General features: G+C 42.2%; 1 protein-coding gene across 14 annotated transcripts; it reads left to right on the top strand.

The window, feature by feature from the left end:
• Positions 1–18,809: 18,809 nt before the first annotated feature.
• On the top strand, positions 18,810–104,563 carry SHLD1 (shieldin complex subunit 1). 14 transcript variants are annotated; one of them, XR_011530732.1, is made up of 5 exons: positions 18,810–18,907; positions 27,243–27,424; positions 50,314–50,546; positions 96,211–96,451; positions 104,067–104,563. XR_011530732.1 is itself a non-coding variant. In XM_008539064.2 (4 exons), exons 2-4 carry the CDS (start codon positions 27,247–27,249, stop codon positions 104,239–104,241), a joined length of 594 nt encoding a protein of 197 aa, XP_008537286.1. In that variant the 5' UTR covers positions 18,810–18,907; positions 27,243–27,246; the 3' UTR covers positions 104,242–104,563. The 14 variants fall into 14 exon arrangements, 8 of the variants coding, with proteins under 8 accessions (XP_008537286.1, XP_070444002.1, XP_070444007.1 ...); XR_011530736.1 differs by lacking the exon at positions 50,314–50,546 and adding an exon at positions 27,519–27,724; XR_011530734.1 differs by lacking the exon at positions 104,067–104,563 and adding an exon at positions 27,519–27,724 and having other exon boundaries at positions 96,211–101,008.
• The last annotated feature ends 11,153 nt before the right edge of the window (positions 104,564–115,716 follow it).

Raw genomic sequence — 115,716 nt, 5'->3', positions numbered from 1 at the left:
CGCCATCTTTAGGATGGGCCCTTCAGTCTTGCTTGTATGACCCATAGCTGATTGAACCCAAGCTGCACCCATCAGATCTCTTTCCCTGAGATCTCATATTGGAACAGAGAAGATGCTGGTCATTGTCTGCAGGAGGCTGGGGCTCTCACATGTGTACTCGGGAGCTCTGCAAGGTCATAGTGTACCATGGGTAGGAGAAGCAGGGAAAGCTAGTCTGCAGGACAAGGTGGGATGTTTCAGGGGTGCTGGGGAGACACAGAGAGAGAGGCAGAGGAGAAGAGAATGGGCCTGAGAATCAGAGAAGAGAGATGACTTCCTCTTCCAGTCTCCCTCCTACATCCGGCCCCTGGTCTGTGAATTATGCCAAAATAGGTATGATGTAGGGATAAATTCTACCTTGTCTTCCAAGCTAGCTCAAGTAACTTCTATAACAGCCTATCAAAGAGTCAGTTAATCCTGAACAGGATCATAAAATTACACTCACACTCTCCGTGAGCCAAAAAGTTCTGCTCTACTGCACTTTTTGTGAGAATTTCCTTCTCACAGCCCTGAAAGCACAATGATGGTTAATCTCCTCACAGGTGACTGAGCAAATCTTCAACTACCCTCTTGGCATCCACAAAACCTGGCCTGAAGACCTGGCTGGCACATAGAGCAAGGTGTTTGTGGTCCAAAACAACCTAGAATGGAACAATTTATTCCCTAATTACTCTAGCTAGAATGGTGCAATCTCACCAAGCTGCCCCAGATTTAGAGATATGTGGAGTTGGAGGAAGTCAAATATGCATGAGCAGGAACAGACTGTGACAGCAATTCTGCAAGCTCCCCGACTCCTACTTGCTGCCTCCAGGGTTCCAAATCCTCAGCCTCCCTGTCTTCATTATTGGGCCACCTGAAAGTATGGGTGTCATAGGTGGCTCCCCATATGATGCTGTTGTTGAGGAGCAGCATTACCCTGATTCAAAGTATCCTTTTTCTACCAGCCTGCCACAGTTTATAAAATTCTCATTATTGAATTGTGCTTTTGCTTAAGATATTAGTTTGAGAATCACTGCTAAAGCACAGATGTATTATAAAAGTACAGGAAAAAAGACTGGAAACATAGTCATTACTGACTGGGCTCTGCCAATCTGGGTGGGCCATGGAGCAGCTCAGTGACCCCAGGCTTGGTCACCAAAATCCCAGTGCCACTCCAACCTCCATACACATCCGCCCACACAGACCTCTCCCATTGAGGTCCTGTCACTTCCTGGGAAACCTTGCAGGGGCCAAGGGCTGGATCCACCTCCTCTTCTTCTCCCAGTGGGATGGTGGGGGTGGGTGAGGCCAGGGTGGGGAACACAACGTCACCCTCCACCTTATCCTGGAAAAATAAAACGTCTTTCTCTTCCTTCTTTGGACAATCAACATAATTAATGCAATCAATACAAACCACCAGCACTTATAAACAAAGGCCTGAGATTGGGGAATGTCTTCAGCCCCATGTTCCTGGTCAAAGAGACCTGGAAGCCTATCCTTGCTGTTCAGGGTAGGGTGGCACCAGGAAGATTTCTTTTCACGCTTTTTGGCGATGGGAGAGAGGATGCAGGAAAGGGATTGGAGAAGGAAGCATTAAAAGGCCTTAAACACTGTTGGAATTAGATTTGTTTGTTGAACAAATATCTGTTGAGTGCCTACATTAGGCACCAGGAATACAAAAAATAGGCTCCTGTTTTTGTGAAACTTAGAGATTAAAGAAGGAGATGGATAAACATCCAACAGTCACTCCAAGATAGTGATTCTTAACTAGGGATGATTTTGTCTTCCAGGGGATATTTGGGAATGTCTGGAGACATTTTTGTCACAGCTGGAGAGCTTGCTACTTGCATCTAGTGAGTAGAGGCCAGGAATGCTGTTAAACATCCTATAGGTGCAGAAGAACCCCTCCATAGTAAAGAATTATCTACCCCAAGATGTCAACAGTGCCAAGGCTGAGAAACTCTGTATTAAGGCAGTGGTTCTTACAGTGTAGCCCTAGACAGGCAGAGTCAGCATCATTCTGGAACTTGTTAGAAATGCAAATTCTTAGGCCCCATCCTAAACCTACTGAATCAGAAACTCTGCAGGGTGGAAACCAGCATTCTGTGTTTTAACAAGCCCTTCAGGGGATTCTGATGGACACTAATATTTGAGACCCACTGAATCAAGGAATGAAGGAATCTATCGTTATAAACTGAGGCTAATGCTCTGAAGGAAAAGAACTCTGTACTGATGCTACTCAAAAAGTGGTTTGCCCACTATTGGCAGCATCAGCATCATCAGAGATGATTTCAGTTTGTTAGAAATACAAATTCTTGGGCCCCACAGAGCCCTGTTGAATCATGGGAGGTATGTAGAAACCAGATCAAGAAAACCATTGGAGGACATTCTACATAATTAAGACTTTATACGATGGGAAATTGGGAACCTCTGAATAATTCAAGTTCTGGCAATAAAGAGGTTTAGGTTGAAGAAAAGATTAGAGGCAGGGAAGCCAGTTGGGAAGTTACTGAGGTAGCTCCAAGGGGATGTGAGCTAAGGCAGAGACAGCAGGGACAGAATGGAGGAAGTACACGTGAGAAAACCTCAGGAGGCAGAGTTTACAGGATGTGACAACTGATTGGATTAGGGAATGAAGGTGTGTCAGAAATTCTTTTGACTGAAAGTAACAAAAAAAATCCCAATTTAGAGTGGCTTAAACAGAGAGGAGTTTGTTTTCCTCCTGCCACAAGAAATGTAGACCAGGGCAACTGCCACCTTTGGTCCAGTGATCCAACAATATCAAGGATGGTGTCTCTGTGATTCTCTTGGCCTTTCCTTAATATTTGTCACCTCATATTCACAAGATGGCTGCTGCAGCTCCAGATATCTTCTGTGTTCTAGGACAGAAGGAGGAAATAAGAAAGACAGGGTCTGTTCCTTTTAATAAGAAAGAAAAGGTTTTTGCAAAACCACTTGGAGACATATTTATTGAGCTGCATCACATGACCACTCCTATGGTGTGAGAAACTGTTTCTCATCAACATCTCCATAGTAGAGAAAGAGGTTGAAAACCGGTATTAAGCCCTCCAACCTACAGTATCTGCTGCAAGGAAGGAGGGAGTAAACTAGAACGACTGGCTTGAGTGATTGGGGAAACACTGGCACCATTCCCTAAGATAGGAGAGACATGAGAAGAAACATACGTGGAATGGGAAGAAGCTTGTAGTAGATTGTCTGCTGCAATAATTCTTCCCATCATTGTATACATGACCCTTTGTTACGTGACTTTGCTGCTCTTGCCGTCAAGAAGTAGAATTTATTTCTCCACCCCTTGAATCCGGGCTTAGCTGTGTGACTGTCTTTGCAACTGTTGACTGTCTTTGTCAACAAGACATTAGCAAGAGTGACCCAAGCAGAGGCCTGTAAAGCACTTGCACATTGAGGCTTGCTCTCTTATGGCTGGAGTTGGAACACTGAGACAACGATATGCTTAAGCCTGGTAAGCTCTATGGAGGAGAACTGAAGTGCCCCAGCCAAGAGCCCGCACCAACCACCAGATATGTGAGTGAGGCCATTTTAAACCACTGAGCCCCGATGGACCACCAGGTGACTGCAGCCTTATGAGTGAATTCTGGTGAGATCAGCAGAACTACGCAGCTGAGCCCAAGCCGAATTGCTCCCCACAGAATTATGAGCAACTCAGTATCCTGGTGGAAATGTCCAGGAGATAACTGAACTTCTTGATCCAGAGCTGGAGAAAGATTTGGGAGTTATTAGCACATGAGGAGTATTTGAAGCTGTGAAAAGGATGAGATTGCCCTGAGGCCAACTCAGGAACATCAAGGAGAGGTGGAAAATAAAATGGAAAAGGAACAGGCACAGAGCTCATAAGAAGCCATAAAAGGAATTTCCAGAAGAAGAGAAGTATTAACAGTGTCACATGCCAAGGAAGTGTTAGGAAAGGTGAAGATCGAAAAGAGAACATTGGATTTGGCAATTGGTAGGTCATCAGGGGTCTTGGCCAGAGCAGTTTCAGTAGACAAGAGAGGCCAGAGGTCAAGCTGCAATGGGATCGCAATGTGTTGAAGAGTAAGTGGGAGAAAGGGAAGTAGACTATTTTTCCTAGGAGTTTGGGCTGTGTAGGCAGACGGAGAGTGGTGGCTAGATGAAAACACACATTCAGGGAGATCTGAAACTTCTTTCTTTCTTTTAAGATAGGGGAGGCTTGAAAATGTTTAGAAAGTGCTGGGGCAGAGAAGGTATTAAGAAAAGTCATAATCATCTTTGGGGCTTGGTTCCTGAGAAGCAGGATTTATCTTAACCAGGAGAAAGGGCACCATAAAACGCAAAAAGAAAGAAAAACAAACAACTAGAGGATGTGTGTTATGGTGGTGAATGAGAGATGTAGGGTTGTAGATACAGGGATGGAAGTGAGGTACCCATGCTTGGAAGCATCTGTTTCCCCTGGGTTGTCAGAGGCCAGAGAGGCAGGAGGACAGTGGCTGTAGAAGAGTGGTGAAGGTTTGGAACAGCCACGTGGGAGTGAAGGAGAGAGCTGAGCAGGCACCAGTGTGGGATTTACTGAGGTGCAGAGGTCCACCTGAGGCTCCACGAGCACTCATTTTGCCGCTATCTGTGGAGCTGTGTAGTGCTCAGAAGTCTGTGTGTAGGGACTAGAAATGTGAAGACTGGCTCAATTCACAGATTTTCTCCAAATTTCACATTTTACAACACAAACTCTGTTTTCAATTCTTCTGATTAAATGGTGGGGCAGAGACTGTTTTTTGATCCCCATTATTCATTCTCCCTAACTTCTAACAGGGGATGTGGCTTCTGTGAACAAAGATTAAATTGATTATATTACCAAGCTAGATGTGGTCACGTGACAAAGTTCTGACCAATGAGTGCCAGTAGATGTCCTTAAAGGACTGAGCATGGCCATCTTTCTTTCTTCTGGTTTCTCCCTGGCTGGGCTGCAAATACAATGGCTTGAACCCAAGCAACTATTTTGGGTTATGAGAGAGAAGCCACATGTGTAAAATGGCAAAGTAAGAAGATAGAAAGTCTTGGTCCCAGATGACCATGGAGTCAATTTATCAGCACTAGACCAGCTGCCTCTGGACTTCATTTACACTAAGAAAAATCTTTCAACATGGTTAAGTAAGTTTCCACTTATGTATAAGTGAAGCTAATTCTAAATTGTTCATACTCAACGCTCTCTTGGCGAGCCTCATCTACATTGCTATTCTGTCAATTCCAAATGCCTATGGTCTTCCTCAACTCCCCAGTTAAGCTTCTTCCAAGGTCTTTTTGAACACTACCTTATGGTTTGACCTGACATCAACTCTCTTTGTTCAAATCTCTGATCAATGGCTTATTATATTTGAGGCACTTTTGCTTATATTTTACTTCTGATTAAATTGAAGTGGAAATCCCCCAACTCTTCCTCAACTGTTTTCAGTATTGCATTATTTTCATAGTTCTATTAATAACCATGCCATTTATATGTTAGACATTTATTAATTCATTTATTCAACATTGATTGAATACCTTCGATGTGCTTTGAAGTAATGGACACCATGGAGACACAAAAATCAGTAAGACATGGGATATTCCAACAAGAATTTGACAAGCCAATGGACAAGAGGAATATGAAAGCAACTAGCATAATAAAAATAACAGTGAGGCAGCCATATTTTGGATGCTTTGGGGAAGTATGCAATATTTAAAATTTTTTTCTGAATTCACCAGTAAGGTTTATAAGACTGGAATTAGAACTAGAATATCTTGATTCTCCAAATTCTGGTTATCATATCAGATTCCATGCTTAACTGTCATCCCATGTTTCATAAGAACATCTTCTTGAAAAACAAAATCTTACTTATTTAAAAGTTTAAAGTGTAGAAAACAAGGACTTTGAAAGAAGTAGGAGCTGATTTACATTATTCATTTATTCACTGTGTGTCATGTCCAGAGGTAGATATTGGGATAAAATGGAAACAAATGACTGAGGTGGTCCTGTCCTCATAGATATTGAAAACAAATCTCCATGTAAACATGAAATGCTAAGTGTGATTAAAACATTTCCAAGGGGAGGTACATGGTACCCACAGAGGACATAATGGGAATATTGGTCCTAGTTAGGGAGAGCATGGAAGGGGCTGGGCTGGGGAGGGTAGCTGGAGGGTGGCCTAGCAAAGGCAACAGCATGAGGAGAGGCCCCTCCAAAGGGGAGATCAGAGGCACTGAAAGTCAGCTCATTCAGTGGAGCTCAGAGAGCAAGGGGAAAGGAGTAGAGTGTAAAAGGAGAAAGGAGAGGTAAGTAAGGGCCAGACTACGAGGCTTTTGTTGACTATGTTACAATTTTGGTTATCTTAAGAGCAAAGGGAAGCAAGCAAAGTGCTTTAATTTCAAGTAGACCCCTCTGGCTGCTGAGGGAAGAGTGGACTATAGAGGGTGGAGGTGAGAATAGGACGCAGGGAGACCAGCTTTGTGGCTATGGCAGGAATCCAGCTACAAAGTGAGGATAGCCCGGATGAGGATGTGTTGATGGGAAAAGTCTTTAGGAGGACTTGGCAATGGTTCAGATCTGGGATTCAAGGAAAGAGAAGATGTCAAGATTGACACTTAAGTTTCTTCAGCTGATGGGTGGTGAATATTATTCCGTGAAATGGGAAGAATACAAACCAGATTTGGGGATGAGGGTAAAATGAAATGGGTTTTTCTTGAATCCAGTTTTGAACATGTTGACTTTGAGATGTCTTTGAAATACTTGAATGAAAATTTCATAAAGGGGATTTGAAAAATGGGTCCAAATTCTTTTAGAAGTGAGAACTGGGTGGGAGATAGGTGTTTGTGAGTTACCTGTGGGTTGGCTAGACCTGAAGCTGAGGGCAGGGATGAGAGTACCTGGAGAGCATGCGCAGAGCACAGTAAGAAGTGAGCCGGAGACCCTCCAAGGCTGCACGGCCAGGTAGGGTAGTGTGAGCCTGCATGGAAAACTGGGCCAGACTGGCTAAGGAAGAAGGAAGAAAACCGGAGATGGTAGAGACCCGAAGACCAATCAGGAGAGCGTTTCAAAGGAAGAACATTCAACAGTGTCAAAAGCTGATGAGGGAGCAGATAAGATGAGGCTGAAAAGTGCCCATGGAATTGAGTGCCATGGCGACGACTTGAGCTCAAAATGTTTTGATGGAATGATGAGGGTGAAAGCCAGACTGGAAGGAATTGAGGAGTGAATGGGTGGCAAGGAAGTGGAGGCAGAGAATGGACAACTCTTCAGAAAAGTTTGACTGTGAAGGGGAGGTGAGAGCTGGGACAAAAGCTAGAGAAGCCTGTGGGATTGAGGGAGGGTTTGGTTTTTCTTTATGGCAGATAGAGGAATAGAAAAAGCAAATAGAGGGGCCAGCCCAGTGGCACAGCTGTTAAGTTCAGCACGTTCCGCTTCGGTGGCCCGGGGTTCACCAGTTCAGATCCCGGGTGCAGACATGGCACTGCTTGGCAAGCCATGCTGTGGTAGGTGTCCCACATATAAAGTAGAGGACGATGGGCATGGATGTTAGCTCAGAGCCAGTCTTCCTCAGCAAAAAGAGGAGGATTGGCAGCAGTTAGCTCAGGGCTAAACTTCCTCAAAAAAAAAAATAGAAAGAAAGAAAGAGCAAATAGAAAATCCAGAAGTAGACTCACATACATATGGAAATCTAGAATACTATAAAGGAGGCATCTCAAATCTCTGGGGCTAAGACTTTCTAGATTTACTAGATGCCTAAATAGCCATTTGGAAATTATAAAATTGGATCCATATCTCACATCACATACAAGAATATATTCCAAATGGATTGGGTATCTAAATGTAAAAATGGAAGCATACAAATTCCAGAAGAAAACACATGTGAATTCCTTTTTATCTTGAGGGTGGGGAAAGGCATTTCTAACTTAAAACCTACATGCCATAAAAGAAAAGATTGATAAATGTGATTAACTAAAAGGAAGAAACTTTTGCATGGCAAAAACCACAATGAGCAAGCAAGCAAACAAAAAACATCATAAACAAAGTCAAAAGACAAACTTGGAGGAAGTATTTGCAATGTGTACTATATGTATGCATTATAGATAAAGGGGTGGAATCTAGATCTAGATATAAAGACCCCAGTTGAGAGGGAGCAATTAGCCAGAGAAGAGAAGGGTAGGGATGGGAGGGGAGGGGAGGTCCACAGTGTGTGTCCTGTGAACAAGCTGGGACAGAGGAGAAGGCCTAGAAAGACAAAAAGGGACTGTCAGCAACGTCTGTGTTACACGGAGGGAAAGAGGAACAGGTGGTCCAGATCTGGATGGGGCTGGAGGTTTAACAGCATTAGGAAGCAAGTCCGCAGCTAAGAGGGAGAGGAGGGAATTGAGAAACAATCATGGTGGAAGAGAGGAACCTGCACTGAGATCAGAGAAACGCAGCTGGAAGACCAGACTGTGTTGCGCGAGCGCAGTTGGTGAGGATGAATTTACAAAGGAGCCATTATGCCAATGAGTGACTTTTCCCTGGCAGTCCTCGAGAATTGAGTTATTTGACTTTCTATTGTCTTTTGAGAGGAAGGGAGTTCCTTCTAATTCGACTCTATCATGAAAGGAACATTTTTTTTTTTTAAAGATTTTATATTTTTCCTTTTTCTCCCCAAAGCCCCCCAGTACATAGTTGTATATTCTTCGTTGTGGGTCCTTCTAGTTGTGGCATGTGGGACGCCGCCTCAGCGTGGTTTGATGAGCAGTGCCATGTCCGTGCCCAGGATTCGAACCAACGAAACACTGGGCCGCCTGCAGCGGAGCGCACAGACTTAACCACTCGGCCACGGGGCCAGCCCCAGGAATATTTTTCCTACAGATCCAGGAGGAGGGAGGAAATGAAGGGATGGTCAGCAAGAAGCAGTCTAATTTATATTCAAATTTTATGTCCAACTCACTAAGTTTGTCAAGGAAAACAGGTGAGCAATGTCAGACGCAGAGAAAGGCAGAGAAACAAGATTCTGAGAGGAATGTTAGAGACAACTGCTAGGAGAAAGTTAGTAATAAGTTTATTATCACCCTAATTCAGAGCACGCTCTCACTGCATTTGTAACATGGTTGGGTGAGGAAACTCCTGCTCAGAGCTCAAAGTCCTGATTCTTCCTGATGCTATGAATCCCTGAGATGATTCTCGAGTGGGCTGGTCCCTGGGTGTGCCTGTCTCTTGAGTGGCTGTGGGTGCAGTAGATGTCTAAACATGTGCAATTTTCTGGGTCCTTCCTTGTCCCCCTCCGCCAGCCCCATGCAGTTTGCAGATTATGCATTAATTGTTTTCTGTTATGAAAACCTCTTCATGCCCAGGGCTGGTGGGAATGGTCCTTAGTTTAGTGTTTTTGGGGCTTAGGAGATGGTAGGGTATATGCTAAGAGAAAGAATGTGGATGCAGCGAGTTGTTTTTGCAAAGGGGAAAAGGCATTCCTGTTCAGCACCTTGGGATCCTAAATCAGAGCAGAATACTGACTCATTCTCCATGGAAAGGATTAGAAAATCTGCAGTGATGATATAATTTGAAAGAAAAAACAAAAAAAACGGCCTTCTAGGGTTCAGAGGAAGGAAACGTTTCCAAGTGTCCTGCCTGGAACGCTCCTATCTGCGTGTCTCCACTGCCAGAGCCCCACTCTGTGGATCTCCAGGGCCTCCAACCAGATGAAAGAAATGATGCCAGTGAGTCACTAGGCTCCTTTGCTTGGTGGCTGTTTTCCTGGGAAACTGCTGTTCCCAGGTGCAGAGGGAGGTGACTTCAGAGGGAACACAGCCAAAGCCTAAAGTTGCCTTGCAGTTGGAAAGTAGATTGTCAGCCTGGCCTGGTTTATGTGGGGCACACTGACCTGAAAGGCCTAGAGCTCTCCAAGTCCTTAGGGCTGGTCCAGGGTAAGATGGCCTGTGTCTCCTGTGCACGCCCCTTGCACCTCCTCACTCGAGGGCCTGGGGGCCTTCTAGGCATTATTCCCAGTGACCCAACTTTGAACTCACTGCCCATGTGAGGAGCTGATGTGAAGGTATTTTCATTCTGAATGAGGACTACACGATTCAAAGGAATACATTTCTAATGGTGGAACTTCAATTACATAGCATGAACAAAGTTACCTTGGGGCAGGATGGTCTCCTTTGTGCTGTTCAAATGACCTAACGCGTACCCTTCCACTTCACCCTCCTGAGAGGTTGCCTCTGCCCTTCGGAAGTTAGGAAACATCTGGCTCATTGTCTGCCTCAGAGGTTAGTGGATTTCAGTCTGCTCCGGAGGACTTACTGACAATGGATAACTGATGTTATCAGTGAACGGTAGTTAAGTGCTTCTCTTTTAGAGAAAAGGGAGTGAGTCAGGACAATCATTTTGCTAACAAAGGGAAAGTATGTTTCACGTGTCGTCTTCAGGAAGGTGGGAGAGATGGTTTATTACCTCCTTTTCACAGAACAGGAGCAGCAGCACCCCCAGGAGCTGTGAGGTTGCTGACTCGTGGAGCGCACCGCAGACGAGAAGCGAGCACTCTGCCTCTCTCAGGCGCCTGTCTGGCCATCCACAACAAAGGAGGGAGCCAATTTAAGATAATAAGCCCACTGAAAGGGGTGTCTTCGCATTGTTATTTTCTACATCAGTCGGTTTGGAGCATTTGAGCTTTGTAATTACACATTTCTCCTCTATGTACATTTCTCGCAACTGGATTAGAACTTTGCTTGTCCCATTTAACAAGTGACCACGTACATCTTTCCAGAACAGCTTCCCTGGAGTGATCTCTTTACATAATATGGACGTTAGCTCCTTGTCTGAGTTGTATGTGGCTCCAGTATGTGTTTAGGGTGGCTTTCACATTTCTGTGTAGTCCACTCCTCACACTTTTCCTTATACCCACTGAGTTTTGTATTATGCTGAGAAACACTTTCTCAGTTGCCAGCATTTAGAAATATACTTCCCAGGATTGGAAAACAAAGACTTGTACAACTCAAGAGAACTTTAGGAGTATATGCTAAACTTTGTAATTCATTAGTGTGAGTGGACTTGCTTTTTACTGGAGTTCAAATGACTGAAACCTCTTAGGTGTTATGGGAAATGCTACTTTCAGCTTAAGATGAGAAATGCAGGCACAAGGACATCCCACAACCTGCACAGGTCTCTTCATTGCACCCCACAGGCTTCCTGTGGGTCATGGTGTGGGGGAGGGGAGAATGTCAATAATTTGGTGCTCCACTTAGCTGAACCTGTGGTTTTGCCAATATGGAGTGGAAGAAGGTGGTTTTATCTTATCTCCTTATTTCAGAAGGACTTTGTTAAAGAAAATGACAGCAAAATCATTTGGAGACCCAAAAGTTACTGATAAAGCAGGCTGAAGCGAATAGTTCTTAGCAAGTTCCATCAAGTCCTCTGCGTACTTGCTAACATCTGGGCGATGAGACACTATCTTTGAGAACATTCCTCAAAGGTATTTGTCAAAAAGACAAGTGGACATGTAAAAAGAAACAAAAAAGTCATTGCTAGATCTTTGACAGTGAGGTATCTCAATGACTATCTTATGACTCATGCTTTTTCCTACATTTTTCTTTTTTCTCAGAAAACACATACTGTGTCTATATAAAGTCAGGACAACTGCCTGAAAAAAGATAATTAAATAATCTTTTAATATCTGACTTACAAAGTGCCAAATAATTGAATGGAACAATTGGAAAAAAAAGGCTCTTTTGAGGCCTTCTAGATACTACTGTATATATATTTTTTTAATTCAACAAACATTTTTATTTAATGCCTACTATTTCAAAATAATTTTGCTAGGAGTTGTGGCATTTTTGAAGATAGAAAAGATAGTCTCCTCTCACAATCTAGTTATTTCTATTCTCTTTTTTCTAGAACTTTTCAGCAAATAATTTAGAAGAATAGCAAGCAATTAGGAGCAGAATATTTTATCTTTAATGGAAGGACAATTCTCTGTGTGATCTACGATGTTAATCAATTGCTATGCTCCTCAGACAGAGCTATTATTATTTTTTTGTTGAGGTCACGTTGGTTTATAACATTATATAAATTTTAGGTGTAACATCACTATATTTTGACTTCTGTATAGACTACTTCGTATTCACCACCAAAAGTCTATTCCCATCCATCACTGTACATATGTGCCCTTTGACCCACCTTCCCCTTGCCCCCTTGCCCCCTTCCCCTCTGGTAACCACCAATCTGTTCTCCCCATCTATGTGTCTGTTTGTTTATCTTCCACATATCAGTGAAGTCATACAATAATTGTCTTTCTCTGTCTGACTTATTTCACTTAGTATGATACCCTCGAGGTCCATCCGTGTTGTCACAAATACCAAGATTTCATCTTTTTTTATGGCTGATTAGTATTCCATTATATACACCCACCACATCTTCTTTATCCCTTCATCCGTTGATGGGCACTTAGGTTGTTTCCAAGTCTTGGCTATTATGAATAATGCTGTAATGAACATAGGGGTGCATAAATCTTTCAAATTAGTATTTTCATGTTCTTTGGATAAATACCCAGAAGTAGAATAGCTGGGTCATATGGCATTTCTATTTTTAATTTTTTGAGAACTCTCCAGACTGTTTTCCATAGTGGCTGCACTGATTTACACTCCTTCAGCAGACACTGCTTTATTTTTCAAAGCACTGTGTGGCAGTCAGCCTCCAGGATGGCCTCCAATGATCCTTGTTTTTGGCATAGCGTTCACACCTGTGTGTAGTCCCCTCCCACAATGAATCAAGCCCTAAGTGACCAACAGAATATGGTGTAAGGGACAGTGTATGACTTCACAGGCCAGGTCTTTAAATACATGGCAGCTTCCATCTTGGTCTCTTGGATTGCTTAATCTAGGGCAAGGATTGGCAAATTAGGGCTCATGGGCTAAATCCAGCCTATAGACTGTTTTTTTAATGCACTGTCAGTTAAGATAGGTTTTTATATTTTTAAAATATGATGTAAAAAAAGACGAAGAAAATGTGACAAAGACTAGAGATGGCTCACAAGGCTCAAAGTCACAATGCTTAAAATATTTATTATTTAGCCCTTTACAAAAAAGTTTGCCACCCCTGCTCTGGGGAATCCAGCCACCTTGCTGTGAGAACACTCAAATGGCCCTGTGGAGAGGCCAATATGGAGAGGAACAGAGGCCTCCCACGCAGAGCCAACTCAAACTTCCTAGCCATGAGTAAGCCACCTTGAAAGTGGAGACTCCAACCCCTGTTAAGCCGTCAGAGGACTGCAGCCTCACCTGATATTGGCTTATATCCTCATGAAGGCACTGAGCCAGAACCATCTAGTTAAGCCACTGCACAACTGACTCATACAAACCACAAAAGATAATAAATCATAACTGATGCGGGATCGGTGAGCCGAGGAGTCGAAAGAAAGATTTCTTAGACTCTCAAGATCTGGCAGTAGTGCTCTTTTATTTAGAAAATAGTGTGGAATAGCATGGGGACAGGACCCATGGGCAGTCAGAGCTTCTGCTGCCGCCGCTTCTGCTGCCCCCGCTTCTGCTGCCCCCGCTGGCATGGGGACAGAGCCCATGGGCAGGCAGAGCCGCTGCTGCTGCCCCCGCTGGCATGGGGACAGGACCCATGGGCAGGCAGAGCTGGTGCGAGGGGACAGGACCCACGGGCAGTCAGAGCTCCTGCTGCTGCCCCGAGTTGAGGGTTAGGGCTAATTTTATAAGGCATAGGTATATGATTCATCTCTTTACAAGACAAAGGAAAGAACATGAAAAAAAGTTAAAATGGTATCAGTGCGGGTGGGGTCTGGTCATTGGGTGATCCCATGACTTTTAGACAAGAATCAAATCGGATTAAGTAAACGTTAGAAAGGTCAGACACCACCACCCTAAACCAGTTACATGAGATTGCCAGACAGCAACCAACTTAAGTTCTTGCCTCTGGCATTGACCAAGAGCCTCTAGAGATAAGACCATCCCCCCCTCTTTCTGGCACAGAGAGGGAGGCATCTTCACAGATAGACGTTTCCCTTAGAAATGTAAATGTTTCCCAACAAAGGGGCAAACAAATTCCACTCCTTGGAGCCTGAATCTCATCTGTAGTTTTAAAACTAACCAGCCTAAAAATCCTCATCATAAGCCATTTTAAAATTAAGCAGCCTAAAAATCCTCATCAATAACTGTTGTTTTAAGTCTCTAAGTCTTGGGGTAATTTATTATGCATCCATAGTAAATGGAATACAACATATTATATATTGTCCAAAGCCCCCAAGTAAAACACTCATTCACTTCCTTTAATAATTCTTGGAGGTAGGCAGAATGTAAGCACATAAAAATCTTCATCACCATATTGTACCTGCTGATTTCTAAGCTCTGCAGTAACTACTAAGACTTCAGACATCACATTCCAATAAATGTGTAAGAATCAAATTGTTTCTTTAGTATTCAGAAGCTTCATCAGTTTCCTTAGCTAAAGCCTCTTCAAGTTGCATTTGTTTTCTGCTGACATGTGTAGGGGAGGAGGACATTTCCTCTCCCCAAATGGGGGTTCGTCTGGCTGGAGAACGAATTAAATTCACATGAGACAGAATAGCAAGAGAAAATTAAACAAAGCTTTATGAGGAACCATGGCCTGGGGCCTTTCTTCCCGAAGGAAGAAAGGGCACCGAAGAAGTGGGGTGCACAGAGTGGTTATATAGCCCCCAAATGGGGTGTTTCACATGTGATTGAAATGTCCCTTTTACAACAGTCATTGATTGAAATGTCCCTTTTACAACAGTCATGAGGCTGCTCTGTCAGCACAGCTCTTGATGGAAATGGCAGATAGGTCTGCTGTCTCAGTGAGCGCCGCAGGGTAGCAGGTGTGTTGCCTCGGGCTGGGGCGGGGGGGGGGGGGGGGGGAGTCACAGATGAGCGCTGCAGTTGGTTCCCAGCCTAAAGAAAGATGCTTAATCCTTAAAGAAATGCCAAAGTTGGGAGGGGGAGGGAAGTCAGTTACAGGAGGTTACCAGACTAGCACAATAAAATGCAGATTTAAGTCCTTGCCTTTGGTATTGATTAAGAGTTTCTGGAGAGAAGGTCATCTCCTTTCTTCTTCCTGGTACAGAGAGGGAGGCACCTTTTACAGATAGAGATTTACCTTACAAATGTAAACGTGTCCTAACAAAGGGCAAGTTGCATTCCTCAGAGCCTCCTTCCCTGTCCCAGTTTATCAAAAGCAATCAACCTCAAATAATCCTGATGCCAAAGAGACATATCTTGGGGTGGCCAATTCCAGGTCCCCACACATGTAATACTTTCATTATATCTGGCATTGTTCAAATCATTACTGCGGGAGAAAAGTGAATTCAGAATTGCTGGCCACCAGTCCACCAATTACTGCACTAAGCAAAGCAGTTTTTAAAAAAATAGTCCTGGTAGGCATTTATTGTTCCTTTTTTTACAGATGGGAAAGTTAAGGATCACAGGGATTAAATGGCTACAGCCACACAGATAATTGGTTAGTAAGAGAGCTAAGACTGGAGTTCAGCCTCCTGACTCTACATTCAGGGCACTTGTTGCTCCATCACTGATGTAGACACTCCAGGATGGCTCTGGGCCATAGATCAGATGTGTCTGTCCCTAGCATCATGAAATGGCATGTTATTTGTTAAGCCCTCACAGGCTTGAGATGCCAGGAAATGGATACTTTTCCTTGATGTCATAGACTGTCCATCAAGCAATATTTTTAAACTCTTTACTATTGTGCTAGTACTGATTTTAGATCTTAAGGTCCAAGCTTATTTCATTATAAACATACACTGTCCAAGTGCTATGTATTCATTAGCAAATAAAATGCCTCCACTTTCATGGATCTTATGGTCTTACCACTTACAATCTATCTGATATTTTCTCCTTGGTTACCAATTTATTTTGCTTAATTATGGCTTTAGACTATTGCATTAATGAAAAGCAATAAGATGCCTTAAGACTCATCAATTACTTAACCTTTGAACTTTTGTAAGGTTTCCTTTCTTATTTTTTAAAGTTAGATCCCCAGATGGATGAGTAATTAGATCAAGGTTCAGAATTACATAGAGAGATAAGGTAATTGCAAACAATATCTCCCCCCTTTGAAAGAGATTTTATTTTGATCTTTCTCCTAATGTGACTTCTTTCTACTGAAAGAGGTTTGACTGAAGTAGCTGGCTAAGCTAATGGAGGAAAAATCAACCATGAAATATAGGAGTTTCATAAGATTGTGACATAACCCAATTTATACAGCCATTATATAATCAATGGCAAAACAGCAGGGCATCCAACATAATTTATACTTCACTTTAGGAATGAAATGAACTTGCTATTTTGCTGTCTTTGCAGATTTAAGGTCCCAATTATTGACCATTTTGTTTTGATGACTTCAATTAGTTTTCATTTCTTCCACACTGACTAATTGAAAGTGGTAAGAAAGGATGGTCAGAGGCATGCTATATGGCAAAAAGAAGTCACTCCAGACTTTAGAAATTTGCTCCAGGAAGCTCATCAGAAAGATAAACAGTATCATAGAAAGGCCACAGGAGAATATATGAGAATTAGCGTATAAACAAACTTATTTTTCAAGGAAAGAGTGACAATGGCAAAAAGTTCCAAAGGCTGTTTCACTGACAATAGATCAGGAAGGAGTCATGTTTTTGAGATGTTTGGAAGGTGTAAGGGTTGAGTAGGGTGGAATGGGGAATGGAGGAAACCTGGGAAAAGATTTATCCATTTATGCACATAACAGCGATTTCTGAGCACTTACATGTGAGTCACTGGCTGGGCTCTGGGCCACAAGTATGAAATAGACATGGTACTTGCCCTCAAGGCACTTACAGTTTAGTTTAGTCAGAGAAACAGAAAGGGCAAAGGAACTGAGGGTAATCAGGGTAAATGAAGGACCAAATCATGAGCCTTCCTGGGAGGGCTCACTAACTCATATTGATAAGTCAGAGAAGATTTCCTGGAAGATTTCCCTAAAGCTGAGATTTGAAGGATGAGAGAGACCAAAAAAGAGGAGAAAAGTGTGTTCCTAAGGGAAAACTGTATGGGTAAAAATCTCAGAGGCAGGAGAGAGTAAGCATGAAGTATTTAAGGAAAAGAAAATAGTCAGTGTACAGGTGGGGGGTTGGGGGATAGTGATGGGAAGTAAGGGGTAGGGATCCTCTGAATCTGGTTAAGAACTTTGAGCTTTAACCCGAGGGCAAGGGAGTGGTGTGATCAATCTTTATATTAAAAAGAAAACCGGCTACGGAGTTGTGGGAAGCTGTTGTCATCCAGGTGGCAGAAAATGGTGGGCTGGACTCAGAAAGTTGCAGTGAGGATGGAGAGAATTAAGAGAGAGTCAATAGATCTTTAAGGGAAAGAAGCAGACGAGGGGATTTGATTATTGATGGGTATGGGACACGCTGACAAAGCAGGAGAAACAGTTTCTGGTTTTGGCAACTAAATGAGCCAACTCACTGAGACAGGAGACACTGGGATAGGAGCAGGTTGATTGGAGGTGGTGGAAGATTGAGTTCAAGATGGCTGGAGGATATGTTGACTTGAATCTCAGGAGGAGACGAGGCTTAGAGATTTGGGAGTCATCTGCAGAGAAGGGAGAAGAGAAGATTCAAGACAGAACCCTGGGAGAGGCCCACAACAAAGAGAAAGAAGATTTAGATGGAAATTTGAGAGAGGAAAGAGAAAAATCATAAAGAAATGGTATCAGGGAAACCCAGGAACATGACTTTCTAGAAGGAAGGAGTGATCAACAATGTTCAACTTTATTGGGAACCAGGTGGAAGCAACAGACAAACTCAAACTGAGGGACAGTCTACAAAATAACTGACTCGTACTCTTCAAAAATGTCACTGCCAAGAAATACACAGAAAGATTGAGAAATGGGGATGAAAGGGAACCAAGGAGATAAGAAAACGGAGAATGCAATGCACGATCTGGTATTTTCTTTTGCTATATCTTTTATCATTTTTATTAGTTGCATAATAATCCAGATAATTTTATTCAATTATATTTGAGTTTGTCATTTTCTGAAACAAATAGGAAAGTAACTTAATGTCATTCTAGACTTTTTCTAATCAGAATCTATCAAATTACTTTGAAAGAGTGTTTTTATGAGATATATGACATGAAAAAAGGTGAAAATCAAAATTATACACTTTGATAAGCAATGCACAATGCTGGAAGAGAAAATGAAACTTACAGTTGCTGTGTTAGGTTTGTCTGAATGTGAAAGAAAGTTAGTTTTACTTCTAATTGTACCTTTAAATTGGCCTCCAAAAGGTCACTACATCTCCCAGGGTGTCTTAAACTCACAGTATCTGGCATGTAGTTGGCCAAACCTCAGCTAGTATTATTTAAAATATTCATCTCAAGTCCAGAACTCCTAATTTATAGGGACCTCTCCCAATCCTCCTCATAGGTGGCTGTGAGTGTATGAGACTCTTTCAAGAAGACAGAGAGATGGGACAATAACCCTCAGTCTCTTTTCTTTGGACCTGCAATTCTGGCAGTTGTGTACAGCTACCTGCACGCAACACAGTAAAATATTGTCATTCTTTCTGTTAATATATCTGTCTACTTTCTATGGTTTTTTAAATGTAGACATTTACATTTAAAAAAATTTTTTCAATATTTTTCCTGTTTCAGTTAGTGTCCACCAAGCGCATTTTCCAACAGGCCTCCTGTAGGAATCGCCCAAACTAGCCATGTGCGAAAAGCTTCGACGGCCGCGCAAATGCCCTCAGTCAACATGGCCGCGACTACCTTCCATTGCCCTTGCCTGCCCTCAGCAAAGATGGTTCCGATGACTTCTTTTCATACCTCGCCTTTCCCATAACAAATATGGCACTTGCGCTTCCGCTTCCGGATTCCGGGGCGCTGCTTTCGCGGGGCGGTGAGTGTAATTGGCAGCTGCCGAGTTTTCTCGGCCAGTTGTCTCTGTCGACTCAGGAGTGCCTTTGGTTTGGAAGTAGGGAGGGCATTTCAGCAACGTATCGGATCGTTGTCTCACAGTTGGGAAGTTATGGAGGCTTCCCCTGGTACATTCCCAATTTCCCGCCCTCATCCCCCTTCCCTTCCCCCACCCCCCCAATATATGGCCTTGGCTGCCTCAGCAGCCTCTGCTTTGGGGAATCCTTGGAATTTGCAGGCAGTATGTCTGAATGAGCTTCGAATCTTTTTCTTCCATTTAAACAGCTCTGGTGAGATATAATTCACATACCATAATATTCATCTATTTAAAATGTAAAACTCAGTGGCTTTTCATATATTCCCAGAATTGTGCATTCATCTCCATAGTCTAGTTATCATCACCCCAAAGAAAAACCCTGTACCCATTAGCAGTCGCTCTCCATTCACCATGACTTCCCAGTCCTAGGCAATTACTGGTTTACTTATCTAGTCTACTAATCTACTATAGATCTGTCAATTTGGACATTTGATATAAATGGAGTCATACAATATGTGGTCTTTCTTGACTGGTGTTAAAAGATAAACTGAGATATATTAAAAATTTTAGGAGTTTATTTTAGCAAAAATCCCTTCGAATCAGGTAGCATCCAGTCTAGTAGACAGAAAGGAGCTCAGAGGCACTGTACAAATGAAAGATTTTTATAGGCAGAAAGGAGCAGGAACAAAGAAGTTATACTAGGCCAAAAATTGGGTTGGTTATTGCGAGGTTACTTTCCTTTAGTGAATAGCAGGGGTCTGTCAGGCGGGTTACCTAACTAGTGCTAATCAGGTGATTGTTGATTGATTGGTTTAAGATTCTGTTTCTGGGAGAGCCCAAACTGTGATTAAGTTAGGTCTCAGTTGTGGGGTTTGGTATAAGCAACTCCATATGGGGCCTGTTGTTTTGTTTTTTAGCACCAGCTTCTTTCAATAAGTATAATGTTTTCAAAGTTTATCCTTGTTGTAGCATGTATTAGAACTTCATTCCTTTATTGCTGAAAAATATTCCGTGTATGTATATATCACATTTTATTCATCCATTCAGCAGTTGATGGACATTTGGATTGTTTCCATTTTTTGTCTATTATGAATAAAGCTGCTATGAGCATTTGTGTAAAGTTTGTGTGGACATATACTTTTATTTCTCTTGAGCATATATGCCTAGGCGTGGATTGCCTGGTCAAAGTGTAACTGTGTTTAACCTTTTGGGTAACTGCCAAACTGTTTTCCAGTGTGCCTGCACCATTTTACATTTTTGAATGTGGATGTCCAGTTGTCTCAGAGTTGAAAAGACTGTCTTTCCTCTGTGCAATTGTCTTGGCACCCTGTGGAAAATCAATTGATCATAAATGTAAGGTTTTACTTCTGGACTCTCAGTTCTATTCCATTGATCTATGTGTCTATCCTTTTGCCAGTACTACAGAGTCTTGATTACTGTGGCTTTGTAGGAAGTTTTGAATTTGGAAAGTATAAGTGTTCTATCTTTTGTTCTTTTTCAACATTGTTTTGGCTACTCTGGGTCCCTCGCATTTCCATATGAATTTTGGAAACAGTTTAGTCGAGTATCTGCAAAAAAAGAAAAGCCAATTGAGATTTTGATAAGAATTACAATGATCTGTAGATCAATATTGCCATCTTAAAAAATTGTCTTCCATTCTGTGAACATAGGATGTGTTTCCATTCCTTTAGATCTTCAGTTTCTTTCAACATTTTTTTTGTAGTTTTCAGTGTCCACGCCCTACACTTTTTTTTTTTTTTTTGCTGAGGACAGTTCGCCCTGAGCTAACATCTGTGCCAGTCTTCCCCTATTTTGTATGTGGGTTGCTGCCACAGCATAGCCACCAACAAGTGGTGTAAGTTCATGTCCAGGAACTAAACCCAGGCCACAGAAGCAGAGCACATTGAACTTAACCTCTAGGCCATGGGGCTGGCCCCCTACACATTTTTTATTAAATGTATTCCTAAGCATTTTATTCTTTTTGATGCTATTATAAATGGCATCATGTTCCTAATTTCAATTTAATTATTTATTGCTAGTGTATATAAATATTTACACAATATTTATAAATACTATTTGTAAATGTGTATAATATATTTATTATTATATAATATACATAAATATTTATTGCTAGTGTAAAATCATTTCTATATGGTTTTACTTATTGATCTTGTATTCTGCAACCTTGTTTAACTTGTTTAATTGTTCTACTGGTTTTTTAAGTGGATTCCTTAGGATTTTCTATACAAAAATCATGTCTTCTGCTAATAGAAATAGTTTTACTTGTCTCTTTCCAATATGGAAGCCTTTTATTTTATTTTCTTGCCTAAATTGTGCTGACTAAAACCTCCAGCACGATGTTGAATCGAAGTGGTTAGAGCAGATGTCATTATCTTGTCCTGATCTTAGGGGGAAAGCCTTCAGTCTTTCACCTCAAATATGATGCTAGCTATAGGTTTTTAAAAAAATGCCCTTTATCAAAGTGAGGAAGTTCCTTTCTATTCCTAGTTTGTTGAGTGTTTTGATTATAAATGAATGTTTGACTTTGTCAAATGCTTGTGTGTGTGTGTTGTTTTTGTCCTTTGTTCTAATATAGCGTATTACATTGATTGATTTTCTGATGTTAAGACCACTTTGCATTCCTGGGATAAGTTCCACTTGGTCATGAAGTATAATCCTTTTTATATGTTGCTGGGTTCAGTTTGCTAGTATTTTGTCAAGGATTTCTGTATTCATAATATTGGTCTGTAGTTTTCTTGTGATGTCTTTTTCTGGTTTTAATGTCAGAATAATACTGGGCTCATAGAGCAAATTGGGAAGTGTTCCCTCCCCTTCCATTTTTTTAGAAGCGTTATCCAAGAGAGGGAAAGACAAGTGCAGTGGGAGGCAGCAGGGCTTTTTGGAGAATCTGAAGGAAAACCACTATGCCTGAAGCATGGAAAGCAAGGGGACCTGATGTTGGGAGATTTGGGCTAGACAGAAATTTCTGGGCAATAATTGATGTCGCAGAGGAGGAAAGAAGAGGAGAGAGCCTTGAGGAAGTCCATTTGGAGATGGAGGGTGAGCAGCAGAGCAGGCAGGAAGGAACAAAGGCAAAAAGATGGGAGGACAAGCAGGAGAGTGACTTCCCGAAAAGCAAAGAAAGAATGTCAGAAGAAGGAGTTTTTAGAAGTTCTATGGTAGGGTGATGGAGCTGGTGGAGCTGAGGAAATGTTTGCAGAGGGAATTGGAGACTGGCCGTGAGGAGGGAAGGTGTTAAAGGTTTTCCTTTTGCTTTTTTTTTTCTTTATTGAGAAATTTTATATTGATGTAATTTTATACCTTCAAAAAATTACGAGACTAGTACAAGAAACTCCCAAATAACATTTTCCATATTCACCAATTGTCTACACTTGCCTCATACATTTACTTTAACATTCTCTCATGTGTGTATATGTTTTATGTATAATGTGTGTGTATACACATATATATATACACACACATTTTTAGTATGTTGCAGACATCATATCCCCCTACCACTAAATATTTGAGTAGCGTTTACAGAGAACAAAGACATTCTCTTACACACCAAGTTTTGTTGAAAAGTGGGAGCAATTTGGGCATATTGAAAAGCCTAAGTGAAGGTCTGGTGGAGCAGAAGCGAGAGAAGCTGAAGGCTTCCAGAAAGGTCCAGAGAGTGGGATCTAAAGCCCAGGTGGAGGGTTTGGCCTTTGCCGCAGGAGCGACAACTCCTCTGTTGTAAGGAGAGGTGAAGAGAGGTGAACCAGTGTGCAGATGTGGGAGCCTTTGCTATGTTTGATAGGGGAGTTGAAGTTGTTTCTCTCTGCTGGATTCTGTTTCCTTTGTCCATTAGCAAGTGAGATGATGTGTTGGAAAGAGGAAGGTGTGTGAGTGATGGGGTGGGTCTGAGTTGAAGAAGAGTGGATAAAACATGAAAGAGTCAAGGGGAGGGGGAGAGGGAGTTATGATATAGACATCTCAGGATTCATTTGGTCAGATAGCCCATTCTAGGCTGGTGCTCATTCATTTAGAGTGAAACAGTTTGCTCTGTTATGTGACTCTCATGTCCAGCACATGGAGAGTAGATAGATAGTTGAGTTCATCCAGGCTGGGGTTTTGCCAAAGGGGTGTGATAAAAAGACAGAATGGGCAGGGAAGGGTATTAACAAGATTGTGAACTAGGTAGGGATGAACGAAGCAAGATGGCTACCAGATGGGAAATAGAGAGGCACATGTACTGGAGGTAGGCTGGGAAGATAGGAGCCTGTAATGTGTTTTTTATTTCTTACTATTTTACTTATTGGAGCTTGACATTATCGAGCATGGATCCTGGAGTAAGTATTTTATTTGCATTAATTTCATATAATTCCTATGACAACCCTGTGAGGTAAGTACTGTTATCAAGCCATTTTTATAGATGAGGAAACTGAGGTTAAGTGACTTGCCCAAGGTGACACAACTAAAAAGTGATAGCAGGGGTTCAAACCTGGGTCTCTCCAACTCCAGAGACCCTGCACCTCTCCAGACATTTCTGTCGAGCTTCCTGGCTGTGTTCCCTGCTTCGTGGTTAACCTCCTCTGCCTCATGCTTCATTTGCCTAACAGAGTGAGTGTTTGAAAAGGCAAACTGATCTTATCACACCCCAGCTCAGGAGGTTTCATTACATTAAAATTTAAATGGAAATATGTATAAAAATAAGATAAATTGATAGATGGGTAGAGAGTTGGATAGATGGTTATCTGATAAAATCATAGTAAAATGTTAATTATGAAATCTAGGCAGTAGCTATATGGATGTTTATTATATAATTCTTTCCACTTTTCTTTTCTTTTCATTTTTTTTGGTGAGGAAGATTCATCCTGAGTTAACATCTGTGCGTCTCCCTCTACTTTTTGTATGTGGGATGCCTCCACAGCATGGCTGATGAGTGGAGCAGGTCCATGCCCAGGATCCAAACCTCTGAACTCGGGCAGCTGAAGTGGAGAACTTTAGCCACTCAGCCACGGGGCCGGCCCTCCACTTTTCTTTATGTTTGAAATTTTTCATGTAAAATATTGGAAGGAAAGAGATTTAATTGAAAAAAAGTAAATGAAGTTAAACTACTTCTTTGACATGGACCCTGAGTGCTTGTATGTGTAGGTCTGTAAGACTGTGGGGTAGAGGAATGGCTGCTTCTCTTGGTACGCAGGTGTCTATGTACTTAGAGACTTGTGCCTGCAACCCCAGGGCATCCTGTACTCTCCGGTTTTGGAAAACAATCTTTAGATTGTGTCATTAAACCAGTTCTGGAGAAGGAAGTTGAACCACATATCAAAAGTTTTGGGGCAAGGGATAACGTTTGCATTCCACTTGCCAGCCAAGGTGGTTTCAGACCATGAGAAGGGTCTCATCTGTCCCTAGTACTCGCTTTCTCCTGTACACACTTGCTGGATCCCAAATAATGTGTTTCACACGCACAGATACTTATTTTATAATATAAAGGAATCTGCCTTTCAGTAGGCATTTTTTCCCTTTTAGGTCGAATGCCTGGTTTGGAATGGATTTGTCACTTAATAGTGATCCTAAAAGAAGGGACAGATAGCAGATCAATGTGCTATTTGTTTTCAAAAAGGATTCCTTTCATTTTGGATCACTAAGGACACCCTTGATTGATGGTTGATTTCAAGGCACCTTTCCAGGCAGGCAGGATATGCCAATGTCATTCGCTGACCTGTGTGTTCCCTTCCAGAAGCCTCCGAGCAGTGTGTGGTAACAGGATGGGAGGAGGAACAGCAGATGCCTGTGGCGGAGGTGGTTGCTGAAACCCCAGGCTTGGTTGTCTAATATAGCATGTGTGAAAAGACAGGATGTTCTTGCTTCTTTGGGAACCTTGATCACTCCACTCCTTTCAGAAGCAATCATCTGACATCTTGGCTGACTCTGAGCAAATGGCCGCAAGAGCGTGTGACTGGGTGTCCTCAAACAAGAAGGATCTCACCAGGCCTCTCTGTTGATTTGTTTTTATACACTTCCTGTCTTTGCCTGATCAGGTAGTTTGGGCGGCAGCATGGAGGCTGTGCAGATGCGGGAGGCTGGGAAGTCTTGGAGCTGGGTTCGTCCCAGCTTGGTACTTTCTAGATGGCTTTCCTTGGGCAAGTTACGCTACGTCTCTGTGTCTGAGGCTGACTGTCTGACTGTAAATGAGGGTAATAGTAGGATTCCCTGCCTCCTAGGGCTGTTGCAGATGAAGCTCTTAGCACAAGGCCTGGCGTCCAACAAGCACTCAATAAATGTTAATTACTCTTATTATTATACTGATCATTTTATTCTGAAATTCCCTCTTTCATTCAAACATACGTCTTTGAGATCTTTCAAGTTCTGATTGTCATTTTAACAGCTAGAAGTATGCCATAATTTGAAATACTGCCTCCTTCCAAACCTATTCCTTCTTCTGTCTTTTCTAACAGTTAGTAATACAACCAACCGCTGAAGCTGCCGCTCCTCGACTCTCAGTTCCTCTTTAACCCCTTTGTCTATTCACTTAAGTTCTACTCTCATTTCCCTCCTAAGTATGTTCTTAATCTGCCCCCTACTTTTGACCCATAGTGCCATGCCCTCATTCACAAGCTCTTCCTCTCTCACCTGGACCACTGCAGTGAATGAATTCCTGTTGCTTCTGAGATTGCCTGCCACCAGGCTCAGGCCCTACAAACCTACATGCTATCCAGCTGCCAAATCTGAAGATCTGACCATGTAACTCCTCTGCATGGTGTGTGGTGGCCCATGGCACACATGACATGTGGCGTTGGCTATAATAAGATTTATTGATGACAACACCTTATGAAGCAGAGAGTAGCAGAGGGTCCAGGGTCTCCCCAGGTCCACAGTTATTTTGTAGAGAGGTGGGCAGGGCTGGGTGCATTGCAGAGAGCCCTCTGGTAGAGAACTTAGGCCCCACAGGTAGACATAGACCCAGGAGGGGTGAGGAACGCCCCTGCTTTTTAACAGGAAATGTCCAAACCCTGAACCCAGTAAGCCACGTCGCAGTCTCCAGAGCTCAGCTAGAGAGTTTGTGTATCAAGTTGCTGATAGCAGCCAGGCCCTGCTGTCCTTCCCAGAGCTTGCGCCGGAAGAGGAGAGGGCCCCACGGCCATCCAGCCAAGACTCCAGGGTTTGTCCCTCCCCACTTACCCAGTGTGTGACAGTTCCTTGGCTCTCACTTCAAACTCCTGACACCCCATGCCACTTGTGGTTGCCCAAACTGGTTCTTCTGGTCTTCATGCTGGCCCTGGGCCATGGCCTGGCCTGCCCCGTGCTTGGGGATAACCTCCTCCAGAAAGCCCACTGCCCCTGTCTGGGCTCCTTGCTGCCTTGTCATTGTGTTAACAGGATAGGTCTCTGTGTTTGGATCACCCCAAACGGTGAGCAATGTCGGGGAAGGGTCTCTCATGTTCACCTTTGTATCCCCAGCGCCTGGCATGGGGCCTGGCATGTTACATAACTGACTGAGTGCGTGTTTGAGTATGCAAGGAGGACAATGCAAATCACCTGTCATCTCACTACCCACATAACCCCTGAAATTGATTTTGGGATCTAGCCTTCCAGACTGGTTTTTTCTAGCTATAGATCCATCTATTTCACGTACACACACATCCCACACATGTTTTATTTTATGAAATGTGGATCAAACTCGACTTATGATTTTAAAATATTTTTCTATTTAATATTGTCATGAATAGATTCCTTTCTCATTGAATATTCTTGTAGCCCTGGAATTCTAATGCTGCATTTTTCATCGAGTGGGAGTTCTATGATTGAACCTTTCTCGTGTCAGACATGTAGCTTTTTTTTGAGGAAGACTGGCCCTGAGCTAACATCTGTGCCCATCTTCCTCTGCTTTATATGTGGCTTGACAAGCAGTGCATAGGTCCACACCCAGGATCCAAACTGGCGAACTCTGGGCCGCCAAAGCAGAACGTGTGAACTTACCCGCTGCGCCGCTGGGCTGGCTCCCCTCCCCCGCCCCGCCGATGTGGAGCTTTTTTCCCAGCTGAAATCAGTAATGGTTTCTTTCTGTGCTGAGAGTATTTGTTTCTCATGATAAAGAAACACAGTAAACAAATACTAGTTCTGAAGGAAGGACAAGGAAGACCGACAATAACAGGGGAAGGGAAATGATTGTTTCTACTGTTTGGTCCTTAAGATGCTGGGACTTCAGTCTTTCAAGTGGTGACTCTGATGGAGGCTCCTCTTAGGCAGAGCCTCTTGTATTGAATTGTTTTTTTTTTTTTTCCTGTGGCAGGACTATGGCGGCCGGGGAAGCCACTCCAGGCAGCCTGTCAGAGGAGAGCAGTGCTTTGGACCTGCCGTCAGCTTGCGACTTAAGAGATTACGTGCTGCAGAGACCTGGCCAAGAGCCCAACAGCGAGGCTTTTAGTTCTGTGGAAGCCCTTTCTACTCCTTGCTCTTCTGATGTGGATCCAGGTAAGAAGCCAAGTTTAAAACTAACTAATATTAAAAAAAATCCCCTAACATAGACAGGTATGTGATAGTTTGTTTCTCTTTCTTCTAATGGCAGACCTCTAAGGAGTGATTCATTGTCTCGGGTAGACAAACGTCTTATTTACAGTGTGGGGAGAGACATCAAAGGACAGCTTCGCTGGTGTGACCACAACAAGGAGCTGTTTCCTGGAGGCCTTTTTTGTCTGAGTCCCTTTCTGATCTCCATCCAAATGCATTCAGAGACAGGGAAACGATTGGTTCAGCAGGGAGAGAGTGGAATTGGTATGTTTTGTGTTTTTAAAACTTGGGAAAATAACCATGTGGGCCTGTTATGTGTTACAGGTAATAGTAATAGGGACTTTAGTATTCCTCTTGTGAGGTACACTCTGCATTCAGGTAGCAGCTTTTCTACAAGTTTCCCTGACTGAGTTGCCAAACAGTCTATTATTTGAGCTTAATGATAACTCCTTGACATGGTTAGTGACCGTCTCTGGTTCTAAAGCCCACCTATTCCCTGTCATTGTCCAGTCCAGACCTAGAGGTCCACGGACCTGACTCACAGCTCTCCCACTTACTGGTTGTGTGACTCGGGGCTTGTCTCTTAACCTCTCTGAGCTCCAGAATCGTCTACAAAGTGATGATCGGAATGCTTGCCTCATGGAGTTAGAGTTAACTCAGGGAACAATGTAAAGTACCTGTTGTGGTGTTTGCCAAACATGGGCGCTCAGCCAGTTATTTTTGTGCGTATTATTTGTGTTGTTGTATTTGTGTTGTTTTTATTACTAATATTAAAAAATCCAAATATGTATTTTTTAAATTAATTATTTTTTTTGAGGAAGATTAGCCCTGAGCTATCATCCATGCCCATCTTCCTCTACTTTATATGTGGGACGCCTACTACAGCATGGCTTTTGCCAAGTGGTGCCATGTCTGCACCTGGGATCCGAACTGGTGAACCCTGGGCCAGCGAGAAGCGGAATGTGCGAACTTAACTGCTGCATCACTGGGCCGGCCCCCAAATATGTATTTTTAGAGAACTCAAGTACTAAGAAATGTAGGCCTTAATGATGATGAATGCAGTGTTGGCAGTAAGTAGGATGTGTCCCAGTCATTGTCTTTGGGAATTCTATGAAACAAAATACTTCTAAATGCCCTTATGATTCTGTTCTCATTTTCAGGACACAGAGTAATCAGATCAGTCAACCTCCTGTTTAATTTAGTTCCTGACCAAGAATTAGATCCTTCTTTATCCTTTTCCTTTCTAGACTCAAAATCTTAGTTTGTTTAACCTTCCCTCTTCCCCCTCCTGTCCTGCTGCCTCTGCATTACTTTCCACCCCTCAGACTGATTTGGGTCCTTGTCTCTGGTTATCGCAGCATTTGCTGGAACAAGCGAATGGGTGAACAGGACTTTAGAAGTGTCAGCCTGTTGAAATACTTCAGGGCGATGGTTCTGTTCTTCCAGAGAATTCAGTGTGGACTCAGTTTTTATTTTTTCTTGCCTATTGGGTGAATAGTCCATAGGACAGCAACTGTCATTAATTTGAATTGAGTTGACAGTTGTAAAAACAAGAAGCAAGTTGAAATATTTATGTTGGAGTATTTGTTAAAAATCTAGAGATTTCATGCAAAAAAAGTTCTTTTGGAAAGCCTTATAAATATCTCAACATGAGAAGGAGCACTCAAATGCTAAGACAACCATTTTGCATGGTGTTGGCAGTGTTGCTGCTGGGCCAGACTGTGGTTTGAATTCTGATTCTGCTTCTTTTAGTGGTTTGACCTTGGGCGAGTCACTTCGCCTCTCTGCGTTGGTTTTCTCATTTGTAGAATGGAGATAGTAACACCCACCTTGTTGTGGGGGAGTGATAACGAGGATGAATGTGTCTGAGGCACGGTGCCTCGCACATGGTTGGCTCTTGGAAATCCACCTCTTCATGGGTCGGTCCACCTGGGCCACTCAACACACCAACGCACTGACCAGGCTGCCTTTAAATTCACGAGCTCCCCCCTCTAGTGAACCCTTCGTGCTGCCCATCCATCGCACAGCATTTTCCTAGTGCCTTCACTCTGCCTCCCTCCTGGATGACTGTGTTGTATCTTCTCTCTTTGCAAAGCTCCATTACCTCCTTGGCAACCTCTGTCTCAGCTGATAATCTTGTCTCCTCTTCCATCAAGAAAACAAAAACAATCAGAAGAGAATGATGACACACTCACACTCCACATCCATCAGCTTCCTTCCCTCCTGGTTCCTTCACTCCCGCGCCACATCCCGTCTGCTCTCCCCTACTCGAGGTCATCACTCTGGCAATCTCCTGCATCATTGATTCCGCCTCTATTGGCCATTCTCATGATTGTACAAACACACTGTAATATCTCCCATCTTGAAAAAATGCCCACCCTGGACCCCAAATCCCCCTCTAGTTACAGTCTCATTTCTCTGTTTTCTTCTGCAGAATCATCCACACCTCCTGTCTCCAATTCCTTTCCTCCAAGTTCCTCCTAAAACCCTCCAACCTGGCTTCTATCTCCATCACTCCATGGAAATAGCTGTTGTCAAGATCACTGATCACCTCCACATTGTTAAATCCAGTGGTCACATCTTAAGCCTTATCCTTCTTGGTCCATCGGCAGCATTTACACAGTTGAATTTCTCCCTGAATTTTTTCTTCACTGGGCTTTCTGGGAAATAGCCTCTCTTGGTTCTCTTCTCACTTTACTGTCTATTTGTTCTCAGTCTCCTTTGCTGGTTCCTTCTGGCCTCTCTAGCTTTTTAATGTTGGAGAGCCCCAGGGCTGAGTCATCACATCTCTTCTCTGTTATCACTCGCTTCCTAAGTGATCACATCCAGTGTTGGAGCCTTAAATGCCCTCAGTATCCCGTTCAGTCCCAAATTTCTCTCTCCAGCTTGGCTCTCTAGCTTGACATTTAGAGCATCTGTGTACTTGACGCCATCACTTATATTTCTATTGGACTTCTTAAATTTCATATATCCTAAACCAAAGTCCTAATTCTTCTACCCCTCCCCAGTCCCTCCCCTTCATAAACACACATATACCTGTTCTTTGAGGCTTTCTCGTCTCAAAAAATGTTTCCATCCTTCTGTTCACTTCAGCAAAAACCTAGGTGTTATCCTCAACTTCTCTCTTTCTCTTAAACCCCACATCCAGTCCATCAGCAAATCCTGTCAACTCTACCTTCAGAATAAGTCTAGAACCTAAACAGTTTCTGCCATCTCCACTGCCACCACCCTGGGCTAACCCACTATCATCTGTCTTCTGGATTATTGTTACAGTGTCCTAACTAGTTTTTTCAACATCAGCCCTTATCCTCCTACAATCCCTTCTCACCACAGCCACGAGAAGGATTCTTTTAAAATATAAACCAGATCATGTTCTTCGTGCAAAACTCCTATGACTTCTCATCTGACTCAGAGCAAAAGCCAAAGTCCTTACCTGGCACCCATGCCCTCTGGGCTCTGGGCCTGCTGTCTCTCTGACCTCATCTCCTACCGTTCTCCCTGCCCCCACTGGACTGGGCCTTTCCCACACCAGGCGTGGGCCTCTACCCTAGATCCTCACCCTTAAAGGTTCGCCTTGCCTCCTTTGTCTAAGAGCCAGCTCCTGCTAACACTGCCTCGTATCCTTCCCAGAGTTATTCTTCTCCACAGCACTGCTGCATCAGGCACTCTGTGTATTTGATTTATTTATTTGTCTTCCCCCACTGGAATATAAATTCCAGGAGAGCAGGTACTCAATAAATACTTGTATGACGAATGAATGAGTGAATGTTAACTTCTTTTATTATGTCATTAAGAGACATGCCTGTATGGATTTAGGGCTGAAATTGATAGCAACATAGAACATCTCCATTTTCCTCCTCCTTCCCCATGCACACACACAGCTTAAGGCTGCTTATGGATAACTGGAAAGTTCCCTGTTTAAGGAGTAGAAGCCTAAATTTAGCCCCATAGCATGATCAGTGTTGGAAGAGGAGACTGGCAGATTTCCTCTGCCTCCTCTGTCACCATGTGTAACTGATAGAGACATGGCGGAACTGTCAGCCATTGAACGTGTGCAGAGTCAGTTGTAAACTGCTGTTCAGTGGCATAAACTCTGGGTCATTTCTGTCAAAATAGAACACAAGAGGTGTGTAATGTGCGCCCCACACACAGGTGAGTCACTCCTGTGTCCTTCGGAGCCCAAGTTCTTCTCACTTTCTTTTCTTCTCTCTGCTTGGGCCTGTGCCCTATCCCTGGGTGCCCAGGTCCTTCATGTGTCACGCATCAAGATCCCTCCAGAAACAATTTGAAACTTACTCAGACTAAAATATAAATGACTGATTGTAGCTTCAAATGTTAACTTTTCCAGGAAGGTCTTCGTTTAAGAATACGTAGCCTTGCGGCTGGCCCCGTGGCCGAGTGGTTAAGTTCGCATGCTCCGCTGCAGGCGGACCAGTGTTTCGTTGGTTCGAATCCTGGGCGCAGACATGGCACTGCTCATCAAACCACGCTGAGGCAGCGTCCCACATGCCACAACTAGAACGACCCACAACGAAGAATATACAACTATGTACCGGGGGGCTTTGGGGAGAAAAAGGAAAAAAAAAAAAAAAATCTTTAAAAAAAAAAAAAAAAAAGAATATGTAGCCTTAACCTAAAAGAGTGGTTTAATTTCAGGAATCAAGAGCAGGTAGAAGAGAGATTTGGGGGAGGTGCCTCCGTGATGTCCCTCAAAGGCATCCTGTCTCTGTTACCCACCCCGACACATCCTGACACTCTCCTCTCCACCCCGGCCCCCACTTGGCCTTTCCAGATGGAGCCATCCCTCAGTGTCCAGCCTCCTCTCCCATTTCTTCTCTCTGGCCATGTCTGATTGTCCTCCGCAACACGTGTTTAAAACACTCACATTGATTTGCACATGCTACCCCAAAGAGGGTTTGGTGTGTGGCCATTTTTCTCCGCATAGCTAGATGCGGGAATGTCTTAGAATACATTAGTAATGATCACTCCTATTTATGGAGGGCTGGCTGCCTGTCAGGTTTGGTGGTGTTGGGCTCCATGATAAGTGTTTCCACTTTTACAAACATTGCCACTTTTAATTCTTACCAAAACCTGAGAAGTGGGAATCAGCCCTCTTTTATCAGTGAGAAAATGGAGGCTTGGAGAAGTTAGGAAGCTTACCCAGTGTCACTTAATAAATGGCAGAGCAGGGCTGAATCCAAAGGCAGTGTTTTAAATCATATTTTTATTGGAAAAAAATTACTTTTCCTTACCTGGAAAATAGCCAAGTGGATGATACCGGTGAGACAAGCAACTGCTGGAAATAAATTTCAGCAAGTTTGTTAGCTTGATAGAGCAAACAACTCAGTTTGGGAGGGTGTAATTTTAGGAAGGATATATATTAAGTTTTTGATACTATTTTATTCAGGCTTAAATATTTAAAAACATTTATTTTGCTGGACACTCTGTCATTCTATGGTACTTTTGTATGTTGTGGCATTTATTACTCGTAATACTCATTATGACTATTTTAAAAATGAACCAGGGTCCAGCCTGGTGGCATAGTGGTTAAGTTTGTGCTCTCTGCTTCAGAGGCCCAGGGTTCACAGGCCCGGATCCTGGGCACAGACCTATATACCATTCATCAAGCCATGCTGTGGCAGCATCCCATATACAAAATAGAGGAAGATTGGCACAGATGTTAGCTCAGCAATAATATTCCTCAAGCAAAAAGAGGAAGATTGGCAGCAGATGTTAGCTCAGGGCCAGTCTTCCTCACATACACACACACAAAACATGAATCAGATCCCCCAGAACTTCCCAAGAACTAAGTGAAATGATAACCTCCAGCCATGATGGGAGCAAGGATTACACTGGGATCAAGTGGAGGACAGCCCTCCTGTTTTTTTAATAGCCCTGTATCTGATAGTTTATGTAAGCGCAAGTAAATCGCTCAGGTGTATCCACCACAAAGGGAACTTCGTTCTGATATCATTAGGAGGGATTTACACAGCACGGAAGGCTATTTCTTTTCTTCTAAACCTTCCAGAGCTGCCTTTTGTGGGAAAGAGATTTTCTACAAAGTAAATTTACGAAAGGTTGTCACTGGCAGTCTGACCATTACTGAGCATCCAACTTGACGTGGCCCACCCTACGCTCTGAGGGAAGTCCCTGCCCCATCTGCCCAGCCTGATTTGCTCTGGTCTGACCATCTTCCACCTCGGAGTTCTCAAAGCTGTCCAGGAGCTCGAGTTTTTCATTTTCTACTTATGAGTTATGTCGCTTCCTTCCATTCGCTGCACGTTTGTAGTTGGCTGTCGTTATGGGGTCTCTCCCCACAGCCCTGCAGCAGACTTCCCCTGCATTTTAATCTAGTTCTGATAACTCTGGATCTGTTGTTTGCTCAGAGACACAGTCTGCCGTTACATTGATCTCTGTTGGTGTTCTGATGGCTACCGTTCTATCTCAGTTCCTTAACACATCCAGTTCCCAAGGCAACTTGTGTTCTTGGTTTGCTTGTTTGCTTGGGTGTTGTTAGGAATTGATCTCCGAGGGATTGGTGAATTACAATCAAAGGTTTCCAGTTGGATAGTCATCCAGGGTAACTCGGCATTAGACTGTACCCACCCTCGTACTCACTCACTGTTGGCTGCACTCATGTAGCTTGTGCTTGGCTCAAAATACAGTTGACTATTTCAAGAACTGGCAGAGTATGGCAGGTTGCTTACAGTGGAATGGAGGTCTAAGCGTGAACCTAGGACCTGGCTTCCCCAGCTGCTGGGTGAAATAAGAGCCACGACCTAACCATTAGGATTCAGTCAAATGACCCCAGTGTTAAAACCTCCAGTCAAAATCCAGACACATAATTGGCAGGGGAAGGGGGCGCCAAGTGGTGGCATGGAATAACCAATGGATGATACCCCTGCCCTGCAACAGGTAATGCAGAGAGAGTGCTCAGAAATCCAGGCTGGGGCAGGCAGTGTGCAGCTGGCTTATCAGTGGGTGGCAAGGTCCCAGCTTCAAGGTTGCAGTCAGCATCACAGTTCTAATCCTGGAAGAGTGGCAGGCAAGATTGTCTCTTGGCAGTCTGTTTTAGGCAGGGACTACTGCAAAAGCCAGGTTACAAGGACATGGACCCAGGCTTAAGCCTAACTTTTGTAAAGGATTCCCCATTTCACTTTGCAGCTGCCTCTGGCTCGGAGCCTATCACTGACCTGCTCTGCCCAGCCAGGCTTTTTGAAGGACTTGTTGTGCCTCATTCTCGGGCACATGACCTCTGCCCCCATTACTCACTTGACTAAGCCTGTCCTGGTTCAGATGCGAGTGAGTGTCCCCAGGGGCTAAACCTAGTGGACACTTCTCTCCCTTATCTTATATGTGCAACAGCCTTATCACTGTTCATGCCCTGGAGGAGGATATTAGTGCCTAGGGACATGAGACTTAAGAGCACTTCCCAAGAAACGAATGGGTTGATAAGAATCTGAGAGTATTAGTCAGAAAAACCTCAAAGCCTTGGTCATTTCAGTCTGGGTACCCAAAAGCAGATGAGGCTGGGCTATATCTGTCTAAATAAACAGAGTTCATCTGTCCTGAAGTGACCGACTAGCCACTTCTCATGAAGTGCTGGTGGAGCAAACAACTTGTCACCTAAGCCAGGCACAGCATTACGAAACTCCCTCCCTCTGCTCTTCCTGGTCGGATCAGGCAGAAGACGCACACTGCCACAAAGGTCTTCCCGAAACACCGTTTCCACCACTTTCTCTGTTTCTGTCCCTTTGAGATGTCATCGTACGCTTCCGCTTTCCTGCCAACGCCAGTCAACGCTCCCGTGCCTCATTTTCAGGACTGTGCAATCTGATGTTCAGGGTATTTGTTCAAAATATTTAACAACCAATTCAGCAGTATTGCAATATTTTACCAACTGGCAAGGCTGTACAGGTGCATGCCAGCTGAATACAGGCCCCTGCTGGTGTCTAACTATTCATTAACACGGGCCTGCCACTCCTGTTGAGCCTGCTTTTGTGCTGAGTCAGGCCATAATGCCTCAGCTGCATTGTTCCCCTTCTTGAAACGTGCTCCCTCCTCCCTGGTCAACTCCAATCCACTCCAGAAACTGCTGAATTGAATCCATCAATTAATCCCGAGTACAGCTTGTTGATGGATAGCAACAATTTGTTGTTAGATACTTGTTTCCTTTCTCCTTTGTTACTGGGCTCAAGGAAAGCATAGTGTAAGCAGAATGGAAGCGCCCCGTGAAGTGGCAAATGGTGTTGGTTAAACCTCTCAATGGCAAAGTCACAAAGGTTTGCTGGAGGCGCAGTCCTGTGTGCACTGCTATGGCTTGATAAACTCTGGGTAGCTTGTGTGGCACAGCTCATTAGCCACCTTTGTCCTGCAGAGCCCCCGAGATGCATTCTAAGGCCAGACAGAGAGTTTCTCTAAAGGTGTTGCTTAGACGTTACAATATGGAGGTGGGAAACCTCAGCCCTGTCCTCAAACTTGAACTTCTCGGTGCAGTTGTTGGGGAAATTGGTTGAATGTGTACAGCAAGTTGGGTGTTAAACACAATAAGTCTTTGATGATTAAAGGCCCTAGCTTACAGGCAGCCCTAAGTTTAAAGTAAATAGTAGCTTAATACTCCCTATTCTTTTGGAGTCTGTCAACATCCCAGTTTCAAAGGCCTGCATATAACCTGTGTATTTAGGCTTTTCATCCAAGGAATTTAATATTTAAGAGTAGATAAATATGTCTTTTTTTCTTTCTGTGATTCATATAGTATCTATTTGTAATTGTAGAAAATTTTATTTCCATAAGAAATTATAAGCTGTTAAATCCAAAATCTCAAAATAGAATTCTATAATAATTATAGAATTCTTTACGTGTTGTTAAATAGGATTCAGGGTATATTTTAGACGTGTAAATGATGTTTAAGACATTTTCTTTATAGATGCATTGAGTGATATCCAACCTAGTAGCTAATGACCTAGCACCTTCTAAACTGGACCTAAGACACAGTGAGGAAGGGAAAGAAGGAGATTGATGAACCAGTTCTCTGACAAATCGTAGAACAAAATCTAGAACTTCATATCACGTATTCAACTTGATGGGTTTTATTTGGAAAGTTTGAGTATTCTGCATGGCAATGTATCTCTGCATTTGTTACCACTTCCGGGATTGAGTTCTGTAGATTCAGCCACCTAGACTCAATTTTCAGGTCCAGAACAGGATTTTGAACTCTTTGCTTGCCAGTGTGGGAAGGCAGCAACGTGTCCTAATTGTGTGGCCCAAGCAGTGAAGGATAAAACATGAGTGTGTATGACTAAGGCCCATAGAGTTAGAGAATGTTACAGCCTCTGGGCCTGTGGTTTTCAAACTGTGCTCCAGGCAGCCCTTTAGGAGCTACAAGGTCAAGATGGGGAGGAGGTAGTGAGCTTACAGGGACCCTGGACTCACTCTCCGCTCTTGCTCATCTGTATCAGCTTATTTACCTTGTGGGCTTCCAGATAAGCATTCATTGGAAGAAAGGATTTCAGGGCCCAAAAACGGTTTGAAAACCACCAAGCTCACCTAGTTGTCTCATTTTCTACAAGGGGAAGTTGAACCGCAGCATAATGAAGGAAATCACCCAAAGTCACATAGACACTTGGCAACTCCTATTTCCTTGGTGGCCGTCTGTACAGACAACTTCTAACTGTGACTTTTCTCTCCCTTTTTAAAAAAATAACAAAATACAATTCTCTATTTTAGACTGCTAAAGTGTAGATAACTTTAAATGGCCATTAGAGATGGCAGTAGTTTAAGAGTAGAATTATAAAGGCTCAAGAATGTTATTTGCCATCTGTGTCATCTCTCATTGCTCCTCGCTTTGGAGTTCCAAGGACACTTGCTCTGGAAGAAGAGACTTGTTTACCTCTGTGTACTCTGCCTGCAGTTGCTGCTTTGAAAAGATATCCCAACTGAGTTGAAAAACAGGCTGTGTTCCTGTCTGGAGCCACACCTACAGCCTTTATCTTTTCAGCCCAGCTGCACAGCCGTGACCCCAGAGCTCTCTCAAGGCCTTCTCCAACTGGACATTCACTCATGACTCATTGCTCAGCTGTGTCTTCTTAAAGTATGAGAAAATAACTTGATTAAAATAGGTAAACATACACCATCACTAGTGTCATTCATTGTTATATGTTTGTAGGACAAAGAACACTATACATAATTAAGGGAACATGGAAGGATGAATAGTTTATCATTTATCATACACTTACATTCCAGGCACTGTGCTATACATGTTACACACATTGTTCCTTCTGATTCTCACAACCATCCCAAGGAAGAAATACTATTATGTTCTCCGTGTTACCCATGAGGAGATAGAGCCTTAGATTACCTATTCATATGTTACACAAAGAATGGTGGAAAGCTGAGACAAATCTGAGTCAGGCTGACTTCAAAGGCAGAACTCTAAAGAAATGCAGACATCCAGGTATGAGTAAGTAGTAAGTATTAAGTGTTAATTATTTGCAGTCACCTCCTTCGGTCTCTGTCAGCTTCTTCCTGCCAACTTTGCTGACTCTGACCATCTTCAATATCAGCACCCTCTTGGGGGCGACCAGGACTCTGGTCATTTGACCAGCGTTGTGTCCACTGCCTACTGAGCTCCCCTTCCAACCTCTCGTCTTCCCATCGTTGAAGAACTCTAACTACCTGCTGACTAATCCGAGAAAAGGCATTGCCTTCTCAGTTAAATTTCTCCCACCAGGCAGGATCCAGCTTCTTATGTTAAAACCAAAGGAAGAAAAGTCAGGAATTTTAACTTCGTTTGCTGGAATAAATGAAACCCTTGATAACTTTTTCTATCCAGAAGAAATTTTCTCATTTGGCCCAGGAACTCTCCTTATTCTTGGTTCTTTGCCTTTGAAATTGTAAATCATGCTCTTTGTCTGCTGAGTGGCTGCCCTCTACCAACTTGCAGGCTCCCTGGAGTTTTTGATAGAGCTGAGCTTTGCTAACATGCTTGAAATTACAAAAACCCAGCTTATTGGAACGTAACTTTTAAGGGTACGTGCTTTTGAATTCATTCCTGGCTCCCTGAGGCTTGCCTGTCAGGGTTCACGTTTTGCCCTCTCCCTAGTCTAATCACGATGCCTGCGGCTGCCGCCCTCTAAACCTAGGTTCTGCTGTGTGAGCAGAGGATAAGGTGACAGTGCCTGGCACTGAGTAGGTGCTCCGTAAAGGCTAGTTGAATGAATAAATGAAAAACATATATAAGTGAAATTTGTAATATTTGAAAATAGATATAAAGTATCACAGTACCCTGATCACCAGTCTATAGCTTTATCATCAAATTTATACGGGGATTGATTTTATGCATACAGTCATGCATCGCTTAACAATTGGGATACATTCTGAGAAATGCATGGTTAGGTGATTTTGTCATTGTATGAACATCATAGAGTGCACTTACACAAACCTAGATGGGACAGCCTATTACACACCTAGGCTGTATGGTACTAATCTTACAGGACCACCATCATATATGTGATCTGTCATTGACTGAAATGTTGTTATGTGGCACATGACTGCTATAGGACAAGAAAATTTCTAAGTTGAATAGCATATACTTTTACATGAGCCTTGCAGATTTGTTTGACTCTCATTTAGAAAGCCTTCAGACTAGCCCAAATTCTAAAGCCCCCTGGCTTTTTTCCTTGATAAGAAAGCAGCAGAGAAATGAACATCTGTGAGGAGATATAATGTTACCAAGAGCAGAAAGGTATCACTACATTTCTCCATCATGAAGAAAGTACGTTTCTACTAGGCCTGTTTCTTTATCTTTTTCAGCAAATATCTCTGTAATTACAGTGCATGAGATTATGGTTATGGTTTTAAAGACTTCTTTTTAAAGCTATTTTCTTAAGAAAACCGTATTCCTATCACATTTTATAGCACTGTTTTTTCCCTGCCTACAAAAAGAATACAAGTGAGTAGAAAATTTAAATAAATTCTAAAAACTAACAAGCAAGCAAAGAGATTTAGCCCCAGTTCTTCACAATATAGTCAATAATTGTCTAGAATTTTCTTTTACAAAGAAATCTTAGAAAATACTAGGGAATGTTAGGCACAATATAAATAAAAAAATGAGAAAGTTACCCATGGGCCAATGCCATTTTAGAAGTAAAGTTTGGGGGAGAATGGGTGAAAATGATATCCCATGTTTTTATCCAGTAATACCTAAGCAGCTGCTCTGGCTCTGGAGCCTGGCTGTGCCCGGCAAGCTCTCGCTGTGGGGCAGGGTTTGAGTCTACTGCCCTCTAGTGACTACTTTTTGCATATTCCTCAACCTCGCCAAGAAAAAGAAATTAAATGTACCGGATATGTTAAGCCTTTGTAATTCACTCTTTGCAGAGTTTTGCACCTACTAGACATAAAACTTCAAGTTGTTAGAGATTATTTTACTCAGCTAAAATCTGAGAAGCTAACTTGTCCTAAGGCCACTAATCTTCGGTCTAGTTATTGCACATGCATTATCTAATTTGAGGACATCTTTTCATTTATCTTGCTTGATTGATTACAGACTAGAATACAAACGTAAAGACTGATGTCTAATTTTTCTTTGCATGTTTGCCAAGTTAAATTGCGCTTTTTTTCCCTAAAGATAAGACTAAAGGATTTAAAGGTGGTTTACTTGATGGAATTATAGTAGCTAGTTTGTCCTCCAGAAAAGGGGTGAAAATCACTCTTCCAAGACTCTTCTCAACACTAGCATTGTAATTCTTAAAACTTTGCTAATTATAATTATTTACAATAGCCAAGACGTGGAACCAGCCTACATGCCCAGAAACTGATGATTGGATAAAGAAGATGTGGTATATATACACAATGGAATACTACTCAGCCATAAAAAAAGACGAAATTGGCCCATTCACAACAACGTGGATGGACCTCGAGGGCATTATGTTAAGCGAAATAAGTCAGTCAGAGAAAGACGATCTCTATATGACTCCACTCATAGGTGGAAATTAGTATATTGACAAGGAGATCTGATCGGTGGTTACCAGGGAAAAGGGGGGGTGGGGGGAGGGTACGAAGGGGGAAGTGGTGTACCCACAACATGACTAACAAAAATGTACAACTGAAATCTCACAAGCTTGTAATCTATCATAACATTAATAAAAAAAAAAAAAAAAACTTTGCCAATTATAGGCCCCCAACAAAGGGTTTTTTATTTTAATTTGCATTTATCTGATTACAGTATAAAGAAATGTTTTCTTGAATATTTTTTCTCAATGAATTGCCTGTTTTCTATTAGAATTTTCATCTTTTCTTAGTAATTTTTAAGAGTTCTTTATACATCAAGAAAACTAACTCTTTAGCTTTTTTTGCAATTATTTTTCCCAGTTTTGCCTTTTAATTTTTATACATTCTCTGATTAAAATTTATTGTCTCTAAAGTGACCAAAGTAATATGTACTGTAAAAAAAACGTAAAACAGACCAAAAAGAAGCAAAAAGAGAATGTTCTCTAGTCTCACCCTCCACTTTCTGTTTCCTCATGGTAACCAATAGTGTTATGTGTATTTGGGAGGGGGTCTACCCATAAATGTATCCCAGAATGGGTAAATCTGTGCATGTAAGTGTATGTATTTTAGTACAGTTGTTCATGCATAGCATTTAACCTGTCAAAAGGTCAAAAAAAAGAAAAACAGAAGTAAAACCAATGAATCACTGAAGGAGTAATTAGTAAAAACTTATTGTGCACACACCAAAAAGTTTGCAAACCAGGAGGACTCAAACCAAAACATGGAACGAGGCTCAGAGGAATATTGTTATAAAGCAGTTTATGCAGTGAGGAGGCAGTGACTGTTAATTCTTCACAGGGATTGGTTACAGGATTAGAATTTTCTTAAATGAAAGGGAACTGGTTAGTGGTTACCTTGTATCAATTTTGGGCAACAATTTAAGTTTTGCTATGATTTTCAGAGCAAGAAGTGACCCATGTCAAGTTAGTGTAGCTTGTCTTGCAAAATAAGCTAAATTAAGCTTTGCTTGTATGACCAAACTGGTTTTGTCTGCTCGGGGAATTTTCAAGTCTGGTCTCTGTTTGTGTTTGATTGTAACAAACCAAAAAATCTCTAGCAAAAACGTGTTGTTCTGCAACTTGCCTTTTAAAATTCTACAGTCGATCACATCATCCTTTAGTTGTTTGTGCCTCAGTCCTTTTAAGGTCTGCGTAGTTTTCTGCAGTACAAATACACTATAATCTTTAAAACTATCCCCCTATTAATCGTTATTAGTTTGTCTCCAGTTTTAGTGGTTACAAGTACATATGTTGGTTTTTTGATGTGTAGAGATTTTAGAGTCTTATATAGTCAATTTTTATTAATCAGTGCTTCTGCTTTGGTGTAATATTTAGAAAATCATTCTCACTCCCAAGATTATATAAATAGGCACCTCCCAGTATTTTTAAAGTTTAGTTTTTTTACTTTGAAATCTTTATTTTGATGTAAGGTACGAGGTGGGGTGATAGCTTTATTGTATTCCAATGGGAGCCAGTTGTCTTTATGCTGTTTATTTAATTGTTTTATTTTTCCCTCTGGTTTTCAATATTCCCATCACTTTTTTAAAGATCATATTCTGCATTCTTACTTTTGGTTTTGGAGCCAGACTAATTTGAGTTTGGCCTTGATTCCATACCTGTTAGCTTTCTGGCCTTGGGCAAGTTGCTACCCTTCACCTTGCTCGGTTTCCACATCTCTAGAATGAGAATGATGATATTGCTGCTTCTGAGGCTGTCATGAGGACTGAGTGAGGTCCCTGGAGCTTAGTACCCTTAGCAAAGGTAGGTGTCATTGCTACCGCTGCTGCTGTAACTAGTAGTGTCCCTGGGGTTGTTTCTAGACTTCCACTTCTTCCTTGTTGAATTCCTTTCAGGAAGAGATCAAGCCTTCTAATTCTTTCTGTTGCTCAGTACTGGCCAAAAATTACTTTGTACTGGGGCAGAGCCTTACAGAGAAGTTATGCTAATGAACACTGACCCAAAGCATCTGTGGAATTATTTCCTAGCATTTTCTATTAGTATATATATTTTCTGCTAACTTTGGGTATAATTATAGGCAAATTATATGATTCTATTCTCATATAATCTCTTCATTGCAAATGTTGTATTTGTCAATGGATGCCTTCTCATTTGCAAAATGCTTTGATTTGTATTTGAAGATGCTCCTATGCAGCATCTACAAATAATTGTATGATGAAGGATCCCGGTTAATTTGAGCTGGCTCTAAGCAGAACGGCGTGTGTGAGGACGTGTTATGTGGCGTGTTTGTTCGAGGTCTAACCAGTCAAATGAAACAGTTTTTTATTGTCTTCTTCGTATCAAGCACTATGCTATAGATTGACGGTGATGTAGAACAGTGGGAACACGTGAATCCTGTGTGCAAGGAGTTGATGGTCTAGTTGGGAGAATAAGACATGCAAACAAAATAGGAGGGGACAAAATCAGGCAGTGTGAGTTTCAGAGCTGCCCAGAACAAATAGAAATGGACAAACTCATTCAAGAAAAGACCATCTATTCAGGAAGGAGCAGGTGTCTTCTTATTTTCCCATGTTGGAATCCTCTAAGAAAAGAGTAGCTGTTGAAGCTATTGCATTCTGAGTGGTGCTAAAAAATATTCCTTAAGAAATAGAAATTAGCATGTTATTTTACATTTACCAAAGCAGACAAGCCATAATGCAAACTGTAATCGATCTTGAGGAAATATTTTTATAACTGTTTATCCTAGACTTCAGAGTTTTCTTATTGTGAGTACTTTCAAATTACCTGTAGACTTTAAAATTATTTTTTAAAATTGCCCTGTTGGCCCTAGTTATTATTAACATTCTTAAGGTATAGGGAAATAGGCATAATAAAACAGGTAGCCATTAAATTATGATTTAAGGTGATTCCAGTGGAGTTTTTCTTTCGTGGTACATCTGAGAAGTACCCTACACTTTCCCACTGCTTTCTCTCTACTTGTAAACTCTCAGCTATTCCCCAAATTTGAATTTGAGTTACTTTGTAAAGATGAAGAGACCATTGATCTTTGTCGCCAGGTCTAGGGCTAATCGTGATTTCTTCCTTCAAAGAACAGGTGGATTGAAATGTGATGTCTGCCTCTCAAACTGGGACCTCATGAATATGGATTATGTGATAATTTCCTACAACCGTCTAAGACAATAACAGCCTGAGCAAAAACAGGAATTAGCAGAATTCAGAAATCGGTAAAAACAAATTTGGAATTGGCTACATGCCGTAAATGAGAATTTTTTTTATACATTCAAGTGAATTTTGTGGGTCAGTATGAACTAATAATATCAGATAATCATACTTTACTTATTCTGTACAGTGAACACAGTTGCCTTACGTTATTTCCACGCATGCACATTGCTGTCTCTGTAATGCTTTCTATTCATCCAGTAAACACTGCATAAGTGCATGCTCTATATTGACTACTATGCCTGGTGTTGAATATCCAGGAACTCTACAGAATGGTGGAAAGTAAATGTTTTTCCTACTACTAGATTGTGGCCACAAGCCTTGCCATTATTGGAAGCTGTTTGTATCTGTCCGGATAGAATCTTCCCACTTGTGATCTGTTTCTAGATTTCGTCTACTGAGGAGGTGACATGGTGTTTCCCCATATGGCAGGCGCTCAGTAAACATTTGCAGGGTGAGTTAGAACCTGGGAGGGGAGTTGAAGGATACTTGATCTCTCCCAATCTTAGACCGTAAACCTGCATATCACTTTTCAGGTATTATCTCAGCCTTCAAAGGCATGAGAAGTTTGAAGTTGTTTACAACCAGCCAGGAAACTAAGAAGGATTATTTAGTGTCTTTCAGCATATTAAGCCCTGGGAAGAAAAACATAAACAGAGCTCTAGATTCTATTTTTGCTCAAAGTAATGACAGGAAGCTCTCTCTCATCTAACAGTGTATTGATGCGATTTAAAAAAATTTTAAACTGCCCTTCTTGATGAAAGAAGGAAGCAGGAAGAGTGGGGAAGGAAAGAGGGTAGAGGGAAAGAGAGACAAGGATGCTTATCTTCCAAGACTTCATCGAGCATGAAGGATAATGTATATAAAGCACAGTATTCACACATAACTAGACACACGGTCAATAGTATCTGCCATGATGATGTTCATGTAAAATTGTATGTTACAGGGAATAATGTTTGACTGAAGACATGTCTACATTTGTTTGTCACATTGTAATGACTTTGCTACTCGTGAATATCCAATCACTTGATTTCACTGACATCTCTGGGATGTTCAGGAATTTCACAGTCCTGGCCATGCAATCCTAGACTCTGTGATTGTCACAGGCCTCTCTGCTCACTATTTTCGCTACATGTCTGTCTTGCGTATACATATGACCCTTCTACTCTCTGTCACCAAGAGAAGTTGTATGTGAGGTCATATTTTGGTTATCTGCTGCTGCCCAACTTCTCCCAAACTTCATGGTGTGAAACAACAACCATTTTGTTAGCTCACAATTTGGTGAGTTGACTTGATTCAGTTGAGTGGTTCTTATGCTCCGTGTGATGTTGGCTGGGAGCTTGAATGGTCTGGAATGTTCAAGATCGCTCATTCGTATGACTGACAGTTGGTGCTAGCCATCAGCTGGGAGCTCAGCTGGCCTGTCAACTGGCGCACGTACACATGGCCTCTCCAATCCCATGTGGCTCTGGCTTCTCACAACATGGTGGCTGAGTCCCAATAGGGAGAATCCCAAGAATGAACCTTCCAAGAGAGGAAAAGCAGAAACTATCAATCCTCTTAAGGGCTTGCCTTATCTCTCTTGTTTTCTATCCATCAAAGCAGTCACAGACCAGCTCAGATTCAAGGGGATGAAGGAGTTGACTCCACTCTTGATGCAGGAATGGCATGTGCACACTGGGAGGGAAAGTGTTGATTAGTGGCCATCTTACTGTAGGATAAACACCACATTCCTTTAAATTTACCTGACCTGAGTCTAAATCTTCTAAAAGGACACTCACAGGCTCAAGTTTCATGCCCCAGAAGTAATTCTGAAAAAGGTGGTGAGACGTCATTGGTCTAAACATCAGAGCCTGCACTGATTTGTCTTGGATCCAGTTGTGTGGCACTGGAACAACACTTGTGTCAGTACATAAACATGATACCGTCTAATCTCTTGTGAAAGAAAATTGTTATCCAAGTCTATTGGTGATTATAGCTAGAGGTTTAAGTCTATTTGTGATTATAGCTAGAGCAGCAGTTCTCAACTGAAGATGATTTTGTCCCCCAGGGAATGTTTGGCAATGCTGGGGACATTTTTGACTGTCAAAACTGGGGAGATGGGCAGAGCTACTGACATCTATTGGGTAGAGACCAGAGATGATGCTAAACATCCTACAATGCACAAGACAGCCCTTCCCACAACAAAGAATTTTCTGGGCCAAAATGTCAATAGTTCAGAGGTCGAGAAACCCTGAGCTAGAGCAAAGATTCTTCCCATACTGTCTTGTAAGTTCATATAGAGCATATTGCTTTTTATACTCCAAGACATCATTTGTGTCTCTCATCTCATAGATTTAAAAAAACATCCTTTCATTTGTATATTTCCAGATTTAAATTGTGAGATTTCTCTAAGGTGTCTTGAAGCTGCAGCTTCTATTTACTTTTGTATTTAAATAATTTATATACAGAGATTGGATCAGGATGGCTGGTAGGGGACACATTCCATCCTCTTCCTCCCACCTCAAACTCTAAGAAATTACTAGAAAAATTATATCTGTGTCTATATGTGTCTCTATCTCTATCTAACTCTAGCTGTAGCTCTGTCCCTATGTCTCTGTCTCTATCTCTATCTATCTCCTGGAAAAGAAGAAGTGATCACTGTACATCAGAAATCTTGAGCCTCACTAAAAGACTGTGTCAGTCAGAAGAGGCTAAGTTACACTATGGCAACAAACACCCCCAAATCTAAGCAATTTAAAACTATGCAGTTTTGCCGCCAGCCCAGTGGCACAGTGGTTAAGTACGCACGTTCCACTTCGGTGGCCTGGGGTTCACCAGTTCAGATCCCGGGTGCGGACATGGCACCGCTTGACAAGCCATGCTGTGGTAGGCGTCCCACATATAAAGTGGAGGAAGATGGGCACGGATGTTAGCTCAGGGCCAGTCTTCCTCAGCAAAAAGAGGAGGATTGGCAGCAGATGTTAGCTCAAGGCTAGTCTTCCTCAAAAAAACAAACAAACAAAACAAACTGTGCAGTTTATTTCTCATCCACTCTACATGTTAATTTTGGGCTATTAGCATGGGACCCAGGGACCATCTCAAATATTGCCATTGCCCCGTAGGGGGAAAAAGAGGACTCTGGAGGGCCTCGCATTGGCAGTTCAATGATCCCTCCTGAAAGTGACAAGCATCAAGAATCCCTTTTACTCACATTCCGTTGCCCGCGACTATAGACATGACCCCATTTCCACGAAGGAGCCAGGAAGAACAATCCTGGCCTGGAGAGGAGAGAATTGGAAATATTTGGCATATAGCTTTACTGACTCCTTCAAAGGTCAAAGTAGGGGGGATCTGATGGAAGGAAGAAGCCACAGCTAGAAGTGAGCACAGGGAAGAACTGTGGAAGGTATGAGTGACTCTTGAAGATATAGGGAGGAGGAGGGGACCCTGTACAAAAAACCAGTAATGTACTGGAGAACTGTGATAGGAATAGCCTGGGAAGTTGATACCCACTCATATTTCAGAGATGGAAGAATTAGGAGTGCTCAATTATAAAATTTAGACATTTTTTTAATGTTTAAAAAATATTTAATGTGCTATGGAAATTACATAAAGTCTTCTGTATAGCCCCTGTGTTCAAAACCATTGTGCCTAGTACAGTGCCTGGTACATAGTGTGTGCTCTGGAAATATTAATTGATTGAATGATGGCTCTAAATTTAACCACAGGAAGAACTGTTTAAAATTATTAGTAGTAGTATTATTATCATCATCCCATTATCCTATCTCACAGATAAGGTTGGTTTTGGAAACAAGGTTATGTCTTGAAACAAGTAAATGTCTTGTAAGGTCACTTTAAGGAATTTCTCCTGCTCAGCAAGCTGCCAGAATCCAAATAAAAGGCAGGGGGATTTAGATTCCGACTTCCCTTGTTTTCTGGCTGAGTCCTCATTTCTCCCTGCAGCTTCTTTGGCTCACCCCCATGCCTGCTCGTCTCACCCTCTCAGCTTTGTGAAAGGATGTCCCTGGTCCTCCAGGCCCAGCTCTCCTGTGGGTGGCCTCTGTCTGCGCTGGGTCTCTGGAGACACTAGAAGTTAGGAGCTCTGGAGTCAGACTGCCTGGGTCCAAATCTGCCACGCACACACTCGAGGACTTTGGACAAGTTACTTCATCTTTCTGGACCTCATTTGCAAAATTTGAATAATTGTAGTACCTACGTCATAAGGCATTGTGATGAGTATTAAATGAGATGATGCTGAGAATGTTCTTAGAATGGTGCCTGGCAGTTTTTAAGTACCCGATCTATGGTCTCCATCATCATCATTGCTGTCAGCACCACTGCCCCTCTGAGCTCCATCCACATCCAGCTCCCAGGACTTCTCCCGAAAGAGGCCCCGTCTGTCTGCCCCAGCTTTGCTGACCTGGATGGTGGTTTCTTTGAGTTGGTTTCTTTTGTTTTAAGTCAATGTCCCAATACTCCAGAGTCCCAGGATGTCGTGTTTAGGGCTGGCTTGGGCTCAGGTTATTTCTAGCTTTTAACCTGCATAGCTTCAAAAAGCGTTTAGTGGCTCTGTGCCCTGGTTCCCTTCTCTGGGAAGCAGGAATAATACCTTTTTCTTCCCAATGTCCAGGGATTTGGGGTTTCTTTCTTCCTTGTTCTTCTTCCTCGGCTCTCTATTTTATGCCATCTTGCTTTCGTTTGTGTGTCCTTAAAGCCACCTTCAGCCCTTGACGGGAAAAGGTAGGGGTATAAATAAAGAAAGAAACGCACAAATAAAATAAAGAGTAGTTATGAAAGCACTGGAAGAGGTTCAGAGCATCCTGCATAGACAGACAGTTTTATCCAGGAAGTGTTGTCAGTGGAGAGTTTGGAAAATCCACCTTGGCGTTATGTCTTTTGAGCTTAGAAATGTTCAAATGCTTGTAGACTTCACGTGATATCTGTAGAAAATAGGATATAAGAAAAATGTGGAGGGATAACTTGCTTTGGTCCTTTGAAGATAGAAGTTCTGAAATAGTTAAGTAGCAAAGCTAAGAATACACTTTTAACACACGTGGCCACAAGTTCTTAAATGGAAGAATTAACACAGGGATCGTGATAAATCTCTCACCCTCAGGAAGTGCTCACTGTAAAGGTCACACCAAAAAATGATTTTAAAGGGAGTATAAAGTCACCTACCGATAGTAGTCATGATAGCTGACATTTATTGAGTGATTACTTGGCCTTATCCCAGTAAGTAAGTGGAGAGATACTGTTTTCATTCTCATTTTACAGTTGAGAAGACTGAGGCCCAGCTAGGTCATTTAACTGAGGCCACACAGGATGGGTAGAACTAGGCAGTATAACCAGGTCTTTGTCAGTGACTGCCATTTGCAATGCTGCCCCGTAACCAAGTGGCTCCTTCATTCCGCACCCTGTAAAGCAGCAGTGCTTCTTGAGGTTTCTTCTAATGGTTACACCGTAGAATTCTCTGTCACACACACAACAGGGCCTGGGCCAGTGCCAGGACAAAGTGAAATGGGTTCCATTTTGCTCTGGCTCCCATCTGGCTTGATGACCAGCCCTGGCCTTCCCTTCTCCCTGTACTCAGCATATAGTCAAGAAGCCCACACCACACCCCTCAAGAGGGCTGTATTTAAGTAGAAACATTCCTGAAGACTGGAGAGCCTTGAAGACATTTGCGCTTCCCCTTGTTTGATTGCAGATCCCTTTGAGAATCTGATAGAAAGAATGAAAGCCTTCCTCAGAAAAAAATGGGCTTCAAATGAGTTATGTGGTTTCAGGGGAAGCACCCAGAAGCCTTGACTTGAACATTTAAAGGAATGAAACAAGAATAACAAAAGGAGGTGGTGGTGGGCTTGCTGTTTGGGAGCTGGGAGCCTGCCTCCTGCCTCTGTAATCAAAAGAGGAAGCTGTCTGTTCCTATGGCTGGATCAATAAAATTAATGCAAAACATTAGTCTAGAGCAAGAAAAAAATAATCTAGCTTACACTGTCTCCTGTGTGTTTTTTACGTGACTTTATGGTCCCTGCAGGCCAGTTTTGTTTGCTCGAGGTCTGTCACATCCTGTAATCTTCCACTATCTTACAGCTGATCTGTGACTCTACAAGGGCGTTTCACTTACAGCCTAACATATCCCAGGAATTCCATGGCAGAAATTGCACTTGATGAAGGTGTCTGCCTGGAAACACGTACTGGTGCATCCAACAGAAATTTGTGTTGAGAAGCAAGATCTTGGGGCCGGCCCTGTGGCCAAGTGGTTAAGTTCACACACTCTGCTTTGGTGGCCCAGGGTTTCGCCGGTTCGGATCCTGGGCGCAGACGTGGCACCGTTCATCAGGTCACTTTGAGGCGGCGTCCCACATGGGACAACCAGAAGGACCTACAGCTAGAATATACCACTATGTACTGGGGGGGCTTTGGGGAGAAGAAGAAGAAAAAAAGAAAGAAAAAAGAAGATTGGCAACAGATATTAGCTCAGGGGCCAATCTGAAAAAAAAAAAAAAGTGAGATCTTATCCAATTTTGCAGGAGATAATTCTTATTGACTTGGAAAACTTGAAGTGTTTGAAGGCAGGGCAAAAAAACCTAATAAACAACCCAAGAGATTCTGCGTGTTGAAAGACTCCTTGTCATTTGTTTACCGCAGAGAGGGCTGTGTGCTGGTGTTGAAATCAAGCCTTTGCCCTGCCTGGGAAATCTTGGTGGAGTCCAGGCAGCAGGAGCCCTGGCAACCTTCCACAGTGGCCAGCTGAGGGAAAAACAGAAATCTGGCAACACTAACCCAAATGCCCTTTCGCCCTCCCAGAAGATAGTGTTGTCTCGACCCGGGAAAGCTGTACCTTAACGCCCAACTCTTGGTCTCACAGTCATGAAGCTGCGGTAAGACGATTGTGTTTCCCTCTTACTCTCCTTTGTCAGTCAGTGCCCTGATCCCCCTTTTGTTTTCCCCAAATTAAGAAATTCGGTCTTTCTACAGGTGGTACATTTTTCAATTTCTTGAAAAGGGCTGAAAGGTAGATTATTTGGGGCAGACAACAAAGTAAGCATATAAATGCTTGAACTCTGCTAAATTTGTGATCAGACAGACATGGGCCTAACATGGTAGGACTGACGGTGGCTCCTGGTGACCTCTGTTTCTGTGTTGAATGGGGAGAGTACAGCCTTTGGGGTCTGAAGGACTTCATCACTTTTTGCTTGGTGTCTTTAGGCAAGTTAAAGAACTTCGCTGAGCCTCGGGTTTTTCGTCTGTTTTATGGGGGCAATAATACCTACCCAATGGAGTTGGACACACAATAGGTGTCGCAAATGACGGTCCCCACCCCCATGCTTTTAACTCTTGCTTAAGCATCAGGATGAGTGCTCCATAATGTCTGGGTTTATGGATTGTACCTTCTTCCATGTTGAACATTAGAGCATTTGCTTGTCTCTTTTTCTTCTATCATAGATCCCATCCCTTGTGATGGTTAAGAAGCACTGATCATTTTCCTGTATTACTGTGGAGAAGTGGATTATCTGCAAGAAATGCCTTGTGTCCATTTCTACTCTTACTAGTTAGGCGTGCAGTTTTGATAAACTACCTCTCAACATCTCAGGGAATTAGGTTTAGGCCTAAAAGAAACCATATAATAGAATTTTGATGGAAGTGGAACAGAGGCCCACAGAGTTGTCCCAGGAGCTGTTGAGGTTGCTGGCCACGGACAGAGAGATTCCTGATCACTGTGTCGCTGCAGAATGATGGGAGGGCTGACTTTCATAGTCATCTTGCCTGTCCATGACATGCTGATCAGTTAAGATACCAACGTTCCTTATTTACAACCCGTGTTCTTGTTTGTGTGTGCCCAGGGGATATGAACTGAGTAAGCTGGGGTGGGGGAAGGTGCAGAGTGGTGGCAGTGACATTTGCCAGCCCTCTGTCACCACCTTCTCCACTAGAACACCACACATTGTGTCTTTCCACTGCAAGACTTGCTTTTAGTACCTGAGAGCAAATGAGTGGTCTTATAACCATTACCTGTAGTTTTCTGCCTTGAATAGTCGTTTTGTTCATGATCACGCTGGCTAGCAGCCATGTGCCAGGACGGTGCCCGCAGCTTTCAGCTGGAGCCTTACAGGGCTGTGCCTCTGTTCAACGGGCCTTTGCCTGGTGTCCCTCTCCTGCGCTGGGCTGAGGGCAGCTCTTGGCCATGTTTGCCTGTGCTTGAATTGTGATTCAAAATTGGCACAATGATATCACTTTGGTTTAAAAATAAGTTAAAATCCAAAAATATACTGTAAATTCCTAACTTCTGAAAATATTTCTGAAAATAGTACCCATCCCTATATATATATATATATAACACTGCATTATTTAAAGCAGTTTCATAAGTTAGAGACCTATTTCTGTGGAATGTTCCCAATTTGGCAAGTCAACCTAGGATAATTTTATTTATTTATTTATTTTTAATTTTTTTAAAGATTGGCACCTGAGCTAACAACTGTTGCCAATCTTCTTCTTTTTGTTTTCTGCTTTTTTTCTCCCCAAATCCCCCAAGCACATAGTTGTATATTTCTAGTTGTGGGTCCTTCTAGTTGTGGCATGTGGGACGCCGCCTCAGCGTGGCCTGATGAGCGGTGCCATGTCCGCACCCAGGATCCAAACCAGTGAAACCCTGGGCTGCCGCAGCAGAGCACACAAACTTAGCCACTCCACCATGGGGCCCGCCCCTAGGATGATTTTAACATTGCTGGAAAAGAGGGACCCCTTAGACTTCCTTTTTGAGCATATAGTCTTTCTTTGTCAGGCTTCGGGGTGCATGCTCCCTGGAAGCCATTGGTGATTTCAGGCCACGAGCTGGAGAGAATAAATCCGAGCGTATCTTGCTCTTGTTCTAGACTCGCTACTCCCAGTCTTCGGAGGGAGGGCCTCACTCTGGTATTTGTATGATAGCTATGATATTTGTAATGAAGGCACTGGTCATCCTTTTCTTTAAAAAAAAGTTATGAAAATAAATAGTACTGAAGCGTATGAAATGAAATGTAAAAGTCCTGGGTCTCCCCAGTACTTCTCCTTTGAGGTAATCGTAAATAACTCGTGTATCTTTCCAGATATTTTCTATGCAATTATAAGCATATACATACATACAGCTATACATCCATATACCTACATACACACATATATTACACACACACAAATAGAACATATGTTTAGTTTTTAGAAATACAAATGGAGTTTTACCATACATACCATTTTGTATCTTACTCTTTGCACTTAATGCTATATCAAGGCATCTTACCATGTTAGCACATGAAAATCTCAGATTTTTAGTGGCTGCATGCTATTCATCTGTATGGTTGGGCCATAATTTATTTAATGTGATGTCTGTTGATGGATGTTTAGGTTGTACCCACGCTTTTACTCTCAATCTTGTAGTGGATTTCCTCAGACGTATCTTACCCAATGCGTTTGGTAAATGAATATTCTCATTAGCTGAATCATATCTGGAGAACTATATTGCTGTATCTTTTTTTTTTTTTTTTTTTGGTGAGGAAGATTGTCTCTGAGCTAACATCTGTGCCAGTCTTCCTGTACTTTGTATGTGGGACACCACCACAGACTGGCTTGACAAGTAGTATGTAGGTCTGTGCCCTGGATCCGAACCGGCAAACCCCGGGCCACCAAAGCAGAGTGCGTGAACTTAACCACTATGCAACTGGGCCACCTCCATATATTGCTGTATTTTAAATATTAGTGATTTAGTAGATTTTAGCAGAGAATATTTATAATGTGGCCTAATGACTAACAAAAGATCTCCTTGAAAATGTACAAGAAACACATTTACATATGGTGGAAGTGTTATAGAAGCCAGTTAGGTTAATCTTATTATTTTCTAGGAGTTAATTCATGGTAAAATATGTTTTATAACATCAAATTAATGCACTATGAAGGGATTTAAGGGGGTGGCATTTTTTAATGAGTTGCCATAGTGGCAGATACTGAGCTGTGGCACATACATCATTAGAATGTACTTCCAGAGGTGGAACTAAAAAAGAATAATTTCTCATAAGAGGAGGTGAGAAATGTTGGGGGTGGATAAACTGTGTTCATAAGTGATTAAATGACAGCTTTTAAAAAATCACTAAAGAACTAGATGTATGGCTAAATAATAGAAAGGATCTGAAGGTACTTGTTTGCACAAAAATAGACAACCCATTTTAATTCCATGAAATGCGTACTAACTGCTGTTGAGAGTAAATCTTGATAGCATTAACTGACATGGCTCTCCTTAAATGGATCCTTAGAATTAGATACATTTGCTCTGAGTTCAGTTACATTTGTATTTCCGTTTATGCGCTCATCTCTATATCAGGTGTCTGATTAGTGGCATCTATGTCGGAAAAGCTGTGTGTCTCCCGTGAGGTGGGCCTTAGTGTTACAGTCCAGCTTGTTCCCAAAGGGGCTGCCACTCTGCCACCAAGAATGACCCAGTGTGTTGGCCCTCAGCAGCTCCAGCTTTAGCCCAGGACAAGTTTTCTTCTAGCTATGTTCTTCTTATATCTCATAACACCTGCTTCCATCCTCCTTCATTTGTGTAGACAGCAAGTATTTACAGCAGTTCTCCACTAGGGGTGATTTTGTGCCCCAGGGGATACTTGGCAAGGTTGGGAAACACTTTTGATTGTCATATGCTACTGGCATCTAGGGAGTGGAGGCCAAGAATGTCACTAAACCTGTTACAGTGCACAGAACAGCTTCCTTTGCCCCCAAGAGAAAATTATCCAGCCCGATAGTGTGAGGTTCTGAAACCCTGCTCTACACAGTGATGACTCATACTGAGGTCTCATTGTTATTTCATTTCTCTAGTGTATCTAGTTTATCATGTGCTGCACTTTTGCCAAAAACTGTATTGTTACACATTAAGTAACTAAGGGGACTGATATCATGGTGGACTGATGTTAGCATTGGGCTAGTTGGGAATCAGGAAATAGGAGTTCTAATATCTCACTATTGCCTCTTTAATTTGCTGTGGGACCTTTGGCAAGCCATTTAATACCTTTTTGTGAAATGAGTGCATTCGTCTGAGTTATCTACAGGGTCTCTCTAAGTGTTAAAATATCCCGTTATTCTGCCACTGCAAATAGAACTTTGAAGTGGGGTAAGGATGAGCAGTAGAAACGTAAGATGTTCTTTTAGATATGTCATCCATTGATTCTTTCTTTCCCCTACCACCAGACATACTTCTGTCATACAATCCTTGGCCCACTCTGCAGGCGCCCTGGCTTTTAAGATCCTGTGCTTTGAATCTATCTATCCAATTCTGAGAAGCTCTAATAACATAATAACATTTCAGCCTAGACATTTAGTTGTCTTGTGGCAGTCATATACAGCATTAGTTCATTCATGCAGCTCTCTTTAAATAGATGTTTACTGAGTGGTGATCTGTACAAAGTATTTGCTCCACACAATAAGCCTGAGGGAAAGCAGGAAAGGGCTTATTCTCAAATACAGACAAAGAGACTGCAGCTCAGAGAGATGCCCCAGATCACGTCGCTCCCTCGGTGACAGTGAGTTCCAGGATGGATGTCTCCTGGCTTACCTTAATTCTTGGAGGGAGCATCTTCCTTCTCACCAAATCACAGGACAGCAGGACCACAGCCAGTGGCACTGAGAGTTGAAACCTTTACTTATCAAATTGGAAAATGCATGCCCTCCAAATGGTGAAATCTCACAAAACAGACAAAAATCTCAGGAGTTTTAAATCCCTTCTGTTCCAGTTGCCTAAATAAGGTATCTCTAACGTGAAAGGTGTTAGTCCTAATCTGGTCTCTCTTTGGCAGCAGAATGGTAGACAAATGCAATTTGGATCTGGAGACTGGCATCAAATTCTGTCTCCTTCACTTGGCAGCTGTGTGACCCCAGGCAAGTTTCTTTTTCCTCTAAGTCTTCATTTTCTCATCTGTAAAATAGAAATTACTAATCCTTATCTTACAGGGTTGCTGTGAGCATCAGGTGAGATAATATATGTCCATGAGTCCTAGACTATTCTTCCTCTTGCCGTTTCTCTTCCTCCCCCTCCTCCTTGTCTCTTTTGAGGACAACATAAATTAGCCCAACTTTTTATTTTGCCAAGGAAAGATCTATATCACTAACTTCACAAATCTACCATCATTTCGTAAAAGAAAGGATATTTTAATATCCAAAATGGAAGAAAGACTAATCCCAAGATAACAAGCAGCCCTCCCTATTCACCAGTTTCTCACTTGGCCATGGACTGGTGAGAACTTGCTCAGGGCCTAGCGCGAGTCTATAGTCCCGTGCTCAGGACACTTTGACATCCATAGCGTATAAAGCACTGCTTCCTGTGCCCTGGTGCTTAATAGGCGACTGGAAAATGGTAAGAAGTGTTATTGATAACTATTGCTTAGAGATTATGATGCATGAAATTCAAGAGTTGCTACTTCCATTTCTAAAAATTCTGATATCTTTGGACGAGCGAATGAGTGGCCTCTTGTAGGACAACAGGGCTATTCTTTTCTGTGGATTAAATTTTCTCTGGTGGAGAGATTTCTGTAAGGTTTGTGGATCATATTTTTAGTAGATTATACTAAGCTTCAAGCTCAGTTAAATTGTCTCTTTGCCTTATAGAGTAAATCTTACATTAATGAGAAGTAACTTTGCCCTCTGTAACACTCTCATGAGTATTATGCCTTGCCGACCTGCTGAGTTCTTTTCTGTTTTCTCCATATTGTATCTGGTTGTTTATCTGAACCCCTAATGACTTGATTCTTTAAAATGTAGTAGATGTTGTTCACTCATCCTTTCGAGAAATGATTATTGAGCATCTACTATGAACCAGGCCCTGTGCTTGTCACTGGGGATACCCACTGAACAAAGCCGATATAGACCCTGCCTTCAAGGAGCTTTTATTCTAGGCACTGGGGTCGCAGTTGGAGGGGGTATAGAAGGGGTAGCTAGACAATAAAACAAAAAAATAAATAAGGTATCAGCTGGTGCTATGAAGAAAAGGAATGCAAGATAGGAGATGGCAGTGTAATTTAAGCACCATGACCAGGAAAGGCCTTTCTGACAGGTAACATCTGGGAGGATTTTAGTATTAATGGAGTAAATTAATATGTTTTTCTTTTGCTTTTAAAGTTAATTCTGTGATAAAGAGCCTCTTATATACTTTTCTCTGGAGGAGGAGGAAATGCAAATATCAGAAAAGAGCAAATGGAGAAAAAGTCATGTATTTACAGCACTATTTCCTCAAATTACAAAGCAAAAAGAAACAAGCAATAGGAACTGAGTGAAGTGGTTGCTTTGGACTTTATACCAAGAAATGAGCCAACTTTCTCAAAACATCTATTACTGCTTCTCCTCCATGGTAGCCTGGGTATCGATCCAAGAAGCATCTTTAAAGGTGTTAAATATTTATTAACACTGGAAAAAGTAAGTCTCATCCATGAGGTTGTTGTTTGGGACCCAAGAGTCTTGAAGAAAAGTACTGAGCACTCAGTGGTGGTTTATTTAGGAATATCTGCATATTTTCTGTTAAATGTTCCTGAATTTGAAATGCTTCTGAGCACAGCCCTATAGAATTAATTCCTTAAGATAACTCCAAAGTCAAAAAAGATGAATGAGGGGCCAGCCCAGTGATGAGTGGTAGGTTCACACGCTCTGCTTGGGCAGCCCAGGGTTTTGCTGATTTGGATCCTGGGCACAGACCTAGCACGGCTCATCAAGCCATGCTGAGGGGGCCGTCCCACACAGCACAACCAGAAGGACCTGCAACTGGAATATACAGCGATGTACTGGGGGGCTTTCGGGAGAAGAAGAAGAAAAAAAAGAGATTGGTAACAGATGTTAGCTCAGGTGCCAATCTTTAAAAAAAAGATGAATGAGTTATCTACTTTTAGCTAAATATTTACCTTTTGAGGCTAAAATGGTAGCATCCTTTTAAATAAGTTCTGTATTTCCAAAATGACTTTTCTAATGGCACACACCACCAGAGGACTGGAAGGAGACATCAAGAGTTTGCTCTAAAGTTCCTTTTCCTGACTCATGCTCCTTAGGGGTTTCTGTGGTTCTAGAATCAATTCACCCCTAAGAGGGAGTGGGCCTGGGGGAGCGTTGGGCTGCTGTTTCTACTAGCAGATGAGCTTGCTGGTAAGCTTGATTGTGCTAAGTGAGCCTCTTCAACCTCAATTCTCTACCTTAACTGCACATTGGCATCACCTGGGAGGAACTTTAATGATATTAATGCCTGGGACCCATTTCCAGAAGCTCTGATTTAATTGGTTTGGCGGGCAGCCCAGGGATCAGGATTTTTAAAAAGCTTCCCAGGTGGTTCTAATATGTAGCTAAGTTTTAAAACCACTGCCTTGGAGCAGTGCTTCTCAAAATGTGATGTGCATATCAATCATATGGGGATCCAGTTAAAATACTGATTCTAATTCAGTAACGTCTGAAATGGAGGCCAATGGTGTTTAAGTAAGGCTGTAGAGTAGGGGATGGCAGACTATGGCCTATGGACGAAATCTGACCCAAGGCCTGTTTTTGCACAGCCTTCAGGCTAAGAATGGCTTTCATAGTTTTAAAGTTTTTTTTAAAAAAGGAAGAAAGAAAAGAAAGCAAAGAAGAATATGCAACAGAGAACATATGTGGCTCTCAGAGCCTAAAATATTTACTATCAAGTTCTTTACAGAAAATATTTGCCAACCCCTGCTCTAGAAGAAGGACTCTTGATAAAGCTCCCATAACCGTTGAAAATCCCTTCTCAGTATTATCCCACTTTATGGGATGCCATGGGCTCCTTCTCTTCCTGTACTTAGGAATTTATTTCTATATAGAAGTAATAGCATAACTGGTAGAATTTGAGGCCCATGAATTTTTTGGTCATGGAATTGAACACAAATGTAAGTATTTTAAAAGAAATTTCTATTCTCTAATTACATTCTTTTTTAAATTCTTTGGTGATTTTATTGTCAATGTAGTACCACAAAGATGCATTTTCCTTGAATAAAAATTTCGTACTTTTACAAAAGGATTCCCAGGGCATGTAGATTCAAGAATCATTGAAGATTCCTCTTCAGATATAACAAAGTTCTTCTGTGCGAACCCAGGTTTGCCAAATACAATCTGACTGTAAATGAAAGGTTGATTTCAAGTGAAATGCTGAACAAGTGAAGTCTGTTTCTTCAGGGATCTGTTGTCTGTGGGTAAACAAGAGGTAGTGTGAGTCTAGAAAATGTAAGTGAGGAGCTGAGGACCATAGCAAGATAGTGGCAGAACTGGAGCTGGAACTTGTTCTCCTCATTTGATCCCTAGTTCATACTTTTTTCACATTCTGCTCAAGAACTAATATTATGACTAAAATGCTTGACAGTGTAAAAGGGCCAGTTTAAAAACCATCACAGATATTCCTATTTCTTTTCTCATTGTGTTCATGTTTTCCTTTAAAACCTTGATGATATTTATAACAGCTGCTTTCAAATCCCTGCCTGCTAATTCCATCATCTCTGTCATTTCAAGATCTGTTTGTCTTGACTGATTTTTCTCCTGCTTATAGGTTACATTTTCCTACTTGTTCTCATGTCTAGTGATTTTTACTGGATGCTGGACTTCATGATATTACATTGTTGAATGTCTGGATTTTGCTGTCTTTAAAAAGTACTGAAGTTTGATTGAGTAGGCAGTTAAGTTATCTGCTGATCAAGGTGATGGTTTCAAGGCTCTTTTTTTAAGCTCATTAGGGAGATTATGGCTGGTTTAACTTACTACTAAGGTGTGGCCTTTCTGGGTCTTTACTGAACATCCCAGGTGTTCAACAAGGTCCCTCCACTCTGGCATTAGAACAGGCATGTCTCCCCGCCCTGCGTGAGCTCTGGGAGTTGCTCAACTCAGCTCCCTTGCTTTGCCTGGCTTTATGGAGTTTCTCTCTAAGTAGCACAGCTTGGTGTTCAGTGAGACTCAAAAGAGTCCCTGAGCCAATTTCTGGAGCTCTTTCTTTGTGTAGCTCCCTTCCCCTTCTCTCAAGGACTCTGCCTCGCAGATTTCAAGTACCTCAGACTCCGCTCTTGGTCTCCTCAGTGAAGAGACTGCTGCCCTCTGCTTGGATTGCCCTTCCCTGCACTGTGGTCTACAAAGTGCCTCAAGGCAGAGAGTTGGGGCAATTGTAGGCACATCTTACTTATTTCCCTTCTCTCAGGGATAAAAGTCCTATACTACCTGTGTCCAATATCTGAAAACAGTTGTTTTATACATTTTCTCCAGTTTTCTAGTTGTTTACAGCAAAAGGGCACATCTGGTACCAGTTACTTTGTCATTGCCAGAGGCTATTTCTTTAGTTCTTTTTACCCCCAATATTTTTTGGTAGTAAGTAAGGGCAGGGATCTTGTCCCCATTTTGTAGGTTAGGTGACACAGAGTTGCCAAGAGTGAGTAAGAGGCTTGAAATCACATACTGAATTGGTGGGATGGCAGGAACCCTGGGTCCCATGACCTGGCCCTGCCCCACTTAACAGGATCCCACCTGTAGACCTAAGCACACCAGTGGGTGTTACTGGTTACCCCTGGCAGAGATGAGAGAAACTAAATAGGATGGTGGTAGAAGAATGGGGTCAGAGGAAGCTCTGCAGCTGTGTATCAGGAGAGAAGTTGGAGCTGCTGTAGTAACCCCAAGAGTCACTTCAGATATCACTAACTGTCACCCATAGTAATATTGAAATAATAGCCAGCATTTACTCTATCCTTTCCACAGTGCGGAGAGCCTTCAGTGTTTATCTCATTTCATCTTTATTCTCTACCTAAAGAGGACACTATTATCCCTATTTAACAGGTCAGGAAACTGAGGCTTGGAAAGGCAAAGTTATCTGCCCAGAGATGCAGCTAGTATGCCGCAATGCTGAGATTTGGACCCAGATCTGCAGACTCCAGCGCTTGTGCTCTTACTCATTGCGGTTTACCATCAGGGGTTCCTTTCCCTGACTCATTTTTATTGACTTGCCTAATACTTTTCCCCCTTCCACCTCATTCCACCCCTTCAGGAGTACCATTATTTTCTTCTGACTTTAAATCAAGAGATGCCAATTATAGGAGAAATTGAAAATACAGAACATTAGAAGGAAAAGAAATAATCTATACTATTACCCTTATCTATTATTTCCAGTCCCAAACTTTGCTTATTAAAGGTAATGACCACCTTTATAACTGCTTTGCCTTCATCACTTATAGTAAGTACTCAATGAATGTTATTGATTTCAGGCATTGCAGAAACTACATAGAATATTTAAAACATCATGTAACTTGCTAAGACAGTCACACCTTTGTGTTTATGCCTAAAGAACTACTGGGTTCCAGCAGATACAGAAGGAAGACTTGACAGTCTTTTTAAGTCCTTCAGGTATATGCCATGTTAAGTTTCTTGGCTCTTAGAGCTCCTTGTACCTGCTGTACCCATAGGCACTCAGCTGATACCCTTTGATTGATTGAAAGGCCTTCAGAGACCTCTCAGTGCATTTATTCATCAGATTGTTCAGCGAGCAGCTATTATATGCCAGGCCCTGTGCCAGCTCCTGGGGTGAGGTGTGAGCTGGATGCAGTCTCTGCCCCTTGGAATTTACCATCCAGTGATAGAAAACCTAAGAAACCAGCCTCTGAAGTGTTCAGATTGGAAGACATCCTCCCACAGTGATATTTTCACTAGGCCAACTCAGAGTTGTTTGTCATGAGAAGGTTTAAAAAAGCATAGTTGTGAAAGACCAGGTAGAGTTCATAAAGAAAAGAAGGGAAAATGTTACTTCAGGTTGATGTTAAATGGAAACTGAGCCCGCTGCCGTACTGTCTCACAGGGGAAAGCTTTTATTTATGTCTCCTTTGGTCATTTCTTCTCATCTCCAGGTTTGATGTATAACTTTAGCCTGGGCCTTTGATTTACAGTGTCCTGGAGAAAGAAACCAGGGATGACAAAGGCCGCAGCTACAATCCTGATGTATCGTCCTAGATCTGGAGCTTTCTGACAGCTACAAAGAGGATTCCAGCAGGCTGGTCAGGAGAGCCTACCGGGAAGGCAGACACCCTAAAGCCCCATAAAATAAAGAGTTTCCCACTCCTTCTTTGAAATACACAATTTGCTTGGGTATTGGAGGTTATGGCAGCAATTTTTAGTCCTTTGAAAAATCTTTTACTATCTGAGTTTCATCAACTGAGAAAATAAAAAATATGGATCCCTCAATTATAAATATATTGAATAAAGGGCTTTAAAATTATGTGGAAGTCTGTGACCAACATCTTTTGATCCTCTAAAATATAGTTTGGTAAAAACTTTGTTATAGCATACTGGATATTGAAGGATACGGAGCTTAGTTATCTATTGAGAGTAATAACAAATTACCCCAAAACTCAGTGGCTTAAAACAACATTTGTTGTCTCACCGTTTCTGGGAGTCATAAATCTGGAAGTGGCTTAGCTGGGGAGTTCTGGCTCAAGGTCTCTCATGAGGTTGCAGTCAAGCTGAAGCCTTGACTGGAGCGAGATGCAGTGCTTCCAAGAAGATTCACTCATGTGACTCTTGTCCGGAGTCTTCAGTTCTTCTCCACATGGCCCTCTCCACAGGGCTGCTGGGTATCCTCAAGACACTGCAGTTGACTTCCCCCAGAGTGAGTAATGAGACAGAGAGCAAAACAGAAGCTCACTGTCTTTTTATAGCCTAGTCTCAGAAGTGACAGACATCACTTCTGCAGTATTCTATGGGTCACCCTGACCAACCCTGGTACAGTGTGGAAGGAGACTACACAAGGATGTGAATACCAGGAGATGGGGATCCCTGGGGGCCATCTTGGAGGATGGTTACCACGTGGGCTATTAGTCAGGCAAAATTTCATTTAAAAGTTCATCATGTTGGCTCAGGAGAGCTGATATTTACTGCTTTTGTTGTCCATTTTCTTGCGAAATATAGGGTGACAACCTAGCACTATGGGGCTGTGTGTGTGTCTCTTAGTCCCAGCAATTGGATAGTTCCTTATCATACTATAAGGCCAAAGAGCTGACACCTGAGAGGCAAGGATCGATCACCAAGAGGACTTCTTTTTTTAAATATGAATGAATTCTTTTTTTTTTTTAAGATTTTATTTTTCCTTTTTCTCCCCAAAGTCCCCCGGTACATAGTTGTGTATTTTTAGTTCTGGGTCTTTCTAGTTGTGGCATGTGGGATGCCGCCTCAGCATGGCTTGATGAGCCATGCCATGTCCGCGCCCAGGATTCAAAGTGACGAAACCCTGGGCTGCCGAAGCAGAGCACGTGAACTTTACCGCTCGGCCATGGGGCTGGCCCCCAAGAAGACTTTTAAGTTTGGATGAACAAATGTCAACCTGAACAAGACCAGGGAGCCAGGTACATGGGAAAAGCCTCTTCTTTGTCCAATGAAGGGGGCACTGGCCGGGCTCAAGGTGCAGGAAATCTGAGGAGGGACATCAGTGGAACATCCTGGGAACACCTCAAAGCTGTGGTCTGGGGCACCTTTTAATCCTCATTTTCCAAAAAGGGAGAGAAAGGGATCCAGTGCTAGGCTCCTGGGAAGGCCCTTCCTTTATTCTCCCCCATAGCAGACCTGGGGTCTGGTCTTGAGCAAGTCAAATGCTTGCTCTGGACCTTAAATTCCTCATCAGTAACAAAGTGACTGGGCTAGAAAGAAAGGGGATCAGCACAGTCCTTCCTTGGTCATGTTGCGACTGCTGTCTTCCTCTGAGGAGTCACCTGGGCATTCAAATGGAAAAGCTGCTGGTTCCCAAATGTCATTTGTATTTCAACTCAGAGCTCTACAACTAGCCTGTGCTATGGCGTGCGAGTGGAGGTGCCTGACAATCCCACAGTTTCTTCCGTAACAAGTGCATCATCAGAGGGAGTTACCAAAGTCCCCTGGACATAATGAGCAGTGTGCGATTTGCTTATTTGCATTCAGTACTGCGCTTTGAAAAGGCTTGTGGTTGTTATAAGGTTAATAGGTTATCCGTGGAAAAGCTAGAAGAACTTAAAGAAGAAAGTGGATAAAGAAGAAACTCTAGGAGGAAAAGGGTGGAAAGAAGTTAGGATGGTCTTCAAATACCTACCGATTTATTTTCTTACAGCTGTTAACATGTGTTAGCTTTGGTTGGTGGCTACATGGGGTTTACTGTATTTGCTTTTGTGTGTTTGAATGTTTCATAGTTTTTAAAGGATGCTGAGAAGAAAACAGTCTCCTTTTTAAAACCTGGCGATAATCATTAATTTTTACCGCTTTTGTGATTTACTTTGAGCTATTTTGTTTAACCAAATAAGGATCATACTCTATGTGTAATTTTGCATGCTGCTTTTCTTCCCTTTGTAGGATAGGTTCCTATAAATGGAACTTCTGTGTCAAAGGGCCTGCACATTCCCAAATTTGTGAGGTAACTGCTGATAACACTCCAAAAGGCTGTACCAAAATTGTCTAAAAATGCCTGTTTTCCCACATTCTTGCTGACATGGGTGAAAAACAAGAACTCATTGTTCTGGTTTGTGTTCCTCTGATTATTAGTAAGCTTGAGCATCACCCTATGCTTTCATTAGACATCTTTATTTATTCTCCCGTGAATTACCTGTCCATATTGTTAGCTCTTTTTTTTATTGGTTTAGTTGCTTTTCTACAAAATTATACTCTCCACCCAGATTCTCTCGTTGTTACCATTTTAGCATATTTGCTTCATCATCTTCTCTCTGTTTATTATTTTTCTCTCTTACTCGTTTCAGTCACTGTAGACATAATGCTCCTTTACCTGTAAATACTTTAGTACAGTGTATATTTCCTAAAAACAGGGACATTCTCTTATGTAAGTACAGTACTGTTATCAAAATCAGGATCAACCAACCTTTATACAGAACTTTTATCTGATCCACAGACCTGATTCAGTTTTTGCCAATTGTCTCAATTTTATTTAAATGTTATACTGTGAGCCTTTTCTTATATCATTTAAATTTTTAAAAAGTCATTTTTAATGGCTGGAAACCATTCCGTTATATAGATGTGCCATAATTTATTAACCGTTTTTGCTGGCTATTATTATTTTTACTCTTTTACATAATGCCGCTGTGACCATAGATGTCTCACAGGTTTTGTGTTGCATTCTGCTGACACACACACCAGAGCTGGCAACTCTGAGAAGATGCATGTTTATTGTGTGTGTTGGGGGGGTACTGGCTCAGCTCTTCGGATCCCTTTGAATAATATCCAGACCGACCTCCTCCTCTCCTTCCCCCACTTTTTCTCCTTCCAGCTTCTCCTGCTTCTGATGGTAGGATCATTTCCGATTTCTGCTGGGAAACTCATTTTTCATGTGCCATCTTCTTTCAGCCAGGCAGGGTTTGGGTGCCCGCACTGTTGGGTTTCACACTCTGTCTTGCCTTTGTACCTTCCAGACGTTCCTCCAAGTTGTCATCCACTGATGGCGCCCTCTCAGCCTTCCAGCATGTAGTGGATTCCTGTGTACACACTTAGATATTCTGAGCCTGGCTGCTGATTCTTTCTTTAGAATAGACTCCTGACAGATAAATTACAGAGTCAAAGTATTTGAGTCCCATGGCCCTCTAGGATAATGACACCTGTTTATCTTCCACCCACCAGGCTGGGAGGGGGCTCATCTCCCTGCATCCTGGCAACATGCACTCATTCCACAGGAATGGAAACTCACTGCGTGTCCTCACTGAGGATATAGTATGGGTACGAAGTGTCATCTCATTGTTTTAATTTGCATTTCTTTGCCAATGAAATGCATTATTTTTTAATTTGTGGTAAAACACACGTAACATAAAATTTATCATTTTAACCATTTTTAAGTTTACAGTTCAATGGCATTAAGTACATTTGCCTGTTGTGTAGCCATCATCACCATCCATCTCTAGAACTTTTTTATCTTCCCAAACTGACACTTTGTACCCATGAAACACGAGCTCACCATTTCCCTCTTCCCCCAGCCCCGGCAACCACCCTTCTGCTTTCTGACTCTATGGATGATATGCAATACTTTTTTAGATGTATTGGCCTCTCACGTTTCTTTACCTATTAATTCTTTGAAAATGTCCTTAGCCTATTTTTCCTATTGGGGCATTGGTAATTTTCTCAGTGAGTAGGAAGTGTTCACTAGGGAAATTTTGAGTGAATGGATCAAGGATTTTTAGTTTTTTAAGCATGGTTAAAAGGTTAGTAGTTTTACTCTCCCTGGTCTTGATTCCTGAGAATTTCCTTTGCTCCTTCCTGGCTGCTAGGTCAGGTTTCCCAGCTATTTCCTCTCCTTAGAAATGGGCTTGACATTTTTAATAGCTTTATTGAGGAATAAATGACAAACATAATTGTCTATATTTAAAGTGTGCAATGTGATGATTTGATATACACGTACATTGTGAAATGATTATCAAGATCAAAGTAATTAACACATCCATCACCTCACATAGTTAACTGTTTGTGTGTATGTTGGTATTTGTTGAGAACACTTAAGATCAAAAAATGCCTTTGGCTTATGGTGTTTATACAATTATAAAACCAAAACAATAAACAATAAAACTAATAAATTAACAGCATTAATTTAATGTTATGCACTATATCGTTTTGCTGAAACTCACAACAAACTTCAGCTCACAACATGACTATGAACCTGCAGTGGCAATAGATGAATAAATAAATCACTAAAAGAGAGAGGGAGAAAGAGAGAAGGAAAGAAAAAGAAAAGGGCTCGGCAGTTCTTGGCCTGGGAGCGGGGCGGCCCGGTGGACTTTGGCGCCCCCACTGGTCCAGCCTGAGGCTGTTGTTGCCGGGTCTAGAGGAAGCAGGGTCTTATCTGCCTCTTCTAAGGATCACTCTATGAGCCCATAACTTTACTTCTTGCTTCTTATTTTACTGAGAAAAGCCAAACAAGAGAAAAAAAGCTTTCTCATCCCCGACCACCTGCCTTGGTCCCCAGGTGCCCCCATCTGTTAGAGTGGGTGAATTGTCTTTGCTCCTGTTTAAGGCCAGTCCCTCCACTTGTGGGCAGTCCCCGTCTCCTCTCTCCTGGTCACGGGCATCACACTTCCAGTTATCTCCTCTCTCCTGCATTACTGATGGTTCCCTCTCGACTTGTTCATTCTTAGCAACATAAAACGTACTGTAATATCTCCCATCTCAAAAAAGAAATCCTCCCTTGACTCACATTGCTCTTCAGCTACAGCTCCATTTCTCTCTTCCTTTTTATAGCAAAGGGCTGTGAAAAATACATCTAACTTGGCTAGACCCGCTGTCTCCATTCTTACCTTCCCAATTTCTCTCCAAACCACTCCAGCCAGGCTTTTGCCTCTCCTCCCACCCACCCTCTACCCACCCCTCCACACACTTACCACTGCACTTGTTATGGGCTTAGTCATATGGCCACACCTGGCAGCAAGGGAGGCTGGCAAAGGCAGCCTAGCTGTGTGCTCATGGAAGAGGCTATCAGAATTGGGGGGACAGGTAGTGCAATGTGAAGGAAAAAAGGGAGACACTCTCAGAGCTACTACTTGCAGTAGAATGGAGCAGGATGTCAATGTACCCTCTCCTCTATGTCAGCCATAACTGAGGAATTTCAGGAATCACAGGCAGTTCTGAATAACACAGGCCCTGCCCACAGGGGCAAGCTGCCCTTTGTAGAGTCAGCATGGAGGAATAGACCAGAAAGCGCGCGTCCTGCAGGCAGCCGGCTCCCAACCTTGTCTTTAGAAGATGAAGGTTGCTTTTTTTTTTTCATGTAAAGAATTGAATTCTTTATTGTGAAATCCATAAATGTTGCTATTCTATATTCCTATCCAGGAAGGCAATTTTCTCCTATATCATTGTTTTGTTTTGTTTTAATGAACAATTTGAATTCTATTGCATGAAAGGTCTACAAATGGACATTTGTTAACCAAGCAAAATACATAGATACCTGCTTTAAAACTTGCACTTAAGATACCAGTGTTACTGCACAAAATTGGGACTCTCTTGCCCAATGCACATAAAGAGCCAATTATTATGGCATCAGCTTTTGGGAAAAGGAAACAGCTCTATTGCAAAATCAGTCTACAAGGAGACAGGAGGCGTGGGCCCTCAGATCTGTCTCCCTGATCCAGGGCTTGGGGCACAATTTATGGGATGAAAGGCAGGGCCGTCTGAAGCGTGGAGATAGATGACTGGAGGAGAGAAGTGATGTAATTGATGATCTGTGCAAGTGTAATCAAGCTTCACGGCTCCTCACAGGACGCATGTTCACAAACGGCGGTGTTGGTGTGATCTGAGGGTGGAGCTTTCAGCCCCTTGATGTCGAAAGGGACACTCGTCGGGCATTTGCACAGGCCCAATTGATGGATTGGTGGCCTCAATTGGCCTGAACTGGACAAGGGGGGGCATCTCAGTTCCTGAAAGACAGCTCTTAGTTACTCTGTTGATCAGGTGAGGTCAGCTGAACTGCTCCTAGTAGGCCCATGGTTACACCAGTGCACGTAGCTGGTTCATTAGTAGTCATGCAGATTGCATCTTTAAGGGGAAAAGGTACCCATGGAACAATTTTATGGTGAAATCTCCAATTTTCTACAATGTGCATTGACGTTTGTGTCTTCTCAATTTTATTTGAAGATGCTAAAATTTAGGTTGCCTTTTCCAAATCCTAATGTTCGGATTGCACTTTTCAAGTCTAAGGATGTGGATCAATTCTTGTGGCCCGTATACATCCCTTGACTGCCATGGTCATCAGAGGCCCTCACTTCCTTTTCAAAACCACTGGATGGTTGAGTGTGTGTAAATGGGGGAGTAAATCCCTCTTGTGGAGTCTTTAAAGATGATTGCAACAGAGCCACAGAAATTGCACTTGGAGAGGCATATGAAAGGAAAGGATTTATTATGTTTACAGGTCTTAGAGGAGGCAGGCCACACAGGGGGCCACAGGGGAGGAGTACCCGGGGAGCAGACTCAACCAAGCAAGTGGGGAACCGAGAGAGCGTGAGCACCTGCAGCAAGTGCCTTTACTGGGGTCAGGCCCTATCCCCACACAGGCAAAAGGCATGAGAAGATTTTATTGATGTATCTGAATGTCACTCGGTCACAGTCAGGGGCGGGCCAGAAGGGAGCTTGTAGCAGGGACCAGCTTTATCACAGCCGTGCGCCTGGTCGCCCACAGCCTGTTTGTGGGGATGCTGAGGCATCAGGGAAATAGGAAATTTTTAAAACTGACAATACACCTAGCTAAACCACATCCCTTCTAAAGTACTTTATTGAATCTCTCCTGGTAAACTCCAAAGAGAGGGTGTATGCCTTTAAAACAAATTAACAGTTTGAACCTGAAAGGATAAGTATTCGCCATAGTTTCAGCTTTTCTTGGCTCCTGTTAATGTGAATGTAGGGAACATCACTGATTAACAAGCGTCATCCACCAGCTACCACGTCTTGCATGGAAAAGCTGCGTGTACACGTAATCATGGCAACCTGCCTCTGATATCAGGGGAACAACTGCAGAAATGGACCATTCTCTATAGCCCCGTCTTTACTGCGCATGGGACCCAGCATGGGCATATTCAGGAAGAACAGAATAAGGCAGAGGCTGGTCAATACGGTCAGTAGCTATTATCGAACGCCCGCTGTGTGGCTGCAGGCCCCCAAATGACGTGTGTAAGAGCTTGTTATTGGATTGCTCATTATAGCCTCGGCTAGGCTGGCATGCTTGACAGCCCCCAGTGCAAGTGAAGAATATTTGAGTCTGACTAGGGAATATTTTCCCTTCCTCTCTTTCTCCTTAAGGAAAGGGAAATGATTGCTATGGGAGTTATTTTTGATATTAACAGGAATGTGTTGGCGTTGGCCTGCTGGCCAAAGGAAGACAGCCTGAGTTACAATGGTGAGATGCCATTTAGGATGTCATGAGACATGCCATGCAGTTGTTACATGTCTCTGGCACTCCCAGAGCACTTTCTAGAGCATTGTTGTGTTCATGGTCTGGTCTGCTGAAAGAGACCTGAAACAAACATTATTGAGCAATGTTTTCCTTATGGTATAAGTTTGCATTCCCAGAACTGGTTATTATGCATTTGACTGTGTGGGAAGCACAATTTGCATTTTCTGGATCACTAGGGGTTGTCATGTGAGTGCCATCAGAGACAATCCTGAGCCTGGAGGACAGAAGCATCTGCCCGCAGAGCGCAGGGGAGCGTTGCTGCCCTGTGTGAGTGGCCGGAGGCCAGGTGGCATCAAGGGCTTTTCTTTACCTACAGTGGGTGTGAACTTGGCTGCAGGTTATTTTTCTCTGCTGTTCAGGTTTTGCTTTGGTTCTCTTTTGTTGGTCTGTGATCAAGCCATTTATTATTTTTTGATGGTAACAAAATATAATTAAACTTTATTGTCAAAGTTCCTACAGGAAAAATTATCTAATTTTATCAACTCTAACCACAATCCTCCTTTTCTCATGTTGAAATAACTATTTATATGATATGCTTTTTGAGAATGTGAGGTTTCTTAGGAACGTAATTATGGTTTGATAGCAGAAACAACTGTAATTTATTTGGACATGGTCAGTTTTTTGGGAAAGTTCTGCCATTCTGATACCTGCACAAGATTCAGCATTGTCACTGAGCAGAGTTTGTATAGGGCAGCAAGATTTTCTCCAAGTAGCCTTACTTCAGCAATCTACACAGATGATTTTCTGAGAGTTGTCATCACCAGGGCCTTGCCGCCTCCAAGATCTTGAATTCTGAAGTCCCCTTCTGTGCCCCTGCCAGAGCGGTCAGTCCTGCACAGAGGTTGAGAATGTGACTCTGTCCTAGACATCCCTGGGTTTGAATCCGAGCTTCATCGCTTTCTAGCTTAGGACCTTGAGCAAGTCATTCAGCCTCTCTGTGCCTCATTTTCCTCATCTGTTAAGTGGGATGCCTCATAGGCATCTTTTTTAAGGTTATTAAACGTCATTTGTGACCTTTTGCTGTAAGAGTCAAATGAGCTATGTTAAAGCCTGTGGAATAGTGCCTGGCCCATGGTGGGTTTCACATAAGTGCTGTGGTCTGTGGCTAGTCTGTTGTTCCATCTTCCCCCTCTCCCTACTCTTCACTGTCATCATGACCGTCTGTCCCCTAGTCCCCGCGTGCTCCCATAGGCATCTCTCTCTTTGCATTTGCCTCTAATAGCTTCATTAGCCGCCCCCTGATGTCCTTGCTGCATGACTGTATTAATGCAGGTGCTGGTGGGAAACAGGTAGCACAGTCGAGCCACGTAATTGGAGGAAGGCTTAATAAGAGATTGTGTACGAAGGTGTGGGCAGGTGTGAGGAACCACAGGGGGAAGCACAGTAGTCTACAGGCCTAGCACTACCAAGAGAGCACACTCACAGGAGCCGTGATGAGTGGGCTGCCTGACAGGAGCTGTGAGCTTGGTGGAGGTGGAGGGATGTAGCCAGCCCATGGCAACTACCCAAGAAGGGAGCCAGGGAAGTAAATAGTCCAATCTCACCTTTCTCCCTCCTTGCATCTCCTGCCAGCCCTCCCCATAGTTCCCAACTCCAACACAGAGGGCAAGGTGCCCATCGATGCAGTCTATTTAATCAACCTCCCAGGGCAGAGCAGGGTGGAACCAGGTAGAGAGTGGATCTAGACCAGAGGGTAGGTGGAAAACATCTGCACAGTGCCCTGGGTACTGCTGGTCTACAGCCCCCTCAGCCTTGAGACATGATGGCTTTTGGTCTGGCCCACGCCCGTAGGCCCTCCTGCCTCTGCCCCCATGCTGCTCTGGTCTCCTCCCCTGCCACTCAGCCAGTCTGTAGGCTGCTCATCAAACACACCGTGACCTTTATGCCTCTTTTCAACTTTTCATGCCCATTCCCTTCCCCAGGAGTTCCCTTCTCTCCTTTTAGGCCTGGAGAAGTACTACAGATTCACAGGATCCAGCCCAAATATGCTTGTTCTCTGCAGTCTCGCCCTGCCTCCAGTTAGATTTCCTTACAGACTCATTACGGTGCGTTTCATGTTGTGGTCTGGAGGGTGGTTTCGGGGACTGCTTCCTCTGCAGACTAGATCATCCACTCTTTGAGGATTGGAGACCACACCATACTCATCTCTGCATTCCTTTGTGAAGCTTCCAAATGGTTGAAATAAAAACAAGCACTCAAAAAAATTAGTTGTATTGACATGGCTAATGGAAAGATATGATAAATATCACTTACCTGGCTAAAGATGGCGTTAGTTATGAACAATGGATTGAGCATATTTAACATTGGTGAACTCTATCACATGTTGTACATAACCAAGTCAGTCCCTGACCCCTTCCCCCACATCCAGATTTAGTTGCTGTCATATTCTCTGCAGGCACCCTATACGTCACTCTTTAGAATTTATCTGTGGAGTTATTTATTCCTTGTTTTACCTCCTCTTCTAGATCTTTAGCTCCATGAGGGCAGGGACCATATCTGTGTTGTTCATCACAGAGTCTCCAGACCTTAGAACAGTCTATGGTACATCATAGATCCTTCACAAAGATATGTTGAATGAATAAACATATTGATCACAATGCTCCATGACATGTCATGACCTCAGCAGGCCAGCAGAGTGGGGATTTTAGGTGCCATGGAAGGGCCTATGAATTCCCTTTGCATGCCCCTCAAGTCATTCCTTACTGCTTGAAGGAGTCATTTCTTTATGTCCCCACTCTCCTGTCGGCAGAGCAGCCACCCTTTCCACTTGTATGGGAGCAGGTCTTATACCAAGAACAACTCCCCTTTTCCTTCAGTCTCCATAGAGAATATAATATTTGGAGAATTATCATTTTTCTGAAGTTATTCTCTTTCTCATTTCTCTTTCCTCATTGTGTTTATTTGTAGTTTCTTAACCTGCTGGTGCCAAGTAAAATGTATTCAATTGTTATTTGGACCATTTCAAACCTATTCAGTAATTTTAAAAATGTGTATTAGGCACTACCAGGTCTTAGAATTGAAAACTGGCGTCATTTTATATTGTTCAGTATTGTGATAGTCTAACCATCTTTTATTATGAATGAATGACTTCAGGGAGTTCTTTTTAAAGGTCACAAATGATGTTTAATAACCTTAAAAAAGATTACTTTTTGGAAACAGGAAGTCGCAACACAGCCTGGAAGCCTTGATTTATTTAAGACCCACCGTTGCTCAATGATCTTTTCATCTGCTGTTTTTCTGAGGCTTAATATTCTGGAAAAAAAAGTTCTGGAAAGGAAATTAAACTTGGGGTTTGAGATAACAGGGCTCTTGTGAAGCTTACATACTGGAGACATTAGGAAAAGATCCTGATCAAAAAAAAGAGGAAAGAGCAATTAGTTTGGAGGGACGGTCTAAGTAGGATTGCCTAAAGTGAAAACCTGAAAAAATTGGACAGATGGACTTCATAAACTAGAGAAGATTAATTCTGGGGCCACGTTGTAACAGGTTTTTACTGACGCATCTGTTGCAAACTAATTGCCTCTTCTCTGCCTGATAACCAAAGTTTAGGTTTAGAGGTTTTGCATTAGAAGCAATTAAAAGCTCAACACTGTCATGCTTTTCATTAATTTTCCAGGGAGTGGTTGAGTTTATATGGATAATTTGATTTATTTTGAAGATAATTGTAATTATAAGTTGTGTTTTACCAGACAGCTTGTCCTTTATAATATAATTTGCCTTTAACTACAATATAATTTCTTCTGCCCTTCGTGGTTAAAAGCCTCTTCTTTAGGAAAAAAAATAAGCATAGGCAATATCTATGAAAATAATATTTTTCAGGTAAATGAAAAGAGAATGGTTTGGGAGCTCTTAATCTTGGATGATAGAAGATGAGACTTGGGGCAGGCCTGATACAGGACACCAACATTAGAGCTTGGAACAGGCAAAAACAGAGATGGGCCCTTCATTCTCAGAAAAGCTATGCCACCTATTTGCAATGTTTCTAAGAGCTGAACATTTGTCTATCCCACAACCCAGCAGTTCTACTCCCAGATACGTACCCAACAGAAATGCATCCGGATGTTAGTGGAAAGACAAAGACTGAATAGTCATAGCAGCACTAATGGTAACAGCCCTAACTAGAAATTCCCAAATGCCCATCATCAGCAGAATGGATAAATAAATGGTCATGTGTTCATACAATGGAATACCATACACCATTGAAAATGAACCAACTGCTGCTCTACACAACAACAGGAATGAGTCTCACAAACATGAGGTTGAGTGAAAGAAGCCAGATACCAAAGGGCACCTAGTGTATAATTCCATTTATGTGCAGTATTAAAGAGACAAAGCAATCTAGGTGTTAGAAGTGGGAATGACAGTAACCTTGAGAAGGGTAGTCACTGGAAGCGGGGACAAGAAGGGCTCTGCAGTCCTGATGCTGTTCTGTGTCTTGATCTGGGTGTTGGTTATACTGGGTGTGTTCAGTTTGTGAAATTAATAGAGCTGTGATTTAGGCACTTTCCTATACATATATTATAACTTAATACAAAGTTAAAAATATATTAATTTGGAAATAAGACGCCACTATAATTTTCAGGCTGACTCATTAGAAAAGGCAGAAGTTTACAATGATGCTTTGACAGAAGGTTCAAGGGCACACAAGCACTGCCCCGTCTTTAAGCTGAACCACATTACCTACCAAGAGAGACCACGGAGATGCTTCAACCCAGCCGTGACCTTTTTGTGGAGAACCATGGGAGCTTTATCCAAATCCCCTTTTCCTTTAGGGACCAGCTCTGTTTTCCTGGTTCAGTGAAATCTTTATGGCAGCTCTGACCTCTGTTCTCTATCAGCTCTGATAACATCCATCATCAAAAGAATTTAGCAGTTCATAGTGCTCTAGGGGTTTTATTTCTTTTGATTCTTTCTTGACTGCAAGTTTGTCAAGACCAACAGCCCCACCTTTCATCTATCCATCCAGGGTCAGGCACTTGGTGGACATATAATAACTATTTGACAAATGACTGTCACCCTTGAAGAAATAGGAAGATGAACAGAGGCCCTGCCTGAGGCAGAGCAGGCTTTTGCTTTTAAGTGGCAATAGTTTGTGTGGCTTCCTTTGAGTAGTCTCAATTGGATTTCTCTAATCCCTTTGGTATCTCTCTCTCTCTTGAAAAATTTTCTTGTTTACATGTTTATTGCAGAAGATTGGGAAATATGAAAAAGCACAGAGAAGAAAAAGATAACCACCCATAATCCTTCCACTCAGAGAGAAACTCTTTTACTATTTTACTATATTTTCTTTTGCTTTTCTTATAACGCCTTTGCTTTCATGCTCCCTGCCCTTCTCCGCCCTTTTTCGTCATTTCTTAATGGTAATGGAAGTGAGTCTAGGAGAGAAACTTCTCCATAGTTTTAAAGGATTCTTGGGTAGGGTAGAAACTGTGCATGTTTCGGTTTTCTGCTCGGTTTTCTTTACTCTCCATATGTGAAGTGTAATTTAGATTAAGAACTGGGCTTTCATGCTTCGCTACAGAATAGTCTGACAGAATATGTAACTCAAGCTTGTCTTATCCACTGCTTAAATTTTTGAGATTAGCTTGGCTGGTGGATACATTATACTTTTTTTATACTAAAAAAGACTTGGAGCTCTTCCAGGAGAGAACCATTCTGCTTACTAATATTATTGTCCTCAATCTCATCCTGAAGGCAGGATGAGGTCTTTTGATCTCTTAGACTTTAACATCTTTTTGACCTTAAAATCCCATTAATCCTGGTTCTCTGCCTAAGAATCTTAACAGAAGATTTGCCCCTCCTGGTAGAGATTTCTAGGCTGTCCAAGGCTGTGCTGCTCTTTACGTTCCTGGAACGACATGCTAATCACCTTCCCTTCACCACTGCTATGTGGCTGATGTGTCTGTCCTCCTTGTCGTGGCCTGGAGCTCCAGCTCTGTGGTGCTCCTGGGTGCACACGCCATACGGTATTTGTATTCTTGCTTCCTCCTCCTGAAATAGTCCTATTTTTCTCTCCTTCTGGACTTTCTTTAGTTTTTTTCCTCCAGACTCCTCTGAGCTTTGTCTCTAGTCTCTCCTTAGACTCCTGAAGTATTTAATTGATACTTGTTTAAATGAGATTATTCATTGGCAAGAAGAAAAATCACCCCTGTCGCCCTGACAGATTGTTTCTCTTGACCTTTAAAATACCTTAATGGGTACATTGTTTTGTTTGTTCAGCTCTCCTCTGGTTGAGGGCTCTGTGACATTTGCGTTATCTCTAGGCCTCTGCTTAACCGTGTCGCTATAAATAATTGTCCTGAACAGAGTCCCTCTAAAGTGAGTCCCCTGCTCTGTGTGTGTGTGTGTGTGTCTGTGTGTGTGTGTGTGTGACAGAGAGAGGGAGACAGAGAGAAAGAGAATAGTTGTCTGGAAAAGAGAAAAGGGATTGAATTTGGATCCATATCTTTATCATTTCCGTTTTGTCTAACCCTTGGCCTATGTCTGACCCTAACCTAACCCTATGGCCTGATGTGGTCCCATAATCCTCTCTCCTGGAACCCCATTCACCTAAGATGCGCCTGCTGTCCTCGGCATTGAGGAGACAAAACTTCACATGTGTTTACATTTGATTCCCTTCAAGTTTGTGATGCTTGGAATGCAGATAGCTGCTGAAGGGTGAGTTTATAGATGTGATGTGTATGTTACCATTATCAGGAAGGCAGTGCTCAGTTTTTGGGAAAGCAGGTTGGGAGCCACCATTCATGTCCCGGCCTTCTGGAGGCCGGGAACACAGCTGCCTGCCAGGAGGAAGGTTTAGGGTGGAGCCTTCCTGCCTCCAGGTGAGTGGGTCTCCTATTCTGTGAGTCCTTTTCTTCAAATATTACATTTCAAAGTTAAAAAAATTTTTTGATAGAGAAATTAACAGTGTGTGACTTTTATGCAGAGGAAGAACGAGGAAAGGGATAATTTCTATGATAGTACAGGAAAAAACATGTTACAAACTCATCCAGCTGGGCTGCATTCTAATTTGACTAATTCTTTTAGTAAAATAGCTTTATGTTTTTCAAATTAATCTACATTATGAAAAAAGTCGACAGAGTATAGACAGATGAGAAGAGTCACAATGATGAAAACAGCAACTAGCATTTATCAAGCACTCAGTAGGGCTTCGCCTGTCTGGTTTCATTCCGTCCTCCTCCAGTTCTGTAAGCAAGATGCCATTGTGCAAAGGTCTACGGTAAAAAGACCTGGTTAATGTTTTTAACCCCCCATCATCTTGAATTTATTGAAAAATCGAATCCCGTTTTTCGTGGAACACCTGCTGCCATCTCTCAGGACACAGGTGGTGTTCTGCAGACACAGTTTGGAAAATGAGAGAGGTTCAGTAGTCACACAGCCAGCTCGGGCCTGACCAGACACATTTGCCTCCCTCTACCCATCACCAGCTTTCCGGATTCTTCCCACTAGTTGTATTGATTGTGATTTGGGATTGTCCTTCAGCATTAAAAGCTACAGTGCTATATTAATTCATTCTATCTTATTCACAAAAGCATTCCTTTAGCACTGTGCCAGGCACTGGTGTCCCATTATAGATGAGACGGTTCCTGTCTCTAGGAAGTCACGTTAAAATGAGAAAGCAGCCATGCCCAGACTTCCAGTAGGATGGATGAGCTGCTGGATACCATATACTGGGCGCTGTGGGACCAGGAGTGGGGGCCGCCAACTTGGCCTAGGGAATTGGCAAGGCGTCATAGAGGAGGGGCTTGCGCACGGGGTCCCCAAGGAGCAGTGGACTCTCCAGGGGGAGAAAACCGGCCAGGGGAGTCGAGATGGTGTTTGGCAGCCTGCGAGTGGCAGGGCTTTTAGCAGGGTGGCTGGTGGAGGAGCACAGATGGTGTTGAAAGCCAGCTCTGAGTCATTCTCTGAAATTACAGAAACTCAAGGAGAAGGATCTGGAAACTCTCCAGCAAGGTATTTGACCTTCTAATCTCTCAGTAACCATTTGGTGTCTGGCTCATAAATGGAAGTTCTCTGTAAAATTGTGTCATCCAAGAAAAGCCGCAGAATAATTTCAAGTAGAGAAAATAGTCCTTATGCCTTAGCCTGTGAACCATCGGGTTCACTTTCACTCTCTGAAGGGCTTTTTCCTAGCTGGTTGCCCCACTGCTCAGCTTAGACAAAGGCCCTGGGCTGCGGATTCTCCATTCGTGCCCCATCTCCAGACACGACTGACTGAAGGTTAAATAAAACTTCCATAGCAGAGCCAGAGGATACTCAGCTTCTGAATGTGACAGTGCTTCAGGTGGAAACTACATTTTCTGTGTAACTTTTTTTCTTGTTGCCTTGGCAACTGGTTGGGTTTTTTTTTTTTTTTTTAAGCTTTTGATTTTTCTCAACAACATGAGCTGCTGCCTTTGATTGAACTCAGATATTGTACAGATTTATATCTTATTCAGAGAGTCTCTAGTGTAAGTGTTTATGAGGTATAGACTTGATTTTTCAGAATCTTCACAAGATTAAACAGGGATAGATAATTTCACCTAACTGTTCGTCTGCCTGATTAACCAAACAAAGGCAAGCCATCGTGGTTTTTTCTTTGTCTAATGTCAAACGCTGTAGCAATGATTCAGATCCACTTTTAGGAAATATCACTAAAGATTTTAATATTTGGCTTGTTAATGTCTCTGACAAGGTCTGCGTGAAAATTGTTTCCATGAATTATAAATGCTTACCGTTCCTTCTGTCTCCTCCTTGCCCATTCTGCTGTAGCGACAGTGGCCTCCTGGCTCATCCTCACAGGGGCTCTGCATTTGCCATTTTCTATTTGCAACCCACCTGCCCCAGATATTCACATTGTTTCCTCCCTCTTTAAATTTAGGACTTCCTAGACCTTTCCATCTGAAACAGCATCCTCACTTATCACTCTCTGACCAGTTAGGAGAGGAGAGGATGCATCTCGGGAAAACCTGAATGAATACCACACAGCTCTGTCACCCTGTATGAAGCTCACCCGTCTGTAAGCCCTACCCATGGCAAGAGCTTCCAGTTGGCTTTTTAATGCCTCCCCCTTACATTCTGAACTCACAGCCAGAGATCACCAGATATTTGAGGAAACTGTCCATCACGAAATACAGAGACCAAGACTAATAAGAAATAAAGAACTTGGAAGAAACAGAGACAATGATGGAACAGAAGAAATCTGCAAAAAACAAAACAGAAAATGGGGCAGAGGAAGTTACTGCAGAAATAATACAAGAAATTTAGGAGGACAACCAAAGGGAGCCCCCAGTCAACAGCTGTGGAGCCTGGAGAGCAGCCAGGCTGAGTGGAGCAAGAGGGTGGAAGGCTCTCAGGGGAAGTGCCCAGGAGGGCTAGGGAATGAAGAGTTTATCCTGTCAAATTTGATGTGTGGAAAATTCTCCTGAGAGGCTGTTGGAGGGGTGGGTAGAGTTAGAGACGGTTATAAAGCAAAGCAAGCAAATGCTAAAAAGAAATAGTGATTAACCATAGAAACAATAATATCGTACAATAAAGGAAACATATTCTTAGTGCATTTTGCAGTGATCGACTTTATATAGATACAGTAATATAAACAATGAATATTGCTTTCATAGGAAATCAACATAAATGTGTTTAGAGAATGGGGGAAGGTAAGCCTCTGTGTACATGTACATATACGAGTGTGTGTCCCTAAGGGCTAAGGATATCAACACATATTGTCTAAAACTGATAAATTATCATATGTGACCATATTAATTAGACATATTTAAAAACCAGAAGGACCAGCAAGTGGCAATGTGGACTCAGGAGAGGGAAGGAGGATGGAGGAACCAGGGAACTGCTGTTGTTAATTTTAAGACTTTTAGCCTCATCTGACTTTTGAAAGCTCTGAGCATATATATTACTTTGATAAACATAAAAATTAGGAAATAAAATACAGGTTTTAAGCAGCCCTTCTTCTGTGCACATGTCACTGATACAGTTTGATGTGCGCTTGATCAGTATGAAATTTAGTCTGGCATGTGGTTGATCTCCTTGGCTGGCAGGTTCGTTTGTTTAACCAGATCCATTTTCACTTGCACACAGAGTAATTAACTCAGACTCGCTTTGTCGGAAGTCACGCTGAAGACGTTTATCATTTCCTTCTCCACCATGGAGACAGATTGGACTATGGCTCATAAATGGTTGTTGAGGCTGTCTGCTCATTAAAAATGGAGTCGATGCACGTGATACTAAATTGAGTTTTTAATTACTTTCGATTTAATGACGTACCTTTGCCATGTGCTTAATCTTCAGCAAATATTTACCCTTCCAAAACTGGCAGATTGGCAATTTATAACTTGTCACATCAAGGGAAGTATTTTCTCTTTCTCCCACCACATGAAGGATCTCTGTTCAAAATTATAGTCTCTTAATAATAGCTACCATATTCTTCTTTGTGAGGAACTTTCAACATTTTCATCCTATGATTTGGAACTGGCCCTTGTCACTCTTTTCAGCCTTAGTCTGTACGTATTGATGTATTTATTTTGGATACAGTTTAATGTTTTTATTCTGCTATCTGGGTCATTCTCATAGAAAGATGGATGGGTGGGTGGGTGGATGGATGATAGATGGATAGAGATAGATAGATAGGCAGGTAGGCAGACAGGCAGACTGACAGACCGAACTGTACTAAGGATGTGTGGAAATACAGTTTAAGGTAACAGAGAATACATCATAAGCTTTAGTCTCAAGGTTTTCAGTCCATAAAGGCTGTATAATGGTCTGCTTTCTAAACAGAGGCTAAAGAACCATCATTCTACTATATACAAAATAGTTTCCCAAACTTTTTGATGAAAGTGGAATCAGTAAGATGTTCCATTAGAAAGTCCTAAAATAACGTCAGGATACTTTTAAATGTTCTTTTAATTTGTTCTGTGAAACTAATGAGAGGAGCTGGAGTTGGAGGCAGTTATGGTGTGGATGTCTTCAGTCACTGTTTGGTGATAGAAACTTCTTCAGTTTTCTCCACCCCCCACAAACTCCCAACACCCTGAAACACTTGAGAACACTTACTAGATCAAAACCAAATGGATCAAGTAAATTGATACATTTTTGAATTTTGAAGACGAGAAACTACAAGACATAAAATTCTAAGCTGATGTAAGAATTAATGAGTACAGTAAATTGAAAGTTGCTCTTCATGACCACAAAAGTTTGTATGTCAGGACTGGTCACCTCACTCCCATGAGCTTGCCTGTTCATTCTATTATTATTCTCTTATGTGCCTTATGAGTCTTTGGGGCCATACTTCCTGAGTCTCAATCCTGACCCTGCCACTTACTAGCTATGTGTCTTTGAGCAAGTTTCTTAATCTCTGCACCTTGGTTTCATGATCGGTGAGTCAATCAATTAGCCCACTCAATGCCTAGTCCAGCCTCCTCCTAGCATGATTTCTTGTCTTATAGAGGGTGGAAGTTTCTATTTCCAGAATCTCTTGCAGCTAGTGTTCTGGATGTGAGTTAGAACTGCTAATCAAGCGCATCCCCGGCAACCTTTGAATTCAGACCTAGATTGTGTGGATAGAGAGATGGGACATGGGATGTTCATTTTTAGCTGGTGTGGGTAATGGCAGAGGCAGCATAGTTCTGGAACTGTAATGATAGCTTCCTGATTCAACAGGCAGCTTCCTGACTAGGGAACATCCAGATTATAGCAGAAACAATGTCAATGTGGGGCAGCATCTGGAGCAGCAACTTCCTAATTCTTTAGGTTCCTAATAGTGAGAGAGTCAGCAGCCCCTTTGACTGTCCAGTTCTGCTTAGTGATTTGAGGAATAATTCTTACAGTCTCAGCTAACAGTCTGTTTCTGTGCTCTCCCAACAATGGTGTGAACTGTGTAATACTTCTTCATACCTCTCTTTCTGCTTAAAGTGGCGAAGTGAGTTATGTTGGCTGCAACTAAAGACCGAACAGTCAACTAACTCACAGAATTGTTGTGTGAGTTAATAAGATAAGACATTTAAAGGGCTTAAAACATTATCTGGCTTTTAAAAAAATATATTCTTAAGGCTTTTTCTGGCCTTTGTCAATGATATACCTACAACCATGAATAACATAGTTATTAGTTTGTTGGCCCATTCATTGATTTGTTCATTCATCCATTCATTGGAACAAATGTTTGCTGAATGTCTGTTCTGATCAAGACCTATTCTAGTTGCTTTGGGGTAGTGGTTGCCAGCCTAAGTGACCATTAGAACCATCTGGAAATCTTTTTTAAAAAACTTAATTTGAGTGCCACCTCTAAGACTTACTGAAGGCAGGGAGTGTGTGTGTGTAGATATTTTTTAATTGAGATACCGTTTTCATACAGTAAAGTACATACATCTAATGTGTTATAGCTTGGTGGATTTTTACATATGTGTATAACCAATTAATCACTAGCCAGATCAAGATATAGAAAAACAGGAATGTGCATGAAAGATTTATTGTGTGCTTGGGTTTTTTGTGCTCCTTTTAGGAGCTAAAGTTTCAAATGCATTTGAGGTTGTTGCTGCTCAGAGGTCAAAAATATTTAATCATCTGGAATAACCAGTACAATTAGGTCATTTTTCTATTTTTTCTTCTTCACAGTCCCCTAAAAATTTTATTCTTTTCTAGATTTATGCAAGAAAACTGTATTACTTATATGTGACATGAAATGAGTTTAAGGAGGACCTTAGGTAACAGAAAATTCCAGAATATCAATAAGGTGATAAAGGGTACCAGTAATAACTTGTGAGTCATAATCTCTGACTCTGTTTGTCTCTTTACGATTGACATAGTTTATTGGATGAAAGAAAGTTTAACTACTTTCTTAACACTAAGCTATACAGCTTCTTTCATGAGATCTCTTCAAAGAGAGTGACTATCATGAGAAGGTAAAAATAGTTCATTTCCGTTTTTTCCTGAAGAGTGTTTGGGTCACCTATCTTATTCCGTGGGCCACTGGCTGCATAACTAGTACTGCAATGGTGAGGGCACTGGAACAGCAGGCATGAGCTGAGTTAGGAAGACAAAGTTAGTAATTATTTGAAAAGCAAATGGAAATAGTTGATTACAGAGAAAATGACATCTGATAAACATTAAGATCATCTACATTTTTTATAAAACCAACTAGAACAACTTTGAAGTTGAATGATTTTACATAATTGGCTTATTACAGAATGAAACTTACAGAAACAGGGGCCAGCCCTGTGGCCGAGTGGTTAAGTTCACATGCTCTGCTTCAGCGGCCCAGGGTTTTGTGGGTTAGAATCCTGGGCGCGGACATGGCACCGCTCATCAGGCCATGCTGAGGCGGTGTCCCACACAGCACAACCAGAGGCACTCACAACTAGAATCTACAACTATGTACTGGGGGGCTTTAGGGAGAAGGAGGAGAAGGGGAAGGAGAAGAAGAAGAAGAAAAGATTGGCAACAGATGTTAGCCCAAGTGCCAACCTTTAAAAAAGAAACTTACAGAAACAAAATGTAGGGTGGACATGAACTACACTTCTAAGATGATCACATGTGATTTGAGGTCAAAGTCTGGCATTGGAATACTGTTTCAAGGATGACTGGACCATATTAGTGAATTAAACAGACTCACATTACCAAAGGAATAGAAAACATGAAAACTCTATGTAGCTTATTCCTCTGCCTTCAGACAAAATCTCCATAATATGAGATGGTGTGAATATTGTCCCTTTTAAGCACTCTCAGAGAATGAGCTTTGGATAGAAGGGCAATCTGGCTATGACATTTATCATTTTGCTGATCTGGTCAGTTAAGAGATTGATATCTTAATTTCCTCACCATTTCCTGAGTGGCCCTAGGTTGGAAGGTCTTTTCTCTGAGAACTTTGAAGGTATTATTCCACTGCCTTCTTGCTTACATTGCTGCTGTTGAGACATCAATAGTCAGCTTAATCAACATTCATTTATAGGTAATCTGCCTTTTCTTCCTGAGTGCTTTTAGGATTTTTATTTTTGCCTTTGATAGTCTGGAGTTTTCTCTTGTGCCTTATCATAGAGTTCTTTTTATTTATTTGCTTGCAAAACATTGTGTTTGATAAATTTGAGAATTCATGCTTTCATCAGTTCTGGGAAATTCTCACCCATTAACTCATCATGCATGACCTTTCCCCATTCTCTCTATTATTTTTTTCTGCAATGCCAATTAGATGCATGTTAGACTGCCTCCTTGTGACTTATATATCTCTTAATTTTTTTGTCTTCTTTTCTCTATCTCTGTCTCTTTGTGCTAAATTCTGAGTAATATCTAAAAATCTTATTTCTATTTTCTAATTCTCTTTCTAGCAGTGTCTAATCTTCTGTTTTACCCATCTACTGAGGTATAAAAACCCATTATTATAATTTTTCTAAGTAATTTTTTCTTTTTCTAATGTATCTGTTCATTTTTTGTAGTCTCTTGTTTCTTACTCAAACTTTCTATTTACTATTTTATTTCTTTAACGTATTAAGCATATTTCTTTTATATTCTGTGTCCATGAACTCCAATATCTAAAATTTCTGAGTCTCACTCTGGTGCTGGTTCTTTTGGTTTTCTCCCTCTCAGTAAAGGTCATTTTTTTCAGTATGTATTTTGTGAGTATTGTTTTTCTTGTGAGCTCATGTTCAATGGAACTTTATGTGTAGAGTTTCTTTTGAGATTTGGGTTGACAGTATATTCCTCTAAAGAGGATTTGCTTTTGCTTTCTCTAAGCATAGGAGGACACATCAATCTGGAACCATATTAAAATAAATAGCTGGCTTGGAGGTTTTTAGACCACAAAAATAGTCTCAAATCAGGCCACAAACATGTGAGGTCTGGATCACAGTTAAATCTCAGGAGATGTTTTTTTTTTTTTCTCCTCCACCCAGAGTCAAAGCCAAGACAAATAAGTTTTCTTACTGCTGCCCTTTGCAAGGCATAATTTTTTTCTAGTTCATCTTTTCTCTCAGGGCTTTCAGTTTTATACAATGATGTCCCTTCAAGCACCCCATCCTACCATGACTCTAGACTTTGTGTCCTGAACCCTATGGGGCCATTAAAGCTGATTTGTGAGGTCTAGACACCAGCTCAGGATTCACTCACCTCTTGGAATGCCTTCTCTCATTTTGCTTTTGTTCTCTAAGGACATTATTTTATTTCAGCTCAGTCATGCATTTTTAAATATTTTAAAAAATATTTTACCCAGTATCTTTAGACATTTGGTAACAGGGAGGATTTTTATAATAACTTATCCACCATATTCTTTTGTCAAAAATATAAAACTATCTCTGCAGTCCTATTAAAGGTGTCCTTGTAAAGGTGGAAATTTAATTCTATATTTGCACCCACTTCTAGCCCATAATAATCAGAATTAGAAACATTTTTAACACAAATACATCCTAAACCTCATCTCATATTTTCTGTCATTCACTGAGCCCCAGCTTCACTTAGCTGCTGTCTATAGGCCTTTTCTGCATAGGTTGTATTATATTATGCTATTTTTAAATTTCGTTTGTGGCTTTTTTTCAGTTTCTCTGAGTTTTCTGTGTTCTCTGAAGTTATTTGCTCCAGAAGAGAAGGCTCAAAGCTTTGCCTATCTTCAGATTCAACTGTAAATGGGGAGGGGAGAGGGCAGGAGATTAGCAATTATCTCCTATAACTGTTCTCATTATATTTCCCAGTCTCATCTTGCCTTTTAAAATTTAACTCAGCACTACAATTCTGACTCAGCCGGCACTCATTATGTGAACCCTAGATCTTTTCTGCATAATCTCTCATCAATCTTTTTAATTTAATGCAGCCTATTTCTCCACCTTCCATGTATTTACTAACCTAAACTTTTCCCTGAAGCTGTTCGCTTGACTTATAGTTTCCATCGACTTCCAAGAGCTACCACCGCCTCAGGCTCCCTGGAGGTTGAGTCATTCCAATGCCACCTACACTCTGGTGCTGGTCCCCCTTGAAGGGACGTGTTGGGGACAGCTGGAGGCCTCCACCAGCCTGGGCTTCTGTGTTTGACACTCCCCCACACTGAGGTACCTGCTGTTTCCACCCACGCTGGGAGCGTGTTTGCTTTGCAGAGCGTGCACTTGGGACCTCGCTGTAGTCATAGTCCTACTGCTGTGAGATGGATAATGTTCATTATGATTCATCCCACCAACTCTGATGCCAGGTTGGGCAGTAGGTATTGGTAGAGGTGATGTTCCTTCCAGTCAGGAGTGAATGCTTGTTCATCTGGACTTTCCTGATGAGAGGCCCCTATCACTACAGACTAGACATACAGGAGCATTTACAATTCACTATTAAAAATCCCAGATGTCAAACCACAAATACCTTAATACTTATATGTAACAACCCTGTTGCTGGTACTACCCTTGTCAGTATGATAATAATTATAAAGTAGCTTTTATTTATTGAGTGCTAATCATGTGCTAGGCTTTCTGCTAACAAATCATTTAATTCTTACAACAGTCCTATGAGGTAGGAGCTGTTATTATCCCCATTTTACAGATAAGGACATGGAGGTTCAGAGATGTGAGGTAACTTGCCCAAGGTCACATAGCCAGTAAGTGACCATGCTGGGACTCAAATTCAAGCCTTCTAAATCCAAAGTCCACACTCATGAGCATCTCGTCTGTCAGGACAGAAAGATGCAGATTTCTGATCTAGGACTGTGAGCTTTTTCACAAAGGCCAGAACTTAAATCCACTTTCTCTCCTTCAAGGTAGCAAATTTGAAGGTTTGTATACGTCGAAACCATGCTGCCTGCCATTGTGCAGAACTGATTTTGGAATTCCTTTGTGAGAACTGCTTTTAGAACCAGCATGTGAAACATAGAAAAACAGTCTCCTTTTGGAGATAAACCTTTCTTTTTATCCCATGCCGTGTTACACTGCTTGATCACCTACGTTATTTATCAGAATTCACTCCTAATGTCTCTTGACAGTTTCCAAAAAGGTAAGTCTGTCCTCTGAGGATGGAGATTTGCCGCTGAAGAGGACATTCAGAAGAGCCTTCTAGAGGGAGTGGAAACACTTCCTAAGAGCCTCTGACATGTTCTCAGCAATGTCAGCACTTTAAAAATAAGAGCTTGGCCCCCATGCTGATTACTTTGAAGGGGGAGCACTCGGCTATATATTTACATTCTGGTGTATTGGTTTACAATTCAATCTGTTGCTTCATAGCTATTCTTGACCCTGATTTGACGTGATGTGAAATCTGTTTATATAAGTATGCATCTAACAAAAATGCTACTGTGCATAGAAAAATATCAGACTTTTCCTGTCTATCACAGTCTCCGAAAGCCTTACTGCTGATGTCAGCATTGGAACTGGCTCTGTTTTGTTAGGAATTCGGTTCTGTTCCTCTTTAAATCTTAAAATTAGGAAATATTGACTTGTGGATTTGCACAGATTGTGAGTAGGCTCTGTTCCTCTTCAAGGAAAAAGGATCAAGTTTCTGCTTCCCCAGCAGAGGGAAATGATCTCCCCGCTAAATGTGTCTCCAGCAACACTTCAAGCATCATTTTTAAAGTGCTTATTTTTTTCTAACAGTAAAGGTTAAGGTTAAAGTTTCAGGCATCGTCTTAATCAGCTGCTCACATTTAGCTTCACTCTGCTGAAGTAAACAGTCGTATTCGAAATAGCAGTGTTGCCATAGCAACCTAGATCCGAATCATTTGCTTTTCCATTCTGCTCACAAGTGTTCCTTACTATCTAGGCCAGGATATGAAACAAATCTGAAGGCTCCCACGTAAAATGAGGTTTAAAAAACCAATTGGGGGAAAAACGTTGAAAATGATTGCGCTCAGTGTCACAGTGAAGCTCCTAATTCCGAATGGCTCCTGAAGGAACTTCTCTCTCGGGGGTCAGAGGATCGTAGTTCGTATTCCAACTCTATCAAGAAAGTGAGAGAGTTGAACCAGATAATTGCCTATGGCTTTTCTAGCTAGAAAGGGGTCAGGTTCTGATGCTTTAACTTGATTACTACTTAACAAAAATGCAAAACCAAGCTGTTTTATATCAAGCCTCAATCTCATCATAAGAAGAGAGTTGTTAAGCATTTTTAGGATCTAAGTCTGTGCTTCGTAAACTTCTATTATCTGAATCACGTAGGGAGGCCTCAGACTGCCCTGCTTCGTCGCCAGCATGTCGAGCTCTCACTATCCTCATTATGGCAAGTGACAGCCATGTGAAGATCATTTTATTAAGAAAATTAATGAGCAGATTGGCCTTCTATGTTCTATTTCCTACCCCTTCATCCAGTGATTCTGGAGACTTGGTCCTTCTCTCAATTTTCTTGTCTAGAAAATGAGACTTGGAAAGCTGGATGTTTTCCCCACCCCCAAGTCCCGCGTGGTACATGATGTTTTTATTAAACAGAAGCACAGTATCACTTTTGGTAGTGATAAGGTGATACTGATTGCCTTGTGAAAAAAACAAAACTTGAGTCTTCTCATGAAGTCTTTTTTTCACCCTCACATTCTTTTTATCCCCTTCAAACTAATCCACTTGTGAGATGAACCGAAGAAAAGTCAGGCAAAGATATTGTTTTCTTTGTCATTCATTTGTCATGCCATTAAAAAGAAGATAGAAAAGAGACAAAAACCCAATAGAAAAATAGTCAAGAATGTGAGTAGACAGCTCACAGTATAGGAAACCCACATGGCCGGTTAAGTATAAGAAGCAGCTTAGCCCTCCGAGTAATCAGGGAAATGCGAGGCCAAATAAGGAGACACCATTTAAAATGTCTGACAATATCAGGGTTTGGCAAAGCTGTGGAGAAACAGGAAGACTGGACCCTGCTGGTGGGAGTGTAAATGTTACAACCACCTGGAGAGCGATTTGGCAGGACCTAGTGGAACTGACACACACATTCCCTTCAACTCAGCGACTCCACTTCCGGATGTATTTCCAGAGACAGTCTCGCTTAAGTGCACAAGGAAGTATGTACCTGAGGCCTTGTTTGTGATAGTGAAAAATTAGATGCAGCCTACATGTCTATCAACAAGAGAGTGGATGAAAAGTAATACGGCACATTCCTATATTAGAATACTATGAAGCCGATCCCTATATGTCAGCAATGGCTAGAAGTAAAAGATCGTAAAGTTGAGTGAAAAAAAGCAAAACTTGGTATATTGAAAATAAGATTAAAATGACCACCACACACAAAGCAACACTCTATTCCTTATATCCCTTTATAAAAACGGGCTGGAAGGAACAAATTTCTATGTAGAACTAGTCAACTTTGATTGAAATGTTTCATTCTTCTTTAATAAGAAAAAAGACTTGAAGAAAATGTGGCAATATGTGAATTGTCAATTTGGACTGTTGTGAACTTGGATATTATAGTTCCCTATAATTTTCAGAACATTTTAGTTTCTTAAGAAGAATATAAAATGCCACGGTAGAAGCAAGATAGCTTGCCAATCAGACCGTGGAGACTGGCCTGATTAGTTGCCTGGGCACCTGATCTTCTGGTTATTCACTGATCACACGTATTTGGGGGTTTTCCAGCATTCATTTTATTTCTCAGCAGTTGCCTTTTAGAAGACCCTGTCCTCTACCCATCACATCTGTTTATCCTTAGGATGAAGGGTGACAGCATATGCCACCTTCCCTCTGGGAGAATCATCCAGTGTTAGCTTTCAGATGTAAACACGTGCAGACTGAGACTGTCGTTTCAAAGGCACCTGACCAGACCGGTCATCCTTTGAAGAGTTAATTTGGATCAAATCTCTTGACGTCCACACCCTGCCCCCTACCTTTGTGAGTATGTGGATTTTGTCCTTTAAAGGAACAGTTGCAAATTCTAAATTGTATAAACCATGGGTGGTGGGGGTACTATCAGGCAAAAGGAAGCTTAAGCTTATTGATTTTTTTGTCATTAATTTTATGTTATTAATAAGACAGGAAGTAAGTGCCTTAGAACTCCAGTGCTGGTGCTGTTACGCAGCGGGGGAAAGCTGGACGAAACCAGAAGGAGGAACTGAAGCGAGTTGCTGAAGGGGTGGAGTGAATGAAGGTCCTTTCCTTGCAGGGCAGAAACCCAAAGGTTCTTGACAGCAAGGGGGTAGGAGAAGTGCCAGTTGTGTAAAAAGAAGTGAAAGGAAAGGAGGATTGTCTTGGAGTGCTGTAGAACAAAGCCAGAGAAGGTTTAGCAACAAACAAAACAAACAAAAGTCTGTAGACACCTTATTATTTATTTAAACCACAGTATGGGATCATTTCTGGTAGCAAAAATCAGCCCCCCCAGGACATAGGGATGTATGGCGGGAACTTCTCACTGTTAACACAGACATATCTGCCCTACCCCTCCACCGTCAGCCGATATATGTAGTACATCATGATACATGTGTACACTCAATGAATCATGTAACCCAGGGCCCCTTTGCAAGTGAAAGAGGATGCCATTAATAATTAATTGAGACAACAGGCATAGACTGGAGTCGTCCTGGGCAAACCTCCCAGTCACCCTAGTAAGTACTGGTCACCCTAGTAATAGCACACATTTATATGTTCATTTGAAAATGAAACTCAACAAATGAAACAAAACATCAAAATTTTGAAAATATATCCACCATGTGCCAGCACTGTTTTAGGCCCTGGAGCTACAACAAGTAGAAAGAGAGACAAAAATCCTTGAGTAGGAGAAGCTAGATGATAAACAAACAGATCATATATATCATTAGATGCTGTTAGATTTATGTAGAAATAGAAGGCAGACAAGGGAGATAGGTAGAGCCAGAGCCTAGGGGAGTGAGGGAAATGCAGTTTTAAATAGTGTGTTCAGGGAAGTTTGGTAAACTGGATTATTGTTCACCAATACTCTCTGCCTCTCCCTACAGAGGAATTTTTCATACTCATCCTCTTGAAATCAGGCTTGGCTGTATGACTTATCATTGGCCTGTGATATGTGAACAGAAGTGACCGAGCTTTCCCGGTGACTGCCTGCTTCACCATGCTCTTTTTCCTCTGCTGCAGTCACTAAGCAATGTTGAGATAGTGGCTGCCCCATTGGCCTGGGTTCAAGGGTAAGAGCAAGGATGATACAGATCTACTTGTAGTATGACTCAGAGCTGCAAGTAGTGAAAATAATCCTTCGTTGTTTTATGCCCCTGAGATTTGGGGCTTGCTTGTTGTGTAGCATTACCTAGCCCATCCTGACTGATACAGAAGGGCCTCACTGAGAAGGTAACATCTGAGCAGAGACCCGAAGGAGGTGAGGAAACCAGTCCTGCAGATATGTGGAGAAAGCATGTTCCACACAGAGGAACAGCAAGAGCAAAGGCTCTGAAGAGGGAGCTTCCTTGATGCATTCGAGGATCAGAAATAAAGCGAGATTTCAGACATTCATGTGGCCTATAGGCCTGGAGATAGGCCTTAATCTTGTTCATCCAGTGATCCTGTTCACTCTCATTTACCTCCACAGAGTATGGAGTGGGGTGGCAGGAGTGAGAGAAATAGAAGAGGGTAGGAAGGAAAAGAAAGTGAGATCTGGAGCAGCATGATACAGCCTAGCAGAGCAGGGCCTCAGACCCATGGGCCACAGCTCCTAATACACTAAAAATGATAGTCATCCATGTAGAGAACCTTGAGGCCTCTGAAGTCTGACTGCTATTATAAAGGAGACGAGTCACTGCATGCAAAGTGTGCTAGGTGACCATTGATGACCAGGACATGCCCCCTCCCCATTCACCTTGTTCTCCTCCCGTGACTTTCTTAGTGCCACACAGAACCCAGGGAGCCTCCAACAGACAAACCAAGGCAGCCGGGCCACACGTAGGAGCACCACACAGTGCCCTGAGAAAGGGGCTGCTTCCCCTGCGGGCCACACAGTAGGAGACCATGCAAGCCACATATTTCTTCCTTCCTTAAGTCCTGATAACTCTCCATATTTTTTTATTAAGTCTTAGGTTTCTTCTAGCTCTGTACAGCCTTGAAATCACAGATCCTCCTCATTACCAATTGCTAGTAAAAGAAACTCTGGACAAATAAGGCCGAGTGGGTGGCTATTGATGCTGATGCATGGAGGAGACAGAATTCTAAATATCAAGTTTAGATTATCTAAATATCAAATTCTAAATGTCAAAACCCTTTGGAGGAGACCTGTTAAAGTTGAAGGCTAAAATGTTTCAGAGATAAAATCCTGCTGTACATTTATTAACCAGAGAAGTAGCATGGAAGATTCTCTGGAAGACACCCCCGTTAAACATCTGGGTTTCCAAAAGCTAATGGCATCTCACAGAACACAACCATTGATCTCAAATGCTCCATGCTAATCGATTGTCTTGGATCACTGACTCAAATTAGCGTCTATAACTCCTAAATGTATAAAAATATTTTTAGGTTGATAAGGATCTCAAACACCTATGTATTCTCTCTTCTGTCTTTGGTCAAAAGAAAATTTAAGAAATGGATGCTCTGGTAGATAGGTGACCTCATTGAAACAATGCACGTGAAAGCATTGCCATATCAAGCCTGGTGCTTTTCTTCTTGTCAATTCCTAAAGAAATTCTATTCAGGACAGAAAGCATATTGAAATAAAAAGGGAATTCCACCCAATTTAGATAATGCCAGAATCATTGGGACTAGGGCCCTTGCTGAGAGAAAAAAAAAAAAAACGCCATCTCAAGGTGTGAGAAGGGAAGAATGCATGGTGCACATGGGTGCCAGCGAGAGGGGCACTGAGCAGGGATCGATAGTAAAGGTGCCTTGGGGAGCTCAAGGCAAATCAATATATTACAGTGTGGTGGGATTCACCATTCATGTCCCACTCCTTCCAGAATCCATCCTTTGAGCCAGTCTTCCTCTGGAGGGAGTGGGGGTCACTACCGGCATTTCGGGGAAGGATGATTCTTTGTTGTGTGGGACTATCCTGTACCATGTAGGATATTTACATCCTTGATCCCACTCACTAAATGCAAGTAGCACTTTCCAGTCACTGACATAAAAATGATTAGAGTAGACACTACTGTCCTCAGTTGAGAGCCCTACAATTCTGGGCTATATCAACAGGTAGAATAAGGAGGTGGGGTGGGGGAGTCTTGGACACAGCCGAGAAGAGGCACCACTGAGCAGGAACTGACAGAGTTATCAAAGATCCATCATTCTGTCCACGAGTAGGTGCATCAGGAAAAGAAGTAATTAACTTTATATACTGGCCAAGAAGCAGTGACATCCAGAAGGCCACAATAGCTACATGATTAGCGAGATGGCCTTGTACTTGGTTGTAAAGCAAATCTTAAAAGTAAATCAGACTGAAATGAACTGGAGGCAGTGTTCGAAAGAACTGACGCAGTAAATGACTCAACCCACATTGTCATCGCTCTTCCGGAAAGGGGAGGGAGGGGTACTTTGAAGATGAGTTGCAGTCTGCTTGACGTTTGTATGAAAAATAGAGCAGACTGGCTAGTTTTTTAGGATCTTTTGTGGATACAGAATTTCAAAAATTAAATGAAATATAAAGATGAAACTCAGATGAAAATTTAAAATCCTGCATATCAGAGTTACTGACCAGTTCCTTAATGAGTACATGCCCTGCTACTTGGCGTGTTCTGTGTAAGTGGCTGCCTCGGGTGGGCAGTTTCAGGAATTCTCCAGCTTTCCCAGCATTACTGCTGAGTATCTCCCTTCTCTCTTCCACTCTTCTCATTGACCCTTCTCAGCCCCTGTCTCCCTGTCTTGCCACCCCAGGACCAGATCATCTGTGAAGAAGGTGGGAAGGAACACCGCTTCCTGCCATTGTAAGACCCCTTCCCTTCTCCCTTCTCTCCCTGGCTCTCTCAGAGCAGTACCATTTGTCAAGCCCTGAGCTAAGGCTTTGTTTGTTTGTTTTAATATTAAAGTAGGCCACCAAAGGAAATTTTAACAATTATCCCTTCAAAGGTTTATTTCATTTTTTTCTTGGAATAATATCAAACTCATAGAAAAACTGCAAGTACAATATAGATAAGTTTTTTTCATGGATTATTTGAGAGTGAGTTGCCAACCAGATTCTCACCACCCCTGGTTTTCCCAGAAACAAGGACGTTCTCCTTCATAACCCAATGAAACCATCAAAATCAGGAAATTAAAAGCGATTGAATCCTCAGACATCTATTCCTCAGACCCATTCAAGGGTCCCAACAATGTTCTTTATAGCAAAAACGATCCACTTGAAAATCACATGTGCGTTTAGTTGTCGTGTCTCTCTAGTCTCCTTCAGTCTGGAAGAGTTGCTCAGTCTTTTTTTGGTTTTCATGACCTTGGCCCTTCTGAAGAGCGCAGGCCAGTCACTTTGTAGAATGTCCCTCGATTTGGTTTTGTCTGACTCTTCCTCATGATTGGGTTCAGGTGACGCACCTTTGGCAAGGCTATCAGCGAAGTGGTGCGGGTCTTCCTGTTGCATCTATCTGGTCAGGTGGCACGTGATCTCTATTTGTCCCATTACTGATGGTGCTCACTCAGATCACTTGATTAAGGTGATATTTGCCAGGCTTCTCCACTATAAAGTTATTCTTTTCCCCTTTGTAATTAGTAAGTATTTTAGAGGGAAGTACTCTGAGACTGTAAATATTCTGTTCCTCATTAAACTTTTAACTCTTTTGTGGATTTGCAGTTTTCTGTTTTAATAAACGGGTTATAATCTGTTACTCTCGTTATTTGTTTTGATGATCAAGTTGTTCTAGCTTTGGCCAGGGGATCCCTTTCGAGCTGGCTCTCCTCCCCGTAGGTGCTTTGTTGTTAGGCTAATTGTGTGTTGAATCAATGAATGCTTGTCCCTGTGGGGCCTACATGTGTTGCACAGAACGTCTGTCCACATTTTTTTGAATGCTCTAATGCTTTGGATTATCTACTTCTCTGTTCCCTGTGTTACCATTGACGTTCTAGAAGAGAGATCTCTTAGTAAAACTCTTGCTTTGTAGATAAGGAAGCTGAAGCTCAGAAAGGTGGTATGACTTGTTCAAGGTGACATATCTAGCTGGGAGCAAAACTAGAGTCAAAACTCCAAGTCTCAGCTCCTTTTCCAAAACTCCACTCACTGCATCATGCACTCTCTTCATCATTAGCAAGCACAAATATTTTTATTATAACTACTAATTGAGTTTGCAAGGAGGATGTGGAATTAAAGCTGATAATTTATTAAAGCTTATATCAGAGCAAAAAAAGGAAAATACGCTATTTTCACTTAAAGTATAAATTTTAAAGAATAAAACTGGTGGCTATATAAGGAATTCTGCAACTTACAAATTAATTATTTGTGTAAAACCTTTTCTAGAACACATTGATAGGAAAGTTCTTTGTTTCAAAAGACCTAAGAGATTCCTACGTTAAGGATTAGGGTGCCCAGACAGGTGCAGAAAGTTAGAGCAAGAACAAGGATTTTGCTCCAGTTCTGGTTTCTTATAGTCTATCATTAAATCACTTTGTTTATTTGTTACTCCGCCTTAAAAAAAAACAAAGATGGTGCTTTTCATTTGGAGATAAAGAGTCTATTGGATTATAGTAGGGAGTAGAGGAAGAATATATCTGAACTATGTGAATGCCCAGAACTGTCTGCATTTGGGGTCCTCCCCGTGTTCGTGCCACAAATCCCTTTGGCGTCTGGTGAAGCCCATCAACCTCTTCTCAGAACAAAATTTTTAAATCCATAAAGCGGAATATACAGGATTATCAATGAAAAAATATTGAAATGTCTTTATTGAAATATCTAAAGAACAAATGTATGATATTGTAATGAATATATGCTTTTTAAATTAATGCTTAAATAATAAGATCCAGTGTCAGGAGTAATAACTATGGTGATTTCGAGGTAGTGTATCTTAGTCTACTTGGGCTGCCATAACCAAACGCCATAAACTAGGTGGTGTAAACCACAGAAGTTTACGTTCTCACGGTTCTGGAGGCTGGAAGCCTAGATCAGGGTGCCAGCGTGGCTGGGTTCTGGTGAGGACTATTCTTGGCTTACAGACAGCTGGCTGCTCTCCGTGTCCTCGCACGGCCTCTCCCTAGTGTGTGCGCATGGAGAGAGATATCTTTTCCTCTTCTTATAAGGTCACCAATCCTCTCCTGTTAAGGTCCCACCCTTATGACTTCATTTAACCTTAATAGCCTCCTAAAAACCCCATCTCCAAATATAGTCACATTAGGGATTAGGGCTTCAATGTATGAATTTTGGAGAAACACAGTTCAGTCCGTAGCATAGTGATAGGCATAAATGATATTTCAAAACATCTGCCACAAACTATAATGTGATATGAAAATTCCTGTGATCTCTTGATGACAAAAATCACAGGTGCTGCTGCTAAGAGGCTCCTTGCCTACATTCATCATGGAAGAAAATGCGTAATTTCAGGTAGATGTTAGTGAAAATAAAGATAGGATTTTTTTTTTCCATCCAAGTTCACAGCCACCCTGAGCAAGGTCCTATACAAGGACCCCAGGTTAAGAACCCCTGAAACATGCCAGTAAGATGTTCTTGTTTTGTGCAAACAAGTAGCATAACCCCAGGGTGATGGGAAAGATTCTGAAATCAGCTGATTCTGCCCGCTGCCGGTTTCCCAGGAGCAGTAACTATGTTGAATTGAAAAGAGACATGCTCTGCTCTTGGCTGGCTGTCTGATGTTTTTGAACGTGTGTTCGAGTATTGAAATATGTTTTCTCTTGCAGACAGCAGTAACTTCCATACTGCACAAGATGATTCCTGGACATCTGAGAACTTCTGGCTTGACCCTTCTGTAAAGGGCCAGCTGGAGACCAAGGAAGAGGATGACGGACTGCGGCAATCCCTGGATAGATTCTACGAAATGTTTAGCCATCCACAGCCAGCCTTTGGAAATCCACTCTCCGCATCTGTCAGCCAGTGTCTGTCTCAGAAAATCAATGAACTGAAGGGCCAGGAGAACCAGAGGTATGCCCTCCGCAGTTTTCAAATGGCCCGGGTCATCCTCAATCGGGATGGCTGCTCAGTCTTACGGAAGCATTCCAGGGACGCCCACTTCTACGCACCAGGAGAAGGAAGTATGTCTCTAGAAGATGAAAAGCCAACACCAGGGCTTTCAAAAGATGTTCTTCATTTCCTCTTGCAGCAGAATGTGATGAAAGATCCATAACTGGTGCCTGGTGGTTAGAGCAGACACTATGGAGGGTGCACCACCCAGATCCCCTCAGGTCTCTCTTGCCAGCTCTGTGTGCCCAGCCCCCAGTGACCCAGTGCTGGAGGCAGTTGCGCCCATATGGAGAGCCAGCAGGGTCTGGGGGTTTTATAGCCCCCACGGTCACCCCACCTCCCACCCCTCTACCACTTCCTACCCTCTACCTACCCTCTACCACTGACCTAAGGCCAGTGACTGACTGGTTTGGGAGTCCAGAAGCCCACCTTCCTTGCCTCAAGGAAGACATGCTCTGAGGCATAATTTACTCCGCAGAGCTCCCCTCTGGATCAGGCCAAGGCTGGGACGTAACATGAAATCACACTCTTGCTTGGCTCCTTCCCTTTCCCTGTCCTCCTTCCCATCTTCACTTACTGGTGTCTCCTGGGAACCTTTCCTTAGTAGATCTCTTATACCTGAATCCTTGACTCAGGGTGTACTTGTGGGAGAACCCGACCTACAAGAACAGGCTTACATCAGATGAGTTTTTTGAAGAGTACAAAGCCTTATGCTGAATCACATACAAGAATTGTACCAGGTTGTAAAACTGAGACCATGTGATGGAGAACATATGTTCTAAAATAATATGAAGATTTAAATACAGATTCCGAAAGTACATCACATCTTAATCACAGCTTTCTCTCTCCAAAGCCAGAACACCCTATTTTGTAATACTAACTGGGTGTGGAAGGAACATTCGGACTCTAAAATAACAGCTAAGATCCACAAATTCTTAAAAAAAGGAAAGTCTCTTCATCTTCATCAGATTGCAAATGGGAAAGATGAGAAGAAAACAAATGTGCACCACCCCCAACGTATGCGTAAGCTCAATTGTGTGCTAGGCTGACACGACGCAGCCTTGTCAGTCTGTGGTAGAAGAGAAACAGCAATCTTCTGCCCAAGTCGACTCCTTCCTCGTTATTTTTGCCTTCTGCCTGCCTGCTGCCAGCACCCTGTGTCACCCTCTGAATGGTTGGCCCCTCGCCCCGATCCTGCTCTTGCTTCTGACACCCTGAGCTCCATCTGCAAACGTTTGCCGGGAACAGGTGCTCCTTGCCATCCTGCCCCTGCCCTTTAGGCCTGAGCTCTGCCTCGCCAGGGAGAGGCTTTAAATAGCCGGTGCCGGCTCGCACTGGCAGATGCTCTGCTCCCCGGCCGTGTCCTGAGCCCCCGTTTGAGACTCGGTTGGTAAGATGACATCACCTGGCACCAAGCTCTCTGAAACTGTGATTGGAGGCCTCGTACTCATCCTGACCTCGACAGTTCTTCAAACCAGTTACATTGACGGAAAGGGTTATAGCATTTGTTTGGGGGAGCAAGAAGAGAAGCTGGCAAGGCTGTGCAATTCGATTTTAAGAAACTTTAGGTGAAATTTAATTGGCATAAGACTCCATAAGCTTTCCAGAAAGCTGATTATGCAAATAGATCAGCCTATAAGTGTACATTAAGAGTGAGTGTGGGGGCCAGCCCCATGGCCGAGTGGTTAAGTTCGTGCACTCCTTCAGCGGCCCAGGGTTCGCTGGTTCGGATCCTGGGCACGCACCTACGCACCGCTCATCAAGCCATGCTGTGGCAGCATTCCACATAGAGGAACTAGAATGACTTGCAACTAGGATATACAACTACATACTGGGGCTTTGGGGAGAGAAAAAAAAAATAGGAAGATTGGCAACAGGTGTTAGCCCAGGGCCAATCTTCCTTAAAAAAAAGAAAAAAAAAAGAGCGAGTGTGCCCTCCCACACTGGTCTCTTGGGGACTCTTGGATGGCGAGATAAGCCTTTTAAAGGCCAGGCTTCCAGTTCTGGGAAGATCAGAGGTAAGAAACAGTGTTCCACGCTGAAGTGCAGAGGCACCGCCGGCAGGAGACCTGCATGGTAGGAAACAGGAAATGAGTGGGTCCTTGAGAGACACTTGAGAAAACAAGACTCCGGGTTTTCCTCTGACAAGCGATTGTCTGCGTCTTTCTCCATGAGCTTCTCCTATTCAGCTGGCCCCCAAATAATTGTGAAGCCAGGGAGACTTATAACTGAAAACCTACAGGTTGAATTTTAAGGTCACTAGTTTGATTGGTTTTTAATCTGAAGCAAATTAATAGATGCCCTTGGAGAATGCTGTCGTTTTGAGTATCGCGCAGTCACTGAAATATTGGAGATTAGTTTCCATGGCTACCAACGGAGGGAAACTGGATTATTTTATACTGTTTTTAGAGGACAAAAGATGCGAGCTCTTTGAATCTCCATGCAGGGAAGCAGCAGCTTCTCTTTGGCAGTGAGATTTTCATATCAGGAATTTTGTAACCTTTATTAACATCAGTGCTGAAGGTGCCCAGCAAGAGGTAGACTCTGAAACCAGAGAATTTAGAAGTCTAAAAGCCAGAATCCCCGCAGGGACAGAAAAGAGCATGGTGTGTGTTTGGTTGTATCTAAAAAAGAGCGTGGTGTGTGTTTGGTTGTATCTAAGTAAGTGCTTGTGACAGGTCAGCACAAGATATTTGATTCTCTGCAATCTCGCTCCTTAATTTGATCTTCATGAGGTTAGGATGGTATTTTCCATTTATGTCTGTTTACCTTTAATAAAGACGAAGAGATAAGGATATTGAGGCCCTGGCCTTTGCCATTATCATCTAATTCTGCCCTACAGATCACTCTACCAATATCTTATCCTATGAACGCTCTGACAGGCCAGCATATCATCTGTCGCCCTTTTCAGGGATCTGTGTGAGGATGGATTTGCTTCAGGAACCTCAGAACTCCAAAGAAGAGAACTGCTCCCAGCGTTTTAAATTCATGTAACTTACTTCGTTAGTCTATTTCTTTGCATGGGCTGCATAAGAGCACATGTAAGAGATCTTACTGCTGGTAATTAGCACAAAACAAGACAGCAATACTTTTAAAAACTTTTGAAAGCTCACCTTTGAAACATTTTATTGGATTATAATAATCACACAGAAAAGTGCTTATAAGTGAACATCTCAGTGATTTTCACAAACTGAACCTGCCTGTGCCCCCAGCATCCAGTTTGAGCAACAGAGTACCAGCCAGCCCAAGTGGCTGAGTGGAGATTTTCATCTGGAGAGCTGATCAGAATGGTTTGCTCAAAACGGTGTTTCTCAAACTGCTGGTAGCACACAAAATAGTTTTAGGCACCTCATGGACAAACAATGTTTATTTTCATTGTCATCTATTTAGTTTAATATGTTAGAACCTCTACATCTAATCCATACTTGTACAGATATTACATAGGATAAGCCTAATATAAGTATTTAAAATTTAAAAGTGAGTTGAATTAGTGAAAAAGTTAAATTAATAATAGCACAGGCAACATGCAGATATGTCAAACATTATAAAAATGCTTTGCCTGAAAATGACTGAAATTTGCAATATAATGGGATAGATAATCCATTCTCCCTGGTAGTCTCCCACCATCTCTCTTGGAATCCTGCCAGAAACTTCCATCAGGTCAACCCACATCTCCCTTTGCCCCTCTTTACCCTGCAGCCGTAGTGCAAACCCTTTTAAAAAGCAAAACATACATGAGTAGCCAGCAAATTAAAGAGAAGGGACTAGCCTTGTCAAACATGAAAACAGTTTTAACTCTACAGTAACTAAAGCAGCAATAAAACAGAAGTAGACAAATCAAAGAAAAAGAATTAAGTCCATAAATAGGTATAAATGCACATGGCAACTGAGTATTTGATGAAGGGAGCATTTCAAATCCATAAGGAAAAGGTGGGGTTTTTAGGAAAAGGTGGAGTTTTTAGCAAAATGGTCTTAGAATAATTGGCCACACACTGGGGGAGGAGAGTAAAAAAGGCTAGATTCTTCACCTCACTCCTGACAGCAAAATGATTTCTAGGTGGATCAAAGGTTTGAAAGTAAAAAACCCAATCATAAAAATACTGGAATAGGAAATGAGTGACATAGATACACACATAGACAGAGATATCTAGAGATCTTGGACTAGGGATGATCTAAGAATGACACAAAACGTGAAAATCATAAAGGAAAAATTTGATAAAATTGAATTCCTGGAAATATTAAACTTCTGTGGGCAAAGAATATTTAAGATCACAAACAAGGTCAAAACTAGGAAAAATACTGGGAACACAGTATAAGAGACTTTCTCTTCAACAAACAGAATTTTACAAATCATTAGAAAAACAAATAGAAAAATTGTCAAAGAACATGAATAGTTAAGAAAATATATATATATATATATAAATGGCTAATAAGCATGAAATTATGTACAACTGCACTCAAACATAAAGAATTGCAATTTGTGAGAGTAAATAAACTTCAATTTACTTAAATAAGATACTCTTTGATGTTTGGGGTTTGTTTTTATTTCTTGATTTGTGTGTTTTGGAGCGTGGTAAAAAGTTGGAGCATGGTGCTGGCAAGGTTGCAAGAGGTGAGCGCTCTGATTGACTCTCAGCAGGAAGGTAAGTCGACGAAGCCTTTCTCAGGGCAATTTGGCAACCTTCTCAAAATTGTGAAAGTTTATCTTCTTTGCCCCAACGACTCATCCATTCTCCAACTGAGACTGAGCATCGCCTACAACTGGGGCTACAGTAGTGAACCAGAGGTGGAGGGTCTCCTGCTCTCACAGTGCTCGCGGCTAGTGAGGGTGACAGGCAGACAAGGTAATTGCAAATAGTGAGAAGTGCTCTGGGGTAATAAAGGATGACGTGCTAGTGCCTGGGGTGGGCGCTCGAGACTGGGTGGTCTGAGAAAGACTCTGAAGAAGCGGCATTTGAGCTGAGAGCTGCAGGATTCACAAGAACCAGCCGCACAAAGGAGCATCCAGGCAAACGGATCAGCATGTGCAAAATTAGTGCCAAACAGCCTGGAATGAGCTCATAGTGTCCGGGCAGAAGGAAGTCCCACGAGCCGGAGCACAGTGCACGGAGGGCAGGGGTGGGTGAATTTCAGACGCAGGCTGAGGCCTTTTAAGCCGGGATAAGGAAGTTGAATTTTATTCTAAAAGCAATGGAAAATGATAGGGAGGATTCCAAGCAAGAGAATAAGAAGATATTCATGGAAATTTAGTGTGTATTCAAAACACTGGTAAACATCGAATTACCTAAATATTTAATAAATAGGGAGATTCCCCACTTCACACTATAACAAGTATAAATTGCAGATGGATTAAAGAACTAAATGTGAAAAATAAGACTATAAAAGTTGCAGATAACAATTTTGGTAAGTATTGTTATAATCTTTGCATGCGGAAAGCCTTCCTAAAATAGTAATGCAAAACAATAAAAGATTGAGTTTTGACTACATGCAAATAAAAAACTTAGAGTGAGAGATATCATAAATATGTGATAATGGCATTGTGGTTTTGTAAGAGAATGTCTTTATTTTTTAGAGATGTATACTGAAGAATTTAGGGTAAAATGTCTTAATGTCTGTAATTGACTTTAAAATACTTCAACAGAAACAAGATAAAGTGGATATGACAAAATGTTAAAGTTACCAAAAATCTAGTTGATGAGTATACGGAAGATCACTATTCTTTCTACTTTTCTATGTATGAGATTTTTATAATAAAAAAAATTTTTTAAAGAAAGAAAAAACAATGTTGAAAGATAGCAGACAAACTTGAAGGAAAATTTGCTCAGATATTAACAAACGAGAGTTTAATGTCATCATATATGAAGAGCTTCTGTAAATGAAAGCTAAAATGACGAATAGGAAAGTGAGCTAAGAGTATGCACAGGTATCTCACAAAAGAAATGTAAATTGTCAATAAATATGAATAGCCACTAGAAGTACGTCATACAGAAATGCAGTTTTTAAAAGGTGTCGCCATTTTTCTTTTTTTTTTTTTTTGAGGAAGACTAGCCCTGACTAACATCTGCTGCCATCCTCCTCTTTTTGCTGAGGAAGACTGGCCCTGAGCTAACATCTGTGCCCATCTTCCTCTACTTTATATGTGGGATGCCTACCACAGCATGGCTTGCCAAGCGGTGCCATGTCCGCACCCGGGATCTGAACCGTTGAACCCTGGGCCACCGAAGCAGAACGTGCACTCTTAGCCACTGTGCCACTGGGCCAGCCCCGGTGTCACCATTTTTAAATTTATATGATTCGCCAAAAATTGAAACGATCAATCCTGTCTAGTGATGACAAAGATGTGGGGACATGGACACTCTAAAATGAAAGCATGGGACCAGCCCTGTGGCCGAGTGGTTACAGTTCTGCATGCTCTGCTTTGGCGGCCCAGGTTTTCGGGTTTGGATCCCAGGTGCAGACCCACTCCACTCATCAGCCACACTGTGGAGGCGTCCCACATACAAAGTAGAGGAAGACTGGCACAGATGTTAGCTCAGGGCTGATCTTCCTCAAGCGAAAAAAAAAGGAGGGTTGGCAACAAATGTTAGCTCAGGGCAAACCTTCCTCATAACAAATAAAAATTAAAAAATAAAAGCATGTATGGCCTTTGTAATTAAATAAATAGCTAAAAATATATATATACCTGAATTTTTCATATACCCCCTTGCATGCTTCTCAATGTCCTTGGTCCAGCAGCTGGCCTCTGCTCAGCTCATTGCTTCATCCTGACTCTCTCTGCTGCAGCCACAGTGGCTTCTCAGTTGCTCAACATGCCACCTCCTTAACCAACATGTTTTAAGGTAGGATTGTGGAGTCCTTAATAAGTGTCAACCATCATTTCAAACACCACTGTTTGAAAAAAACACTGTTACTGACCCCATTTTACAGATGGAGAACCAAGGCACAGAGGGCTAATAAGTAATGGAGGTGGTGCCAGAGCCCGTACTTAAACCCAAGCTATCATTCTCCATTCCCTGCTCTTGGATGCTGTCCTTCCTCCCACCCCAGGGCCATCCCACAGGGCGCCTTCTTCAGAGAGACCTTTCGAGACTCTCCACTCCTTACTTTCCCTCCACCTCCCACTACAGCTGGGGTTCTCCGTTTTTTATACTCCGACAGCACTGCGAGCTTCACCTTAATTACACCAAACAAATGCCATAACGTAGTGCATGGTTTGCCTCCCACCTCCCATCCCCTACCCCTGCCAAAGGAACGTGAGCTCTGTCTCGGTCATCCATGCCTAGCACATCCAGGCTGGCAAACATCGATGCTCAAACATTTATATTTATCAAACAAAAGGTAGGAAACTGTCCGTATTGTTTAGAGATGTATACTGAAGGATTCAGCGGTACAATGTCTTAATGACTGTAATTTACTTTAAAATACTTCAGTGGAAGCAAGACGAAGCAGATACGATAAATTTCATTTATATGTTGGTTTCTGTACATCCAAATAAATGACAAAACAGCTTGCTTTTTGTTACATTTTGACTCAATACTTTTTTTTCCTTTTCCTCTCTCTATTCCTGTTCTCTCAGGTCACATGGCAAGTGTTTGGGTCTCTCAGACTCTACTTTCTTCTCCTGGGGGAAAGTCACCTTCCCGAGGTGTCAGAACTCAGTCTTCACGAGCAAGTTCACGTTCAGAGAAAGAACCTGTTCAGGTGATCCCAGCGAGAGCCCCTTGGGGGTAAACGATTCTCTCGGCAAATAGGCTTGTGGACCAGAGTTAGGCCTGTTTACCTGTTTGCAACCCACTGGCCTTATTCTCTCATTGCTTTTTTCTTAAACACCTGAGAGCTGTGCTTCAGAGATAGTGGTTTTACCACAACTGAGCCAAGAATTCTCCAAATCCAGCCAAGTGCGTCCTTCCATCCGCTGTCTCACTGGGCAGTGCATTCACAGAAGACACAAGATTTAGGACCCCTCCGCTCTCTGTTATTTTTTCCTCTGCCTCCTTCAACATTTGCATTTAATGTCAGATGCCTTAAGCATGTTTTATTATTTCATGAGAATATAATTCGTGTATATTTGAACAGTGAAAGCGTTCTGATTGTCTTTGCAAGATACCCCTGGGATCCTGGTTAATGGTTGCCACCTTCTTGACTCTAGAGGTGCCTGGCCCATCCGGGTGGAAGGTGTGGAATTCTTGGCAGCAAAGATGCAATGCTTAACCCTTCCCTGATTTTCACATTCTCTCCCCACTGTCTTGTATCCTCAGCTCTCTCCCATTTCCTCTCCCTTTTCCATCATGTATTTACAGGACTCCTTTATTTTTAAAAACAATTGCACACACACACATGTATACCCATGCACAAAAAAGCCTTCATTTAGTTTCTATCCAGCTCCTCCTCTTCCCTTTGCTCCCGTCTTCTGGACCCAGGAAATAGCTAAGACCCAAGATGCTGGAATTTGGAGACAGAGACCTTGAGATCTGTCTTTGCTACTGTGCACCCCAAGGCATGTCACTCAACCTCGCTGGGCCTGAATTTACTTATCTGCAAATTGTAGACCATAGGTGATTGTTACATCTCAGAGTCTTTATGAGGCTCTCATAAGTTAGTGACTATTCAATATATATGTACACGAAATGTGCATGAAAATGCTTTGTAAATTATGGAGCTCAGTGAAATTGCGAGGTGGCCCCAATTGTTCCACGCTCACTAGTTCCTTATCCCTTTCCAGTCTGGCCTCCACGGCCACTGCTCCTCAGCTAGGACTGTGACTAGCCATCACCTCCCTTAAAAATAGGCCTTTCTCAGTCACCCCCTCAAATCTTGGCAGGGCCTTTACTGTCCGACAAGAAGGAGTGGCTAGTCCAATTATGGCATATCCACATTACGGATTACTATGCAGCTGTAAGAAGAACGAGGAAGTTCTTTTTATTTTGATGTGGAAATATCTCCCAACTATTTTATTAATTGGAAAAAAAAACAAGGAGAAAAACAGTATATGTAGTAAATTACCATTTGTGTGGGGGAAAATGGAGGCAAAAGAGAAATGTTTGTGTGTGCATCAAATATCTTTGCAGAGAGACAGAAGAGCTGTGTAATTCTTGCTGCTTCTGTGGAGGAGAGCTGGGGGGCTGAGGGACAAAAGTGTCTCCATTTTCTATGGCTAAGTGACAAACCAACACAAGAATGTAGTGGCTACGGTAGGCAGAAGACTGGCCCCAAATATGTCCACGTCCTAATCCCCAAAACCTGGGAATATGTCACCTTACATGGCAAAAAGGACTTTGCAGATGTGATCAAGTTAAGGATCTTGAAATGGAAAGAACATCGCAAGGGTTCGTCTAAGGGGGAGGCAGGAGTGTCAGATCAGAGAGGGAACTGTCAGTGGCAGCAGAGGTCCGAGTGATGCCATTGCTGGAAGGGGACCACAGATAAAGAGCGCAGATAACATTGCTTGGCAGTGGCTTCTCCCCCAGAGCCTCAGAGGAACGCAGCCCTGCCAGTACCTTGATTTTCCCCGCCAGACTCGTTATTGGATTTCTGACCTCCAGACCGAAAGATAAATTTGTGTTTTGTTTCGTAAGCCACTAAGTTTGCGGTAATTTATTACAGCAGCAATCCGCAACTAATACAATGGCTTAAACAAGTAAACATTTGCTCAAAATCCTGAGGCTGTTCCAGTTCCAGGAGAAGAAGGTATAGACTCACTTTTCCTGGCCTCTCTCCCTTAAATACAACTAAAGATCATGGAAAGAATTCAACAGATAATCAGATAAGGGCTCTTAAAGGTGGAAAGAAGAAAGTGGACAGGCTAGGGACCTCAGGACTTGAAGAACAACACCATGGTGAGTTCCCTGGGTTTTCTTGGTATCTTCCATATATCCTGGGCACCAGCCAGCCTGCAACCTGAACCAACAACAGACAGAGAGAGAAAGAGAGAAGAAAGAAGGAAGGAAGGAAGAAGAGAGGGAGAGGGGAAGGAAAGAAGGAAAAGAAAAGAGCCTGCCCTCTCTGGCTCAAGGACCAGGAAAGGAGAATCCCAGCAGGGACTTAGTGGGGAGACTCACACCCAGCGGCAGCAGTAGGTCCAAACTGCTCACAGCAGCAGCAACAGGCAGAAATGTTTCCAAGCCATTCCCCACCCCACAGCCACAGGCAGCAGCAGACTGACCCGCCCACAGCAGTGGCAACAGCAAGACGCAGGTGGGCCAACCCGTCACACACCCTACCCCCACCAGCAGCAGTGGCCTCAATCTGCCCACATCAGTGGTAACAGTGAAACCCAGGTACCAAGTTCATCCACTGCCCGACACCGGGGTACAGGAGGCAGGCCCTTCCCCCTGCACCAGTAATGCCAGCAGGCCCGGTGTCTCCCAGCCTTCCACGCAGTCGCAGAAGGTGACCCAGGGCATCCCCCTACACCTACCTAATAATACTAGGCAGCCCAGGGCAGCACCTTCACCCATGTAGACATCACATGTTGGGCTCCAGTGGGAGCTTAAGCAGAGCCAGAAGAATAAAGTAGACCAAAACGGCATTGCCAGAGCTCAGAAAACTCAACTGTCATTGAAACTATAGCCTACAAAAGAAAATCTTTTAAAAAAAACCTAAATAGGGTAGCTGCCTACTAAAATAGAAGATTTATATAAGATCAAGAGTCTCCTAACAAAATAAGCAAAATGTCCAGGACGCAATGAAAAATCTCTTGTCATGACAACAACCAGGAAAATCACAACTTGAGTGAGAAAAGATAATCAACTGACGCCAATAGTGAGATGAATCAGATGTTGGAACTATCTGGAAAAGATTTTATTTTATTTATTTATTTTTTTAAGATTGGCACCTGAGCTAACAACTGTTGCCAATCTTCTTTTTTTTTTCTGCTTTATCTCCCCAAATCCCCCTGTACATAGTTGTATATCTTAGTTGCAAGTCCTCCTAGTTGTGGCATGTGGGACGCTGCCTCAACGTGGCCTGACAAGTGGTGCCATGTCCGCACCCAGGATCTGAACCAGCGAAACCCTGGGCCACCACAGTAGAGTGCGCGAACTTAACCACTTGGCCATGGAGCCAGCCCCCTGGCAAAGATTTTAAAGTAGCCACCATAAAATGGTTGCAGCACGTAATTATGAAATCCTTTGAAACCTATGAAAAAATAGAAAAATCTCAGCAAAGAAACAGAAGTTACAAAAAAGAACCAAGTGGAAATTATAAAACTGAAAAGTACAACTACCAAAATAAAAAAAATGGCTGGATGGGCTCCATGGTAGAATGGAGATGACAAAAGATGGAATCACTAAACTTGAAGACAATTCAATCACATTTACTCAATGTTAAAAACCGAGAAGAAAGAGACAAAGGGGAACAAAAGGGACCTGTGGAACAGTAACGAAAGATCTAACATCTATATCATCAGAATCCCAGGAAATTAGAAAGATTATGGGGCTAAACAAATATTCAAAGCGATCATGGCTGAAAACTTCCATTTGGTGAAAGACAGAAACTTACAGATTCAAGAGCTAGGTGAACCTGACATAGGAGAAATCTAAAGAAATTCTCATCAAAACACATCGTAATTAAACTTCCGAAAACTAAAGGAAAAATCTTCAGAGCAACCAGGGAGAAATGATGCATTACTTATAGGCAAATACCAATTCAAACAACAGCAGATTTGTCCTCTGAAATCACGGAGGCCACAATGAAATAGCACAACATTTTTCAAGTGCTGAAAAGAAAGAACTCTCAATCATGTCTTTCCCAAGCTCCTGTCCTATATATAGTTCTAATTTCCCATGGGATGTTCTACTCAGATGTATCTTTGTCACCTTAAGCAAAATGTATAACAAACCGAGTGTATCCTCTTTCCCACAGACTAATATTCTCATTTGATGTCTCTAATTCGTCAATGGCGTTAGCATTTTCTAACTCACTCAGGCTTGAAAAAGTGTGGATTCATTATGACGTTTACTTCTAAACATCCACTATTGCATGCAGTGGTGCTTAACAGCTGAGACCTGGGAGCCAGGCTACTTGGATGTGAATCTTGACTCTACCATTTATTAGCGTGTCTCCTTGGACATGTTACTTAAGCTTACTGTGCCTCAATTTCCTCATCTGTAAAACAGAAATAACAATATTACCGAATTCAGGATGCTCGAATGAGTTCACACATGTCTTTTGTTTAGAACAGCACCTGGCTCACAGTCTTGGTTTGGAGGTTTCTTGGGCTTTTTTGCTTAAAAATAAAAATTCTTACATCTGCCTTTTCTTTCTCATCCCACTGCCATCACCTGCTCCAAGCTTTCTTCTCCTTCGGGCCGTCCTTAAGGCTCTCCCTGCTGCCAGCATCTCCCACACACTGTTGCTACTATATTGGTCTTCCTAAATCCAGTCGCTACTGGATCCCACCCTGTCCCTGACAGAAACCCTCCAAGCTCCTTAACACCAACAGGGCGAAGCACAAACCCAGGTCCACGCTATTCTAAGCCAGGTGTTGGGTTCTCTCTTCAGTCCTCAGACCTTACGCCCAAGCTCTGTGGCCTCCAAAACATTCCATTGCCTCTCCAGTCTCCACGACTCAACCCAATACTCATTTATGCCTTAATCCTACACAGCAGGACCATCCTCTATTAACATGTGTACATCTTCCTTCCCCAAATAGATGCAAAGTTTCTGAAGGTCAGAGAGTTTATCTTACCAGGCTAGGCACAGGCCAGGACGGGTAAACACTGATCAGATGTGAACTTGTTGTGTAGTCACGCCTCCTATTGAGCCTCCTGGTGGAGCCAGCTTGACAACTTCTCTCTCTTTCCTACAACTGAACCATATAATTCTAAACCAGGAGCAAGGGTGGGGGGATGGGAGGTGGGTTGTACCTTCTGAGAAACCTCATGGCAGAAGGAAGAGCAGTTGTAGGCGTCAGAGGCAACGACGCTGCCATTAGCAAGCCGGATGTGCAGCGAGGCTCATCCACCTGCTCCAGGCCTCATTCCATCTGCAAAATGAGGACATTAGCAGAGCTCCTAGTCCCCTCAGGCTCAAGCATTCTGTGAGAAATCTCCGTGAGGGTGGATTCGGGAAACTGATTTTCAAATTGATTAAGCCTTGAGGCATTATTGCATGGCAAATTAAACTACTGTTCATAACAATTCATTTCCTGAGTTTAGCCCATCAGCCGGTGTTTATGAAGCACCATTTACTCTGCAGTGGCCTGGGCTGAGTGCTCTGGAGACACAGCAGCGGACTCTCACAGGATTGTCGGCCTCAAGGAGTTTATTATATAATCAGAATTTATTACATGATAAAAGCTCACCAAGCTCAGGATCCAGCAAATTACTTCCTATTTGTTTACCCAACTTGTTTTGTAAAATTAAGTTTTCCTTGAATCATTACATATAATCCCTACATGAACTACATATTGTGTGTGTCATTTCTATGTTATTTTACTTGAAACACACGCATATTCTATATATACTGTATGTTTAGATGTAAATATAGGCATTGAAAATGTATGTATGTAAAATATCTCTTGACAGGCTGGTTTTTTTTTTTAACTTTAGTAAACCAAATTATTAGATTGTCAAACTTTCACAAAAGTAGACAGAATTGTGCTATATACCCATCACCTAGCTTCAATAGCTGTCAGCTTTCTGCCATTCTTTGTCATCAACTCCCTCCCCCCCGCCCCCTGCATTTTGTGTATGTGCTAAGCATTGCTTCTTAGGCTGTCAGGGGTGAAGGACCCTTTCACTTAATTTCCAATCTGTCATGGACCAATGCCAGTGCACAGCTCATGCCCATACCACACACAGCTCGCCATGCAAGTTCGACAACACCCTACTGGGCTCTACCCTGGTCAACGAGACAAGTCCACTAAAGGCTGCTCGGATGCCATGGCCATGCAAAGTGCCGTAACAGTTTCCAGACACTTACTGTCAACGTCTCCACTTATCACAGACCAACCGCACACAGTTTGCAAAGTGGCACTGATCCGCAGACCCCACTTTGAGTAGTACTATGCTAGAGTATTTTACAGCAAATCCAAGGAATTCTTTTCCTTCCCCTGTAAATTCAGCATGTATCTTTAATGGATAAGGACTTAAGAAAAGCCCCACCACAATACTGCTAAGACCCCTAAGAAAATTATCAATACTTCCTTAACATCATCTGATACTCAATCCATGTTTGATTTTCCCCAACTGTCTCAAAAATGCCTTCTCCTTTTTTAGGAAGATTAGCCCTGAGCTAACATCTGCTGCCAATCTTCCTCTTTTTGCTGAGGAAGACTGGCCCTGAGCTCACATCCTTGCCCATCTTCCTCTACTTTATATGTGGGATGCCTGCCACAGCATGGCTCGCCAAGCAGTGCCATGTCCGCACCTGGGATGCGAACTGGCTAACCCCGGGCCGCCAAAGTGGAATGTGCGAATTTAACTGCTGCGCCACTGGGCCAGACCTCAAAAATGCCTTCTTACAGTGGTTTTGTTTGAATTAGAATTTAAACAAGGATCTACCATTACATTTGGTTGACTTACGGCTTAAGCCTCTTTCAATCTAGAATTTCCTCTCTCCCATTTGAAAACTGTTTTTGAGCCACTCTCCAAATGCATTGTTTTACCATTAACTATAAAAGTTTTCCTGACCCATAATATTTCAAGTGGGTTTTTCCTATTTGCTATCATGTGACCATTGGAAGGCCTTAAAAACAAAAGATCCCTGTTCTCCCTAAAAGACTCCATGATGTATGCATGTTACGACCACATTTCCCACTCCCCAAACTTGTTTTCATGGCTGCAAAACTATTTAGGGTACTGAGTATGTAAAAGCTCCAGACACTCTCACTGTCTTATTATCTCTGATTCTCTTTGTCTCCAACGGGACCATTCAGATAGCAGACACCTGTGAATATTGTTAAATGAACTATGGGTTTTCTTGGCCTTGACATGCCCAAAGCCGTGTTTACCAGATACAGCCACTTCTTTGGGGACCTATGCACACATATAATGTTTGGAGACACTCTGTTTATTTCAGTGACTTAAGACACTCTGGTTATTTGATTTGGACCAAATCCATCGGTGGGCTTCATACAATGACATCTTTTTCTGTAAACCTTCTTCTTGTCACTAAGGATATAGAAACTTAAGTAGCTTTGAGTCTTCACTTAATAGAAGGATAATGGGTGGCTAACAGAATTGATCAGAAGGCTGGATAACCAGGTTTTGAGAACAGGCAGAGTCTAGGGAGGCTGGGCAATAGGAACACTGCTAAAGCCACACTGCAGGGACAGTCTGGTTAGGATGTCCCTAACTCTGGCCCTGCTGCCATTCTGGCTGTTGAGCACCAACACAGCTGAGCCCAGGAGCCCAGGTGTCGCTGCTGCCATGGGATTCTCCACCATCCCTGAGTCTAAATTAAAAGCCCTGGGTGGGAGGGTCTGGTTTGCTGAGGCTGGATCATATGCCTGTCCTCTAGCAGCCAATGGTCAGGGAAAGGACCATGTGGCTTGTCTCCCTTCTATAGTAGCAAGGCAATCCTGCTTCTCACCATGACAAACATCATAAAGGAAAGAGCGTTAAGGATGCTAAGTTCCCCCCCAACAAAGGCAAATGACCACCCCATCCCCCCACTCTAACATCTGTTAGCAAATAGACATAGCCAACAGTAGTTATTTTATTTCTACAAAATATGCTAGCATTTCCTACCACCCCCCCAAAATGGATGACACCCCCAGACAAACAGCACTATTCTAAGCATGAAGTTTGCAAAGGTTTTTTTTTTAAAGATTTTATTTTTTCCTTTTTCTCCCCAAAGCCCCCGGTACATGGTTGTATATTCTTCGTTGTGGGTTCTTCTAGTTGTGGTATTTGGGACGCTGCCTCAGCGTGGTTTGATGAGCAGTGCCATGTCCGCACCCAGGATTCAAACCAACGAAACACTGGGCCGCCTGCAGTGGAGCGCGCGAACTTAACCACTCGGCCACGGGGCCAGCCCCAAGTTTGCAAAGGTTTTAACCTCACTGAAGAGGAAACAGTTTCTTCTTGTGTCTTGGTGCATCAGTGATCTTCTCCTGGCCTAATTTCTAGGGGAAAAATCAAACCTGTCCTCCTACTTTTTTGCTCAGATGCTCATTATGAGCAGAGTAGCTTCTAGGGGCATTAAAACTTCCTCTCCAAGGGCTCCATTGTGATTAGACTTCATTGCCAGTATTCCATGCAGGTACGTATCAGCCTGGCACAGAGATGAACTGGAACGTAAGGGATGTGTTGAGGCAACAGCCAGGATTCTGCCACTGTTCTCTTTGTGTATTTCTGATGGCTCTCACATTCCATAATAGGAGGTGGGGGTTGTGTGGTTAAGTAATATGAGGCCAGAGCTGACACTGTGACAGCTATTCTCCAAGGCGCAGAATTTCTTTGTTACCAGGAAAAGATGCCCTTGAATCTTCTAGGCTGAGGTAAGAGTGTTTGGCAGATCCTGTCTTCTCTGCTTTCTGATTGCCTGAATGGATTGCAAAATGGAAAATAATGAGCCAAAGGGACATTTGGAGCATTTGTCTACTGCCCATGTCTTAGTTTAGGTTCCCTCAGAAACAGATTTTGTGGCACAAATTCAAGTGCAAGTAGTTTATTTGAATAGGGCAGTGGGGAACTGAGATGGGGAGGGGAGGAAGCCAATAGAAGATGCCTTATCAAGCAAGTTCCCACTGTGGCCAAGTGGAGTTCAGTCTTCCTGGGGAACTCTGGGAACCAGCGCAGAATGTAAGCCTCAGTTATCCTGCACAAGGAGTGACGGAGTGGGGATGTGTAAGCACCAATTCCACCAGTCTTTGGTTGAAGAGTACAACTGGGAGGGCACTGATTCTCCTGTACTTCCTGCTGTGTGTATGGGCAGGGCAGGCTCCGGCCACCGACAAAGCCCTCAGGTAGAGGCAGATGCTTGCAGTTGAAGCCAGCATGGTGTGTACAAAATGTCAAGGTCCAAGGGGATACAGGCAGGGCACCCACAGCATCTGCTACACTGTGTTCTCTCATCCTCCAGACTTGTGGACAAACTTTCTGTTCCTTACCCATTCAAAGCCCAAAGTAAATCTTCCCAAAATCAAACAGGAGGTGCCCATCCTCTGCCACCCCCAAACCAAATTTTTAATTGGCACAGATGGCTTATTTCTCTATTTACTGCTCAGTAGCTCTCCACCCACGTTACAGGGTCACTCTGAGGTTTAGTCTCTTTCAGCCTGCCTGGTAGCTTGTTAGCAGCTCACACTTTGACCACAGCCCTGGAATAACTGAATAAATCTTACTGACTGACTAACTCCCACTTCCTTCCATTCAGCAAACGTCCTGGATATTTGGAAATGCTGCAGCCCACAGCCAGGGCACTTTCAGCAGGTCCTTGTCAGCTTTGCTGTTTTGGAGAGATTTACAATTTGCTAAACATGATGCATTTGGGGTATGTAGAGAACTGTGATCTTGAAGGAATTTAGCATTTCTCATCTCTGGGGGAAGAAGGTGGGTTTCTTCAGGACCATGGATAGCATTTGCATAAACTGTAGGTCAGCCAGCTGTGAGTTGGCAACTTGGGAATGTCTGTGAGAAAGGCTGGGAGCTGGGTACAAGCAGAAACATTTCCTCAGTTGTTGTCTGGTGTATGAACATTCTACTAAAGTTTACATAATGAGCTGAAAGACCATCTGAGGCTTGCCATGTGATCTTATATTAATGAAGGGATGTCTTGAAGTCTGATGTCTTTTTGGTTTTCATTATTTATCATCTTTCAACTTGAGTATTGGCCTTTAGTAGAGACTGAGATATCTCAGAATCAGTTGGCTCTGTCGAAAATAGATCATCTTGGCAGTTCCTCTGCCTTCAGGAAACTTAAACCATTCCTGACGAGATGCTGCTTACCCATGGTCTGAAAACTCTCCCAAAAGAGAGGCGGGAGAAATGCCACAGTCTGCCTATTCTCAGTATCTTACCTTAGTAAACTCTAAGCTTATCCTTGCTTAAATTTTAGCTTCAAATTTTTAACAAATGTCAAGAAGAACTCCTAAATCCTACAGAGATTTATTCTGCAGAACATCCCAGGTGACCTATGACCATCATAAGCAAAAAGGTAGTATGTAATTACATGAAGTTAAAAGTAGTATTTTAGAGATTTATTCTTATAAGGAATCAATTAAAAACATGTAGGACTTGCTTTGAAACGCATCAACAAATAAGATAGAGGGATGGATGGGTGAATGGTGGGTAGACAGATAGATATGAGATAAGCAAGTATAGTAAATGTTAATGGTAAAATCTAAGTGGTGGGTATCTAGGTCATATTTGCACATTTTTATCAAGTTTTCTGTATGTTTGAAATTTTTCATAATAAAATGTTGGGACAATATATGCAGGATATGTTTTGAGCATATTAAATCTTTACCCATGTACATTTATTTATAACTTGGAGTTTTAAATTACCACAAACTTTTCTGAAGACAATCTCTTTTCTTAATAGAAAACATATTTGAAATATGAAAGATAGTTTTTTTGTCTCTTAAGTGGTATAACTAACTAAACAATCAACAGATCATTAATGAATATCTCCAAATTGCTCTGAGAAATATGAATACATAGTCATGGTCCCCACTTGCAAAGAACTTAAATTCAAGTTGGAAAAATTATTTCTATATTAATCCATCTAGATATTTATCTCATTACCTATACATAATATATGTCTGCGTCATTAGCACATACATTTTCCTGCCCAGATCACAAAATTTACATTTATACCATCTACATTATCTATATCAAATATGTCATCTACATCTATGTTTAGAGCTAGATTGTTTATATCTACTCTTCCATCACCATCGACATCTATATTTGCATATACTTTATCTACATCTATTTATACATCTATATCATCTACACCTGCATTTTCATGTTCATCGTCTGCATCGTCTACACCTATGTTTATATCTACATCAGTGATGATGCTAAACATCTTACAATGCACAGCACAGTCCCTGACAACAAAGAATTATCCAGCCCAAAATACAATAGTGCTGAGGTTGAGAAACCCTAATCTACATTATCCACATCATCTACATCCATGTTTACAGCTATGCCACACACATTTGTATCTATATTGACATCTACTGTATCTACATCTTTTTTATTTTTTTTGAGGAAGATTAGCCCTGAGCTCACATCCATGCCCATCTTCCTCTACTTTCTATGTGGGACACCTAC

This window comes from Equus przewalskii, chromosome 21, assembly GCF_037783145.1.
Source record: "Equus przewalskii isolate Varuska chromosome 21, EquPr2, whole genome shotgun sequence".
Lineage (NCBI taxonomy): Eukaryota > Metazoa > Chordata > Mammalia > Perissodactyla > Equidae > Equus > Equus przewalskii.
The sequence above is the reverse complement of the archived record's forward strand: the minus strand, read 5'-3'. Positions and strand labels throughout refer to the sequence as shown.

Bases quoted from the DNA above. Each gene is read 5' to 3' on its own strand.
- SHLD1 (XM_070587901.1), top strand. From the start codon at position 27,247: ATGGCGGCCGGGGAAGCCACTCCAGGCAGCCTGTCAGAGGAGAGCAGT. The intron at 27,425-96,210 runs GTAAGAAGCCAA...TTTCTCTTGCAG, and splicing joins CTCTTCTGATGTGGATCCAG to ACAGCAGTAACTTCCATACT.